The sequence below is a fragment of the Grampus griseus genome (genome assembly GCF_964374135.1).
Source record: "Grampus griseus genome assembly, chromosome: 14".
Classification (NCBI taxonomy): domain Eukaryota; kingdom Metazoa; phylum Chordata; class Mammalia; order Artiodactyla; family Delphinidae; genus Grampus; species Grampus griseus.
The window spans coordinates 5185125-5329303 of NC_139008.1; the positions used below are offsets into that span (position 1 = coordinate 5185125).

A 144179-nucleotide genomic window follows, 5' to 3' on the forward strand; every position below is an offset into this window, starting at 1 on the left:
TGGGACAGAACCTGCCACACAGCGGTGCCCGATATTTAGGGTTTGTTCCCAACAGGGGAGTTAATTTGTAATCAGTGGCCACAACCCCTATAAATTACCGAATTTAGTTTGTCAAAAAGAAAACCGAGGAATTGAACACCAACTGAGCACGAGCAGGCACGATTCACAGGGTCGCTCAGAATGCGGAGGCCCCGGCCCCTCTGTCCGGGGCGGTGACAACCAGGGGGCGGCCTGGGGACTCGTCCAGCCAAGTACCTCCTCCGGGCCGCCCCTGCCCCCCAGGCCTCAGCCCTCTTCAGTGGTGGGTGGGCTCGGGCCCCCGAGGCCCAGCGGGCCAGGAGCGCCGGGAGGGACAGGTCTACAGGCCATAAGGTCACGCCCCTAGTGTGGCGTCTCTGGGTCGGCGTGGGGGCGGGGGCTCTCCTCGCTGTGTGAGGTCTTTGGTCGCGGATGCCAGGTGGGGACGCCCGGACTGGAGGCCCGCGGGGCGGCTGAGAGCGGGCGCGGCTCCTTTAAGACGCCGCCGGCCCCGCCCCACCCCGCCCCACCCCCCCGCGGGAGCCGCGCCACGTGACCCGGGTCTTGTGACCGGCGGGGGGAGGCGCGGGGGGAAGCCCGCGGCACCCGCCTCCAGGGGGCCCAGCCCCACCGCTGCCGCCGCCGCCGCCGCCGCCGCCGCCCGCGAGGAGCGGGGCCCGTCGCCGGGCGTCCGGGCGTCCCCGCGAGTCCGAGTCGGAGCGGAGTCAGAGCGCGAGCCGGGCCGGGCGCGGTGGGCGCCGCCCGCCATGGACCACAAGCCCCTGCTGCAGGAGCGGCCGCCCGCCTACAACCTGGAGGCCGGCCAGGGCGACTTCGCGTGCGGCCCGCACGGCTACGGCGCCATCCCCGCCGCCGCCCCGCCGCCGCCCTACCCCTACCTCGTCACAGGTGGGCCCGGGGCCCGGGGAGCGGGGTGGGGGTCGTCCCGGGACTGGAGCTGGCCGAGCGGGCGGGGCCCGGGGCCCCGGGAGCAAACTTTGGGCGGAGTTCTGTGGCGACCTTTAACCCCGAAACCAACTTTTCTCCGGACGCGGTAGGGGCGCGGCCGAGGGGAGACCCGGTGGTGGGCAGTCTCCGCTCGGCGAACCTGATGTCGGGACCCCGAGTCTGGGTGTCGCCCGAGGGCCCTCAGCCCACCTGCGCGGTCGCGCGCGCCGGGCTCGCCCTTCCCGGGAAGCATCATTATCTCCCTGCAAATTAACTTTATTAACGAGATGCTGTCTGCAAGTTAACACCTGATAAAGCCCATAGTAGGCACTTAGTGGACGCTGTTGTCTTGATTTTGAAAAGGATGCGAGTTTTTGGTGGGGAGTGGGGAAGGGCAGGAGAAGTAGATCTCTGACTCCCCGCGTTTTCCTGCCTGTCCCCTTCTGATGTGCTTTCCTGCCCACAGGGTTACCCACGCACCACCCCAGGGTCTACAGCATCCACAGCCGAAATGTCACCCGGTACCCTGCCAATTCCATCGTTGTCGTTGGAGGCTGCCCTGTCTGCAGGTATGTCACGGGCCTGGGGGCCCCAGAAACCTCTAAGAACACACTTACTGAAACTCATAAAACCAGGATCGTTTGGAGACACGGTCAGTCTTGGGACAGGCTGCTCACTGGGGTATGGGAGAGAATGGGTTCAGTGGTCCTTGGGTCCATGCACCTTTCATGGGGCAGAGGGAGCTGGGTTCTCTTTCCTGGGGGAGTTACGTGCTTTGGTGGCCATTGAGTCCCGAGTGGGTGGGATGAAGAAATGGTAGCAGTTGGACTGGCAGCCTCTTATCTCCGATTCTGGGAGCTGCAAGTTTGCTCTGCAGTTGGTTCTTGAAGGTGGCAGAAGGTTCTCTTTTCCTGGGAGGGTCAGTTTGAAGTGCGTGGGCAGGAGAGCCCTGACTCAGGTGGCCCGTGTTGGAGGAGCTGGAAGGCCAGGGGGCCAGGGGAGCGGCCGCTGTCAGGGCTGCTTCATGCCATCAGGGCCCTTACCTGCATAAGAGCAGCAACGCCGAGGTTCTTCGGGGTGGGAGCGATATTTCAGATTCTCAACCTTGAGCCTCCAGAATTTTCTGTTTTTGTAGGGCCTGAGAAGCAGCTATTATATGCTTGTTCTGTGTGGGTCTTGAGGATTCAAATTCAGATAAGATTTGGTTCTTGCCCTTGTTGAATTCGACTGCATGGACAATTTAGAAAGTCAGGGCAGACTTGGCAAGGACTGGGCTTTCAGCCTGGGTGGGGAGGTGGGTGGCGGAGGAAGTTGGAGTTCGTGAGATGGAACTGAGAAGCCGTGGCTTACACTTAGGCTTAATTTCAAAAGCGTATCAGGGATGCCCAGAGTGGAGTCGAAGGGAAGTTAACAGTTTGAGTCACAAGGGTCAATTGTGTGGGGAGACAAGGGCCTGGGAAGAGGGGGAACGTCCGGAAGTGGGGGCAGGAGGCTGGACCCGCGAAACCAACTGTGAGTTTGCTAAAGGGGTTGTGGGCAGGGGAGAGCCCTCTGGGTTGCGTGCCGGCCAGGTGGACCTTGATATGCAAACCCTAAGCAGGTGTCTTTTCGGACACATCTGGTGATACTCTAGCCTTTGGAGAATGTGAAGGGGGAGGGGAGACAACTGGCTGCCTCCGGAGAGGAGCTCTCTGCACCCTGCACTGGGCACCTGTGGGCGGCAGAGTTCTTGGGGTTGGGGGCATGTGGGTGGGCTTGGAGATGGGGGGCACGGTCTGGGAGGCTGGTCCCTTGCAGAGAAAGCCATTGGGAATCCTTTTGGAAAGTTGCACAGAGAGGTGGGCGACGGGAAACCCGCTGTGCTTGGCTTTGAGGCTGGTTCAGGGTGCCCAGAGCCTTGCTGTGTGCACGGCCCTTCTGTCCCCAAGGAGCCTAGCTGGGCGATTCCAAGGGCCTGTTTCTGGGCGGGAGGGGTTCCGAGCAATATCCTAAGTGTAAGGAGGCGTTTCAGGCTGGCAGCTGAGGAGGCGCCGCACCTGGAGCAGAGCCCTCTGGCTGGGGTTTCAGCGTCTCCCCGCAGGGCCCAGCCTGCCAGACGAGCTGGGCTCAGATCCTGGCCTTGCCAGCTGCCAGCTGGGCCCGTTTCCCCATCTGGGAGATGGGGTGTCTGATGGGATGGTCCAAGGCTCTTGCTGGCCCAAGGCCCTGAGCGTGGGGGAGGGGAGACCAGCAGTGGAGTTTACGGGCATGGATCCCCCAGGGTTGTGAGCTTCCAGGCTGCTGCAGGACGGGGAGCATTTCCCCTGATCCCTCCCTTTCCCTGGGGTGGGAGCGGTCACAGTGGAGGCCCCGGCTTCTGCCCTCAGCCCCCAAAGTGCAGAATGTGGGTCACCATCTCTCTGCTCTTCTGAGGAGGGGCTTGGGCTCAGGGCTGCTCTAAGGCTGAGGGAGGGCGCCTGCACCGGAACAAGTTTCTTCCCTTCTGTCGGGATCGCTGGCCTCCCGGCCTCTGGGTGGTGGGCGCAGCAGTGGGGAGCAGGTGCTCTGAGAACAAGTTTGGGGGCCCGGGTTGGGAGCACACACTCTGACGCCCTCCAAGGCGTGTCCTCCATGGGCGCTTCTGTCAGCTTGAGGACAGATGCCGGCGGTTAGGGCCCTCCCGGCGCTTGGGCTCTTACACAGGGGTGTCCCGGTCCCCTGCCTGCAGTGCCCTCTGCTGCCGGAGTGGGCCGGGGGCCCGGGGAGGTGGGCAGCAGGAAGCAGGGGAAGGCCGGGTGCTTCCAAGGAAGCTCCGCAGTGGTTTGGGGAGAGGGTGCCTAGTCCCTGGGGACAGCCGGTGTGGCCCCTGTCCAGCGTCATAGGGTTGGGAGACAGGCGGCTTCTCATGTGACCACACTTCCTTCCTTCCCAGCCAGCCTGCCAGGCTCCGTCCCTCCCTGGGAGCTTGGCAGGAGTTTGCCGAAGTCACACGTCTGTGATTCCCTCTGAGTGAGGCCTGGCGTCAGAGGCCTGTGCCACTTGTCACTTTGCCACCGTCTGAGCTTTCCCTTAAGCAGCCTGACCCCATCTTCTCTGTTTAGGCGCTATGAGAGCATTTCTTTCTACTCTTGCAGACAGCATGAGCCTCACCCCACCCCTGCCCACCCGCGGCCCCTGTGGACTGAACACCGCCTTGGCTGGTGGGGCTTCGGCCAGGCCTCGGGCCTCTCTGAAGCTGTCCTCCTCTGGGGCGTGGGCTGTCCCTGGATGAGGCCACCTCGAGTCTGGGGGCCCGGGGCTGCAGTGGGAGGGCCTGTGCAGAGGGCGCTGGGCAGCGCGGGTCGGAGGCTGGAAGGCACGTCGAGGCGTGGGGCCTGGCTGCACCCGGCTCCCAGCTGGGCGTCCAGTCTTGGGGGTGACCAAAGAGGTAGGAGGGAATCCAGGAACGGCTGGGGTCTTGGAAGCCAAGACGGGCTCAAGGAACAGCTGTGGAGGTCAGGTGCTGCCCAGAGGTCAGGACAGTGATGAGGCTGGGGCTCCGGCCTCGCCCCTGGGAGCGGGCTCTCCCCGGCCCAAGCACTGATGAGCCGGCCCCGGCTCCCGGGCTGCCGCGGGCAGGGCGTGCCGACCGTGGGGGCCTGGGAGTGCTCGGGGCCTCTCTGTCCAGCTGTGCCTGGACTGAGCCTGGGGTCCGGGGAGCCCCGGGAGCCCCAGGCAGGCCTTGCCACCTTGCAGGCCCTCCCTCAGCATTTGTTCTGCTTGGGGAGGCTCTGGGCTACCCGGCCGCAGGCTTGCTCAGAAGCGCCCCTGGAGTGGCCGGCGGCTCCCTGCCCCCGTGGGACCCTGGGACAGCTGGGGGCGAGGTATGACCTGGTCTCTGGAGGGGGCTGGCCAGGTGCTGTGGGGCATCATGCCCCACCCCTGCCTGTCCGCAGGCTCGTGGCCAGCTGCACGAAGCCCTCTGCTCCCCTCTCCCGGCTTGTCTGGGGTGGTTCTGCGGCAGATCCTGACCTGAGGCGGCCTTGTGCTGGGAGCAGTGGTGGCACTAACTGGGGGGGGGGGGGGGGGCTCAGAGGGTAGGGAGGCCCTGGGCTGGGGTCTGGATTGTTCCCAGCCAGGCCACTCGCTGCCTGAACAAGGCTCCGGGCTCCAGCTTCGTGTAAGGGGGACGCGATGGGACGGGGAGGACGCTGTGAGGAAACGGGGGGTGGTGAGGATGGGATGGGACGTGTGTGTTGCAGGGTCTCCGCCGCGCTCGTCCTGGGGCCCCACCCAGCCCAGCTCCCTGAGCAGATGGGTGTCAGTGGAATCGAGTGACCACTCTCCCCGTAAGGTCACAGTCCCTTCAGGAAGTGTTTTCAGAATCAGTTCCCAGGTTTCTCCAGTTTCCGCATCCTCCCCACCCCCGTTTCTCAGGAATGGGGGAGGGGCCTTTTAACCCGCCGCTGAGGCCGCTTGCTCAGTTTGGATTCTGAGCCAGTGCATGAAGAGATGAAGCTCACTCTGAAACGGTGAGGGCTTTTGAGGGGCTTGGAGAGAAAGAGAGGCCACGCCACTTAGGAGAGGCTGGCAGGACGGGCAGGGGGTCCCCTCCCTCCTACGTGGCCCCAGAGGGACAGGTTTGCTCTGCAGTCAGGACTGGCCTAGAGACCAGGTTGTGTTCTCAGTTCAGAAGATTTTGGATTTTTAAAAACAGTAAATCATGCTAGCACTGCTTTTGAGGTTTGGGCAGTACCCATGGTCAAATATTAACATTTCTGCAGCAAGACACAAATATTCCCATTAAGGGGACACATTAAGACTATAAATGGCCACACATCAGTTCAGGTCACATGTGGCTGCCAGCTGGGTTTGTTACAAACTTATAAAAAAGTTCTGCATTCAGAGCTTTTGGCATTTGGAATTGTGGGTAAGAGGTATGGACTGCGATGCGGGTAGCAGGTCCCTTGGGCTGGGAAGCCACGTTGGCGGGTCGGGCCGTGGTTCTTCATGGAAGGTCTGAGTGTGGAGCAGACCTGCTAGCAGGGCCCGGATTCTGCCCACCTCCCTGGCTGCTGAAGGGAAACGGCCTGGCTCTGCCGCCTTCTTGGGGTGGGCTGGAGGTGAACGGGGGAGAGGGCGTGGGGTCTCATCCCATCAAACCCGGACTCCTGACTGAGGGTGTTGGAAGGGTGTTGGAAAGGGGAGGCCCAAGCTGCCTGCTCTGCTCTGGCTTGAGTGAGTGATGGATCTGGACAGAAAGCACTGCAGGTTTGTGGAATGAGGGAGCGTGTTCCTCCTGCCTGGGGTGCCGGGCCTCCCCCGGCTGGTCTGACTGCTGCTGGGAAGCTGTGCTTACGCGGGGCCAGTCCACTGGCCTCATGGTGGGGAGGGCCTGGATGAGGGTGACCAGCCCTCCTGGGCTTCCTCTAGCTTTAGACAGTGTTGACCAGGGTCTGGGTGGAGAATTAGGGAAGAGGCAGATGGGGGGCTGTTGCTGTTTGACCCCTGACCCCAGAGGACAGGAACAAGTCGCAGACGGGCCAGTTCACGTGCGCGCGGGCACCAGGCAGCCCAGGGCAAGCCCCGCTCCTCCACTGTGGGGAGATGGCCACCACTCGGAGGGCTTCTCCAGCCAGGGGGCGCTGGGTGCCCTCGCAGCAGGGCAGGACCCCGCCTGGCCCTAGCCTCCTCCTGGAGCCTTTGAGTGGACACCCTGGGTTCTAAGCTCTGCCTCTGAACAGCCTTGATCCTTAAGTGAGAGAGTACGGAGCATCTGGTAGTCACTCTTCTCGGGCCTCAGTGGCCCCTGGAGGGGACACGAGGCACCCTGGTGGCTCAGAAGGTTCTCAGCTGGTGCAGGTGACACAGCTGTGAGGCCTAGTTCAACTCTGTCCTGTGCTTCTCCTCCCTTGGACGTTCTAACCGAACGTACAAACCGGTGTGAGTCTGGGGATTTCAGCTGTAGGTGGAACCTGGTTCGGTGCCTGGAGGAAGCAGGGAGTTGGGGCCATGGCTCCCCGAGTGGTCCCAGGCCGTCTGACCGCCTCCAGTTATTCTCGGGTGGCCTGATTAGTACCAGTAGGTGTAGGAGCTGTCAGCAGCGACTGCACAGAGCAGGCGTGTTCTGGGCCCGGGGCAGCCTGTCACGGCCTCCTTTGTGTGGAGCCACGGGTGGTGGTTCAGGGCCTTCTGGAAGCCCCCGCTCCCTACTTCGGCCACGTGGCCTCGGGTGCTCTCTCAGCACGTTCTTCTGCCACCCAGTCTGAGAGGGCCTCGAAGCTGGGGCAGGTGGGGTCTGGGCGGGCATGGGGCACAGCGTGGTGACCCGACAGCCTGTGTTGTACTGTCTGCGCCGGAAATGGCGGGCCTGCTGACAGATGCTGGCCAGCTGATGCGCTTTCCCTTGGGGTGGGCCTGGCCTGTGGGCGGCGTCCGTGAGCCTGGGCTCAGCAGGTGTCTCCGCTGCAGGGCTGCTCAGAGCCTTTCCTCAACTAACTCGGGGCGTGAGGCAGGTCCCCAAGACCCCCCCGCCCTTGGTCTCTCTGCAGTGTTCCCAGGGCTTCCAGTGGCCAGGCCCGCTGGGAGGTGCTGCGGGAGTGGTGTGTCCACCGCGTGCTCTTCTCTGGGGCAGGGCTTGGAGTCGGTGTCCCGGCTGAGCTGCCCCTCGCTGGGCCCCCACAGCCCTGTTCGCCCGCCCCCCGCCGCTGCCCACGCTTGTTGGTTGGGCTGAACCTTCCTCTCCACACAGGCAGCCAGAGGAGGGTCGTGGGCATAAAGGATCCTTACTGTGTTTGAGGACAATAAGGTGGCTTCAGGAAGCCCAAGGACTTTGGTGTGTGCGTTGGGGGACAGGCTGGGGTCCCGAGGGCGGGGCACTGGTTCTGCACTGCAGCTGGCGCGGGGCTGGGCCTGCGGGGCCCGAGAGACACGCTTCTGGGGGGCGGGCATCATGGGCGTCACCCGAGGAGCTGAGCACATGGCTCCTTCTTCCCCCCTTCGGGGCCTTTGAAAAGGACCCGACCTGGGGTGGAGCCCTTGTGGGCACACAGTGCGGGGATGACCCCTAGCGGTCCCAGGGATTATGTACTGTGCGTTGAAGGTTATCATGACTTCTTCCGAAGAGGAAGCTTTGAGATTAAATTTCTCAAGATAAGTGACATGGTGTGAACATAGTGTGAACATGGCTGCTTTTAGTCTTTCACTAGAATCTGCTCCCCCCACCGAAACCAATAAAAATCACACAAAATCCAAACTCTGTCACTATTTTCGGAATTTCCTTGTAGGGAATGGGAAAATAAGTCTAAAACTTTTCAACGTTGGGAAAAAAATATCCTAAAGTGATTGATTTGGGTTTCTTGGTTTTGTTCTCAGAGACATAAGAATTTTTATAGAAACCAGCATTTGTCTCTTGTTCCTCATTTTGTAAGAGAAAACATGTGGCAGGTTATATGGCAGCCGGATGTTCTTGCCTTTATCAGTAGGTGCTGGTGCCTCCCAAGCGGCTCTTCTCTCCTCTTCACGTTTTCTGTGCAGCCACCGGTGGCAGCTGGCCGTCCCCTCCACGACCAGCGCCCCAGCTCTGGAGGTGCCTAGGCTTGTGGACGTGGGTGGAGGGCGCCTTGGGGACAGGGGTCCGCTGGGCTAGCAGGCCTTGGGTCTGCGAGGGCCCTAACCCGCGTGCCCCCTCTCTCTCCGCAGGGTCGGGGTTCTGGAGGACTCCTTCACCTTCCTGGGCATCTTCTTGGCCATCGTCTTGTTCCCCTTTGGGTTCATCTGCTGTTTTGCCTTGAGGAAGCGAAGATGCCCCAACTGTGGAGCAAACTTTACTTAAAGGGAACAGCACACCTGGCTTCCCCACACCCAGCTCTCTTTTTCTAATGTAAATGTCGTGTACAATAGCTTCATGGGATTCAGCTTCAGGACTGTTTTGTAAAGGGAGGTGGGTGGACTGGGCGCAGGAGCCACAGGGAGTGTGGCCGCGCACGGCTCCCAGGTCAACGACAGCTCAGTAAGGCACTGCTTTTATTTTTTGCAGTCTTCAGTTTGGGAAAGGTGAGACATACTGCTTTAAATAAATGAGATCCATACCGTTGTTCACCTGGTTTCGCTTATTCAGTGCACACTGCCACTTACAGAAATCTGCCACTTACAGAAATCAAGTTTTGTTATGAAAATTTCAAACAAACATATACAAAATAGAGAAGAGCGTTACCTCTCCTAACTCAGCTTCAACATTATCCAGTTCACACCGACCTTCTGTTATTCCTCATTAGGCATTTACAGCTCAAAAACTGTGCTTGTTTTCAAGTTTGTATTATTATAATGAAACCTAATACCTTGACATTTACAGAGCACGCACCCCAGTGCCCAGGACCTAAGGCAAGGCCTCCCGTGCTGTGTGACGCAGGTAAGTGACGGCTGTCGTCCCTTCTGTGGAGGTGTAGAGGGTCTGGGTGAGCCAGGTGGGCCTGCAAGTGGCGTCTGATAATCCCAGGACCTGTGCCATCCCTGTAACCAGAAGACCCCCAGCAGCAGAGCTCTGGGGGCCGGGGCCACGGTGTGACACCCCCTGCCCTTTTTCCCTTAATTAACAAGTCTCTACACCTCACTCCCTCCACACTGTTGAAAGTAAAGGGCTTCTGAACCCTACTCTTATTAAACGGTGAGAGGAGCAACGGGCCATGTGACTAATTTGATTGTGTTTTCTTCGCTGGTGGAAGGGTCTGCTCTCAAAAGACAAGTGTGCTGCTTGACAGAGGCCCTTAGCCTGCGGGTCCTGGGAGCCCTCACACAGTCCCAGACCCCCACCACCAAGCGGTCATAGCCGACCAGCCAGGAGGAAGACAGGACCAAGAACCCAAAGCGTCACACGCTTACACTGGTTTACCTGCATTTGACCCTGACCAATTTCAAGCTTATAGAAAAATAATATTCATGGCAAAGCCAAAAGCTGTGGTTAGCAACAAGCCCCCCTCCCCTGCCCCCATACAGTGGATGGCCTGTGTGTGTTTTCATCACCACTCCCCACTCCTCCAAATTGGGCGTAGTCCCTGACAGCCAGAGAGAAACCCTGCCACTGGCTCTGCCTTGCCGCGCCGCTGCAGAAGCCCAGGTTCCGGGTATGCCGGCGTGGGGCGCAGCCGAGGTGCAGCCTCCCGCTACCCTCCCCCGGCTCCCAGAGGTCCTCCTGGCTTCAGCAGTGCTGTTTGCAGTTTCAGCACCTGACTGAAAAGCGGAGAAACTTGCACCCCAACAGGTTTCAGAGTAAATCAGTGATGGAGGCAGCTTTGGTCAACTAGCTTAGTGAGAGGAGCCTGGGTTTCTACGTGTGGAGTCCCCAGATGCATGTGTTATTACCCTGTGAGCCAGGCCCGCATGTGGCATGGCCTGGCACGTTTTCATTGGTATCCCAGTTGGTAACTCAGAACGCCAAATTCAGTACCTCTTAGAAAGTATTCAAGTGCTAATATCATGGCTGTGATAGGAGAATTCTCAGTGCTCTTAGCGCTGTGTCTAAATCACGAGAACTTGCGGGATGCTTCATCTTGGGTAGGGCTGCATTTGACTTAAGCAAACATTTAGAAGTTTTTAAGTTAAATTTTATACAATATTCTCATAATTTATATTGCTTAAGGCTATTTGCATGCTGGGATGCAAATCTACACAGCGATTTCTTTAAACATCGTAATGCTATTTAAGAGCACATGCTTTATAAAATAAAACTGTGATCTTATCTGCGTTCAGGTGCAGAAAGCCAGTCACAGAAGCATCAACTATCCCTTATTCTGGCTATTAAAAAAAATCATAGAATATTAAAAGAAAATGATACAATAGGATTGGAACCAAATTTACAGTTCTTGAAAATTTACAGTTCTTGAACAGAATAGGAAGAAAATACTTTAAATGATTGAGTTGTATCTAAACTATGATGTAGTTACCTTAAAGACAGAAATATGTAAACCCAGCTATGTTAAATTAGAAAATGCACTGATTTGCTCGAGTGGAATACATGTAAAATCAGGCACCCTCCGGTGAAGCTTTACAACAGGACAGCACTTATCACAAACGTATACCTATCATTTCCCAAGCGAGAACCGAACGGGGAACCAGAAGAATCTGGGGCCACCTTTTCATCGAATGACTGGTGCTGAGCGATCATTTGTCACTGTTGGTCGGAGTTTCACAGTAGCAAAGGGATTTTCTCTGCTGGGGAGGCGGGGGGAGAAAAAAATTGTAAGACAGGGATTTGGTTCAGAAAAAGAGCTAACTCTTGCTCTTGTTCTGTAAAATTATATAGCTTATATAAATCCCAGACATTTTCTGAACATGAAAGTTTTGTTTTGTGACAGTTCTCTCCATGCGCCCATTATAAGCTGCTAATTGTTTCGTTTTGGCTGCAGTGAGAAAGGCCTCAGGCCTGGGGGTCCTCTGGAAGCGGGGCCTGGAGGGCCTGCCCAGCATCTGCCCTGATCCAGAAGGGAGTTCCCCTGGCCTCATGTTGCGTTTGGCACTTAATAATGCAGCCGCTGTCCTAGAAGGCTCTCCCACCACCACCTTCCCACCCCACACAGGACTGCAGAGAGGTATGCTGCCCTCTGTCTGAAATGTTTAAAGCTCTGGACAGTTCTGTAATGGGCGGTGGGCTTCCCTGGCGGTCCAGTGGTTAGCACTCCACGCTTTCATTGCCGAGGGCCTCGGTTCTGTCCCTGGTCGGGGAACTGAGATCCTGCAAACCCAGTTCTCCTAGGCTGAGCAAGGGGGAGGGCCCTGGTGGAGGAAAGTAACATACCTGAGAAAAGGAGGCTTTGCAAACCCATTTGCATCATTCTGTGGGAAAGAAAAAGAAGTTTATGGAAGGCTCATGAAATTGGGACATTTTTAATAAGACCTGAAGGTAAAGACATCTAAAGCATAAGGGACTGCTTAAAGTTATGCATGTGTCAAAGTGCCTTGGAGTCGCAATTCATTTGTCTCATTTATCTAAATTCACTCGGAAGCGTAAGGGCAAGAACAGAAGACATTCTGAAACACAGTGAGGGACCCTTACAAATGCTGGAACATCTTAGAGGGAAACACAAGGTCTGCTGCTCCCTGCCTGTGGCCTGAATTCACGTGCAAAACTGTAGTGATTAAGGTTGGCTTTTTGCGAGCCCGATCCTGAACGATGCCATGAGAAACAGTAAAAAGAAAACCTTGTTGGGTTTCGGTGCCGTAGACTGGTGCCAACTGCCAAGCAGAGATCTGATCTTGCAGAAGTTCCGTAATTGCGGGAGAGAGAGGACAGAACAGTGCAGGCACTGTCTTTGCCTTCAGGAATTGCCAGAGCGCTCTTGGAGCCCCGGCCTCCGGCTCCCAGGGGCTCGGGGTCTCCCAGTGTGGCCGGGGACCAGGTGATTGTGTGTCCTCTCCTTCATTCCACAAAGAATCTGCTTTAAATCTGCTCTGGCTGTTGTAAGAAATCACTGGCCCAAGCTGGCGGGCTTATTCAGATGGCTGCCCAGGAGAGGGCAGTGTCATGCCATCTGACCAGGGCCACCAGGCCAGCTCCGAGGATGCCCCATGGTCTCAGGGCTTGCAGGCCTCTGAGCTGCTCTCACTTCCCGTTGCCAGTTGCCAGCCTGGGGCTGAAGGCCACGCCTGGAGTAAAAGCCAGGCCAGGGCTCCCTTGGGATGGCCTCTCCTGGGTGCTGGATGTACAGACTCAAGGCAGAAGGGGGCTGGGGGCACCAGGGCTACTTCGCAGACCTGCGCCTGCTGTCTCCGGGCCTCTGGGGACCTCACACCTTGACCTTGAACCTGGAGCCAGTAAGGTCATCCCGAGGGGGAGCCCCAGCACCAGGGGCAGCGAGCCCGATGTCCGGATTCAATGTCTCCCTCTCAGGATTGAAGCACAAAGCAGCTGCCCTGCTCGTTAGCACATCCTCAAAGGGCCTGTCCCTACAGGGCTGCCGGGCTTGCTCAGCAGGCCTCGGAGTGAGCAGTTTCTGGTGTAACATTCATGTTACAGGATGAGTAAGGGCTAACTTATGATTTATTTTAAAAATACCCCAGAATACCTGTCGTGCAGTCCCACACATGCTCAGGGTGCTGGCATTAACCTGCTGCCCAGAGCAGGTGCCCCCAGGCTGGGGAGGCTGAGTCCAGGCTGTGACTGTGGCTCAGGGGGAGGCCGGCTGCATCCTCGCGGCCTGGAAGGCCCACGTCCTGCCAAGCTGGACTCCCCGGATGCGGCCTCTGCAGGGCATGTAACAGAAACCACCTTCCTGCCTGTCCTTGGGGCAGGATACTGTCCCCCTCTCCTGTGTGTCCTCAACTTGAGGAGTGCCCCCACTGCCTTCAAGGCAGAAACCTTGGAGCCTGACTAAACTCTGAAACGAGCTTAGCCATGGTTTCACAGGCTGTGTTATCTGGGTGACACGACATGGTGAGAGAAACAAACACTGGAGGAGATGCGCTGAAGTCCAGCCCTGGCGGTAAAGTGGCAAGAAGTAACAACTTGTGGTATGAGGAAAGAGAGCAAAATGACTCCTAAGATGGCAGCCCGAAGCTACCGGGCCCTGGCACATGCCCCAGCGAGCCCACTCCTGGTTGGTACAAGCAGCATGCGTGCACATTAGCACTGAGACACCCGCTAGGATGCATGGGGCAGCCCTATCCCAACAACAGGAGAGATGTCAGGCAAAACGTTCTCTGACATAAATCGTAGCAATGTTTTCTTAGGTCAGTTTCCCAAGGGAATAGAAATAAAAGCAAACATAAACAAATGGGACCTAATCAAACTTACAAGCTTTTGCACGGCAAAGGAAACCATAAACAAAACGAAAAGACAACCTACAGACTGGGAGAAAATCTTGGCAAACTATGTGACCGACAAAGGCTTAGTTTCCAAAATATACGAATAGCTCATACAGCTCAATAACAAAAAAACATTCCAATCCAAAAATGGACAGAAGGCTTAGACATTTCTCCAAAGAAGACATACAGATGGGCAACAGGCACATAAAAAGATGCTCAGCATTGCTAATTATTAGAAAAATACAAATCAAAACAACAGTGAGGTTCCACCCTCACACTGGTTAGAATGGCCATTATTAAAAAGTCCACAAATGCTGGAGAGGGTGGGGAGAAAAGAGAGCCCTCCTACACTGTTGGTGGGAATGTAAATTGGTGCAGCCACTATGGAGAACAGCATGGAGGTTCCTTAAAAAACTAAAAATAGAATTGCCATATGAATCAGCAATTCCACTCCTGGGCAGATATCTGGACAAAGCTCTAATTCAAAAAGATAAATGCACCCCAACGTTCATAGCAGCACTATTTACAATAACCAATATACAGAAACAACCTAAAGTGTCCATCAACAGATGAATGGATAAAGAAGATAGGGTACATATATACAATGGAAAGAGTGAAATAATGTCATTTGCAGCAACATGGATGGACCTATGGATTATTGTACTAAAAGAAGGAAGTCAAAAAGAGAAAGACAAAACCAATATGGTATCACTTATATGTGGAATCTAAAATATGACATAGGGACTTTCCTGGTGGTCCAGTGGGTAAGATGCCACGCTCCCAATGCAGGGGGCCCGGGTTCGATCCCTCGTTGGGGAACTAGATCCCACACGCATGCAGCAACTAAGATCCCACGTGCCACAACTAAACATGCCACAAAGATCCCACGTACTGCAACTAAGATCCGGTGCAGCCAAAATAAATAAATATTTTAAAGAAATAGAATATGACACAAATAACTTATTTATGAAACAAATAGATTCACAGACAGAAAACAAACATGGTTACCAAAGGGGAACACGGGGAGGGATAAATTAGAAGTTTGGGATTAACAGATACACACTACTATACATAAAATAGGTAAACAAGGTTCTACTGTATAGCACAGGGAACTGTATTCAGTATCACGTAATGTACTGTAATGAAAAAGAATAGGTTTAAAAATGCATACATATGTATAACTGAATCACTGTGCTGTACACCTGAAACTAATGCAACGTTGTAAATCAGTTATTCTAACAGGAGGGATGACAGCCTCTGTTGAGACACCATTGGAACCACAGGAGGACACAGTTCTGTCTACGCAGGGCCAGACCAGACAGGCACCCAGCGTCCAGAGGAGGGCAGTCTGGACTGTGAGATGGGACAGTTGGGGGGACTCCTGGAGGGCCGGTAATGCTCCAGTTCCTGATTGGGTGTTGGTTATATGGAGTCACTTTGTGAAAAGTGACTTTTCTTGCACTTTTCTGTATATGGTATTCAATATTTACCAAAAAAAAAAAAATAGGACCTTTTCAGAAAGGTGTCCTCTTTAACACACCTTGCCAGCGAGCTTACTGCCACGGCCGCCCTCCTCCCAGCTCCCTTCTCCGCGAAGGCACATCGTTTGCCCAGCGAGGAGCTCAGGATCCGCTGGCCTCAGACCCGCCCGCACGGCCCACCCCCCCGCCGGCTGAGCCAGGAGCCGCCTGTCCCTCTACTGCCTCCCCGAGCCTGCGGTGAGGGGTTCGGGGTCTCCCCCCACACCCCATCTTGCCCTCCTCCGTCGCCTGGCACACGTTGCCCTGTCCAGGAGCACCGAGGGCTCTGGAGGCCCTTCTTGGTCGTTCTGTGACCCATCTCGGCACAGCTCCTGGTGTGCCCGGGGCACCTCCTCTGTCGCAGTGTGGGCCACACAGCATGCGCTCGGAAGAGCCCTGCCCCGCCCGCCGTCGGGGAGACACCGGTCCTCACTCACCTCTCGGGTTCTGCTCGAGTTCGCAGCACGCGTCCCGCCCCCACTTCGCTCAGGCTTCACAGAGCACGACTCCCAGGTGCTGGTCCCTCAGCTGGGCTGCACCCTTGGCCACGGCCTGTCGCGTGTTCTGTGTCCCCTCTTGGCAGCCGGCATGCTTCCCTCCCCACGAGTGGCCAGGCTGCCAGGGGACAGCGGGGCCGGGGAGGCCTGGGGACTGGATGGCGAGACAGCCCACAGGTGGGAACAGGCATGGGACATGCCTGGTGACTTCTCCCGAAAAACCCCAAACCCCAGTCCACCTGGAGGTGGCCCTTGCTGGCTGTCACGGTGTCCGCATCGCGCCCCCTCCCCGCCACCCCGGAGTTCTGCCTGGGTGTCTACTGCGTGCCCGTGTGCCTTGACGATGACGCGGTCCCAGCCTACAGGTCAGCTCAGACCCGCAGCCACAGGCAGACGCACAGAGGTGATGGGACCCGCGGCCCGGCCAAGGCTCTGTTGAGAAGCCTCGCGGGGAGTCCTCCACGCCCCTGGGGACCGAGCCATCCTGCAGACAGCAGGGCCTGAGGGACGGGCCCTAGGGCTTCCTTGGTGCCTGCCCTCCTGCACGGCTGCTTCCTCGGACAGAACGTCCCTTCCTCTCCACCGCCAGCTGGAGAGCAGCTTCGCGTGGCCCGCGGTGTGAGCAGCCCTCAGTGACACTGCTTTACGTGTTAACAACTAACTCAGTCCTCAGCTGCAGGCTGGACTCTCCCAGTTCACAACCTCTGACCCAGTTCAATCCCTTTATTATTTTTTTAAATTTATTTTTGGCTGCATTGGGTCTTAATTGCTGCACACAGGCTTTCTCTAGTTGTGGAGAGCGGAGGCTACTCTTCGTTGCGGTGTGCGGGCTTCTCATTGCAGTGGCTTCTCTTGTTGCGGAGCACGGGCTCTAGGTGCGCGGGCTTCAGCAGTGGCGGCACGCGGGCTCTAGAGTGCAGGCTCAGTAGTTGTGGCACACGGGCTTAGTTGCTCCGCGGCATGTGGGATCTTCCCAGACCAGGGCTCGAACCCGTGTCCCCTGCATTGGCAAGTGGATTCTTAACCATTGCACCATCAGGGAAGCCCAACCCGTTTATTCTTAAATGGGGAACTGAAGCCCAGACGGGGAAAGCCAACTGCTCTGGTCATGGAGCTCTTTTCTGAAACCAACGTGCCCACTTGGTGAGGCGGGGGGTAGGGGTGGGGGGTGGAGGCAGCACCCACTCAGCGCAGCTCCTACAGGTCGCCAGACGCGCTTTGAAATCAAAGTGTGTGGGTTTGAGGGCTTGGTTTTTCAATAGCTATTTAAAGCCCAGTTATCGGATTACTTAAAAGCTACTGCCACTAAGGCAGAGAGCACGTGACCGACCCCCAGCCCCTCGGTACTGAAAAGACGGCATCTCATCTCTTGAGATGGGACGTCCCAGGGCAGCTGGGTCCACCTCACTGGGTTCAGGAACATTCTCTGGTGGGTGGCTCCCAGGTATACCCTAGGTATCCTGGTGTTTAAACAAAACTCGACGTGTAACTGACAGTATTCTGATGGTTGTGTGTGTGTGTAAAATCTACATATAAAAGTGTTAGGGGGGGCCTCCCTGGTGGCGCAGTGATTGAGAGTCCGCCTGCCAATGCAGGGGACATGGGTTCGTGCCCTGGTCCGGGAAGATCCCATATGCCGCGGAGCGGCTAGGCCCGTGAGCCATGGCCGCTGAGCCTGCGCGTCTGGAGCCTGTGCTCCGCAAGGGAGAGGCCACAACAGTGAGAGGCCCGCGTACCACAACAACAATAAAAAAAAAAGTGTTAGGCTGCTTTACCAGCTCCCACGGACCCCAGAGTCTGGCTGAGACAGAACATACTTTTCTCCAGTGTTATCAGCTGGTGTAAACAGTTTAGGAAAGATAAATGACCAGCCCAGTTGGGCGTAAGAACCTCTGAGATACGAAATTCCAGGGCTGTGTCTCCAGCCCTCAGGGAGGTCCTGGAAGGGCCTCATCGTGGTACCTGCTTCTCGACCATCACCCTCTGGATCAGGTTTCTAAATGAAATCTCGTTCTCTCTTGTGTGATCTGTACCTGGCCGATTGATACAGCAGCCGCTCACTGTATGACTAGATGAAAATACAAATTTAAAATTAAAAACTCAGCTCCTTTCAGTTGCACTCTCCACTTTTCAAGTGCTCAGCAGCCCGTGTCCAGTGGCCACTGTGCTGGGCCGCCCAGTTCCGGAACATTTCTGCCTGATCCATAATCTCTCCGGGTTTGTTTACCGACGCACAGATGATTGGATCCTGTGTCTGCTGCCTTTGCAAGAGGCCACGACGACTAGGTGGCCTATTAAAAACAGGCCTTTTCACCTGCTCCCCAGGGGCTCTCTTTGGGGCAGAGCTGGTCCTTCTGTCCGCTCTGCTGTGCTCTTGGACTCCCACTCTGACTTGGTAGCGATGAAACGCGGTAGCTTGTCTAACGGACAGGTTGTAGGCAGCGGAGGCATCTGAGGGTGTACACCGCTGACAGTTGCAGCTTTTTCTTTGGCACTTTGCAGAGGATACTGAAATATTACTTCAAAAGATGAAGCGATAGAAATGGAATACGAATCAGTCATTATACCTCATGATGCGTCTGTGAACGCCCTGTACTTACTTTTGGGTTATTACCGTCTTCAGCCCAAGGTTAGATGCACGTTTACAGACATGGAAAACTGAACATCCAGAAGAGTCAGGGTGACTGGTTGAGAGGCTCTGAAATGACGGATGGCAGCGCCTCGTTCAGGAAGTGCACGAACCTTGTGGCCTTTGATGATTTTTAAAAGCCAATTAATATTTTCTTGTGGCCTTTATTAATTAGCATTTTCCATTATTCTCCAGATCAGAACATAGTAACCTATTGGTACGTCTTAAACAGCACACAGGTGACGGTGGTACTTGTCTCATCAACGGAGTTCTGATGGAGGGACACCTACATGCTGCTGATCCGTGAGGATGAGAGGGGCACAGAGGTGCTATTCATGGGCTCACAGGGTTCCTGCCACAGGCCTGCAGCTCATCACAGCCCAGGCAGCAGTGCTGGGGCTCGTTAGAAGCATAAATGCTTCTAAGGTGATATGAGAAAATGCTATGATCCCACCATGTGGTTGGGTGCTGGGGAGGGAGGGGAAAATATCTATATATCTAAATATATCAATATTTATCTGTATCTCAAAGGAAATATAATGAAATGTTAACAGGAGTTATCCTAGAAGTGAGATTATAAATAGAATTTTCTTTTTAATACTGTTGTATGTTTTCCAAATTTTCTACCCAAACAAAAATTCTCTGGATTATTTTTATGAAGTGTTATTTTTAGAAGTAGTATTTAAAATGAGATGTAATGATTAGATGTTTTAATTTTTACAAGGAGACCCTGACCAAACTTGGACTTTGCTGTTTAGCCAAAACCTGTAGCTTCGACTGCCCGCCGGATTTAAAAGGAAACCTAATTTCAGCATATGTTTAATGTACCCAGCAAATGGCAACATTTGAGGTGAAAAAATATTAAAACATACTTTTGTTTACTTAAAGCATGGGATGGATAAATATTAATTTAAGAGTTCATCCTTATTTCTGTCTCAAGAGTGGGATAATTTATCAGTTTGATTATTTGCAAAGTAGAATTTTAGATAAAAATTTTACCATAAAGCCATTCCTTAATAGTCAAATCATAAAATATATAAATACCTCCATGAAAGGCAACTTTTATCTGTTTTTTAATCAAAAGTGGGAAGGGGGTGGTTTCTCAAATTGTAGGTACTTTAACAAACCATAAGTAACTTCGTCTTTAATTAATACAATCATACTTATGGGACGCTGATTATTTTTAATTATTCAGAACCTCCAAAATAAATATTTATATTTTTCTAGTAGTTAAATGTGTAAGAATGTTTTTTCTTTCTAACGCTGGCATGTTAAAGATCTAATGTTATGTGCTCGTTATATAAATTATCCAAAAAAAAAAGGCTCCAAAATATGTAAACATGAGTAAACCAGACCTGCTCCCAGAGCTGAGACAGAACAGCACTCTCTCCCGTGTAGGTACCAGCAGTTAGTCACTAGCTCTATCAGTTCTTCCCCTTAAGTACTGACAGATCCTGTCGCCCCATCCCCAGCAGTGGACGGGACTCCTACCGTCCCCTCCCTGGATGAACGAATGCCACCCGGAAGGATGGGAAAGGACGCAGTACAGCCCAGGCGGCCCGGCTCGGGGAGCGTCACCCCTGGCCTGCCCATCCTGCCGCTTCTCCGCCGTTGCCCCAACCGCGCCCAGCCACGCAGACCCCACGACACCGTCTGAAGGCTTTGGGTTTCATCAAAGCTCTTCCTTCAGGACTCGGCTCAAATGCTTGCCTCCAAGAAGCCACTTCTGATGCTTCCCAGGAGCCTGAGCCAGGGCCTTCCCCGCCTCCTGTCACCCTGCACCTTTTCCACAGCCCCAATAAACAGCGCTCACTGGACTCAGTTCCGGGGTTGATTCCTATTTGTTACCCTAGAGCCTAGCCCAGGGCCTGGACCGTAATAAGCTCGTCAATAAATGTTCCATGGACGAGTTCCAGTGCGACCTGCAGATCCCCTCTACAAAGTGTACCTTCACGTGCCATGTGATTGGGTTTAAAAAAGTTTCGTTGGTCACAGCAGTCTGATACCATAGAAATGTTTGTTGCCAACGTTATAAATGTGACCTCACTGTAACTATCGACTCTATACCTGTTCCCTTTTACTGCAAGGTTTCACTTATTATTAAGAAAAGTGTTCGTCAACATTCATTATTCTGACATTTGCAAAATCAACGCCAACTAATCGCCATTGGAATCACAGAAGGAGGGCGTTTTCATTACATATTTAGAGCTTTTTTTTTTTTTTTTTTGGTGGTACGCGGGCCTCTCACTGTTGTGGCCTCTCCCGTTGCGGAGCACAGGCTCCGGACGCGCAGGCTCAGCGGCCATGGCTCACGGACCCAGCCGCTCCGCAGCATATGGGATCTTCCCGGACCGGGGCACGAACCCATGTCCCCTGCATCGGCAGGCGGACTCTCAACCACTGCGCCACCAGGGAAGCCCTGTTTGTAGATTTTTTGACGATAGGCCCCCTATTTCTGTCTTGCAGGCTGGAAGGCCTTTTTCAGTCTTTCATTTCAGTGGCCTTTATTTTTTTATTTCATATAAGAATATTTAAAAGCTCTAGGGCTCCCCTGGTGGTGCAGTGGTTGAGAGTCCGCCTGCTGATGCAGGGGACACGGGTTCGTGCCCCGGTCCGGGAAGATTCCACATGCCACAGAGCGGCTGGGCCCATGGGCCATGGCCGCTGAGCCTGCGTGTACGCTGCGCTCCGCAACGGGAGAGGCCACAACAGTGACAGGCCTGCGTACCAAAAAAAAAAAAAAAAAATCTACAAACAATAAATGCTGGAGAGGGTGTGGAGAAAAGGGAACCCTCTTGCACTGTTGGTGGGAATGTAAATTGATACAACCACTATGGAGAACAGTATGGAGGTTCCTTAAAAAACTACAAACAGAACTACCACACAACCCAGCAATCCCACTACTGGGCCTATACCCTGAGAAAACCATAATTCAAAAAGAGTCATGTACCACAATGTTCACTGCAGCACTGTTTACAATAGCCAGGACATGGAAGCAACCTAACTGTCCATCAACAGATGAATGCTTAAAGAAGGTGTGGCAGATATATACAATGGAATATTACTCAGCCATAAAAAGAAACGAAATTGAGTTATTTGTAGTGAGGTGGATGGACCTAGAGTCTGTCATACAGAGTGAAGTAAGTCAGAAAGAGAAAGACAAATACCGTATGCTAACACATATATATGGAATCTAAAAAAAAAAAAAGGTTCTGAAGAACCTAGTGGCAGGACAGGAATAAAGACTCAGACACAGAGAATGCACTTGAGGACACGGGGAGGGGGAAGGGTAAGCTGGGATGAAGTGAGAGAGTGGCATGGACATATATACACTACCAAATGTAAAACAGATAGCTAGTGGGAAGCAGCCACATAGCCCAGAGAGATCAGCTCGGTGCTTTGTGACCACCTAGAAGGGTGGGATAGGGAGGGCGGGAGGGAGGTGCAAGAGGGAGGGGATATGGGGATATATGTGTACGTATAGCTGATTCATTTTGTATACAGCAGCAACTAACACAACATTGTAAAGCATTATACTCCAATAAAGATGTTAAAAAAAAAGAAATAGGGGGCCTGACCGGAGTGTCAGGGCAATGCTGGCCTCACAGAATGAGTTAGGAATTCTCTCCTCTCCACTTTTAAGGAAAGTCTGAGTAGGATTGGTATTAGTTCTTTAGACGTTTGATAGAATTCACCAGTGAAGCCATCGGGTTTTGGGCTTTGTCGGGAGACCTTAAGTTACCGGTTCGGTGGGGAGGGGCTTCAGGTGTGGAGCTCTGCCTGGAGGCAGCCCTGGGACCTCGCAGACCAGGATCCCCAGGGTGTGAGCTGAGGACCCCTGCACCTGATCCGGGGGGCAGGGCAGCAGCTTCCACGAGGGCCTGCCACAGAGGAGGCGGCCCCAGGGCAGCCAGGCCACCCTGGGCCTGGGGAGAAAGCAGTGTGCTTGAAGCTCTGCTGCCCAGCAAGTGGGAAGGGATAAAAAGGTGGGCACTGCGTGCGGTGCTGCTGCCTAGCTGGTCTCCATGCTTTTCAAGACAGCCTCCCGATACTGACAGTCTATTTTGATCCAGCCAACAGAGAGGTTTAAAAATAAAGTTAGAGCTCATTTAAACTGCCAAATGCTTAATAATGAATATCATTACTGACTATATTGATATCTAAAGCCAGGATTTTTCAATCTATCCATCCAGTGTGGTGAGAAGTACACCAATGCTTTCTTCATTGAGCTTTATCCACGTGGTAAAAATACTGACAATTAAAACACGTTATTTTCTAAAATCGGTGCTGTTAGCCAGTGTGTTCTCGTCTGTAATCCCAGTGCTATGATGTGGGGGCAAGATTCTTCCACCCTAGAAGGCACTGTACAGGCAGGCCTCATTTCATTGCATTTCACTTGACTGTGCTTCACGGATGCTGCTCTTTTTGTTCCTTACACATTGAAGGTCGTGGCAAGGCTATAGGCATCATTTTTCCAACGGCGTTTGCTCACTTCATGTCTGCATCACATTTTGGTAATTCTTGCAATATTTCAAGCTTTTCATTATTATTATAGTCACAGTTATCTGTGATCAGTGGTCTTTGGTGTCACTACTACGACTCACTGAAGGCTCTGATGATGGTTAGCATTTTTTATCAATAAAGTATTTTTAAATTGAGGCTTTTTGAGACATAATGCTATTACACACTCAACAGACTACAGTATAGTGTAAACATAACTTTTATGTGCACCGGGAGACGGAAAAGTTCCTGTGACTTGCGTTATCAAGATGGTCTGGAACCAAACCTGCAACATCTCTGAGGCCTGCCTGTACAACCTACATCCATGGAGCCGGGCGGTCATTATCAATGGCTGCTGACATCACGGAAGGAAACAAGCAGACGCCTATACCCACCACCACCACTGATGAAATGCTCTACGAAACAAAACAGGCAAACTAACAAAACAACAACAGACTCTGATCAAGGCGGGAAATACAGAACAAAGGGGAACTCAGTAAAGGACACCATGTGCATGCAACCAGCAAAAATCCAGACTGGGGACACCCTCCAGGACCAGTAACCTGGGTTTTCTACAGAGAGATTACAAGGAAAAAGAGACAGGGGAGACCTCTAGATATGGAAAGACTCATCACGAGACTGAACCACCAATTACAATGTAGGGAGCTAGCCTGGGTCCAGATTCGAACAACTGTACTGTCAAGAAATTTTTAATGAGACAATCAGAAATTTGAAGTGACCAGGTGATGATATTCAGGAATTATTGTCAATTTTAAAAGATATGATAATTGGCATTGTGGTCATGTGAGAGAAAAAAAGAGGATCTTTAATATATTTACAGGTGAAATAATATGTTGTCGGTTGTTAGCTTCAAATTGATCTCAGAGTGGGTGGGGGAGAGATGAAACAAGATTTATAAATGAACTGTTGAAGCTAACCTGGGGGACCAGGTCATTAGATTATTCTGTCCATTTTTATGTTCGAATTTTTCCATAAGAAAAAGTTGCAAATCAAAGCCAGGAGAAGGCACTAGAGGGACAGGTCCCACCTGAACAACGGCCCTCACGTGCCTGGATTCTGAGCTTTGTGACGTGCAAATTGCAAAGTTTCTTTTTCCCCAGCAAAAGGAATTGTTAATGCTTTCAGAAATGCCTTAAGATCATTTCCAAAGAGTTTGAATACTGTTTTAAAATATACTGGGGCCTTTAATAAAATAGCATTTCACATGTGCCCTTCCCAAGCAGTTTGTCCAGTTTTGACATCTACTGCTAACAAAATGGAAAAGCTCCATTTTCTTCTGAAAATAATTTTTGGAGTTAGTTGGGGTGATTTGCAAACAATCACACAGTATGCTTATTTAAGAGGAGAAGCCAAAGGCATTTTTGAATGAGATTTCAGAACAGTGCATTTCCTGGACCAAAACACGTGCTTCGGCCTGTGAGGGGGCCGGCACGGTCCCCGACACCTGCGCTCGCACTGTAGCAACGATGGGCCCATCGTTGGGAGCACTCCCATCTCCTGTAAGCGACCCCGCCCCCGCCCTGCTCAGAGCTGAACAGAGGCCCCCACTAGGGGTGACAACACACCCCATGGGAGGCATGGCTTCTGCATGCACCACAGGAAGGAGCACATGATAACGAAGGGTAACGGAAAACGAGCAGAAACATTGGCCCAGGCTTACTGCACCGACAGCTCGTATCCCACTTCTCTCCGGAGCACGCTCACTTTCTCACTCTGCAAAACACCTCTGGCACCAATTCTCTTCTTTTGAACTTGTTCAGCACCTCCCTGCCCGCCCCGTCCGCTGGTGATCCGTCCTTCGGCACTGACAGACATCCCCCAACACAGCCCTCGAGTCTGTCCTCCCAGCTGCACCCTGGCCCCGGCCCTCGGCCTTCCCGTCGGCACAGTGGACCCGCATCCCTGCCCCGGCCAGCCGGCTCCTCCCCGTGTGCTCTTCTTCCTTCTCAGTCAGCCCCTTTCCTCCATCCTTTCCCCCTTTCTCTACTGTATAACCTACACTGAAAATAAAATTTAAAAAAAGATGAGAACCCCTCTGGAGGCTCCGCCACCCTGGAATCCTCACCTCCCTCCTCTGCTCCGAGGGTGCCGAGTCCACCACCCTCAGGACTTTTAAACTTTCTGCTCCTTCTATCTGGGAAGCTCCTCCCCTTGACCCCTGGGTCTCAGATGTCACCCCCCAGAGAAGTGCTCCGTTGCAGGCTCTGTCATGTGCTGCCCAGATCCCCTTCAGGACTGGGACTGATTCTGGCTGTGGGGAGATGGCCCTTGGCCGGCAGCGCTCCTCAGGAATCGCTCTGGCTAAGACCCCGGCCCCCAGATGCTGCCCCCAATCCAGGCAGCTCCAAGGACCGTCCCAGCCCAGAGGTCTCGGCGGGGGCAGTGGAGGCTCCGGGCCAGCCTCTCCCTTCCATACGGGGCCCGGGCGGCTCTCATCAGCACCCGCACTCGCTCTCAGAGTCAGCTTCCCAGAACACCCAAACCCTGACCTCCATCCAAGAGGTCACCCGATCCCTCATCACCTCACCTTGCTACATTCCTCCATGTAGCTTCTAGCATTGATATTTGTGTTAACTTCTCATCGTCTGCTTCCTATCACTAGAACCTAAGTTCCAGCAGAGCCAGGGGCTGGTCTTGTTTATCTTTGCGTCTCCAGAGCCCACACCGGGGCCTGGCCCAGAAGACAGAGTTGTCAGAGGAACAGACGAAGTGACTCACAGCCTCTGTGCCTCTTACCCGCTTGTTTAGGATTACAGATAACGTACACACAGGGTTTACACAGCACCCTTTCTGAAGGTGTAATGATCAGATCACTATGTTCAACCTTAAGTCTTCCTTCAGAAAACAATATGAAAACTGAAGAAAATGCAGAAAAAGGTCACTACAGGTCTAAAGGACTGCAGCCATGAACAAAAGCAAGGAGAGCTTAAAACCTGATACAGTCTGGCAAATGATGGGCCTACTGTGTGTAAACTGTCATTTACAGATAAACTAAAAACAAAAGGGGGACTGAAGGTAAGGAAGCTGAAAGGCTGTGTGGCAGGGGAATCTGCAGGCCCTGGGAGGGAGTCTCCACCCCGCCTGGGGGTCAGCACCTTCCTGTGTGGAGGGAAAAGCACCCCGCGTCACCAGAGCCTGCTGTTCAGGATCGCGGTACACTGGGCCTTACTCACAGGAGACGTGGTTTCTGGTTTGGACACTGGTGCTTTAAAGGTAGAAGCGTTTTGGAAAACCGCTCCTTTCTTTTCTGCAGCCGCCCCCATGGACGAACATTCTAAGTAATCCGGTGGGGGGATGACGACGCTGCTTTTCTCAGATAAGTTCATCGTGCTCACGCTCCGTACTGATACTGAGCTAGCGAACAAGAACCAGAGGATACAAGTTAGATGAGACCTGGCCCCTGCACCCCAAACATCCCCAATCTCCTATGGCCAGAACTGCGGTGGATTAATAATCTAATACGGTGAGGGAGGAGGAGATTACCCCCCCAACACACACACACACTGTATATGACACTGCAGTGTTTCTGCTGACTTATAAATGTACACTCAAATCCTTTAAAAGACATGACAAAAGAAAAGGAGAGGAACACTGGCTCAATTAGGGGCTGGCTCTTAATTCAAGGAGTTCAATAAGAAAATACAGCAAATGCCTTAAGCAAAAGCATCGAGCACTGCGGACTAAAGAGTCTCAGCATTTCAACATCCTAAAGATATTTAGGGCTTCCCTGGTGGCGCAGTGGTTGGGAGTCCGCCTGCCGATGCGGGGGACATGGGTTCATGCCCCGGTCCGGGAAGATCCCACATGCCACAGAGCGGCTGGGCCCGTGAGCCATGGCCGCTGAGCCTGCGCGTCCGGAGCCTGTGCTCCGCAACGGGAGAGGCCACAGCAGTGAGAGACCCGTGTACCGCCAAAAAAAAAAAAAAACAACATATATATATATATATATATATATATATATTTAGTTTCAGTCCTTGGCCACTGGCAGCTGAGCTATTCTGCAAGGGACAGAAACACACAGATGGCTCGGAGCAAGTATAATGGAAGGACTTGGGGGGGGCATCAGGTGCGGCATCCGCGGTCCGCTGGGGACAGCGGGATGGGTCAGGACGGTTGCTCTGACATGGGAAACACTGTGGCCAAGACGATGCCACGTTCAGTTTGGACATGTTTCTGAGGACCCACACCACATACAAACATTCACGTCTTTCTTGGCTGGGAGAGACCTGCCTGGGTTAGTCTAGTCTTGGGTCCACCACTTCCAGCTGCCTGAGCAAGTTATTACACCTTTCCGTGCCCCCATCTTCTCAATTTTCAAGCAGGGACCTATCTCACAAGGTTGTATGACGATTCAATGACCTGGTCAGTGTAAGGCACTTTGGACAGTTCCTAAGTGATGGTGATAATGATCATTATCTGGATGGGATACAGACGTGAGGGGGCGGTGTTGGCACAGAGGTGCTGAGTGAAGCCCGTTGATGTAATTCAAGCTTAGGGGGCAGACACGGTGGCCCAGGAAGCACCGAAAAGGAAAAAGGGACTGAGGGCAGATCCCGAGGACACCTATGTCTAAGCACAAGGCAGAGGAGAGATCTGAAAGGGTACTGAAGATGGATGGGTGGTGAGGTGGAGGGAAAATAAAGAGTGCAAGGTCAAGAGAACATTCCAGATAAAGTGTTCATCAGTGTTAAAGGCTGCCGAGTAAGACCAAGACAGAGCACAAGGGCCTTGGATTCAGCTGCGGTAGGAGGTGGGGAGAGTGCTTCTGAGGCTAAAGGGGGGTTCTGGGGCGCGTCTCTTTCCAGCAGATGGTCAGTGAAGCGTGTGGGCAACAGAAGTCAGGAAGGAAGCAATCACGGAGCAGCAATCCCCCGCAACCCCCCCCTACTCCACACCATCTGCGGCTTCCCCGTGGGCTCTGCTACACATCCAGATTAATTCTGACACGCCTGAGAACACGAGGTCGAGGTGCGTTTTCTGCCCCTGGGCCATCTGAGCCACAGGCAGGTCCTACCTTGGTCCGGGCAGGCTCACGGTCTCCTTCTCGTTTTCCTCCAGCAACTTTGTGTATGACGACGGGAACCAACCCCTCCTGCAGGTGAAGAGTGGGGAGAAAAAGACCTTGCTGGGATGCTCCCAGCAGACAAGCAAAGCATAAACACATCCAGGAACGCTCGGTCACAGCGCAGGGGCCGGAACAGCTCGGTCACGGCGCAGGGGCCGGAACGGCTCGGTCACGGCGCAGGGGCCGGCCGGGCCACTCTCATCGCAGTCTCTCATATACAGAATTACTCTTATTTGGATTCCCTTTTTGTCTTTGGTTTCCATATTGGTTTTACTTAATACCTGAATAATCTACACAGAAACTTGATTTAACCTACTTCCTGTAAAGCTTATGCACGTCCAGTTGAAATGATGACACTGGCATTTAAACCATTCACATGCTAAATCTTAACAAAGTATATCTTGAGAAATCTGAAGTCACGTGAAAAAAACATTTAAAACTACTTTCAGAAGCGACTCCTACATATTTACGCATCAAATTCATCCATATACGCACACACACACAGAGAACAGTTGGGGAATGACTGGGAATAGAACAACTGCAGTTAACTGTAACTGTCACTAAACTATGAACCTAACTGTGGTGAAAATGCTCATCTGCCCACAAGGAAGACCTGCTACGAGGAGAGACAGCAGCCCTCTCGGCGTGGGACCACTGGACCCCCTCCCGAGACCTACACTTTGGTGTCCTCATGCTCTCCATACAGCCAGCCGTCCTTCTCCTCGGAGATGAGCAGCGTGATGACATCTCCCTGCGCGAAGCTAAGTAAGGTCTGGTTCGCGCCGGCCGTGTGCGGAAAGATGGTTTTCACTTTCTGCTTTTTTACCCTGTTCAGTCCAGTGGCAACAGAAACCGATCGCTGTAAACTGGGGTCATCTGAAGAACCTGTCAGAAATGAACCGAGCAGTGATGGCTTTTCAAGGAAGGATGATCAGGCAAGTTCAAAGGAGCCAAGCCCAGGAAACCACCCGCCCCCATCTCTCCAGCACACTCATTCCACTGAGACACCAATCGGATTATACTTCCACACCTCCACCCATGTCTGGATGGACAGGGACAGCAAGGGACAGCAGCAGAGCCATGGCCCGAGGCCTCTCAGAGGAGGATCCCTGTGGCTAAAGGCTCTTTTCCAGACCGAGAGGATAAAGTAGTGTAGCCAAGCTTCATCTGCACTGATTCAATCAGGACGGCTCTTAAAGAGGCAAAGTTCTCCACCACCAAGTGGCCCACTGCTTTCCTTGCCGCACTCCCCCAGAACAAATCACAAGGCCTGTGCCACAAAAAAGAGAAACTGGAAATGTAGACGTTCTTGCTGCCACGGCTGCTCACCTGCGCGCGTGGCAGGGATGTAGTGAGGGTGAGTCACGTGTATTGACCCCTCCCCCTAGATGCCCGTGGCAGAAGCTGGAACCAGATGGAACCAGATGCGGGCGGCCTGGCTCCACAGCCTAACGCTGCACTCCGTCATGTCTCAGCTCAACGCAGGCTGATATCTACCGGCACTACCCGCCGCCACCCCAAAATTGGAATGGAAAGTTTTTTTTCCATATTTTTTTTCCACTCAAATTTTGCTAGCCCACTATTTACTATAAAATAATGCAAAATCTCTTTCTGCGTCATTCTCGCAAATTCTTAATAAGTACAATGTAAACTTTGCTATCTCTTCAACATGCCGCATAGTCTAATTACCTCGGCTGTATTGAATTCAATGACTTTCATTTAGCTTTTACCAATAAGAACCAAAGAATCATTTGAATGATTGGGCGGCACACAGCACTGTATATTTTATCTTTATATTAAATATAACTTATAGTTCTTCAAAGGCAAATGGCTACAGAGTATCATCTTTCCAGCTGACATTCTGAAAATTCCATCTCTTCCCCAAGAGCTGCACGCGCTAGACAGCCCGTGGGCTCTCGCGAGCAACACACTGTGTGACTGCCACGACTTCACACCCAAGGGGCCCGTGAGTCCCCCCCAAAAGAGACGGGTCTGGCGCCACGACAGTCTCGAGGTCCTGGGTGCCAAAGACTCTGTGTAGGCAGAATGGAGCCTAACCAAAGCCACCTGAAATGCCTGCAAACAATAACTGGTCCCAGTCTACTGAAATAGAGTCAACCGGGTTAAGAAATGTAAGCAGTTAGAACCTAAGCCCCCAGAAACCATGAAGTGCTCTGTTAGAGACGATGAAAACACTGATTATAATTTAAACGAGGCTTACTGGTAAGACTGATAACCATTAATTTTGTCATGTGAACTTCTACAGTTTCATTGAAAAAAAGAGAAATTTTAGTCCAATTGCCACCAATACGTAACACAGCATGAGGCTCTGTAAGTTATATCCCATTTCTTTTAAAATATAACACCTTTCAATAGGAATGTTCACTGTATGTAAACATCAATCTGTATATAGAATTGGCATGTATCAAAGCAACGTGTCTTATGGTTTCAGAATAAACCTAGACCCCATCACAAGGTGTGAGTTCCTCCAAGCCAGTGTGGAGGGGGTGCTACCATACATGTGTATTTACCTCTATCTCAAGGCACACTTATCCTAAATATTTAAAAACTTTTAAAGGTACTTTAAAAGAAATCCAACTAAGTATCTTACCTGTTGAATTATTTTTTCTTTCTGAATTCTGTGCGACTGTGGCTGGGTTATTAAACATATCAATCAAAGGGCTGGTTAACGCTCTGACTGAAGGAGCCGAGGGGATCTTTGGTGAATATTTAGAAAGGGTGTCATAATCTCGCCCAACCTGTGAAAAATTCGTTATTAGTTTAACATTAGTGTGACACAGCAATGGCATTAGACAGATCCCCGGACTGTTTTGCATCACATGCTTTAAATTCCATTTTCCCCCCAAATTTTTTGTAGGGCAATGCCCCTTTTTGAATTATTTCAAGAACACCATGTCCTTTTTTCCATTTTTGTCTTTTTTTTTTTTAAAGCAGTTACTCCCCATTTTCCCCACCCCTTGAGAAGCACTCATCTCCTTCCTGTCTACATGGATTTTTAGGCTCCCTTTTAAGTGCTGCTTGGCTAAAGTCATCTACATTTAAAATTATTTTTCCACAGAATTTTGAGTGCATTACTCCATTACTTTCTAACATCTTGTTTTCCAGTATCAGTGGGATTCTCTTTCCTTTGTGAGTAATCTATTTTTGCCCTCCCTGAAAGTTTTCAGAATCCTCTCTTTATCGCTAGCATTCTGCCGTCTGTTGAGGTTCTGGTCTTTTCCATTCAGCCAGGATCACCCTGCCTGCTGTGTTAAAGGCCAGGCTACCGTGGTCATCTCTGCTGGACCTCGGTTAGAGCAGGGTGGGGGTAGAAGTGGTGGGAAACAACAGTGTGTACCCACGGGCTAGCCGTGGCCTAAGAGAGGGAGAGGGTCGATGTCCGGTGTCCGCGCTGCTGGAAGGATGGAGTCGCCATTTACTGGATGGGAAAGACTGAGGAGAAGCAGGGTTAGAGTGAGAGAGCCTCAGGTATGTGGTTTTGGACACGCTGAGCGGGAAGATCCCCACTAGACATGCGGGCGGTGAGGCCCCAGGTGGCAGCTGGACGTACCTCCCACGTTTCAACCCAGCTAACATTGATAACCTCTTTAATTTTTTTTTTTTTTTAAATCCTGTTTTTGCACTGTATTTTGGAAGAGTTCTTTGGCTTAATTTCCCAAGCTGATTCATTCTGCTAAGGAGCCCAGCTCTTGTTTTGGGGTGTTTTTGGAGGGGACGAGGGGGAAATGAAAAACTTTAATTTTAGAAAAATTTGGAACAGGTACAAAAGTAGAGAAAACAGCACAATAAATCTCCATGTACCCAACACCTAGCTTCGACAATTACCAATCCACGGACATTCTCGTTTCCTGTATGCCCCATCCATCTTCCTCCACAACTGGATTATTTTGAAGCGAATCTCAGACATACCATTTTAACTAGAAATAATAATCCTTTTAAATTTCCAAGACAGCTGACTCTTCTCTGTGGTTGTAATAGTCTTTCATCTCTTTTCTCCTCTGCCCTGTTGGCTCTGTTGCCCCCTTTACTCGCCATTCCAGTTTTTACTTTGGTGCGTCTTTTTATGACACTGGTTTCCCCCACCTGTTCAGTGACCGCTGGTTGTCTGTCCATCTTTGTACTGGGTGGCAGTCCCCATTCTTTTTACTGTACACGACAGTCTGTGTTTTCCCTGTGCTCCTGATCGCATGCGACGTGGGGAAGAGGCAAGACACACCCCCAGGAGTGGGCCCCACCCTTCGGTCCACACATGCTGTTTCAGTTCACAGACGAAAGCCCGGGCTGCCTGTGATTTAGCACAGGTGGGACAAGCGGAGGGACCAAGCAGCCTGGACAGTCTGAACCAGCTCCCCAGCCGATAACACTCAGGACACCCCAGCTTCTTCCCCGCTTCTTGGATCCACTGGCTCTGAACTGATGGCTCCATACTCTGCAGGAACCTTGCCCTACACATCTTCCCTGGGGCTGACATGTCCTTCTATTTTCATTCTCCACACGCTGACCTTGCCTTTCTCGCTCTGGAGACTCCTTCAGTGTTTCTGGTCCATTGACAGCACCTGCTCTTTATTTTCCCATGCGGTTATGGATCTATTAGGCAGGTTGATGGCTGGTCATTAATATCTTTGCTGTCATTTCAGAGGGCTTTATATGGACAGGGAGGGTGGACTGACACATGTGTTCAAACTACCTGCTGGATTTGAATCTCCTCACGTGTTTGTGAAAAAATAATAGAGCCCATATTCAAAGAACAGTGAACTACGATGCTTGAATTCATTACCTGGAATACTGGGGTGATTATTTTTTTCCTCAGGTGCCTTATGTAGTGATGAATGGCACCAGAGTTTTGCTAATCTGTGTTCTAAGACACTTTACGCTTCCTTCAATGGGAATAAACTTATAAAGTTGGAATCATTACAATTAAAAACAGAATCAGTAAAAAAATCTCCAAAACAAAGATTACAGTGCTAACACAGTGTGAAACATTTTCACATCTAGTTTCAAATCTGAAGGTAAGGGGATAAAAGGAAAGGCAGGCCCTAGAAGTAGTACAGGAGAACCTGTGATTTCCACTAACAAAGAAGGCCTTGGTCTGTCGTGCAAATATGGCTGAAATCTTATTTAGCAAACACACAACCAAAATCTTGAGGAGACAACCATCTCTTACCATGCTTCTTCTCTCGATCATGGGTGAAGGCAGAGGCGTTCCAGACATTGGGGTGGAGATTGGGGTCTTAATTTCTTCGATCATATTCATGATTTTCTCTGGTACTTTGGTGGCATCACCACATGTTTCTTGCCACTTAGGCAGTTTGGAATTGATCAATTCTGCAGACTATAAATTCAAAAGAAACAAAACCAAAGAGAAACGTGTACTGTTGGAAGGACTGACACAAATTACAACTACTACTAATGTATTCCTGGCTTACCACTGGAAGTGTGGGAGCTATGAGTTCAATTCAGTGAGGAGCTTAAGCACCTATGGGGATCTGCTGTGTCTTATTTGCTGAGGATGTAGGCTCCTGTTCTAAAGGAATTTACATCTCCCTCAGGGTGAATAGAGAGTTCAAGACTAATACAAGGATTGTACATGATTCAGAAGAAGTTCAAAAACTAAAAGGGAAGGCGGATCAATCCGTCTTAATCCCCATGTTTCCCCGCGGTCCCAGAACTGCCAATCCCCGCTGTCTTCCTCCCACAAGAAGCACCTTTGACCGAGCGACAGGACCAAGAGTGGACTCTGTTTGTGTGTGTACGTTCGTGTGCACTAAACACTGTCCTACGTACTTCATCCTTGTTAATTCACTGCATCTGCCCCACAATCCTAAAGTAGGTACCATTCTCATCCCCATTTCACAGATGAGGAAACTGAGAACTTTGAGAGGCTAAGTAACTAGTTAACACAGCCTTCCGTGGTAGATCCAGGACCCTGAGGGTTTCAACTACTGGGACCTCAGGGAAACCGGACTGGCGTGTTAGAGGAGTGAATCAGACCTGCCCTGAGAAGTTCCTCTACGGGGACAGAGTGACTAGAAGCAGAGCGTGGTGGGTCTCCAGAGTTGGGGGCAGTGTTGAGGGGAAGCCCCGCCCACAGGCCGGCTGGGGCTCTGGGGCAGGCAGACCATGGGCTTTGCAGAAAAGCTGGATTGCAGAACAGAGACATGCAGAAGGACAGCGACGAGACCCCTTAGCCCCAGAGGCAGAGGCATCTGTCCTGGTTCCCACAGCCTGGCTCTTCCTTCAACTGGACTCCCAGACTCCCCGGAGCCTTTCCGAGAACCCCTTTTTCCAGGGCGGCAATCTAGTTGGAAAAGGGAAGCAGGGGATCTTTTTTGAAACTATTTTCATAACAACCACACTGTTTTTCATCTAGGCTCTGTGTCCATCAGAAGTGGGCTGGGGGAGTTGGTGTAAATCCTAAGCCCCGCCCCTCACACCACCCTGTCCCCTGCCTGTGACGCAGACACACCGCGGACCAACTACTAAGCCTGCTTCATCCAGGACTGGGATCAGGGAAGGCACAAAAACGGTTTCAGAGACTTGAAGAGACTTCTGCTAGGGAAAGGAGGAGATCTGGCTTGCGTCACACTAAAAAACGTAATAGGGACTCAAGGTTAAGTGTAAGAAAGACTGTCAACAACTAGAGCTCTCTGGAAATAGGCCATGTTGCCTCACGACACAGCAAGGACCCCATTGCTGGGGGGGTGGTGTCACCACAGAGAGCTTCAAGGTTGCTTCTGTGCCCCTCCGGCCCACGACCCTGCCCCAATAGGACAGTGTCACCATGGAAACATTAGTACGTATGCACTGGTGACAAAAGCGATCATCTAATGCAGCATATTTTTCTTTCCTGTAACAACCTGAGACCTTAGGTATTTAGATTTGGTAGCTGAATATTCCTTAAAGTTGCAAAAACTTTATGGAATATGTAACCTGTGATATATGCATACATACAAGTCCAAGTTTTCTTTCCCCCTGAAAAGAGGAAGTTGCACTATATTCAAGCTCTTACAAAGCTTCTCATATCACGGAGTGCTCTCTAAATTACTTTATTATGAATAACAATGAATATTTGACTTCAGTCAATGCTAGTTCTGGATGCTTACATAAGCCCAATAGAATTCATAATTTAAAAAAACAAAAAAAAGAGAGGAAAGGAAATTTAACACACAGTTTGTAATGATTCCTGGAAATATAACCTCACAACTGCATGCGCTGAAGGAGAGGGATAAATCCAGTCACGCAGCTGATGCGACCTTGAACAGACACACAACCTGAGGAGGAGTGATAAAGGAGCCCCGACCAGCTGTCCTGAGGCTGTGAATGGGGTCTGTGGCCTGGGATAGAATTTCCAGCAACACCATCTACATGGACCTCCAAGGTGAGCATCTCAGGCCACCCAGGTGGGCTGGACCTGGGGCCTGCTGGGACTCACCCCGTGGTTCTGGGGAAGACACTGATGTTGAAGATGCATCAGAAAGAGTCTGAGAAAAGCTGACTCATGGGTGAGAAAAGGAAAAAAGTGCTATTTCTCAGTTATTCAATAAGTATGAATGTGTTACTAAATTAAACATTATAAACAAGCATTTGACCATTTCACCTACATTTCTAAAAGTTTACACATTCAAGTTGGTCAAAAATTATTTCCTTGGGGAACTTCCCTGGTGGTCCAGTGATTAGGAATCCACCTTCCAATGCAGGGGACGTGGGTTCAATCTCTGGTCAGGGAACTAAAATCCCACATACCATGGGACAACTAAACCCACGCGTTCTAGAGCCCGCGCACTGCGATGAAAGATCCCGCATGCCACAGCTAAGATATCCCGTGTGCCGCAACTAAGACTCAATGCAGCCAGATAAATAAATAAATAACTATTATAAAAAATTTATTTCCTTGGAATCTTCTCCCTGGCAAAATAAGCCTTTCGCTTTATATTTGGGCACGTATGGAAGGTGAAGCATTTCAAGGGCATTTAAATATGAATAAAATTAGTCCTCACAACGCAATTTGCCACCACACCCACCTGTAAGTGATACTGATGAATGTGATTTGCGAAGCTGCAGTGTTTGTCAACTAGGAAGCAGAAGCGCCTTTTCTCTTCAAGTAGAGCTTCTTTGCAACCATCTGCAATAAATTTCTGGATTTCATTCTGGCGAGAAGTGATGGTTTCTACATACTAGGAAAATAAATAGTAATTATACAAGTATGACATGAGGAATCAAATAGCTACACAGCCTGACACTTATCTTCTCCCATCTTTATGCTTGGTTTATTTTGATAATGGAGTAAGTGCTAAATGCAGATAAACATTAGACAAAACGACGTACTTGTAACCTGATCTGAGCAGATGGCAAATTCTCATTAAGATCCCTGACTCATGCTTGGAGAGAAGTTGCCAAAGGCCTTACATTCCCCTGGGTAATTTGCACAAAATATTACTTTGTAATCCAGGGATATGATTATGTTTTACTGGAAAATCGTGGGACCAAAAAGTTCAGAACCAGAAAGTTCAAGTTCAAATCCCAGTTCCAAGTGCCAACCATGTGACTTAACCTAACCCTCACTTTCCCCATCTGTAAAATGGAGATAGTAATGCTTATACTGGGGAGTCCCTGACCCTCCCTGAGTTGGGAGAAAATGCCAATGCTCTTGACTAATTATTAACTTAACTCCGGGCAACTCTGCGGCCTTCAGCTCCTACCAAGTCGAAATGCTTATTTTTAACTTTCAACAGCAGAACAGTGACGGATGAAGTATAGACTGACTGAGGTGAGCACGCTTCCCCGTTAACTGTACAAATCATCAACCCCAAAATAAAGTAAAATAGTGCTGAAAAGTTCACCTCCATCTCCTTGTGTTCATATTTGAGTGCATTTCGTCCTCCTTGACTTTTCCTTCTGATCTTCTTCAATTCAGCTTGAGATTTCTCCAAAGAATCTAATTTATTCCTGTGTTCTGCTTGGTATCTTTTGAGAGTCGCCTGTAAGTTAAACGTTGCACTTATTTTTACTGCAGCACCAGGCAGTGTCAGGCGGTTACTCTTGCTGCGTTTCCACTGGGCGTGGTGGCAAAAGGCCCACGCTTCGCGCTGCCCTGCCTGGCTGCAGGTATCCCCACTTCACACCACCCCACTCCGCTCCTTCGACTTCAATGTCCTGTCCTAAAGTTCCCCGTTTATATGATGAGCCCCTGACCAGAAGGGCAGCTTCTCGGAGGAAAACAATGTCGTTTCTTTCTTTTATTCCTTTTTTCTCCAAGGTCTTTGGACACTGGGTGGCCTGTAAGTGCTTTGGTGAATAAATGAACAATATCAACTCACACACTCCTGACTGTTTTATGACTTAACGATTTCAAGAAACAGAATGAACAAGAGCCATCACTTCCGGTGATTCTGAGGGCTGTGAAACAGTGTTCTGGAGCCTCACAGACCTGGGTTAGAATTCTGGCTTCATCCCTCATTTCCTGTGTGATCTCAGCAATTACTTAATTTTTCTGAAATCCATGCTTACCCTCTAATCTGTACAGTGGGGATATAGTAAGAGTACCTATGTTACAGAGTTTCTGTGGGGATAAAAATCAGACAATGCACGTAAAGGGCTTGGTACTACATCCTCCGGGCCACAGAGCACGTGCACGCAGGGCAGCAGGACGACTTCAGGGTGACCCCCACCGCTTACTGCCATGCGGGGCTTGTGAAGAAGGGGAGCTTCGGGCGGCCAAGGAAGCAGCTACTGTGCAGCAGAAAGGCGAGGCGGAAGGAGCAAACTGCTGGAATCGACACTGCCGTAGGGCAACAGGGGAGAGACACCACGATGGGACCGGGGCCCCAGGGAGCTCCAGACGGCGTCCTGCCACACGGCTCACGTCCACAAGTGTCGGTTTGTGAAAGCAACAGCTGCACTAACACAGATGCAGGTGTCATCCACATATGCATGTTCTTTGAAAACAATGTTTTCCAGAAGTGTATGATTCCCTGCAGGATTTCCTGCTATGCTTTTTAGTAAAGATCCCAAGTGTTAGCACTTGGCCCACTCAGCCCAAAGGGACCTTGTCGGTGTTATGCGGCTGTGTACACACTCGACGGCCAGCTCCATCATACCTGCTGCTGCCGAGTCAGCAGTGGGGGAAGTTGTCCTCGAGCTCAGCCATCAGGCAAGTGCAGCCTTCGCGAGAGCTGGGCCCCCGGCCCCGGGCCACCTCCACCTACGGAGGTGGAGCAGAACTAGGTACTCACGTTCATATATTTTACATCAAGCTCTGTCTTCTTCTCCAGCTCATGGATAATCTCCTTATGGAATTTTCTGAACTGTTAACACAAGGAAATGAAAAATTCAGACGAGGTTTGAGACTTGAAGTGAAATAAAATTTAAAAATAAGTATATTTGGTAAATATAAAAACAGTTCACATACATTTTCATCAAGCCTCTCGTTGAGTTTCTTGTGGATACTCGAAATCTCTATGAGAACGTGGCCTGTGGACAAAACCAGGTACGTAAGGGCAAAAAGCCACTGCGTGGTTTTTGTAAAGATATGAAGGGAAGTAAAGTGGTGGATGAAGCCCAGTCCCTGGCTGCTCCCAGAGCAGGTGCGCACCAGCCCCGTGGCACTGGGAACACCGGCTGCGTCCTGACAGCGGGGGTGGGTCAGATGGACACAGCTGACAGCAAACTTACTCCACAACATCGTTCATCAAAAGCTCGCCAACTTTGTCTTTAAACTCACGTTGTTCTCTGGCCATTTACTCATTCCCTAAGCTGAATCCTATTTATCTGGTTTAATTGTTAAACTCTCTTACAAGAGATTATTTTGGTCATTATAGTACTAACTATAGGAACAAATGACTTATTTTCATCTAATCCTGGGTAATCTGATTATCTGTCAGGCATAAAAGACAGAGGTTATTTTCTCTTCCTCACATTAGTTCTCGTATCATTCTGGAAAATCTCAACACCACGGGAAACTGCAGCAGGGACAGTGTTCTGCCTCGCGTCTCCTGGGGCTACACCATTCTCTGAAATGACTGCACAGAAGAGAATGTTCTGGGACAAAGGAGTGTTGCTCCAAAAAAGCAGCGAGATGACCACTTGATTTGCAAAGCACATGTCCTGCGGCTCGCGTCAGGGCGCTGCCTCCCGCTTCTAAGGTGAACAAGAGCCCCCCGCCAACTTCTCTACAGGAACCAAATGGGTCTGATACCCAAAAACTGGGAGCGAAAGAGTTATTTGGAACCACCACCAAATCATCCCAAACCACAAAACATGCCGAGCCGACCATCCTATGGTTCGGTGGGCAGATAAAAAGGAGTTCTTTGGGCAAACTGAAAGGCTGTGGATGAGGGAGAATGAAAAGGACGAGTATGGTAGACACGGGGGAAGAGGAAAAGATTACTGATTAGACTCTGGCTTCAGCGAGCACCTCTATGCAAATGACTTTAGTAGGCCCAGTTCTGGAAACACCTGAAGACATCTGACTCTAAGGGGGCAGCCCAGGCTCTCCCCCATCTTCTAACTCAGAAATTCTGCCCGTCCTGAACATGTCCACCTGGATGTCCCACTAGTCGCCCCGTATTCAGCAGGCCTACGAGTGAATCCCACCCCGCCCTCATTGTCTCTAATACCAGCTCTTGGCTGCCAGCCAGCCAGTCATGAGGGGTCAACACCCCGCCTACGCCCAATGACAGACTCATTCCCTCGTGCCATCACTTGGGCACCTCCGGCATGGAACCATGCCTCTTACTCATCCTGCTTCTTTGGGCAACAAATGTGCCAGCCCTCCCCTACCCAGGAGAGAAGGCACGTGGGGATGACGTGAAGTCAATGTTCACTCGATGACCTGTTCTAGGAGAGGTGGGCAGGGGTCTCCCCAGGCCCTCTGCCCCACGTTTACACCTGCCAGTTGGACCTCTTAGGAGGCGCCCTCCTCCTTCAAGCTCTTATTTCTCATGACTCCCAGCTTGTTCTCTTCCGGATCTCCTCCCTCACAGGTGCCAGGGATCTTTCCAAATCTACATGTAAAATGTCACTCCCTCCCATGGGGTCCCAGATAAAACAACTCCTCGGCCTGAAGCCCACCATGAGCAGTGTTGCTTAAAATAACCATCGTGGGTGGTGGGGACAGAGAATCTCCTGGAAGGATATAACCATGTTAATAGGTTATAGGTACATGTAAGTCCCTAAGCACCATGTGATTCTAGGAACATCTGCTGGATAAGCATGAGAGCGAGGGCAGACACGTCCCCAGCACTGATGGTCCACGTGCCAGGGTATCAAGGTACCCACTCTACACCCTCAGTGACACTGACTCCATTTATCCCATAATTCAGTTCTCCTAAAGCTCAACATGAAACAAACCAGAGTTCTTCACAAAGGAAGCCTTTATATGACCAAGAATATAATTACATTAATATGTCATTTCATATATTGAAATAATCTGAGTTACCTTCACATCTATTTTAAACCCATAACTCCGAGTTGGAGATGAAAAATAAACAACAACAACAAAAACCACTTCAATTAATTGAAAATCAAGCACTCTATCCTGGGCAAATCAGATCTACTTAAAAAAGAAAAAGGTCTAAAAATAATTTTGCTTAAATCATTCAGAGTGATTCAGGCTAGTAGCAAAGTGTTCACATTTTTTTTTTCATGTTGTCATGAACTTAATTTTTACAACCTTATATAACATGGACCTCTGAGAAGCGTGTCAAAAGTATGTGCTTGTGCAGTGCCCTCGGGAACGCCAGCGCTGCTAAAGCCGCCAGCGCTGCTAAAGCCGGCGCTCTGGCCTGAGGGCCCCGGCCACCCGAGCCCCCTCCTCACTCTCCCCCTCCCGTCCACAGTCTCTCCCCGCCCCGCAGGCGCCCAGTGAAAAGGCCCAGTGAAACAGCCCATTCACTCTGCGGGCAGAGACGGAACACCTGACCTTCCCCCCTGTTATTCCTGTCCCTCACAGTTCGTGGAATTTAAATGCCAACCTCATAGCAGCAGCCACTGAGTCCTCAGTCATAGAAAGGATTAAAAAACATCTTTACTGTGATTTTGCAAGCTGCCAAAAGAGTATCTTGAAACAGAAAATGAAAACAGCCTTTATGTTCAATCTACAGAAGTTTATTCTTAACATAGCAAGTGTTACTTTATGTCTGAAATGTGGTATCGCACGTTTTACTCTTAGCCCTGTAACCTACTTTTTCATAAATTACATTTGGGAAGAAAAAAAATTTTTGAAACGAGAGGGTGCAGTCGAGAAAGCACGGCCCAGATTCTAATGGAGCAGAACTAAGTAAACGTCTAAACAGGAATCAGAGTGTTGATCCCAGAAATTACAGCACCGTATGTACTGGATCAACCATTTCCTTTTTTCCCTTTTAGGTTCTGAGTCAATATTTTGGGAAGAAACTCATAGTAAGTACAGTAATGTAATTCGGTCTGAATAAATTATATTCTTAAATAACAATATTAAGGGAATTTAAAAATATACAAATTTTTCAAAATCATGAACTTGATACAACTAAAAGTCAATGTCTACCATCAATTTTTCTCTAAAATTCATACAAATAATAGCTCCTCATGGTATCACTCTAATTTTAGGAACTATGAACAAATATGTCCAACATTTTGGACAATACTGTATGAAGATACACATCTAGCCAATAGGCAGTATGGACTTTAAAAGTTAAACAAAAATTAAAAAATATTACTAGTATGAACACAAAGAAAGTTTTCATCTGAAATATAGGTTAGTCATTGGACTATAATATATTTTCAACTAGATAATTCTTCATCAATTCACAGTATAAATTTAGAGGAACCAGATGGACACTACTAACAGACGTGAGTAGCACAGAACGTGTAGGCATAAATATTCTTTTTCATTTATGTTTGATTGTGGATAATCAGAACATTTATTATTTCCAGATAGCACAGAGCAGTGACAGGCGCACACTACTTCCTCCATGTGACTTTGAGTGGAACCAGACAATAAAATGACAAGATGGAAGCCAATCCACTACTGGCCTAAAGTTACCCTCTATGGATGAAAAGAAAACTGATAGAAAAATGTCCCTGGAAAAAGGATATACTTTTTCTGAGAGTTTTTCAAATACCCAGTGTGATGCAGAGAAAATATAATGAAAGTAAAAGCAAATTACACATAGATGGGATACGTTAAAAAAACACAAGTATGTACTCAGGGTCACCAGCACTGTTAGCAGAGTCGGAGTAGTACCCACCAACATGTGACCCAGCTTGGAAGGCTTTGCCGGCATCTAAGAATAGCTCCCAATGGCTGTTCCCAGGTCCCTGGATGCAGGTGGAGGTGCTCTTCTCTCATCAGTATTGAAATTGTGCAAATAAACAATGTGCACATAGGCACAATGCCAAGTCAGTGATAGGGTGAGCATTTCATCCAACGTTCCTCCAAAGTCTAGCTTTTGACTTACCCAATCATAGTTCTACAGTTCTAATTAACACCTTGCATGGAGACTATAATTATTCTACCATTGATCATGATTTATGCCATCTGATGAAAACAAGTGAGACAAACTGAAGTTATACAACAGAATTATATAGTGTTCCAAAGTTCTTTCATTGTCAGAAATGAAAGTAAAGTGCCAAGTAACAACTGACTTTGATAAGAAAAGATGCATGGTGAAATCTCCAGGGTAGCCACTAAAAGAATAAAGTTCATATAACTATCAAGCTAACAGAGAGGAGAAAAAATAGTCAAAAAGAGGACTAGAGAAGAAATTAACATAGGACAGAGAGTAGAAAGCAAAAGTAATTACACTGGAGGTAAATGGAGTATATAGTTTAATTAAAAGACAAAGATTGTTAGGATTAAAAAAACAACACCCGGGGCTTCCCTGGTGGCGCAGTGGTTTAGAGTCCACCTGCCGATGCAGGGGACATGGGTTCGTGCCCCAGTCCGGGAAGATCCCACATGCCGTGGAGCGGCTGGGCCTGTGAGCCATGGCCGCTGAGCCTGCGCGTCCGGAGCCTGTGCTCCGCAACAGGAGAGGCCACGACAGTGAGAGGCCCGCGTACCGCAAAAAAAAAAAAAACCAGCACCCCACTATATTCTGCTTACAAGAAACACACTTAAATACAGAAAGGTTGAGAGTAAAAGGATGGAATCAGACACATGGCAAACACTAACCAAAAGAAAGCTGATGCCGGTACATTAAGACCAAACAAAGAAGACAAAATAGTCAAAGAAGGCAAGAAGCATTATTAGAGATAAAGCAGTCATTTCATAATGGCAAAAGGTTCAATTCATCTGGAAGATAGAAAAATTTTGTATTTGTGTGCATCTCAATGTAGTCTCAATGTTTCTAAACCAAAATTGAATTATAAAAAAGAAACAGATAAATCAATAGCCATCATAGGAGATTGTAATATATCTCTCTTAGTAAACTGATAGAACAAGCAGACAAAAAAATCAGTACAGATATAGATGACTGAATAATGCAATAAAGAAACTTGATCTAGTGAACATATTAATACTATATAATACATATAAAGAATACATTATCTAAAGCAGAAACTAACACACCATTGTAAAGCAATTATACTCCAATAAAGATTAAAAAAAAAAAAAGAATACATTACCTATATATACCCTACATGTAAAGCTTATCCAATAACTTCATTTTAAAGCAAACACAAAATACTAAAAAGGGGGCTTTCCTGGTGGCGCAGTGGTTGAAAGTCTGCCTGCCGATGCAGGGGACACGGGTTCGTGCCCCGGTCCGGGAAGATCCCACGTGCCGCAGAGCGGCTGGGCCCGTGAGCCATGGCCGCTGAGCCTGCGCGTCTGGAGCCTGTGCTCCGCAACGGGAGAGGCCACAACAGTGAAAGGCCCGTGTACCAAAAAAAAAAAAAAAAAATACTAAAAAGGAACCACAAGAAAGCCTCCTGGTATTTCAGAAAAACTGAAATTATACTTAGAATGTTCTTTAAATGCACCACAATTAAGCTAGAAATCATTAACAAAAAGGTAACTAAAAAATGTCCATATATTGGAAATGAAACAGACTTCTAAATAACCTGTAAGTCAAAGAAGAGAGCACAATGGAAGTTAAAGTGATTTTGAAATGAAATGATAAAAGAAAATACAGCATATAATACACGTAAGATGCAACTAAAGCTGTGGTTACAGGTAATTTTATAGCCTCAAAATGCATATATTAGAAAAAAATAAGTGAAAAATCAATGCTCTAAGCACCCATTTCAAGAATTTAATGAAATAATACCCAATAATAAAAAGAAATGAACTAGACATAAAAATATGGATGAATTTCAAACACATTATGCTCAATGAAAGCTACATACTGTATGATTCCATTTATAAAACATTCCAGAAAAGGCAAAACTGACAGTTATCTGATAAACAAATCTGCTTACCGTATTACCCAGCAATTCTACTCCTAGATATTTTTCCCAAATGAGTGCATTTGTTCACCAAGACATGTACAAGAACGTTCACAGCAGTTTTATTCATCATATCTCCAAGTTAAAAACAACCCAAATATCCATCAACATAAGAATGGATAAATCGTGGAATACTCACTCACACAATGGAGGAGCAGGGAGACCTCAAACTGTATGTAAATTCCCCTCAAATCCTTGACTAACACTTAAATTGCACATGCTCAGGGTGAGACTAGGAAATGCAGCAAAAGCAACAGTTGGAAGGTTGGAAAGCTTAGCGGATGTTCTCAGGATACACAGTGTTGGGAATATAGAGTTTGAAATTCAAGGTCTGGTAAACACCACAGGCTTCCCACTGAAACTGAGAAGGGCTATACCTTAGGAATGAGGACTGAGTCACAGGACTACGGGCAAAACCAAAATAGATTCACCAGAAAAAAGTCCAAAATTAAGCCTCCACAAAGTCAGGTGATTCATCAGTAATTTAACTGTCTGCTAGAATAAAACTCCACACTCTTAAGAGGAGGGTAACACAATCCAAAGTCTCTATAATATTTTACCACAATATACAGAATAGGGAAAAAAAAAAAAAAAAATCAGTAGACAAGGTGAATGGTAAAACTACAAACAAACTCTGAACTCTTTTTCCCAAGAGTTAGTATGGTCATTTTTTGGTATTTAAAATATATTTCATAACTCTAATAATAGTTAAGTTTATTTATAACTTATAACAAATATATTAACATATAAATTTATAATATAAAATTATAAATTTATAAAATTTCTAATAATTCCAAAGCTATTTTAGATGTATTATAGGATTGAGAAAGTGTGTAAATATGTTGATGTTACTGGGAGCCAGGGTTCTCAAACATTTCCAAAATACGTAAGTGTAAGTGCATTTGCTCATTTATTTGTGTATGAATATATGTGTGTATACATATATACACATGTCTATTTTTGTGTATGTACACAATATAAGCTATACACATGTATATATTTCCTAGCTCTGTTGGCTGAAAGGACCCCAATGACATCTCAATAGCAATGAGCACACCTAGTACCCAAATCTTGGTTTCTAAAATCATTCCCCACTAAGGGGAAGCAACACTCCTCAGAAAAATGGCTGTGGATTCTGCAGCTGAGGCGTAAAAGGACAAGATGAGCCCAGAACACACTGTTATGCAAAAGAGTAAGGAAGTGCACAGGAATGAATGAATGAATGAATGAGTAAAAGAGTCAGCTCAAAAGAGCTCCTACAGGCCAAACATGGGACAGTTTGAGCACCAAAATAAGGACAGTAATATATTATAAATCATTGAAAAATTCATAGAATCCATGAGACCATAGCAATAATAAATAGATAAATTTAAAAAGAAAGAAATGAGGGAGAAGGGAGGGCTCCTGCTAAAAGTGGAATGCCAAGTGCCAACTGGTCAGTATGAAGGGAATGTTAGAGCTGGAAAATCATCACAGTAGAGTTTGCAACCATCACAGTAAAGACTGGTTCGGGCAAAAATCATTAATAGGTGTTAAATTTAGGATACAAATGTTGATGAGGAATAAGATATTTACATAGTCTGAAAGTAGCAACAGAAAAAAAAAGCAACTGTACATTGGAGAAATCAGACAACACCTTCACTGGACAGTCAAAAATAATGCCACAAATGAGAGGCAGGTAACACTGTGTGTCCAAATTGATACTCTGAGCACAAATTGCCTTAGATAGCATTAATATAACCTGAATCTAATCATGAAGACCTGGCATTTGAGAGTTATTATCTTGCGTTCCTGACTATTCATCCCCTTTTAGGGTTTCTGATACAGGGCTATCTCATGCTAGTTGTTTATTGCCAACATTAAATTTATTTGCTTATTGTTGGAGAAGAATAAAATGATTTCATCCTTCTCTGATGGTACATCCAGTACTAGCTGATAAAGGTAAGGAAGAGATGAAGAGGTCTGTTGACAGGAGAAATAACATCAATGTTCTACTTATTTAATAGTAAGACCTCTGAAAACCTCGATTTTAGAAAATAGTAGAAATGGCCAAAGATCTGGAAGTGACAAGTCCTCTGAGCCAAACAAAAGCTGTAACCACAAACCTAAACACCACCCCTGCCCCCGACCCCACCAGAGTGGAGTCCCTTTTAGATACAGAACGAACAGAACTCACTTTTATATAAAAGTCTACAAGAGATTGCCTAAAGGATGTTGGTTTTTCATAGTAAGAGGCCAGCAGCTACTGCTGATCTCTTAGTGATAGAGCACAAGATCTATAGGAAGAAGAGCTCATGAAGAAGATGAAAGGCTGGTAAAGGAGGCTGGAAAGGGCCGGGGTACTGTGAAAGCTAAAAGATTGAAGCATCTTCAAAAAGTGGGGTCCTCTGGGCTGTCATCACCCACAGAGAACTCAAGGGACACGAAGACTGGGCAAAGGTCAGAGTCTGCCAGAAGTTACAATGGTGCCAGACAAGCCTCTTAGCTGTGCACACCTGGGAAGTTACTTAACCTCTCTCCAGGTAATCTCACCTGTATGGTGGTAACTAGAATACTTACTTCACAGGCTTGGGGGAGTGTGATACTTTCTTGTGAGTTGAAGAGAAATACTGGCTGATAAGGTGTGTGCGTCCAGACAGAAGTAGCAAATTAGTTCAATAATGCATGATATATGCCAACAGCATGGGGCCCACACTCCTCAACACGCCATTTTCTGGGTGAGTACTTGTTTTCTAGAAATAAAATCCACATACTAGGTTGCCAACTTGTCACCGTGTTTCATTATTTTTTGCTCCTTATACATATACATCTACATATTCTTTAGTATGCTTTATTGTACTATGTTTAAAATGCTTCGGAATAACTCTTAAAACTTACAGAATGAGAGAAACAGACACCGACCTCTCCTAAACTCATCTCCTCCCTCCCCACCCCCGATTCCCAGGGTCCCCAAAGGAAAAACTGTTACTCTCCTATTATCAAACAGAACACAGTTAGAGAATACACTCTGCTTTCCTCCACCTCACAGCCTTTACAGTACTGTAGTTAAACCGTATCTATCAGGATTGATCCATGATGAGAAGAGATCCATCTGACCACTGCGGGTTAGAACAAATTGCAAGGGCACTTCTGGTTTTGCTCCAACGTGTAAAAAGCCTGGAAGTCGTCACTCCCTTACTTACAACAAGAAACAAGCTAAACAAACTGAAAAATAACTCTTAGATTCATCAGAGAATTAAGTTCACAGACGGATGTGGAAAATCAGAGTTTACCAGGAACAGAGACTGATGCTGGAGCCATGGCTGCCAGGAACCCAAACGGTAACTGAGGATTTGCCGGAGGCTCAGTGTGGACCAGCTTGAGAGTTAAAAACAACAGGCAGCTCACATTTTCATGAGTTTTATCTGCAGGAGGCATCCTTGCCACCAGGTTTTTATTGTTAGGAATGGAGAAAATTCCTCTGGGGCTTCTGGCAGGGGGAGGGAGAAAATGACCGTTTTGAAAAATCTGCCCAGAGTTGTTCTGTTCTTGTTCTGTTCTGTGTAAGGAAGGCTAGCCCTCCAGGGAAACACTTTTCCTCAGCTTTATCTGATCTGGGGAAGGACAACTAGGTACCTGCAGCCCCTCTAGCCTTCCTATCTCAATTAAGGGGAGGGGAAAAAAGGCTAAGAAACTCTTCCGAAGGTCACATCCCAGATACTGTGGCCCACTGTAAAAACCAAAAATACCCAACAAAACAAAACAAAACAATGGAGATTTAAACGTGAGATTATAGAATGGTCCCCCTCTCCAATATTTTACCACCACATCACCCATCAACAGGACTCTGGGATAATAACAGTGGATTACAACTGACACTCCATTTAGAAGGATTTTCAAAAGAAACCCAAAGACAACAGGGGAGACAAAGACAATGGAGAAAGGATAGTCCTTTCAACAAAGGATGCTAAACAACTAGACACCCACTTGCAATGAATCTAGACACTGACCTTATACTTTTCACAAAAAGCAACTCAAAATGGAGCATACACCTAAATGTAAAATGCAAAACTATAAAACTTTTAGAAGATAACACCAGAGAAAATACACGACTTTGGTTTAGCAATGAGTTTTTAGATATAATGCCAAAAGCATGATCCATGAAATAAAAAAACTGGTTAAGTTGGACTTCGTTAAAATTACAAACTTATGCTCTACAAAAAACACTGTTAATAGAATGAAAAGACAAGCCACAGATTGGGAGAAAATATTTGCAACACACATATCTGATAAAGGAAGGACTTGTATCCAAAATACATGTAAAAAATATATAAAGACTGCTTAAAGCTCAACCATAAGAAAACAAACTCAGTTAAAATGTAAGATATACAGATGGCCAATAAGCATATGAAAAGATGATCCATATCATATGATTAGGAAACTGCAAATTAAAACAACAAGATACCACCATACACCTATCAGAATGGCTATAATCCAGAAATCTGACAACACCAAATGCTGAAGTGGAGCAAGAGGAACGGGTGGGAATGCAAAATGGTACAGTCACTTCTCAAGATAGTCTGGCAATTTCTTACAAAGGTAAACAGTCTTATTTGATCTAGCAATTGTGCTCCTAGGTGTTTACCCAAATGACTAGAAATATTATACCTATGGAAAAACCTGTACAGTATATGAATGCCTATAGCAGCTTTATTTATATTGCCAAACCCTGGAAACAACCCAGATGAGTGGATAAATAAACTGGTACATCTGTACAACTGAATATTATTCAGGGATTAAAAAGAAACCAGCTATTAAACCATAAAAAGACATGAAGGGAGTTTAAATGTATGTCGTTTAGTGAAAGAAGTCAGTCTGAAAAGGCTGCATAGTACACAATTCCAACTAAATGACATTCTGGAGAAGGCAAAACTACAAAAACAGTAAAAAGATCGGTGACTGCCAAGGACTGGTGGGGGGGTGGCTGTTTATACATTTGTCAACCTCATAGAACCCCAATATAACCTATGATCTTTAGTTAATAGTAATGTACCAATACTGGTTCATCATTTGTAACAAATGCACCACACCAATGCAAGATGTTAAAAACAGGGGAAATAGTGAGTGGAGGAGAGAGTGTGTGTGAGAACTGTGTGAGATCTATTCAATTTTGTATAAACCTAAAACTGCCCTAAAAACCAAAGTCTATTAATTAAAAATAAATTCACAGCAGTCATCTGGAACCTGCAGTGATTAGGAACCAGCACCCTGCTTGGAGGAACACACACGTAGCGTCTGAATGTTTCTGGCAGTTACACACGGAAGAGAACTTGATCTTCTGATTCCGTTACCTTTGTGCCCCCCAAGTGCCTGCCTGGAACACACCGGCCTTCAAAGTCTGGTTGTTAATGAATATACTGAACAAACAAATGAAAGGGTGACTGCAGTGAAGCATGGAAGTTCAGTGATAGCAGGAGAAGAAAACCAGCAAAAGCTGGACCTATCAGAAAGTGGCATCTGTAGTGTTTGATTTTATTGGTATAAATATATTGATTACAGAAATGCCTACAGGAAAAGTGACTTTTGCGGAACCCAAATGCCTGGTCCCTAACGTGTGAGCGCTGGGCATCCATCTGCAGCCACAGCAGAGCCAGCTGGCTCCAGGTGGGGCTGTTTCCATCCTCAGGGCTCCAGGAGCAAGTTCCTGTCATCTTTTGTTTCCTATCACCAAGATTTAGTAACACTGAGGTCCAGTCTCAGAGGCTTCTGAGTCACAAACAAGATAATTTAAAAAAAAAAAAAAAACAAGAGACATATTTGTTTATAAAATTTTCATTTTGCCAAGCAAGAAGCTACAATCCCAGACTCTGTGGGTTCAGTGCTGGACACCTGGCAACCCGAGTTGTGAGGATTAAGTGCCTAACAAGTGGAATGTGCTAAGAGCAAGACACACACTAGACACTCAGTGTTTGATTCCTTCCAGCTTCCTGATAAAAAGTGGGAGAGGAAGGGAGAGACGAGGGAGAAGGGAGGAAGCTGGTATAAACTACTTATTTTGGAAGTTTGGCAATAGACGAAAAGTGAATTTAGAAGGTAGCTAGAAAAAGAAACATTAAAACATTTTTTTCTTTTTAAGAAACATTTTCTTTTTCTAAATAAGGTCTGCAGAAAGAAAAAATGGAAACTAATAAACCCCATATGACTGACACACTGAATTAAATTTAAGCTTATGTAAGAATGCTTTTTAAAATAAAATATTACTATTATCCTAACAACAGGACTTAAATCTCAATGGGAATTATCACTAGAAAACCTTCTGGATATTTTAAAATCAAGTCTTTTCAGTTAGGTATAAAGCAAATGCAATCCCACAATATCAGAGATCTAGTCTTCTCAATACCTAAGGTAATACCTAGTAGAGATGTCCCCTCAGAAAATTATAACCAAGTATTATGTCAAGGAGGGTGGAGATTCAGGGCTTAGGTGATAATTCTGTCATTAGATTGATTCAGGAAGCAAACTGAATGTTTATTATCCACTTCATTTTTGATTAGCAATTAAACTAATTTAGCCTACCTGCTACACATAAGTGCTGTCAAGTTAAACAAAGTACAGGATTTGCAATGAAAATATTTCCCAAGTTGGATTTTAATGTACTACTCTTCTTTTACCTAAAAGAACAATGTGAATTTGTTCAAGTGTATCAATTATATCACACAAATAATTTATCAATTTTGCATCCATATACAGATTATAAGCAGTTGTCTTCTTTACATTGAATGTAAAATACAGCATTAGAAGTTTTCCATAAGTTATTACACCAAGTGAGGTAAATTAACATTAATTATTTATTCTCCTTTTTCATCGATTAGTAGATTAAGGTTAAAATACAACCATTTTGATGCCAACAAAAATGAGAGCAGGTGTGCATTATCAATAATGAATGAAGCTGACAACCAGTTAGTCTTAGGGACCACTAACTGACTGCAGGCATTTTCACTGAAGCTTGAAAAATGCTACATCTGAAAAAATTTTAGGTTCTTTAAAATTATTAAAACAGGACCCCCAAAAACAAAGATGAGGACAATACACAGGTAGAGGAGGCACCAAGAGACAGTTTCCATCCAGTATTACTGAGTAAAACCATCTTAAATTTTTAAGTGAAGAAATTTTTCAAAAGACTATGGTTTTTTATTGTTTTCTTTTAAGGCAACCAGTTCTAATTAGGCAAGTTTAAAAACACAAAATAAAACTGGGCTACTGCTCCCAACTTTTGGATGGAAAGACATTAATCTAAAACCATACTCCCCAAGTGGATGTTGGTCAGTCCTACTATGACGTGAATTTAAGGGAGATTCCACAAAATCCAGAATCTATTTTATTATATCTCTTACTCCAAAGGGACAACTGAGCAAACAGGATAACTTGGTGCTTTCACAGTTCAAAAGTATTCCTCACCTTCTTCTACTTCAGACGGCAAGATGACAACTGTATGATCCTCATGGACAGCTTACAGGTGTCAAGTCCTTCCCTTGTGCCAAGCACGGTGCTAGCTGCCTTACAGAAATGGCCTCATTTAGTCCTCACAGCCCAAGAAGGAGTAGCTCTATTACCTCACGGTACAGAAGGGGAAGCTGAGACTTTGAGAGGTTAGATGATTTTCCCCCAAATTACAAAAGTACTAAAGGTGGTGGGGCTGGAATTTGAACTCATGTCCGACCCTGAGCCTGTGCTCTCAACTACTTTGCATCCTCACTCAAATATGCAAAAGGAATTAGATTTTTCCTACCGGGTACCCTAGGACAGAATGATGCCCAGTAATGTGTGAATTACAGGGACAGGCATGTGTACCCAACATCCACCAGAACACTTTAATTATTAGGGCTGTTTTAAAATGGAACAGGCTACCTCTGGGGGGGCAGTATCACAGAGGCACGGACGCACTGGGTGAGGGCCGGCCTGGTTGCTTGAAGCCATTTCAGCTCAATGTTTGGTTTGTGCAGGAAGTAAAACCAAAGTAGAGGACTGAATCCCCAAGGCAGCCCATGACAATCAGCCTCCCCACACCTGTCACAGCCCAAACACACCACACACACAGGCCCTAACTCCAAGTCAAACAGAGCGGTCGATGGCCACCTTGCCTGATGCACCTAAACTTTTGAAACAAACTAAAAAAATGCTTTAGGAAAGGAACTAGGGAGGCATAAAAAGATGATGATCCACTGCAAACGGCAGGGAACCCCACAGCCTGCAGTACAGCTACACTGGGGAAGAACGCTCAGAAAAGGGCTGGGCTGCCAGCCCGACTGGCACGTTACTGTGGCTGTGAGGCTTTATGTGGGGTGGGGAGGGCTGGTCCCTGCATCCCTGGTTCATCTGTATGATGGACATGTAAACAAACAGCCCCCGATACGACCTGGCAAGAATCAAATGAGAACACAGAGGTGAAGCATCTGACTCGCTGTGATGCTTATAACTGTTGGTTTCCTTGCGACTGAGGGAAGCCACAGGGCACATTGCGAGAGCGAAAGAGGGCCCGTCTTGCCCACAGGGATAAAAAGCTACTCGTTCAATGAACTCCGGACCTACGTTTCCAGCTGCTGCCTCAACATTTCCACTTGGTCTAACAGGCATCCCAAACCTAAGACATCTATGAACAAACCCTGACCCCTCATCCACCACACCCTCTCACAGCTGGCGGCCAGTGCACAGCAAGCCCACTGCCTCTCCCTTCAATCCTAGGCCGACCCAGCGTTCTAGCTCACCTGCACTGGGACAACAGCCTCCCAGCCCGTGTCCCTGCTCCCACCCTTCTACAGCCTATTCTTTGAGCAGAGCCAGGAAGAACCTTGCCACTCCGGAGTCCAAAGCCTTCAGAGGCCCCTCACCCTCACCTCAGGTCAAAAGGCAACGTTCTTACCATGACCCACAAGGCCCCACAGGGCCTGGTCCCACCCGCGCAGCCCACCTCCAGCCCTCATCCCCTCCCTCCCCCCATCCTGAACTGCACCTCAACTGACCGGCTTCCCAACTGGGACCCAAGCTCACCAGGCCTCAGGAACGCTGCACTTGCCGGCCTCCACGGAACGGTCTCCTGGGACCGCTCTCCCTCCTGACTGCATGTCCCTGACGCCCCTCCCAAACCAGCTGCGCTCACCCCTTTCCTCCATCAGTGGCCCTTCGCCTCATTACTGCCCGGCAAATTAGACCTGTTTACCACCCACTAGAACGCAAGTTCCCAAGAGCAGGGACTTGTACGTATTGATTTATCCCTAAGTGATCAGAACAATGCCTAGCAGAGATGCTCACTGAATTGAGCATACTGTTATTTAAATGAGGAAAGAAAAACTACTGTAATCCCTTGATTACTGAATATTTGCTTTTATGTGCTTTTCAGAAAACCATAGAAGGACTTTTTTGTTTAGTTAAAGGACAATTTTTCACAAGAGCAAAGAACAAACCCTGTAGTCATCCCACTACCACAATGCTCACCCTCCTCCCCAGCACTGGGACTCCACCTCCGTGCCAACAGAGGAAAATTTAAAGAAGTGAAATGTAGGCAGCCATCAAAATGATGAGTAAATGGATTACTTATGAATTCAAAGAAATATGTGTGGAATGTTAAGTTAAAAAAGCAGTGCCCCCTCAATGTTCATAGCAGCACTCTTTACAATAGCCAAGACATGGAAACAACCTAAGTGTCCACTGACAGATGAATGGATAAAGAAGATGTGGTATATATCAATATATACAACGGAATATTACTCCACCATAAAAAAAAGGAATGAAACAATGCCATTTGCAGCAACACTGATGAACCTAGAGATTATCATACTAAGTGAAGTAAGTCAGACAAAGACAAATATCATACGATATCACCTATATGTAGAATCTAAAACAATGATACAAATGAATTTATTTAAAAAACAGAAATAAGACTACAGACATAGAAAACAAATTTATGGTTACCAAAGGGGAAAGCAGGGAGAGGGATAAACTAGTAGTCTAGGATTAGCAGATACAAACTACTATATATAAAATATAGGTACTACTGTATATAGCACACCGAACTACATTCAGTATCTTGTAATAAACTATAATGGAAAAGAATCTGAAAAAGAATATATATATATATATATGACTGAATCACTTTGCTGTACACCACAAAGTCATGCAACATTATAAATCAATTATACTTTGATTAAAAAAAAAAAGCAGTGCCCAAGATAGTTTATATAGCCACGGGTTTTAATTATTTTAAAACAGACATTTTAAAATAATAAGGCAAGAAACTGTTAGGTTCATTTTTCAGTAAAAGCATTAATTTTTTAAAAGCTTGAAGTGTATTTTAATACTCATTATAAAACAAGTTCTAAACTTCCTAGAGGATTCATAAGTTGTTTTAAAATATTAATATGACGTGCAAAGTTGGGCAGGATTGAGTAGAGAATAAAAGTGAGATATTAAAACCTTTAATCATATATATATGAAGAGAAAAAAGAAACCTTAGTATGTCACAAGTTTCTACTGTTATAAAATGGAAGCTGCTATCAGCTATGGCTTTGAGTTATAAATACCCGAGACATATACACATATTAGCTTCACTGCACTCAAGAGTTACAGGAATAGACTTATTCTGGACACTAAGAGTCCAGTTTTTAGTTGTAAAGAGCATGTCATTTAATTTGCCTTTTTAGTCATCTCATAATTTTTATCTTTGAACTCATGCCCCTAAAATATTAGTCAGCTTTTAATAATGCAAAACCTTTTAGTCCTAATAATATTCTTACTTCAGTTTGAAATGAGACACACAAACACAGAATCTGTAGCCTATCACTCAAAGTAATAAGGCTCCAATTCTAACCTACACTCACAATCCTCTCCATGAACCCTGAACCCCAGGCAAACTGAAATATCCCCCGTCCCCTCCACCTGCTCCCTCCACCAGAAACCAACCCCTTCCTACTCAGGATTACAGCATCCCCTGACTCAGTCTGTCTCTACCTCCTCCACCTGCATGTGGGTGTGATTGCCTCCTCCCATGAAGTCCGGTAGCCTTTGTACCTTTTACTCTTGCACTGGGTCCTGTATTAAAGCTATGTATGTATATATTTTCATAATCTCTCTTACTAAGCTGTAGATACCCTGAAGGTGGGGACCAAGCTTATTAATGCTGTAAATGACAGTCATGGTTTCAAGAAAGCCCAGAAAAACCTGATTCATAGAGTTAGAATGCAAAGAGCCCAACACCCTTATCTGATACACTCATTTAGTCCATCAACAAACATTTCTAAGCTCATCCTAGAGCTTACTTCTCACTGAAGGTTTCACTGAGCAGGGCAGTGGTGGCACATTTGTTGTAACTGCTGCCATCTCCCCCTCTGGAACCTCCCTAGAGCAGACACTGCTAAAGGACCATCAGGATACCTCCCCCAGCCTCAGAATCCTTCTCGAGACATTGCTGCAAGCACAGCAGTTCATAGCTCCTTTGCAGGTTTTACAGGAGGACTTGTCCCAAGGTCATTTTCTATACTGAACCAAATGCCGGCTTCCTGTCACTTCCTCTCACTGGATTTCAGGAACAATACACGAGTGACTCCACCCTTCTGTTGCACACCCTGTCTTCCAGATTTTAAAGACTACTTTTGTAATTTGTTCCCTGTGTAGAAATCCAACTTTTGTGGAGTCCTCTTTAAGGAGTACAAAATCACAAATTCAAAATTAAGTACAAGGTTTTAAAAGATGTCGTGAAACTGAGAGGCCTTAAAGCTTAAACTCGGAGTCTGTGGGAAACCCTGCACTCACCATGGAATCAATCAACTGGAATTTAACCCCCAGCTTCACTCCTAACTACTTGTGTGAAGTTAGGCAAGTTATTCAACCTAAGTTTTCGTTTCCTTGTTTATAAAATGGGAATGACATCTCCTTCCTCAGAGGACTGCTGTGAGAATTACATGAGGCTCTTGAATTTCCATTAACGCCAACAAAATTCATTAAAGTTTTTTTATATTGAAGTATAATTAACATATCATATTGTATTAGTTTCAGGTGCACAAAATGATACAATGTTTGTATACACTGCAAAACAATCACCACAAGAAGTCATTACCACCTGTTACTATACGTTACCAAAACATTTTGTGTGTGTGTGATGAGAATTTTTAAGTTATACTCTCTTGGCAACTTTCAAATATGCACTAGCATATTATCGACTCTAGTCATCATGCTGTACGTTACATCCCAATGACTTATTTTACAACTGGAAGTGTGCACCTCAAAATTCATTTACTGTGTAACTCATTCACTGTGTAATTCATTCTGAGTCGGGCGGGGCCAACTAAAACCCTTCACAGCGGCTGGGAAATGTGTGCCACTAGCCTCTTGAATCATTACAGTGTCTACTATATTGTTTTTAGTATGAATTAATTAGGATATCCCATATATTGGGGACTTCTCAGAGTGGCATACTTATTTTTGGGGGGTTTTTTGGTGGTAGAATACACATAACCTAAATTGACCAATAGTGACATTCAGGACATTCACAATGTTGTACAACCATCCACACTATCCAGTTCATTTCACTACCTGAAAAGGAAACCCTGTACCCATCAAGTAGTTATTCCCCATTCTCCCCTCTCCCCAGCCCCCGGCAATCACCAATCTGCTTTTTGTCTCTTACGAATTTGCTCTAGAACTTTTGTATGAATGGAATCTTACAATACGTGGCCTTTTAATCTAGCTTCTGTCACTTGGCATGTTTTCAAGGTTCATCCATGTTGTAGCATGTGTCAGTACTTCATTCTTTATGACTGAATAACACCCTACGGTATGGATATACTATATTTTGTTTATCAATTCATCAGCTGCTGGACATTTGGGTTGTCTCCACCCTGTGCCTGCTGGGAATAATGCTAAGATTTTGTATGAGTGTATGTTTCATTTCTCTTGAGGAGACATCGAAGGAATGGAATCGCCGGGTCATAAGGTAAACTCTGTATTTTGAGGAACTGACAGACTCTTCCAATGCAGCTGCTCCATTTTACATTCCCACCAGCAATGCACAAGGGTTCCCATTTCTCTACATCTCTGCCAACACATACTATTGTCTCTTTGATTACAGCTGCTGTGGGGTGTGAAGTGGTATCTCATGTGGTTATGATGTGCAAATCCCTAATGGCTAATGGTGTTGACCATCTTTTCATGTGCTCCTTTGTCATCCTTACTTTTTTTTTTCCTTCAATTGAGGGATAGCTGATTTACACTGGCATCCTTACTTTTAATAATTTTAAGGCATCCAGACCAGGAAAGAGTACCTAAGGAAGTGCATTTACTTCCAAGTGGCTGAAGACCAAAAACATTCAGAACCCCACGTGCGCTAACAAGGAATCTACCACGTCCCCCCCCGCCAAGGCTGTCACTCTCCTCCGCAGCATGCCCATGTGCTTAGGAACATGTGGCCGGCAGGGTCAAGGCAGGCCTCACCCGCACCACGATTCTAACTACACCTGTCTCCACCGTGTCCCTCTCCCTTTAACTTCGTTGTCCTCCCCCCTCAACCTACTGCAGGGGCCATACCCTTTGCTGTGTCTGGTGCTTCTGACCAGAGCCACTCTTTCTTGCTGTGAAGTCCCTTCCCCTATTTGTGTGTTAGAACTTTGTGTTTTTGTTTGACTCCTGATTTCAAGCCCAGCATAGTGCCATGAATAGAGTAAGACACCCGCGGGCATTTGTGAGAGGATGCGGTGGCTCTCGTGACTGATGTGAATGACGAAAGAAGCGGTCACGAGGCAGAGCCCTCAGGCCCCTGCCTCGTGGAGACCTGGACAGTTGCTGCGGCCCCCTGACCGCTGTTCTTTGGCCACAGCTGAGAGCCTGAGAATAAGGAGTCCTAACCTCTCCCCATCCGGAGTTGACAGGACACATGATATCCTTTGAGGAGAAAAAGACCAATTTAAATAATTGTGAAAACTGGGTTTAAACAAGATAATTTTCCCTTCACACACTTTAAAATTCAAAGATTTAAGAGAACGGGCAAGTATCATAAAGTGCATTGAAAAATAGGTAATGACATTCAGACCGACATTCAGGATGTGCCCATCATGCCGTCAGGAAGCATTAAATGTTAAAATGACTCATCTTGATTTGACATCTTAGCTTTTATACCTGTAGTTTTTACTAATTATAATACATCATCTGCACATATGGTTACTTCAAAGCTGGAAGAAGGAATGCTTTTCTTGTAATAACTTCTGTAGGGAGGTACAATTTACAACACAGAACATCCTCTCAGTTTTAGAAATTTATATATACTTATACCAATATGCCTAGATGATATATGGACTTATATGGTATGTGCTTATATAGATGTTATAAATTATACATTTATAAATTATAAGCCTATCTTTCTCTACAGTTAGATCTTTTTTTGCTCCCAACGAGGTGCCACCTGAAAACTGAAATGGCAAGTCATTTGCAAAGTTGGAATAAATGGTCATGTAATAAATGCTCCTAATACAAAATACAAACTCTTGATTATATCTGATAAAAACACAAAATACAGAATCATACTCACATGATGAATCAGTTTCAGACTATATGATGGTTCACTATTTAACACAACCTTTTATCTGCTGAACTATAATGGACAGGACAATCTGACTGCCATAAAATAAATCACATCAGAAAAAGCCCATCTTTTCGACATGTAGAAAATTAAATCAGCGTAACAGGCCACACAGCTGGCAGACTACCTGAGCTCAAATTAACCAGCCGTTAACCAGCTGGGTGACTTTGGCAAGTTATTTAACTCTCTTTGAACCCCAGTTTCCTCATCTGTAAAATGAAAATAATAATAGTAATAGTACCCACACTTCAGAGAGCTATCACGATGAGTACAGGAGTTAATATGCATACGTCAGGTACAATGCTAACCAAATAAAATAAATTCCCTACTAACTGTTTCCTATATTTGCGGAAAGGATTTTAATCTCTTTAAAGGGAGCCTCGGGCTTCCCTGGTGGCGCAGTGGTTGAGAGTCCGCCTGCCGATGCAGGGGACACGGGTTTGTGCCCCGGTCAGGGAAGATCCCACATGCCGCGGAGCGGCTGGGCCCGTGAGCCATGGCCGCTGAGCCTGCGCGTCCGGAGCCTGTGCTCCGCAACAGCAGAGGCCACAACAGTGAGAGGCCTGCGTACCGCAAAAAAAAAAAAAAAAAGTGAGCCTCACCTGCAACTAAAAGATAAATGGTTTTGGTCAACAACAATTGCTTTGACTCAACTTAGCTCTCTCATTGACTCTGGCATGAATTCTTTTATTTTATCTAGACCTTAGGAATCTATTTATGATATTTCTCTGAATGAATAACATTTAAAAAAATTTTCACGTATTGTTTTCTGCTCTTTTTTTTTTTTTTTTTGCGGTACGCAGGCGTCTCTCTGTTGCGGCCTCTCCCGTTGCGGAGCACAGGCTCCGGACGCGCAGGCTCAGCAGCCACGGCTCACGGGCCCAGCCGCTCCGCGGCATGCGGGATCCTCCCGGACCGGGGCACGAACCCGTGTCCCCTGCATCGGCAGGTGGACTCTCAACCACTGCGCCACCAGGGAAGTCCCTTCTGCTCTTATTTTTAAGACCCAAGACTGTCAGGTTGGATTTTGAGTGTCAACAAGACAAAACTGTAATAAATATATATTGTTTAATTGCATGACCAATGAACACTATCAATAACAAAAGAAAACCTATGATTTTCTAGGTTCCCTGATGGTGAGGAGATAAAATCTTCTGTTTTGTGATCAATTTAAGAAACTGGCCCAAACAATTTAACAGATGATTCAAAATAATGTGGGCTTCCCTGGTGGTGCAGTGGTTAGGAATCCACCTGCCAATGCAGGGGGCACGGGTTCAAGCCCTGGTCCGAGAAGATCCTACATGCCACGGAGCAGTTAAGCCCGTGTGCCACAATTACTGAGCCTGTGCTCTAGAGCCTGCATGCAATAACTACTGAGCCCACGTGCGGCAACTACTGAAGCCCGCGCACCTAGAGCCCGTGCTCTGCAACAGGAGAAGCCACCACAATGAGAAGCCGACGCACCACAAGGAAGAGTAGCCCCCGCTCAATGCAACTAAAGAAAGCCTGGGCACCACAACGAAGACCCAATGCAGCCATACATACATGCATACATACATACATACATAAATAATGTAATAGCTGGCTGAATTGGAACATAATAACACAGTCTAAATTTATGTAATGCTGAGGTCCTTATACCTCACAGGAAATTTGTCAACTCCCTGAAGAAAGTCCCCTGTTATTCCTTGAGAAATAAGTGAGAACAAGCTTTATTTTTCTATGGTTTAAAGATGAAAAAACTGGTTCAAAGTTTCTTTTGAATATTTTGCCAAAATATTTTCCCCTGACCATTTCTGTTTTCCCTTTCCACCATTTCCATATTTCCTAAGTCTTAAAAAATAAACGTCATTTGATTTAGGGACAAAACTGGAAGCTTTAGACAAATTTCAGTTTCCTCTTTTAAATGAGCACTGTTCCTTGAGTTGAACTGTGTATCTGTGATAAGGATTTATGTGCACAGCTACAGGTACACACCCTGACGACCTGAGTCACATGAATTATTATTCATATGACTTACTATTTAACAAACACAGTGGATTAAAATATTTTACCTGCCAAATCCTGACTACAGAGCTCTGGTCTTTGGCTTTGCATTTGTCTGTTCGTTTGTTTCTCCCAACAGGGCAAGGCGGTGTCGCCTCAGAGCTGCTTACATGCTGTGGTTATTGGGATCATGCTGTTAATGTGTGTTAAACCCAAGCACTTAGTAACAGACTACAGGAATGATCCTGGAAAGTATAGTCTTAATTAAACCCAAGCACTTAGATCGCAGATGGTAAGGAGCTGCTTTTTCTTTGGAGAAAAGGATATCAAATCCCTCACACGATGGCTCCGTCCTGAGTGGCTTAAGCAACTGGATGACCCTAAAGGCCTTCTGCTGTCAAGTAAGGGCCTGCAAGGGGCCGGGTTGTAAACAGTTCAGGTCTCCTCTGTTGCAACCGCTTAGCTCTGCCAGTGTAGCTGCAGACAACACATGAACAAGTGGGCACGGCCGTGGCCCAATAAAATTTTAGTTTCAAATCGGTGCTGGCCAGCCCCTTGGCTCTTGTTTGCTCAGTTAAGGTACAACTGATAAAAGGTGATGCTTTAACAGAGCGAATTTGAAGGCTACTTCAAAATATACGCTAATTCTTACTGTAATCTTCTAGTGGTTCAGCGCATTTAGCATAAAAATGACTAAAATTTGGCAATTCTCTTGAATCATTAGAATTTTCCTATTACTTTCAATTATAGTTGAGAAAAAGCAATGACACATTTCCTCAATAGTCTCTATAATAGGAGAACAGACTCTATTCATGAAGGACCTTTTGTTTTCAAGAGCAAACCATTAGGAATGACTCCTGGGAGAAGGATGTGTATCTAGCCTATTTATAGAAAATTAAAACCTGCCATTATTTAAGTTTTAGATAATTAGAAGAGCTTACAAATTTTAGACATTTAAAGATATTTTCCATAAAGTCTGAGTCACTTTCCCTGCAAAACTGGCAGAATACCTTTGTTAGTATGGATATGACAGAAAATAAAGGAGCATTTCATTTGCACATTCTAAATATTTTACAAGAATTTTATCAAATGGTAAGTCATATTCCATCAACTATTTTTATTTTCTAAGAATTAAACATATTTAAATGAGAGAAGCTCCACCATTGCTTGGCATTTCTACTTTTCATTTCTTGGTGACTTTCAATGGCAAAACTTTTACACCTCCATAGGTGACCCCAACATGGAAGAGAACAATGAGATGACAATAAAACCCATACAGAAATATTTCCATATGAATGAGAATCAAGAGGCACAATAAAGCATCAGCAGAATTAGACTGTCAAGAACTTCAAACTGGGACTTCCCTGGTGGCGCGTTGGTTAAGAATGCCTGCCAATGCAGGGGATACGGGTTCGAGCCCTGGACCTGGAAGATCCCACATGCCATGGAGCAACTAAGCCCACGTGCCACAACTACTGAGCCTGTGCTCTAGAGCCCGTGAGCCACAACTACTGAGCCCGCATGCCACTACTACTGCAGCCTGCGTGCCTAGAGCCCATCCTCTGCAACAAAGAGAAGCCACTGCAATGAGAAGCCCGCATACCACAACAAAGAGTAGCCCCCACTTGCCGCAACTAGAGAAAGCCCAGGCACAGCAATGAAGACCCAACGCAGCCAATAAAGAAAGAAAGAAAGAACTTCAAACTGCATTGATAATAAGAATCAAAAGAGAAAAACAAAACTTTATTAAAAGTTGATTGGCAAACTCAATAATAAAAAGACAAATAACCCAAGTAAAAATGGGCAAAGGATCTGAATAGACATTTCTCCAAAGATGATATGCAATGACCAGTAAGAACATGAAAAGATACTCGACATTAACCACTAGGGAAATGTAAATCAAAACTCAAATGAGGTAGTACCTCACACTCACTAGGATGGCTATAATCAAAAAGACAGACAATAACAAGTGTTAGCAAGGACTTAAAGAAGTTGGAACCCTCATACACTGCTGGTGGGAATGTAAAATGGTGCATTCACTTTGAAAAATACTCTGGCAGTTCCTCAAAGGGTTAAATTTAGAGTTAACATATGAGCCAGCAATTCTACTCCTAAATATATACCCAAGAGACAGAAAAACGTATGTACACACAAAATTTGTACATGAATGTTCAGAGCAGCAGTATGTTTTAATAGCTAAAAGGTAGAAGCAACCTAAATATCTATCAACTGATAAAACAGATAAACAAAATGTGGTATATCTATACAACAGGATATTATCCATCCATAAAAAGAAAGGAAGTACTGCTACATGTTACAATGTGAATGACCCTTGAAATCACTGTGCTAAGTGAAAGAAACCAGTGACAAAAGATCACATATTGTATGATTCCATTTATGTGAAAAGTCCAGCAAAACCAACTCTATAGGAGACAAAATATATTAATGGTTAAATATGACTGGAGTTGGGGGTGAATGGGAGGTGACTGCTAATGGGTATGTGATTTCTTTCTGGAGTGAGGAAAATGTTCTAAAGTTGACTGTGGTGATAATTTAAAACTTTGTGAATATACTAAAAACCACTGAACTATACGCTTTAAACGGGGCAATTGTACTATATGTTAATCAGATCTCAATAAAGCTATTAAAATGATAAAAATTAATTCACAGATTTCAAAAGAACTAAATAGAACTTATAGTAATGAAAAAGAATGACAAATTGAAATCTCAACAGACAAAAAAAGTAGAAAATAAAAAAATTTAAAATGCCATTTACAATAGGACAAAAATGTCATAAGTATCTAAAAACGCATGTATAAAAATGTGCAAGACTTCTACAATGAAAATTACAAAATGGTGCTAACAGAAATTAAATAAGTCTCAAGTAACTAAAAGGATATACCATCTTCATGGATTAGAAGATTGAGTCAGTTCTCTCTAAATTCATCTATAGATTCAATCTATAGTCAAAAATCCGAGATTTTTTTTTTTAGTGAGAATTGACAAGCTGATTCTAAAGAACGTGTTACATGCAGAAGTCCTATAATAGCTAAGACAATCTTGAATAAGATCTACTTACTTTACTTGATATCTCCTACTAGATATCAAGATTTGTCATAAAGTTACAGTAATTAAGACAGTGTGGTGTTGTTGCAAGGACTGCAGATAGAGCACACAGACAGCAAAGTGTGTAGGTGTGTTGCCTCCCTGTTTCCCAGTGACAAACCCATGTGATGTGTTACAAATATGAATAACTGAAAGAGGAAGTACAGCAAAGACATTAAAAGTGGTAACAATGACTGTAAATGGAGTTACAGAAGAAATACCTGCCTGTGGGAACGTCAACACTGCTACTGTCTGAGAAACCCTGGATGTACAGCCACAAGAATGGAGTGAAGCCCAGAATCATCAACATAATTGAGGAAAGCGGTTGTGGTGAAAAGGATGAAGGTGTTTCCCAGAAAGTGATACCAGCCCAAAAAACTTCACATTAAAGGAACTCTCAAGGCTATCTCACAACATTGAAATCACCGAGGATAAAATGCTGGAAGCTGATCCAAGCTTAAAAGGAGCATGACAATTTGCGAAAGCATATTGTATCTTAAGTTATACAAGAAGGCGACAAGAGTTGTTGAAACGACTCGAGTTTTTTACAAATAAATAAAAATGCTTTAACTATCAGTGTTTCTAATGCTTTAAAGTACTGTGTACTAAATAAACATCAGTTTTATTTTTTCCATTTCCTTACACATTTATAACTGAAAGCGAGAGAGTTTTTAATGTTTCTGGCAAACATTTTTAAAGGTCACACAGGACAATCATAATTTTCCCCATTGATTATTAAGATGGCTTTGCATGGTTTTAACTTGTATGGTCATCTTTGTGGTCCTACCTGTATTTAAAATTAATGAGTTAAATGTATCATTTCAGAAATTAGAAAAAGAACAGCAGAATAATCCCAAAGATAGTACAAGGAAGAAAACAAGGGTAAGAGTAGACATTAATGAAATAGAAAATGAAGATACAATGGAGAGAACTGAAATAATTTGTTCTTGAATAATCAAGCAAAAATGTATATTCTTACAAACGTATCACCTACTTTATGGAAGAGAATAATGTCAATGAAAAAAAATTGGTACTGATTTTTGAATTCTCAAATACTTGTGAACATATGAAGCGGCAACAGAGAGGCATCTTTCTGGTCTGTGAAACTTTAGAAAACACAAGGCACATTATCTCATTTCATCTTCAAACAACCCAGAACGTGTTGCTGTCCTCTCCCTTAGTCCTGCCAACCACTCATAAGGTGACGTGTTGCCCAGGGTGGTGTAAGTTGACAGCGGCACTGTAACAACACAAGCTTTCCTGAGCATCTCTCAGGTGTTGGGCAGTCTCAGGGGAAAATAAGACCTGGCCTGGCCTCCCTGGCCTGGCCTCCCTGTCCTGGGTCACAGGATCGTTCCCAAGCAGCACCAATGCCGCCTACCATCCTCTCGCAGAGGTCACGACCTCCACAGCCCTTGCTCTGCCTTGCTTGGCTGCAGAGCACATGGCTAAGGACACAGGACCCAATGTGGTTGCCCATGGAGGTTATCTCACCACCATGCAGAAGGCTGTGACTGCCAAGTTTACCCTATGGTCTACCAGCCTTCCCAGGGAAACGCGGGGTGAGCATCCGCTCTGCAGACCTCAGAGGAAACATCTATCCACGAGGCTCCTGAGGATGAGATGAGGCAACACACGAAGGACCCGGCACACAGCACGCACTTAGTGAGACCTGAGTTTCTATGTGAAGCACAGCTGCACAAAAGTCAAGCAATACGTGTAAGAAGGCATACATATGTAAGTAAAACTTCTGTTAGTTCCATCTTCCTCAACCCTGTAACACCTGGTGTTTATGGTCAGGACCCTAGTGAAGCCACCATTTCTGAGGGGGCCAGTGAGCTCCAATCACCACACCTGCCAGCCCCTCCCCAGTCTTTGGCTGCTCTGACACCAACGATTCCCTCTCATCTCCTTCTTGAAAAGGTCCCCGTCGTGGGCTTCCTGTTTTCTTCCTCTTCAGCAACCCGTGATTGGCTGCCTCTTTCCTTTCCCTTCGCCTCAGTGAAGTGCAGTAAGTGCAGAGGTGAAGAGCTCAGATCCTCAAGTCGGACCACCTGCTAACCGTGTGACCCAGGCACACACTTCACCTCTGGGTCTTACGTGGAAAACGGAGACGGTGGAAGCACCTGCACCCAGATCTGTGCAGGACGGCTCTGAGGACTAAATGAGACGCTGAACTAAAGGCCCTGTCAGGCACTGGGTCCTGCGCCCGAGGAGAGCAAGCACTCAGTGTTGGCTCTTAGGCACAAACTCACCGGAGGAAAAGCCTGGAAAGAAATATGGCAGTGATGAAAGAGGCTGTGAGACCGTGCAGGTACGTCAGCAGAGAGGAAGATGAGAGGAGGAAAGAAAGGAGAGAGAAGCGGAGGCAGGGAAGATGCCCCAAGAGTTTGTGATGAAAAGATACCCAAAAGCTTGAGAAGAAAAGCAAAAGGACAGAAAAACAAAAACTACCCCACATCCCTAATTCATCTTCTGTGCTTGGGAGTCCCACTTCCCAAATAGGAATAGACTGGGAAGGATGGCTGTGGTCTACTGGAGAAACAACAATCATAAATAGAGTGTGAAGTACACACACGATAGTAAAACCACACAACCCATGTGGGAGAAAAACACTATCCCAATCAAGAGACACAAGCAAAACGCAGCAGCACTTTGCAGCTCACAGCACAGCTAAAGCAGTAACGCGTGTTAAGTCCTTTCCTTTCACTGAAAGCCATTGAAACAAGACCTCTGATAACCAGAGCTGGCTGACTGGTGGCACCATCGGGTGTCCTCCTAACAGCTGTGCCCTCTCCCCCTCGATGTATCCCTTGGCCGACCATGCCTGGGAACAGTGCTGCTGGGTCATGGGCGTGTGATCCAAATCAGGCCAGAGAGAACAAGAGGGTGTGTGCTGGGGCTCCTGGGAAAAGGTTTCCTCCTCTGTAAAGCGTGCTCCTTCCTGCTTCTGGACATAGTGGGAAGAGGGAGGGTGTGATGCCTGAGACTAGCAATGGCAGGGCAGCCACCCTGGTACCATGAGGAGCTGGGCTTTAGGACGAGAAGAAAGAGAGAAAGAACCAGAGTCCTTAGTAATGATTAACCAAGAACCCCCTGTTCCTGGCCTTCTTATGTGGGATAATAAACATCCTTATTGCTTACACCACTGTTAGGTGGGTATTTTGTTACTCGTGGGCAAGAGCATCTTAAATGATTCACACAGCACTGGGTGAGCTGATGCCGAAAGAGGGATATCAAAATGAAAACACCCATAGCTAGAAGTCAGAAATGGTACTGCTGCAGCCCTGTGCTACTAACAGAGGCCGACCCAGAAGACAAAAAGTAAAAGGCTAATCAACACACACACACACACACACACACCTTTTCTTTCCTCTAAAGTGAGAAGAGACTGAAATGCTTAGCTTTGCCACCCTGACTTACATTAACAATGTATTTGGCCAAGTTTTCCAAGTTGAATCCTCACTAAAAATTTCTATGAATTAAGTAAATATTTTTAGCCAGAGGGTATTTTCCTCCCAAAGCAAAAATTTTAAACGGAAAATTGTATAACTATAGGATTTTTTTTTGCGGGGGTGGGGCGTGGGAAAAGAAAGGCTTTTCAGAGATAATACTCTTCAGGAATGAAAATTTTGAAATGATTCATAAACTTCACGTATGTAATACCCCTTCAGTTTTTAACAAATGGAATTTGTAACATAAGTTTCATAATAAAGTATGAAGGCCAATACCAAAATGTCAGTAACTAGATCAGAAAATCTTCCTGAAAAACAAGAAAGGTACAATCAACTTTAGGTCTCTCTTTTTTCTATGAATTGTCCAGTGCTCTTCCATACAGGTATTTAAACAGATATAGGGTAGTATTTTAGTCTAAACTTTAACAACAAAATAAAAAACTAAGCAAATCAAAAGAAGTAAATGTTAGGCCTCCAAAAGCAACTCCTACTAGGATTGCACTTTATCATGGAATGGCTGCAAATGAGTAGGAAATTAACTACATGATAGAGTGAATATAAGCAAAAGGACAACTTGGAACAAAAATGGCAGCAAGTAATTTCCATTCCCTCTGAATGAAATACAAACACATGAAAGAAACTGCACCATAGCAACATATTTTCCTTATTGAAACCGAAATTTTAAGCTCCTGTTTATAACAACACGGTTGCTGTGGAAACAGCTGATTCAACATTATGAACTCACAGCTGAATGAAATAAGGTGTGGAACAGAAGTCTTATTTAAACAGTGGCAAGAATCATAAAACATTAAAAAGGCAAACTGAACGACGGTGAGTCAAAGCGCCGTATGTTTTAACATAAGGGTCATACTTTTTTTTCCCCTGATGCCTGACACAAATAGCCTGTTTCTTTTTAATTTAGTTCTATTTTTGGAACCCTATAATCACCCCAATCATCCCTCAAATGTCCTAAATTTTACTATCTGCTTCTGTCTACATAACACAGTGTGTATTTTATTAAACTGATCCACTTTGGACAGAGTTACTATAGTTCAGACCTTGCCAGAACAACAGAATACAAGTCAGCGCTTTGAAAATTTTCTACTCGTAACTGATTCTATTCAGTATCGCAGTACTGACTTATTCATCACCCAGCATCACTTCAGGCTTAGCTTTTGCCTACAGGTTTCAAGACTATGAACTCTTCCGGTACAAAAGCTGTCAGAGAATGTTAACGAGCGCCCAGATCCACTGCAGACGCAGCAGCCCAGCCCCCAACCCCAGAACCATCATCACACCTTGAATTTGTTCCTTGGCTTTTATGGGTCAGTTAGGAGTTTTCCAAGCAATCCTGAAAACCCTCAAGACACTTAACATACGAATGGTGTGAATTATTTGAACCTTAAACATACGCGCCTTTGCCCCTCTGCTTCCCTTTCCACGTTTTAACTGGAGAGGAACACACATTTCTTTAAAACACACACTTTACCAATCCTTTCCTCTGGTTTTCTGAACCTTTCAAATTCTGACAAACATTTTAAACTCTGAAATGTTACCCTCTGTCAAGTAAAACATATTTAACAAGTTATTAAAATGATGGTTATGTGTGGGACTATTAAAAAAAAAAAAATCCACCTTTCCCCGCTTCGGAGATGGTACAGTGAACCGGCTCTGTAAATAGAAGCCTTGGTGCTGCCGAGGGTGCGGCTGCCCTCGCCCTCCGCGTGTGCACAGGGGATCGATTCATACCAGCAAAACCGGAAAAATCACAACCGAGAGCAACTGTGGAAGCAGGGACAGCCAAGAGCAGAACGTAAAGGGGCTGGACTCTCTGCAAGGTGAGTCACAGGAAACGCTCTGCCAGAGGCCGGAGGCTGCGTGCACATCCCCTTCAGTTAAAAATGTGGCTCAAGGCTCCCCCGGCTTCACGCTTCAGGGATCAGCAGGGAACTAGGGCCCAAACCTCAGAGGCAGAAGCCCAGTTCCTAGTGGCCTGCGCTTAACTAAGCCTCCACTTTGGACAGACCACGGAGGAGTCAATCACCGCAGAGGTGAACAAACCCGAGTGCTGGGCTAGCCCTCTTTTCCATTCTGGATCCGGGCCACTTTGTATGTTCTCATCAGGGCTCGCACGACAAAGGCTCCGGAACCGCGCTCAAGTTGGGTGTATATGTAACGGACGGTCAGCTCACCCAGCTCTGTCGACACAGGGGACCCGCTGGCAATCTCACCGATCTTGGCCACTCCATCGTAGTAGGCTTTTCCCGCCAGAACCATAGCTAGACAGGGAAGGTGACACACACAATCATCACTTACACATGGAAAGGAGGAAACGACACAGAGGTTTTCTTCCGAACACCCCGGAGTCCCTCGCGGCTGAGGCAAGCGTGGCTCTCAGGGGGCAGGGCTTGAGCTTGCGAGCTGTGCCGGGGCAGAGGTCCCTCCACTGCACTCCTGCAGGCCCCCCACCCACCGGAAAGCCCTCACGGGATCCTCGCCTCCGACCAGCCCTGGGGAACCTTCAGCAGCGGCAGAGGCTGGGGGTCCGGAGAAGGTTCTGCCTGCTCCTCAGGCCAGCTCCAGAGGGGATATGTTCCTAACACAGAATTGGGGCTGGAACACATCCACTGCAGCAAGCTGGTCATTCTACAGCAATACAGGTCTGCAATACTGTTAGCTAGAGGGGCTGGTGTGGGCTTGTCTAGGCGCCTGGGCCTTCTATGGCATTTTTACTTTTTCTATTGAAAAAGATATTCTGAGACACAAGCAACTACCATACTTGTTGCCAGGAGAGAAATCTATGAAATCTGAAATACATTATCATTTCAAAAAAAAAAATGAAATTACCTGAAAAATAACTGAACGCTCTGCTTTTCTTTCTGCTCTTTTTTGGCAGAGACAGGAAAACTCTTACTGCTATACAAGCTGGATTCTAATTATCTTAAAAATCACATTTCTCCTTTCAAACTGATTCTGAAAACTACATTATAAGGTACAGAAATATGCTTCTGATTTGTTTTTCTTTTCCTTTTTTTTCCCCTTTCCTTTTTCTTTTTTTGGAGGGTGCAGGGAGGTTGTAGGTGGGAGTCAGGAGCAAGACAAATCTGGGTTTGAATTCTACTGTTACTTCCAACAACATGACCTTCTTGGACAAGTTAGTTATCCTTTTTGAAACAAACGGTTTGAATCTATAAAATGCCCTAACAGTGTGAGTATTGGACAAACTAATGGAAGCTGATAATACCCACTCCTTCTGTCACTTTACACAGGCTGGGTTTCAGGAGACTGAAGGTGTACAACAAGCAAGCTTTTCAATAAGATCTAGCCTATTTAGTGTGACTCTGGAGAAAATATTTTATCTTGCTCAAAGGCCAGCTTCATACACAGACATCACTTTGCCCGGTAGCTTTGGAGACCACAGGATTTGGGAGATAAAAGAGCCCTAAGCAACCCCTCTCAGGCTCCTTTCCTCTCACTGAGAGGAAAACCTGAGGCCACACCAGTTTATAACGGGTATTGTTTTTATTTTTATTTTTTTGCAGTACGTGGACCTCTCACTGTCATGGCCTCTCCCGCTGCGGAGCACAAGCTCCGGACGCGCAGGCTCAGCGGCCACGGCTCACGGGCCCAGCCGCTCCGCGGCATGTGGGATCTTCCCGGACCGGAGCACGAACCTGCGTCCCCTGCATCGGCAGGCGGACTCCCAACCACTGCACCACCAGGGAAGCCCATGGGTATTGTTTTTAAAAGATGAATTTTAAAAGGTATTTCAAGTTTTAAAAAGGTGGGGGAGGAGGTCACAGAATGAATTAATGCCCAAGTCCCGCTGAAGATACTGCAGGCCAAAAAAAGTAGTATTTTCAAGGCAAATTAATCTATTTTTGCATGTCTTGTAGAATTAAAAAAATTATGAAACTTACAGCTTTTACTACATATATATACAAGTTCATGAAATCTAATGCTCTACTATACTATTGTTTCATAAGACTAAGGATAACTGTAAAGCGTAATTATAAAAAAGAGCAGTAACAAATAGCATTTATGTAAACTTTCCAAATCATTACTTAAATTAATTAATCTACCACACTACATTAAGACATAGGGTGATGATGTTATCACCCCGTTTCACGAAGTGGAGCACAGAAGAGATATCCTGGGACACGCCCAAGGTCAATGGCGAAGCAGAGGCAGTGCACACAACCCCGGCAGTTCTAAATCATGGTGCTTTTTGACTCTTTGGTCTCAGCTAGCACTGAAAAAGAGATGACTCCACCGAAAAACAAGGTTTATAGCCAGTAAACTGTCAAGTTAATATATGTAATATTTTAGTGGGAAGATTTAAAATTGCAAGGTGCTGATAAGCTAAAAAGCAAATTAACGGGGGAGAATGGTAATACAGGATTACACAACACTTAAATAAAATTTTTGGTTTGCATCCACACATTGAAATTTTTCCATTAACTGCCGACTTATGTTTAAAACTATTTAACCTTCTTAGTCTAGTAAAATATCCTTTTATGATAAAGCTGCATTAACTTAAAAATTATAGTTTATCCAGAAAAATAAACTAATATTTTCATAATTCTGTCCCCTTTTGTGGATATATTAGAGATTTTCTACCACTTACTGTTTTAAGGAATGAAGCTTTATTAATTTTTAGTGGTTGATCAACTACTTCATCAACCTAAACTACACACTTCTACCAGAAAAACTTTCCTTAAAATATCAGTATGATTTCAATAGGTTACAGTTCTGCTCAAAAGCCTTCAATGGCCTCCCACTGGCCACAGGGTAAGCCTGTCACACTCCAGAGTTCATCGTAGATTTTTACAGTCATGGCCTTCAATGAATCACACCTCCCGGAATTCCCAGGTGGTATAATTGTCTAGGATGCTGACAGGCTGTTTGGTCATGTGACTTGCTTTGGCCAATGGGGTACGAGCAGGCATAACTCCCACGGGGCTTGTACTCTTGGGACAGCCAGCTATGCCTGAGAGAGGAAGTGAGCTCAGCCCCAGTCCACTGCAACCGCAGAGTCCCAGGGGTACAGACAACTGTACAGCCTTTACAGGACGACTGAAAATAATGAACTATTGTTGTCTTAAGCCACCAAGCTTAGAGGCAGTTTGTTATGCGGCAATAGGTAACAGATGCTGCATCCAAATGCATTCATAGTAGGACCTTATTCCACCTTATGTTCTACTGTTCCCTCACAGCTTCTCACCCATGCTAGCGTGGACCCCTGGTCTCGGCTTGGATGCTGTCTTTTCTGCCTGAAGCACTAGTAAGCAGCGTCTGCCTACTGAAACCTAACGTCTGTCAGCTGGCTCAGCTCCTACACGGCCTCTGCCTGCTCCATACTCCACCGGCCTCCTCTCAAACTCCTGTGCCGCTGCTCGGCCTATGCTCTTCATCAGCTGTGCTGCTGCGCTGGGCTATAATCTAACTGTTGAATGCACATCTGGCATCCTCGACTATACTACAGATTCTCACCAACGACTTTACACATTTTATTGAAGTTTCTCAATGGCTTCAGCCAAAAACAGATGGCCTGCAGAAATCCTGGAACACATTATGAAACGCAGAATAGGCCCCAGGACGTGTTAAAGTGGTAGAGGCTGCTGGGGAGAAGCCCTGTTAGCAGGAGGCTAAGCTGTGGGCTCTTCACTGCGTCACCTTGTAAAACTCTGCCTCAGAGAGGCAGCTCGTGCTAGAAAGAAAAAAATCACTGCAGGTCAGAGTGATTTCCTTCCCGGGGATGGATAAAGCGATGACTTTGTGGTCTTGTGACTAGGTAATCATCAGGAGAGAGTCAGCTTCCAAAACAAGGCTCCAGTTCTTTGAAGGAGGGAGGGGGCACCCATAGAAGTCACTGGTACGGCTAGAGGGAGAGGGAGGGAAATCTCAGGCCTGCTGCATTTCCTGACACTGAACACGTCTGGCCAAGAGCACAGAGATCCAGAAGGAAGTCAATAAGCAGTTTACTTTTGCACTGACTGAAACGATAGTTCGTCCGTAATCCAAAGTCCTGAGTCTTGCCAGCACCTCCCCTTTCCTGGAGCAGGCTTACTGAGGGTGTGAGGGCGCAGGTTTATTTTCAAAACATCATCAGGGAGCAGCCAAAGGTGGGGTATCGTGAAAGAGAGAAAGAAGAGGGGAAAAAAAGACACAAAGCTTGGTCTGAAGCTTTCTTCAAATCTCAAACCGCTGGAAACTAAATTTTCTACTTATGTTACGTGCTGGTCTTAGTGAACCAGGGTAGGTGGTGAAACTGGGGTCTGAATATTTTGGGGGTGACACTTGCTACATATGGAGAATTGTTCTGACCATGTTAGAATTTGGTGATTGTTAGCATCTTGAGTTTTCAAGGTGATCACTGATAAGGGACTTCCCTGACGGTCCAGTGGTTAAGACTTCACCTTCCAATGCAGGGGGTATGGGTTCGATCCCTGGTTGGGGAGCTAAGATCCCACATGCCTCGGGGCCAGAAAACCAAAACATAAAACAGATGCAATACAGTAACAAATTCAATAAAGACTTTAAAAAAATGGTCCACATCAAGGTGATCACTGATAACGTTCCCCTTTTGCGAGGGGAATGCATGTGTAGATGCACACTGGCTTCCTCAGATGAAATCTGTTCAAACCAGCAAACAACTCTGGTTCACAGAGAGACAAAAGCCAATGCCTGAGTTCATTTTAAATTAAGCACTCATTTTGAAATGAGAATCTAAGTTCAACCTTTAATGTAGATGTCTTTCCATTCAGGCTAAACATTTTATTTCTCATATTACTATCATAAGTGATACACCCAAAGACAAGAAAGTCTTCTGCATAAATAGAAAGGAGAATAATTCCTATGCTTCAGGATCTTAAAATGTTAAGTACACTTTTTATATATGTTATTAGTTTACAAAGAATTTGGTGTAAAAAGTAGAAAACATGTTTATGTCAATGATATAAAAGATTAAGCAGTGTCAAAAAGCAAAATCTGATATTTAAGATATGTCACTTTTGGTAGCCTATTATTCAACTTACTCATTTCAAGTATACTAATATCCTATCATTGCAAAGTTCTACAGATTAATTATAAATGGTTTCTACCAATTTAAAGATATTTTAAAAATTCAGTAGCATTTAAAAATAATTAAGTAAAATATTTAATGAATGGCTTTCATATGCATTCTATATTTATAAATTTAGAAAACAGACTTACCATTAACAGCTTTTTCGTAATTTTTTCCTAGGTTTATTAAATTTCGTAGCCCAGGATTGAACTGTTCCATAACATTCTGACAAACAAACAAAAAAAAATAAATTAATAAAATAAGCGAACAGCAGACCAAGCAATCTTTAGATGGTGTCACTGCATAGCCTAGGATCCACACGTGTGCCTGATGGTACCGTCCACAAAGTCATGATTTGAAAGTGGTGAAGAGCACTTCCATCCTAACTGATGGAGTAGTGAGGTGCATGTGACCCTGGCAGTTCCCTGCCTGCCCAGGAGCTGCCTAGAATTTACTGTAAATGAAGCAGGTAGCAGACATTCCATCTCTACAAAGTACACCCTGTGGGGGCCATGAGTCCAGAAGCTGATGCTCCCTTTTGGGTTTAGGTAAGTTAATGGCTGTCATGATAGTGCTAAGAAACAGGGGCGCATGATAGGAACTTAATTATATGGGCAGTGTTTTGGCTATCAGCAGAACGGGAATTTCCAAGAGATGTTGTTTTTGCTCTGCCTAATTACTGGGGAAGGGATGGGGGTGGGTGTTGCTGACGGCCCTAAGACATAGGCCAGCCTAGGACTTTCTTTCTAGGTGGTCACTGGCATTTTTTTTCCCAGCCATCAGTTCATTCATTATTCATGGAGTGTGCGATAGGTCCTGTGCTCACAGCAGTGGAGGGGGAGACGTGGTTTCCCATTATGGACTTCATGATGCTCTATCTCTGCAGATGTCATGGTTTTCATTTTTAAAAGTGTCATTTCTATATCACTAGAAGGTCATAAACATAGAAGTGCTGTGACAAGTATAAAACAGGCAACTATTTAGCACATTGGCCTAAATTTAAAATGCTACCCTAAATCTGAAGTACAGACAAGAAATCATTCCTATGGGTCTCTGGCTTCGTGACCCAGAACACACGGTGACAGTGCATCTGTCACACCTACAAACCATAAGGTTCACAATATGAATCATTCCAGATAGACCAGCCAGATCCCTTTACCCCTCTCCCAAAACGTGTACCTTGTTTGTAGAGGACCAAGCAACAAAAAGAATAAAAAACCATACAACATCCAAAGCGGCAGATACTTGACACATTACTCTTCGGGATAAAAAGGTCCTCCATTACGAGTTAGTAGAAAAAGACTATAATAACTTTATTAGACAGTAAAAGGCTTATCGTGAAAAAGAACCCCTGCCCCAACCCTTCCCCACCCCTGGCCTTACACCCACATAACAGCTTGCTTGCAAGTGCTCTTTTGTATTTGCTGCCATAGTTTTGATGAATATTCTTGGCTTCTCAATTTTGGACAATAAGTACTGGATTTCTGCTACGGTAGACAACCCTACTTTCCCTTTCTCAGTCTCTCCTATATAATTAAATAACAGTTTCCTGGTAAATCAACAGTCAAGGTTTATTATGACTTTGTAAATACTGGTCACTACAATGCAAGGAATGTAAAAGAATTATGCTTCCTTTCTTGATATACTCTTTTTGTTTCTCCTGGGATTAATAATTGTCTCATTCCCACCCCCGCCTTAGATTTTTCTATGTATCTACCTTAAATGTTTCCACACGCTCCGTCGGATCTCATAGGAGCCTATCACTGTTTTTCAAATGTACAAAGCTGTCAGCTAATCTTCCATTCCATTTTTTCCCCCAGAACTTCCTCCAAGGACTCTCCGTCCTCTTACTCAGTCTGGCCTGACCGTTCCTGCCACACTGTTGCCCTTGCATGTCCCTTTCTGGTCCCCTGTGTGACAGTCTCATTAGCTGGATTCCACATCTTCCTCCTTCTTCATTTATTTTTTTTATTTTTATTTTTTTTGCGGTACGCGGGCCTCTCACTGTTGTGGCCTCTCCCGTTGCGGAGCACAGGCTCTAGACGCTCAGGCTCAGCAGCCATGGCTCACGGGCCCAGCCGCTCCGCAGCACGTGGGATCCTCCCGGACCGGGGCACGAACCCGTGTCCCCTGCATCGGCAGGCGGACTCTCAACCACTGCGCCACCTGGGAAGCCCCCTCCTTCTTCATTTATTGCTATCTGCTGGAGATCATTCTCCAAGAGTGACCTAAGAAATGACGCAGGAGGTAAATTTGAGTCCCCACATGTCTGAAATTATCTTTACTTTGACATTTAACTGGTATTTCGCTGGGCTGTGTATTACAGGTTGAAAGTGATTTTCCCTTAGGATTTTAAAGATATTGCTCCAGTCTTCAATATCCAGTTTTGCTATTGAGAAGTTAGCTGTCATTTGTATATGACTTTTTTTTTTTGGTGGGGGGCAGGTGGTGGGAGGGGGCTTGTTTATCTCTGGAACCCTCCTCTTTATCCGTGTGCTCTGAAACTACCCAGTGGTCTGTCTCAGTGTGGGTACTTTTTTCATTTATTTTACTGGGCACTCAACAGACCCTACCCATAGAGAAAATTATGTCCTTCAGGTCTGAAAAGTGTTCCTGTTTTGATTCTTGCCTCTTCATTCTCTGGAACTCTGAGGAGGATTTTATATGACCTGGATTTATTCTCTAATCATCTTACCCTTTTTCTCTGATTTTCCACTTTTTGTTCTGTCTCTGATATCCTCAACTGTACATTCTAACTCCTCTGATGCTTTTCAAACTTTTGATATCATATTTTTAATTTGGGCTCTTTCAGGTTTTTTTGGTTATTCCTTTTTAAAAGCATCCTGTTGTTTTACCGATGCAGTATCATCTCTTATCTGAATAAACTGTAATTTGGGGGATATTTTCTGCCAGTTCCCCATACTGTCTGGTTATTTCTTCTCATTGTTTGGTATCCAACTGTCTTTTGTGTTGGAGGCTTTCCCCAAATGTCTGGTGATCCTTGACTGTCAGTTTGTATTTAGGAGTAAAGCCCTAAAATGTTGGCTGGAAGTGTGTGTGCACGTGCATACAGGGTGGCTACTGACCGCTTCATTCAGAGTGACTGGACAGCAAGTCAGCTGTAAAGAAACTGGCCAAGTGACGGTAACCAGGGGCCACTGGGTCTCTCCAGAGAAGTTTCTAATTTCCTATCACTGGGCGGGGGAAGGGGCAATCACCAGGTGGTCGGCTTTCCCAGGTCTGGAAGGGGGTTGGGAATCCCACAGGTTTCCTGTGCTGATTTTTCCTGAATTCCAGTACCTCAGCTGGTGTTTCCAAGTCAAGAGTGCCTCTGATTCAACACATCCTGAGACTGAATCTCCAGGCTGCCACGCCCAGGGAGCAGCTGTAATAGTGGTGGCTGGGGCAGGAAAGGGGACCTGGCAGTTTAACCACCTGTGTAACTCCTATTCTAGCCCTGCGTGTCCCCTCCATCTCTACCTTCTGTGGGGCCTGTTCCCCAGCCTTGGGGGTTCTCTGGGGTGAAGGGCTCAGCTCTCACTGGTGCTCATCTCTGCAGTTTCTTTCAGTTCTCTTAAGGCAGTTTACCACACCTCCGTCCATTTCTAACAACCCAAATTTCTTTAGGCCTTTTGTCAACTGATATTTCCTTTTTCAGGTCTCTACACTATGGATTTACAGGCGTTTTCTTTAAGTTCCTTTGCCATCATTTTAATGTATTCTCAAAAGGAAGAGAAGAAAAAGACTTGAGGTCAATAGGCCATGCTTAACTGGAAGGCCACTCAGCTTGTTTTCCTGGAGCCAGTCAGCTGTTTGAGCCTCATTCACAACCAGCAGCCATGAAGCTCCAGAGCCGATGCTGACCCCTCACCAGTCCCTCGGCAAGATGGTCAGCCTCAGTACCTGATCACGGGGACCTGTCGCCACAGCTGCTATTTCTATTATCTTTCCTCAAGTTGTTTTGTTTTTAAGCTTTTAATTTTGAAATAGTTTAAGAGTCACAAGAAGTTATAAAAACTGTACAAAGAGTTCCCATGTATGCTTCCTCCAATGGTAACTTATATGGCCATAGTACATCGTCAAAACCAGGAAACCAACATTGGTACAACACTATTAAACTATAGACCTTATTTGGATTTACCAGTTTTCATGTCTCTAATCTGCACGGTGTGTGCTTTGTTTCTATGACACCTTATCACACGTATAGATTTGTGTAACAGTCACCATCACCACAGTTATTATACAGAACTGTTCCATTAGCACAAAGATCTCCCTGATGCCACCCCTTTACAGCCACACCCTCCCCACCAATCCTAAGCCCTGGCAACCGCTGATCTCAGTCACAATAGTTTTGTCATTGTGAGGATGTAATATAAGTGGGTCACCGTATGTGACCTTTTAAGATTTACTTTTTCACTCAGCACAATGCCCTTAAGAACCATCCCAGTTGCTGGGCGTATCAAGTTTGTTCCCTTTCTTTGCTATCAGTGGTCCAGAGAATGAATGTATCACAGTTTATCCATTTAACTGTTGACCATTTGGGTTGTTTCCAGTTTTTGGCAATTACAAATAAACCTGATATGGACAATCATGTACAGGTTTTTGTGTGAACATGAGTGTTCATATCTCTAGAATAAACACCTGGGAGTTCAACTGCTGCGTCACATGGTAGGTGTACATTTAACTTCATAAGAAACTGTCACACTCTTTTCCAGAGTTGGCTGTACTATTTTACATTCTTATCGGCAATGTACGAGATTTCAGTAATTTTTAAAATCTAATAACTTCATTAGAAAATGGTTGCTTTCTAATAAAGAAAACTATTTTTCAAATACCTCATCTACAATCCTTAAAATAATCTTACAACAACGAGTCTGGATGGTAAGAATATAAGTTCTAATAAAAAGATAAAACTATTTTTAAAACATCATTTAAAATTCTTAAAATAATCTCATGTGGCTGAGTCTAGATGGTAATACGTATAAGGAAATCAACAGAGCAAGCTCCGTCCTCTAGCAGATAAGCAGTTACAAAGAGAAGCTAAGATCTGTGTTTTTTCTTAAGATTATTCTTTGTTCAGCGTATTCAAATAATGGGAAAGTATAATTTGATTTCTTGATATAATTCTTGAAATGTTTACATATAACTCCCATCTTAAAATTTCAAAAACAATGAAATAATGAGAACTTCCAAAGTTAATACCAAGCATAAACCACTATCCAAATGATTCAACAGGAAAAAAGTTCAACTAAGACGTGAGACTACAATCAGCTTCAGAGAAAATATAAGAATTTTTAAGCTTGTAAGTTCAACATACACTTCAATTCTTTATTTTAGGTTTAGCTACAGAAATGTTTCCCCTGGAAATTCTGGCCTCTCTGAACAGTGGAAAATCCATTTCGACACTGGCTGTTGGCCATTAATCTAGTTATTTTAGCTGAAGTACATGTTATTTTTAAACCCAGGAACAAAAAAGCAGTGCGCTGTCATATTCCACAATCCATAAAATTTTTACAGTGCATGTCCTTGTGAATTGGATGGGTCCTACATTTTGGAGGGAGGGCAGCAGCTGGGTCAAAGGTCATGCTGTGTCAAGGCCTGGCAAGACCTGAATTGTTTATAGAGCCTCAAATGTAGAGAGAATCACCAGCAGTAATGAACAAATCCATTTTAAGTTTGGCGCTAGGAATAAAAGGTTTAAGATTCCAAGTACAGAAACAAAATAAATTATAAAAGGCATTATCGGGCCAAGAAGCACTATTTTGTTACCATCTATAACAAAAGCTTAGTATGTATCCCAACAGTTACTGCTTGGCAAGGAGGATAACGTGGCAAACCACTTTGAACCAGAATGAGTTTCATCTTCATTCAGGGAAGAATATGGACCATCTAGGCTAAAATAAGATGACTGGCAACATCACTGTTGTACCTGTGCTGTGTCTCATAATGAAGAGGGTTGGTCCTATCACAAGAGCTCCGCAGCACTGGAGAATCAGTGCTCAGCTATTTCCAAAACTGCTGAGGAACAGGCCACTCGGACCCTACAGGCACTTTCCACCAGATTTCTAGTTGGTCCATTTATCTCATACATTTCCTCTGCCTCCTGTACCGTTACAGATCATAATTTTAAAACGAATTATACAATTTTACGATGGTTTTTAACTTTCTCACCATTTAGATTTTTCTTTCATTATTGAAAAATTATTACCTTTACCAGTATGAAACTATAGACTATGAAGCATAAATACAATTATGACTAGCTAGCTAGTTAAACTGAGCTGATTTTAAATTCCTAAGAATTAGTTTCTATTTCCATTTCTTTTTCCAGTTCTCTACAAGACCAAGGACAACTTATTTGATATTTCAGAGCTTAATTTTCTCAGTTGAAAAGTGTGGGTTATATTTACACTGGAATAAACTTTAAAAGTGATTTAAGAATCTCTAATACAGAGTTTTTTTATAACTTGATTCAGGTACTGTATGTCTCTGAAAATTTCGATATTTTATTCTAAATAATCTCATACAAATTAATCTAGCAATGTCACAAATGCTTAAACTAATCAAGGCACATTTTAATTTCATGTGACAAGAATACCTGTTCATAAGGGCTAACTGAGAATACTTCTAGATAGAAGTCATTTGTAAAAAATCTCACTTCCTCTTACATGTGTTGTCGGAAGCTGCTGTTCCTAGACTAACATCATCAGTATGTAATTATGTCCCCTGCCTTTAGGGAAAGTACTGACGAGTAAATTTGGTAAAAAGGCAGATGCCTGTGGGCTAACTGATGGTCAGAAGAGCCATGTTTTTCATACCCATCTTGAATGGGGAGCAGAAGCCAAGTAAAGGAAAGTTAGACAACTAAGATGTTTTTTGTTTGAAATATTGAGCTAGAGCAAAAATACTCATATTCGAAGATATAAATACACAAAAATGCTTCCTGTCAGTCAAACGTGAACAATGTTTTGGCCCCCTAGTCTGTATGATCTATCTAGGCTACCAGCTAGCAACCTGTATTATGTATCAATTTGTATCATTTATAATTTGTAACATGCCACCCTAGTAGCAATGAACCTGAGGGGTGGGGGACTATTGCATAAAAAATACTTTGGCCTTGAGTCCTCAGGCAAATCGCATCCCTCCATGCTGAGCCTCAGTCTCCTCCTCTATATGGGAAAACCTCTAATTTCCACCTCATGAGGGGTATGAGAATTCACTGAAATAATAACTAATATTTATGGAGCACCTATTGTGTGTTCTTCAAGGCACCTGACAGTGCACTGAATCAACTGTAGTAATTAACGTTGCAAGACAGAAGATAGAAAATATTAGTCAACTCTCCAGATGGATGAGCATTCCTATTTACACAGAAGTCTCCAGGCACTACCGCTTCCTTTCTGTAACATGAAAACAAACGATCCGGGCTCTCCTGCCTCAAAGCGTCACGTCAGGATGAGAGAGACCGTGAACGCAAAAACCTCCAGAAGTCTGCAGTACAAAGGAAACTGGAGGTGTAATTATTATCTGCTTTATTCAGTTCAAAACTCTTTACTCTTTTTTTCCTTTTGAGATACATTTTGACACTCTGCAGCCTACATTTCAGGCTCTGTGCCTAGCACTTCACACGGGTTTGCTCATTAGATCCTAACAAGGCGATGGTTATCCTCCCCATTTTACAGATGAGACGTGAAGCTCTGAGATGTTAAATGTAAAAACCTCGTCGAAGGGCTTCCCTGGTGGCGCAGTGGTTGGGAGTCCGCCTGCCGATGCAGGGGACACGGGTTCGTGCCCCGGTCCGGGAGGATCCCACATGCCGCGGAGCGGCTGGGCCCATAAGCCATGGCCGCTGAGCCTGCGCGTCTGGAGCCTGTGCTCCGCAACGGGAGAGGCCACAACAGTGAGAGGCCCGCGAACCGCAAAAAAACAAAACAAAACAAAAACCTCAGCGAAGATCCCACAGGCAGTGAGAGGCAGAGTCAGGCCTGGGCACTAACCTTTGCGCGCACCACTCAGGCCTCCAGACAAGTTCCTTGAGAATTGTGCAATAAAGTGGGATGAAAACGCTTTTATGACAGAGAGCACTATTTTAGGGTGAGAAATTATGGGAGTCTCTACAATATTTTTTCTTTTTGGATGCCTGCTTGTAATCTTACTCCTGATTTTAGATGAATATAATTAATCTTCCAATAGCATCACAATATGGACCAATTCTACATGGGCAAGTATTTCTGATCTTCTCCTTTTCTTTCCCTTAAAAAAAGGAGGGAGTGGGGGAGAAAAAGAAGATTCTCCAACTACCTGCAGTTCTCCCAAGAATTCATAATGGTTAACACTGTCATATTAATTTCCTTTGCTGAAAAGAAATCAAAACGTTACAGAACGACACTGCGAAACCACAAGGTGTTTCGGCCACCCTATCCAAGTCTCATATCCCTTTTTCTTCTCCCCAGAGAACCACTAGTTAAGACTGTAAACTTTCTAACTCATATTTATACACACATATAGTCAGGATTGATAAATAATTTTGCTTTGTACATTTAATAAAATAAACAGTATCATGTAATACATTTTACATCCTTTTTTAAATTCAGTGTTATGCTTCTGAGACCTGTCTACCTTGATATGTATTAACTGGGTTTATTCCGATTTAACTTCTGTATGGTATCCCTTTGTGGGCTAATTTTATGTGTCTGCTACAGTACCTAGTCAATTGAATACTAATTTCGGTGCGGCCGGGTAGGAATTGTCGATGTGGCTAACTACCAGTAGACTTTAAGAGATTACCCTCAGAAATCTGAGTGGGCTTCCTTCAGTCGGCTGAAAGGCTCTAAGAATGAAACTAGGGTTCCCTGAGGAAAAAGACCTTCCACTCGTAGACTCCAGGCTGCCGGGCTGCCCCACAATTTCACACCTTCCAGGCCGCACAGCAGCGTGAGCTGGTTTCTGGACTTCCTCTACCGAGAGACATTTAGGCGGCTTCCAGGTTTTTGCTAACACCAACTGTGTGGCAAGAAGCTGTCGATGTCTCCTTGTGCACGTGGGTGAGAATTCTCTTTGAAATACAACTGCTGGGGCATGGGGTACGTGAAGATTTTTCGGGTTTGTTACTTTCTCCGAAGCGGCTGCTGCAATCTGTGCTCCTACAACCGCTGTGCTATTTTACCACAATCACCAACACTTGGTGTCATACTTTTTTTTGCCCAATGGGTGAAAAACAGTACTTTTTTTTTTTAAGTACAGTAAACCGTTTCCCTTGTCAGCATTAAAAAAAGGACACAGGACTGGAACTATCTAAGCAGGGGAAGAGAAACAATGAAAGGTGGTTTTTATCCTCAGCTCTCAAGTCTATCATGGAATAAAGTCATTAGTGACTTTTGTCCTTTTCACCACAGGGTAAGAAGAGGCACCAAAAGCATGGATCATGCCTGCAATCAAGCCAGTCTGGGCTGTGGCCTCCCCTCCCTACCCCCATCTCTGCGCTCCAGGCCAATGGCCTCTGGGCTGTGCTCGGAACAGGCCAAACCAATTCCACCGCAGGGATCCTGCACCTGCTCTCCTTCTGCCTGGAGGCCCTTCTCCTGGATACCCGCCCACCTGGGTCTCAGAGACAGCTTCCTCCACCCTCCTCCTCCCACCCTCTCTCCAGCTGTTTCTTGCTTCTCTTTCATCAAAAGGTTTGTCACTACCTTACAGGATATTACCTGTTTACTCTGTCTCCTTAGTAGAAACTAAGGAAATTAAGTAAATTAAGGCCAAGGACCACTGCACCTCCAGCACCAAGAACAGTACCTGGACTATCTAATGCCCAAGGTATACTCGCAGCAGCAGTTTTTGAATTCTTTTAAAATGATATGAGATGTATGTGCTCGTGGACGAATCAGCTGCATCACGTGCCTTCAGCTCATCTGAACACACAGACACAATAACCCGGGGGGCTGATTAGCCACAGCAAGGATTGGTGGAGTGAGGTAATGCACTGCTCGCAGATTCATTAGCTCAACGTAACAGCTCCAACAGAGGCTCATAGAAGCTGCAAGATTCTGCCCTCTACCTACTAAGGCATAACAGGCTTACAAAATCTCCAAGTGCCACATCTTTCCTTGTGAACTTTGCTCCCCAACCCTATGTTTTTCCAAGTTGACATTTAAATTACTTTTTAAGTATTAGGCAATAACACAGCCCTTAAAAAAATACGTTGCTGGAAACAACCCAAATGTCCATTAACTGGTGAATAGATGAAAAAACTATAATTTTATAGTTTATAAGTTACACCTCAATAAAGCTATTAAAAAAAAAAACAGCAACAACAACAATCCAGCAACAACAAAAACCCTGCTCTTCTCGACATCCCAGGCTGCTAAGGGTTCAGGTCTAAATCCGCAATGCTGAGAAATGCCACAAAGCTGTGGTTTCTAACTAGCCTGCTCACAGAAGACCCAGATGTGCTGAGATGCAGGTCATCCACTGTCCTCTGTGAACACTGGTCCAGGACCAGAGAGAACAATGCTCCTGGTCAGTAGAGCATGTATGCCCATGTAGCTGTTAGCAGCAACTTCCGCTGCTCAATCAGTTAGATCCATTAGTAGAAAAAGATAACCCAGCTATTTTGAGACCAATCTCCTGCTTGGCAGTTATCTTTCCAGCTATGATTGGGGAAGGAGTTTGGCAAAAATGTTTCTCCATTTTCTTTTTCTCTGGCAAAAAATCATTACCGTGTCCCTCTAGAAGGACAGTTTCATAGGAAATCTTCAGCCCACAGAGGGAACCCCACTCCATGAAACTTTCACTATGACTTAAACACTGTTTTGCCTTCCTTCTTCCTTTCCTTTCTTTATTCATAACCAGGCTTTGGTTTGTAGATAATTATTTCTGCAAAAGTGGTCCTTCATTCAGAGGGCAAAGGGCATGCCAGAAATGAAGCCACGAGGCGCCAAGGGTTCCATGGCTCCCCCCCCCCCAGCAACATGACCTCTGCACCAGAAGCCACTGGGCTAGTGGTCAGTAAAGAACAGGGCCACCTCTTTGGGCTTTGCCTCTCCTAGAATATTCTGAGAGAGTTCTGAGAGCATCTGGTAGATCCCAAGCTCCTTTAAGAACCAACCAAGTGATGAGAACCAGTGTGATCAGAACCAGAAAGGTACGTCTTCCTGCTTCTTAAGATCCGTTACTAGAAGCAATTACATCTCCGGGACCTTTTATTTCATTGGTTAAAGAAACAGATTTCTGTGACAAAACTCCACCTTCCCTACTCATTTAGGCAGCAAGAACTGCTCTGAAGCCAAAGCACAATTAAGCAAAACAAAAAGGTCCCAACATACTGGTGTGAGAAAGAAGTGTGTTCTATAACTGTTCAAACGTTTTGGAAGAAATTATCAAACATGTCAAGAAAATGAGGTCCCAGAGCTATCCCACCCAGTAAACTAGTGTACTAGTTTTCAATTGTTATTTTTAAAGAAAATTGTGGAGGGAGAACCATGTTATAGGTAATCAGTGTTCATGACCATCTGATAACATAACTTGGGGGGAAAAAATGGCCTGAACCCTATTCAACACTTTCAGTGAAAGAAAGTTTCATTTTACTTTAAACACTAGACAAAAGTTTCACATGTGTCTATGAGGGGAATCATTTGAAACCACGTTTCCTTGTAGTTTTTTTTTTTTTAATTTATTTTTGGCTGCATTTGGTCTTCGTTGCTGCGCGCGGGCTTTCTCTAGTTGTGGCGAGTGGGGGTTACTCTTCGCTGTGGTACGCGGGCTTCTCATTGCGGTGGCTTCTCTTGTTGAGGAGCACGAGCTCTAGGTGCATGGGCTTCAGTAGTTGTGCCACACGGGCTCAGTAGTTGTGGCACACGGGCTCAGTAGTTGTGGCACACGGGCTCAGTAGTTGTGGCATGAGGGCTCTAGAGTGCAGGCTCAGTAGTTGTGGCACACAGGCTTAGCTGCTCTGCAGCATGTGGGATCTTCCCAGACCGGGGCTCAAACCCATGTTCCCTGCATTGGCTGGTGGATTCTTAACCACTGCGCCAGCAGGGAAGCCTTTCCTTGTAATTTTATGTATAGATGATTACACTGGGTCCAAGGTCCAGCAGGTGCTATAACTCCATATAGCTGCACGTATTTCCTGGCAGCACTAAAAACCCTTTCCAGGCTGAGAGTAGGCAATCCTAGCTTACTAACTGCCAATGCTATCAGACATGGTAGCAATGTCTGGCCCACACTGGCCTCCATCAGCAAGAGGATTTGGGGACCCTACCCCAGATTTCAAGCAACTTTTGGACCTTGAACTTCAGAGGAAGTAGTACCTGTGAGATTAAAGTAAAAAATCACTTCTTGGGCTTCCCTGGTGGCGCAGCGGTTGAGAGTCCGCCTGCCGATGCAGGGGACACGGGATCGTGCCCCGGTCCGGGAAGATGCCACATGCCGCGGAGCGGCTGGGCCCATGAGCTATGGCTGCTGAGCCTGCACGTCCAGAGCCTGTGCTCCGCAACAGGAGAGGCCACAACAGTGAGAGGCCCGCATATGGTACAAAAAAAAAAAAATCACTTCTTGAAACTCCAGCTATGATAATATTAGCATTCATTTTTGCTCGGTTCCTACAGGTCCATGTTCTTATTTGAAAGAATGGAAATAATCCTTCCTATAAGCCACAGTGCTAGGACAACTCCTACATAACTTTCGATCAGAATCTGGAAATTTGCTTCTTTCCTGGTATTTTCCTGCGTGTGTGTGTGTGTGTGTGTGAGTGAGAGAGTGAGAGTGAGAGAGGGAGAGAGAGGGAGAGAGAGGAGAGAGGGAGAGAGGGAGAGAGGGAGAGAGGGAGAGAGGGAGAGAGGGAGAGAGGGAGAGAGGGAGAGAGGGAGAGAGGGAGAGAGGGAGAGAGGGAGAGAGGGAGAGAGGGAGGGAGGGAGGGAGGGAGGGAGGGAGGGAGGGAGGGAGGGAGGGAGGGAGGGAGGGAGGGAGGGAGGGAGGGAGGGAGATCATGGCAAGTACTAGAGAACACGTACTTATCTATCACTCCACTAACTTGTAAAGTCCTCACGTTTGGGCCTTTGAAACAACTACACACTTGTTCACTCTTTATTACACACATACAGTGAGCCTAACCTTATGTTGGATGTACAGAACCCAAAGATGAATGAGGTAAGAGTTCCAGCCCTTGAAAATGCATGGTCGGGACTTCCCTGGCAGTCCAGTGGTTACGACTTTGCCTTCCAGTGCAGGGGATGCAGGTTTGATCCCTGGTCGGGGAGCTAAGATCACACATGCCTCACAGCCAAAAAGCCAAAACATAAAACAGAAGCAATATTGTAACAAATTCAATAAAGACTTTAAAAATGGTACACATAAAAAAAAAATCTTTAAAAAAAAAAAAAGAAAAGAAAATGCATGGTCTAAGGGACACAGGCATGAAAAATAGCCAGGCAATCTAGATTGACATGGTGAAAATAAGAAATGCAAAACACCTTTAATATAACTTGAAAATCATTTAGAAATATATAACTTTACCACAGATAGATGGCATGTATTAAGGAAACAGTAACTGATTAGTTACTGGGTTTAAAATAGCTGTTGACAGACATACACTTTGAAGGCTACAGGGCGCGCTAGACCATTTGGTTAAGTGTTCTTGCCTGCCTGGTTATTATTAATTTTAAAAGGTGTGTCATGGAATAAAAAGCAAGCAATGAATTTACAGGAAAGAATGTCTCATGTGCTCAGTTGCATTTGTTTAGAAAGTCCCCAAGTACTTAACGAGCAACAGGAACTTTACCAGATCAAAGTATAGGTGACTCTTGAACAATATGAGGCGTAGGGGTGCCCACGCTCCCCACAGTTGAAAATCTGAGTATAGATGGCCCTCCGTATCCACAGATTCAATCAATGCGATGGTGCAATACTGCAGTATTTACTATTGAGAAAAATCCAAGTATAAGCAAACCTGTACAAATTCAAACCCGTGTTGTTCAAGCGTCAGCAGTAAACTGCTGATTTCATATCGCAAGCGACATTCCTTTTTTTAGTTCACTAGTTCTTTCCAAACACCACTCTTACATAATATCTGGAATAATTCTAATGAACTGCCCTCAATAAGATCCTGTGAGACAGGTCGTTCTGCTTTGCATTAAAATCCCAGCCCTTGGGACTTCCCTGGTGGTGCAGCGGACAAGACTCCATGCTCCCAACGCAGGGGGCCCAGGTTTGATCCCTGGTCAGGGAACCAGATCCCACATGCATGCTGCAACTAAGAGTTAGCATGCCACAACTAAGGAGCTGACAAGCCTCAACTAAGGAGCCCGCCTACCGCAGCTAAGACTCGGCGCAAACAATTAAAAAAAAAAAAATCCCAGCCCTTGCAATCTGAGAAATATTGTTCAAAAACCCAAAATAATGTAAAAATAGTTCAAGTTTGTTAAATACAGTTCTGATACCAGTAAGGGGAATCAAAACTTCTAAAACTTTTGTTTTGTTTTCATCTACTTCTCTCATATAGCCAACTTTCCAAGGACTTCTTACAAACTGCCTAAGAAACTCTTCTTGACCTTAACCTGCTCATACATCACTCTTTTCCTCCTTTCTTCCAATACTGGGACAAAGCAAACAAAGTCTGAAGAACGGAACTGGTAAAGGCAGGACGCCTCTGGTACTGCTGGAGGTGGGGGGAAGGAGCAAGGACGCAGAAGTGATGATCCCGGGCAGGCCAAGGCGGAGGGGAAAGGCTGGCATTGTTGTCCTGTCATAAACTATAAACTTTAGAAAAGCACAGGCTGTTTCTTCTCTAGGGTGGTTTCCAGTGGTGACCACAGTGCTTGGTACAGCCTGGGGCACAAGAAGAGAGCTGCAGAAGGAATAAATGTAGCTGGGAAGCTTAGTTAGTGCATCCCTAACAGATGCTCAGAACACGGTAGCTGTGATTGTTAGTGCCATCTCAGTTTCACTGGCCATGGAGCAGGTGAGGATTTAGTTACAAACTGTGAGATAAGCATACATCCGTACTTATTCAACAAATATTTGAGTTCTTACTGTGCCATCAGCACAATGAGAGATTTCAAAAAATCCTCAAGGAGTGTACAGCTCGTCGATTGAGAGACAAATTTGTGCCAATAATATTAATACTATTCTTTTACCTGCCTATGTGTCAGTCACTCTACTAGATGCTGAGGATAAGCAGTAAACAAAACACATGAAAATCAATGCACGTAGGGTGGTATGGTCCAGCAAACACAAGCTACTACTGCTCGCAGCCAACACACTGTTCTAAGAGCTTTCGTTCATTATTATGTTTAATCTTCACAACAACCATATGAGGTGGGTACTATCCTCACCCTTGTTCACAGATGTGAAAATTGAAGGCAAGGTCAAATGGAGGAATATGGCATTATCAAGTACATACCAGAATGTGGGGTAACACAAAGGATGGACTGTTTTGCTGAAGAAGTCATCTGTCTCAGGGGCACAACAGTTGGACTGTCATGTAAGAACAGCGTTTTGCATGTTTAAAGTGTTTACACACTTAGAAATATATTGTACCATCAGACATAGTTACGGCCGGCACCTCAAGCTGCTCCCAGTGTAAGATGAAGCCCGCAAAAAATACACCATTTGGTCAATTGAAACCATTAAAAAAGTTTTTTTTTAAATTGCAGCACTTAAATATAAGGAATTATCATTGCGATTTTCCTGATTCTCTTCTGTCACTTGAGTTTTTGCATCCAGAAATGGATTGGTCTGTTAGCTTAGGTCTCAGGCATCCGAATCCAAGAGGTGACCAGGGTTGTCTCTGGTCCTCCTCTCCCCTCCCTTCCCCCAGCCCCACCCCCCACCCCGGACTGGAGCTTCTCTTCTCCTAACTCAGGAGGGGGCTGCTCCATCCGGAAGGTCAAAGGGAAGCACTTAGGGTGGCTAGTAGCTGGACTTGTCATCTGAGATCTGTCCTGACCCACACCCAGGTCTTTTTCATGTTTATTATAGGCAATATGTTCTTATCATCTGAACTTTTATCCCTTCTTACTTTGGCAGGTTGTTAATACCAATTTTGTACCTTTTCTGGTCCATCTTACTGCTTTCGTACAGTTCAAGGATACAGCTGCACCTCGAAGTGGATCAGCTGCTTGCAACATCAGGAGTAAGACTTTGAAAAGATAGTTGTAAGAACTAGAATTTGGTTCTCAGTTTTGTTGAATTTTTCTTCTGTTGCACTCACAGTCTCAGGTTAGTAAAAGTTAAAAATGTACCCGCATAAGTAAAAATTAAGAGAAAATGGTAAGATTTTAAATTAGGTTTACCCTCAGAAGGTTAATTTGCGAAACAGAGGTAGAAAGTGGCACACTTTACCTTAGTTTTTAAAACTTTTTATCCGTTAAAATGGAACAGATATATCAATTTCTAGGGGTTTTTTTTTAGCTTAAGTATTATAAAAGTAACCCGCTCACATAAAATGTAAACACCCCAGAAGGTAGACTGTAAGTAAGAAGTAAAAGCCCCTTGCCCCCTGCCCTAGAGCTAACCACAGCTAGCCGTTAATATTTTTATTGGAGGAATTGCTACTGTTTAGGGACTTTTAACCCCCAAATTACCATATAAATAAAACCAGTTTAAGCAACAAACCCAGAAGTATCTTCACCCACTGGCTGTTCTCTCTCAGAACACAGCTCTAGAAGGCCCTGAGCAATCCCTTACATCTCTGAGGGGTGCTTATTTATTTTGCTTCCTAGATTGGGAACACATTCTGGTAATATTTTTCATTTATTTTGGAACGAGAGAGAAACCAGTAACATTTCATCTCATTTCCACAACTCTTACCTTTAACCATAAAGATCTGAGTTACAACCAGAACACAGTCCTTAAAATAATGATAAACCAGAAAGACCGACTCAAGGTCTGGAACACATAAAGAGAAGTATAAAATCAAGGCTGAAGAAAGTAAGAACAGAAACATACAGGCCTCAGGGGCCACAGAGCTGTAATTACTCTGGACACATCTACAAGTACAAAGTTTATAGGGGAAATTATACCCGGTAGTGCTAGACATGAAATCTAGGGTGTTCTCCCAGCCAATGTCCACAAGCTACTCTATGTTATAGGTATACATGTTCTACTACTTTTTTTTTAAACCCTCTAAAGGTTATAAAAAAAAAAAAGAAAAAAAGGAAGCAGTTTTAAAAGACCTACTTAATTGGTTGAGGTTCAGGAAAGGTACATTCTCACAGGATCAGATTACAGCATAAATTGGGGCAAGTCTTCTGAAGGGCATTTTGCAATGTATCACAAATATGCTCTACAATGTTGACTACCCTTTGACCCACAACTCCTGCTGGGGATTTAGCTTAAGGAAAAGATCCCAGATTTGTGCAAAGCTTTACCTGCAATGATGTTCAGTGCAGTACTTTAATAGCAAAGCATTGGCAACCATCTTACATCCAAGAAAAGGGGAGTGGATCAATAAATTCTGATGAAGAATGGAGAGTCATCAAAGTGATGAAGCACACGATACTGACTGACATGGAAAGATGTACTGACAGATACTGGAAAGAGCGGCAGTAAGAGTTAACTGTGGGATTCTGGGTGGCTTTTACTTTTGGTGTAAATATTCATAGAAATTTTGGAAATTCTCTGGTATCAGAAAAAAATATAGTTTTAAAGAGCCTCTGAGGTTAAAACCAACACACACATGTAAATTAATAAAACATGAATGACTGTGGGAAATGCTGAGAAGTATAATCTGGGGGACTTGTTCACAAACATGTACAATCTAAGTGGGGAGAAGACCCAAATTAAAAATAACAGGGACTTCCCTGGTGGTCCAGTGGCTGGGACTCCGCGCTCCCAGTGCAGGGGGTCCAGGTTCGATCCCTGGTCGGGGAACTAGATCCCGCATGCATGGGGGATCTACTAACTACAGTGGAGTTAGATCTACTAACTACAACTACTACAGTGATATGGATGAATCCAACAGACACACTGGGTGAAAGAAGGCAGACAAAGTAAGCCAAACTAATTAGCGCTGCTAGAAGTCAGGAGAGCAGTTATCTTGGAGGGGACACAGTGACTGGCAGGGGCCATGAGAGGGACTCTGGGGGCCGGTCGTGGTCTACTTCTTGATCTGGGTGCTGGTTACACACGTGGGTTCAGTTTGTGACAATTTAGTGAGCTCTATACACCTAAGCAAACCTTTCAGTGTGCATATTAAAGTTCAATAAAAAGTTTTAGAAATAAGAATGGATGGGCTTCCCTGGTGGCGCAGTGATTGAGAATCTGCCTGCCGATGCAGGGGATGCGGGTTCGAGCCCTGGTCTGGGAAGATCCCACATGCCACGGAGCAACTAGGCCCGTGAGCCACAACTACTGAGCCTGTGCGTCTGGAGCCTGTGCTCCACAACAAGAGAGGCCGTGATAGTGAAAGGCCCGTGCACTGCGATGAAGAGTGGACCCCGCTTGCTGCAACTAGAGAAAGCCCTCGCACAGAAATGAAGATCCAACACAGCTAAAAATAAATAAATAAATATTTAAAAAAAAAAAAAAAGAATGGATAAGCAACAAGGTCCTGCTGTATAGCACAGGGAACTATTAAACCAGAATGGAAAAGGATTTTTAAAAGAATGTACATATATGTATAACTGAATCACTGTGCTGCTGTACAGCAGAAGTTAACACAGCATTGTAAATCAACTATACTTCAATAAAAATAAAAGTTTTAGAAATAAAAATATATACATTTGCAAATGTTAACAGATAAGTTAAATGAATATTTGTGCTGCTTTTATAATGATTTTTACTTTTGAAGTGCAGAATAAATACCTGTGTGGAATGTTGAGGGGAAAAATATCCAACTGGTTGCAATTGCACAGACATTAGGTTTCCCCTGCAGGTCTGCCTGCAGCTCATTACGATAAAAGTGCAAGGCAAGAATTAATGCCTAATCCTGGAATAATGTCACAAGTGTAAACTCAAAAGCAACCTGAAACTCGGTGTCACAAGTCCAAGTGGCCCCAGCCTTCATTAAAAAGGACGTTGCTCTGTCTGCTTAGCAATGTTACTGTAGTTCTAAAACCTCTTTCCAATCAAGAAAAATGTTATGACAAGAAAGGACATTCAGTGTTTGGCTTTGTGTTTTCATTTTACCATACAAAAAGCTACAATACTGGGCTGTGCAGTTTAATATTCGATACCTGGCAACGCTTTCTGCCGCTACCTGGCACCTGATTCTTACAATCCCCTTTTTTAGTCATCATGGAGCCAAGAGCAAGTTGTCCGGTCTTCTGCAAGTCCCATTTTATCTTCAGCATACCTGAAGAAAGTAGTGTTATGGCGGGAACACATGAAGATATCAAGTAGCCTACACAACAACAACAATAAACATAAACAGCAACTGAAAGCTTCAAAAGCTAGACCTATATGCCACAGTCCACACTGGAAGCCAACCAGGAAGGGACTTTCACTTACATGTCCCCACTTAAACCCAAGTCGAGAAAATAAACCACCCTTACACAAACAAAACCTAGCACATAGGCCTAGACTGCTCGCTTTACCCTGTGAAAGAACAAAAGTACCTCATTTTCTTATTTAAAGAAAGGTTTGTTCAAAACATGTCAATGATGATGAGTTAACGATGACAAACTTCTGCGTGACATCTTAGATGACTGAAGTATGAAAATGTATTTGGTTTGTGCATTTGTTGGCCACTACAAGCTAAATTTCTATACAAAAAAGGAGAGGGATGGAGGCTGGCAGGGGAACTGGCATGTGGGCACTGGTCTCTCACAGACTTTGGGCCTCACCTTCTCAATGGTATACAAGATCCATGTCCACCTAGACGGCTGATGTACACTTCGAATGAAACACAGTGTCAAGGGAGGGAGAGGGGAGACTGGCACAGGACAGGTGCTAACGAAATTAATTAAATGTCCATTTATTCAACAAATATGTACACCTACTAGGTACCAGGAATTGTTCTAATTGCTCAGAACACAACCAAACAAAGCTTCTTTCCTTTGGGAGCTCACATTCTAGTTGGAGTAGGAATAAACATATATGATAAGTAAATATATATTACATGCTAAGGTCATAAGCACTGTGGGGAGTGGGGGAAGGTAAAGTAGGCTTAGGTGGGACTGGGAGATGGATGGCATCATCTGGGATTTTAAAGCTGTTTGAGTGGGACTCTGAGAAGGTGGCATTTAAACAAAGACCTCTGTGTCCCCTTCCCCATCACTGCTGCTTCAGCAAGATTAATGTAGGGGTGACATCCCTGGATGACATCACATCCAGCCCTCCTCAACTTCCTAAGACCAACAGTTCTAACTTCTAGGAAGGTTGTGGTTACTTTTTGCGTGTGTGTGGTTACTTTTAATTAAGGGTTTTTTTTGAACTTTACTTCTTCCTTGTACCACTAAAGCACGTACTCATTAGAAAACCATACAAAATCACAAGCAAGCTGCTGTGGGAAAATTATGGGCATAGTATAGGCTGAAGAGTGGGGAGGGAGAGGGATCTTTGGCTTAATTCTAATTAGCAACAGTGACACTACCTGACATTTTGGGACTTACTACCATGCCATTTGTTTGTGACGCCATAAAGTACACATCTTCCCGGGATTTAGCATGGCTCTCCAGTAATCATTTGTCTAAGTATACATTTCAGAAAACTCAGCAAATGTTTAAATAAATATTTAAAGGTATTTGATACTGCATACAGAGGATCACACCACTTTATAATTCCTCCTTTTCTCTAAAGTATTCCTTTTTTTCAAAGTTAGAAAAATTTGAGTATTAAAAAAAAAATCTAAAACCCATGTAAGTCATAAAATCTCATTTGCAGGTGGCTTTTGTAAACACACCTGGTTAGGTTGTGTTTCTATTAGTAAAACATTCTGGTTTGCCAGGTAACATAAAGGAGACCTCTTTTCTAGGTTCATCAACACTGCAGGGAGATTTTTACCATATTAAACTTAAATTGTTTTCAGCTTTCGTCTTTGTGGGGTGGGGGAGGGGAAGAACCCAAAGAGGAGGTGGTGAAAGGATGGTGGGCTTTCAATCAGACCTGTGAACATAAAATTTCACTGTGCATTTCCATCATAGTCAAAGCGTGAGCTAGCAGCATCCACTTCATAGATTACATATAAACTTGTTATCTGGAGCTGTAAATTATTATCCCACCATCCCAACCTAAAGATGACCCCAAACATTAACGAGGAAATGGTGATTAAAGTCAGTCAATAAACATCTGTGAGCTTTTTGTATCTTTTAAGACACCTGGGAGTAGAAAGCAATAAGGTACTGGTCTCTAATCTTCAGTGTATTATAGCCTTTCAAAATATGAAAATGATTTACAATGCTTTATGTCTATAAATACACATAACCAAAACTATAAAATCCACACTTTTTCCCTCCTGCCTCAGTTCTTTGAGTAATGCGACATTGGCATTTGTGGCACTGTAATTCACTTGAGTACAGTCCCTCCACTGAGTCACCACTAAAAGTGAAAGTCAGGAAGAATTGGGAGAAAAAGCAGAGAAGAGTGACTTCAGGATTGCATGCCAGAGTTGGTATCTCAGGTTGGAAAGATATATGTGTCTGTGTTTTGGAGGCAGGAGGAGCACAACTCCACTCAAATTTGCAATGATCTGCATTCCTCACAAAAGTATAGTTTTACCGTCCTTAACTGGACAGTCATCAGAGTAGCCACTACTCCCAAGTCCAAGAGTAAAAATGTTATATTTACACACTTTATCAACATGCCCCACTTCCTACCCCACCATCTTCAGGATCATTTAAATATTAAACAATCTCAACCCAAAGGTAAAACTTTAACATTCAAATTTCTGGGATTTCTAAAAACTGCCCTCTATTAAGGAAACATGAACAAGGAACGGATTTTGGTCACATTTACTTACTGAGCCCCCAAATACCATGACAACTGTACCTACTGTATCTACCTATGCAGTATAATCTACATATGACAGTATTTGTGTATCCAGATGAAGGGAACCAATCTTTTAAACTTCGAAGGATTATGAAACTATTTTCATGCTTTTATTCTTAGCCAACAAAAGTCAATAAACTCTGATTTCAGGAATTCACTCAGACCTTGCAAAACTAGAAACTAAATTTTAGGGTTAAAAAAAAAAACTATAAAAAATGACCCAACTGTGGGTCTTAAAAATGGCTACAAATGAATTTAGAGAACTTGAGTTCCATGAGCCTAAGCCGAATTAAAACAAAAGTTGTTTTGTATTCTATTAATATCAGATGATTAAACACATATCTTATTTCAACTGGAATTCATTTATAAGTACTTAAACTTACTAAACTGGCCACTAATCCTAAAACTGTTCGTTTCTGGAAACATTCGCTCGTAATAAGTGAAAGTTAAGAGAATGACCATCGACGCATTCCTTGAGGTTAGGTCTATTTTATTCAAACCTCGGGCGTTCTTTGACTCCCATAACCTCACAAAATAATCGACGTCTAAAAAGCCAAGCTGAAGTTAAAGCTGTGTGAGGCAGGGTCTCAGAGGGAGCGCCCCCCGGAGGCCCCCGCGCCGAGCTCAGCTCACCTGGCGCTTGTTAATTACCTGGGAGTTTCCCCCCTACATTCTCAGAGGAAACTCGAGCTTGGCTCTTTGCTCTCCGAGAGCTTAATCGCCGCAGCCACGCCGGCGCGGTCACCGACCCCAAGGAGAAGCTGGGGAGGAGGACGCGCCCCAGGGGCGACACAAGACGCCCCCGCCCCCAACTCTCCCCACAGACGTTTGCTTGTGAAATGTGTAATCTGTTGGGCGTCTCCAGCGCTGGGAGGGGAGAGGAGGGGGAGGGGAGAAGGGGAGAGGATGGGGGAGGGAAGGACATTCCCGCGTAAAGTCCCCTCCTCACCCCGAAGGTGAAAAATCCCGACCGTCTCCCCCGGCGAGGACTGCCGGCCGCCGGCGGGGCCTCCCCGCTTCCCCGGCCTCGAACCCCCGTGCCTCCACTGTCCCCGGGACTCCCGCCCTCGAACCCCGAACCCCGGCACTCCCAGGGTCCTGGGCCGCCCCGGGCCAGCTTACCCGGTAGGTGCTCTCCGTGAGCCGGTTCACCTCCTCCGGCCCCCGCGACATGGCTGCAGCCGCCGGGCTGGCGAGCGCGGGAGAACGCGGCCGGGCCTCGTGGCCGCCCGACCCTGGGCGGCGGGAGCGCCGGGGCGCGGCTGAGGGGCCCTCGAGGGTCAGCCGCCTCCACAGCCGTCGGCCGGGGAGTGCAGGCGCGCGCCTCCGCGTCCGAAACGTCAAAACTTGCAGCGCTACCGCCACCGCCGCAGCCGCCCTGGAGGAACTGAGGAGAAGCGGCCCAACCCTTCTGGAGCAAGCAGGGCTGGCCAAGCGGCCCCACCTGAGGCGGGCGGGGTGGGCGGGGCGGCCGCGAGGCGGGGCGGCCCGAGTGGGCGGGACTACCCCACCTGAGGCGGCAGGGGCAGTGGGAAGGAGGCGGGCCGAGCGGGCGGCCCGTGGTGGGCGGGTCAGTGAGGCCCGTGTGGGCGGGGCAGAGGCGCGCTGAGCCAAGTGAGCCGAGCAACTCTTCTTGAGGCGGTGGGTGGGCGGAGTGTAGCGGCCCCCATGTGGGCGGGGCGAAGGTGAGCTGGGTCAACCGTCCCCACCTGAGGCGCACTGGGCCGCTGGGGCGCTGGGGCCCGGACCCCGCGAGGCTGTTCTGCTTGGAGCCCATACCGAAGTCCGTCAGGTCTTTGTGGTCCTAGAGCCCCGTAGTGCCCCTCTCAGTACGGGCGACGAATGCCCTGACACCCACGCTCTCCGCGGGCGCTACCCCCAGCTGCCTTTTGGGGACTCGGAAAGAGGGTCCCACGTCCCCCAGTTGTATTGATTTCCCTGCTTGACCCCTTCCTGCGCACCCGTGTCCCTGACCTCAAAGATCTGCGGGACCCCAGGACATAGGCTCTCATAGGTGGAGGAAAGGGGCTGCCACTTGCAGCCCTTTTTGGAAGCTCCTGATATATGAAAAAATTAATAAATGCCACGATCTGGTTACAGAAATAGCAGTACGTTTTTAAACTTTGCTCTAAGAAGGACCTTTAATTCAATGCGATGTAACCGTGCTATTCACAAGATCGTGCTATTCACAAGATCGAGATTTAGAAGACCGTGGTGAGTGCAGGTGTTGTGGAGTAACTCCCCGTTCTATCTCCATCCCAGCCCCAGCCCAGACCCTGAGGATCCAGAAAAGTTTCCCGTTTTCCGAGCGGGAAGCACGGCTTCGTATCTGAGACACTCACCCAACAGGGCAGGAGATCTTATGCTGGATTTTAAAAACTTCTATCTGGGTGCAATTTCATCTTTCATGGGCTTGTTAGGTCATGAGGCTTCTAAACTGCTCCTGTTATAAAATTCACTGGGAAATGTACACAAAGAAAGCACTGTGTGACCTAGGTGGGAACACCAGAGCATGAGATGCAGCTGGACTTAGAACCAACAACTTGGACTCTGGGACAATGTTATCAGGTTTTGCAAGCTATAAAGCATATCATGCTTGGGAACCAAAAGGTTATGTGTCCTTGGGTGTTGGGGGAAATAACACAACAGCCCTAGGCTTCAGGCAGTGGAAGCAGCTGCCTCTTTCCTAACAGGTTTCTAGCATTTGACTCATAAGATTTGCCAGGTGGGTTTTATTTGCCATATTGAGTGAACTGATGACCGTATCATTATCACCGTTACCTATTGGGCTCTTCAAGGATGTCTGTCGGTTTTTATTTAAACTTGAAAATCGCTGCCTTAACTTTGCAGGTCAGGTTGGTTACCTTTTGTTTTAGAACCTCCCTCTGTGCCTTCTGATGAATGGGGTCATTTCACCCTTTGCTGCAAGGCAGTCAGCCGAGGAGCCGGAAAGAGAGCAGAGGCTTAACCTTTAACACCCCACAGCTCAGCATTGTGGTTTGGGGCAATTAATAAACCACCATAAAACCAGCACATACCTCAGATGGCCCAGTTTGATTTCCAAGGTTGGAATTTGATTGAAGGACCAGGTTCACAGTTGTATGCAAATCTTCAAACAGATATTTAACTGTCATATTGAACTCTTTAGAAGTCTTAGAGGATGGTCAGCTCTTGGTCTCTACCGACATCAGGACTAGGGCCACTCAGTCCCAAATAACAGGAGAGTATTGATTATCTGCTCTGTGCCAGGGGCTCTTCTGGGGGCAGGAGGAGTGCAGAGCATACTGGCTTTGACCCAAGCCTTTCATACATGTGCAGGAGGTAGAATTTAAGGAGGACTGCAATGAAAGCTGTAGTAGAGGTACAGTCAAATGTGCTATAGGTTTAAAAAGATGGGCGCACTCTCCAAAGGCCATTTGTATTAGGCTCTTCAGGTGTGTGGTTTCATGCAAACTTGAAAACCCTCAGTCTTAGTTGTTCTGAGATTTCATGATGCTCAGCGTGAAGTAAAGTGAATCAATAGAAAGGAATGACTCAGGAGAAGGTGAGAGGCAGATTCTGCCTGCTGAGAAAGCACTGCAGCTGCTCTCCAACTGCCCGGAACCCCGGCCCGAAGGGCTGACCTGGCCTCAGAGGAGATCAGCTCCACACCTTCAGGGGCAGGCAACCAAGCTTTCCTCTCTTAGCTCCTGCTTGCGTTTAAATAACCAAAAATCCTGTTTATGTTAACAAAAGTTGTAAGATGCAATTGCCGGTGACAACATCAATAAGATTTTGAAAGCCCCACTCCAAACTGTCTCTTGTTTTGAGGTTTATGCCTTTTTGTTTTTGGCCGTGTCGTGCAGCTTGTAGGATCTTAGTTCCCCGACTGGTGCCCCCTGCATTGGGAGCACAGTCTTAAATTAACCACTGGACCACCAAGGAAGTCCAAGGTTTATGCCTTCTTCTGAACTTACTGTGGGGCCTGCCAATGGGCTCTCTGCCTTGATGGGTGCCCTGGGATGTCCACAAGAATTCCACTATGTTTTGTGACCGAAGGGGTCCAAGCCGATAATAGTAATTTGGGGCAAATTACCATTTAAGACCCAGAGATTAGATGTGGCTTTAAGTGTTCCTATTCTGAAAAAGCAAATGTAAATTGAAAACTCACTTGCCTTTCTGTAACTTCCTTCCAATCCAAGCAACACTAACTTCTCCAGCATGCCAAATTTATTTCTGCTGTAGAGTTGGTTTTTTTTTTCCCCTAAGTTCCCCAACTAGGGATTGAGCCATGCCCTCAGCAATGAAAGCACAGAGTCCTAACCACTGGACTGCCAGGGAATTTCCCTGCTGTAGAGCTTTTCACTAGCTGTTCCCTCTGCCTAGAATGTTCTCCCCACTACAGTATTTCCCTGTAATGTGGATTTCAGCCTACAGGGACCTTCCTTCACAACCACTACATCTGCTTTCTGTCTCAGTAAATTTGCCTATTATGAACATTTCATATAAATGGAATCATACCATATATGGTTGTTACAATTGGTTTCTTTCACTTAGTACAGAGTTTTCAAGGTTCATCCTTGTTGTAGCATCTAACGCTACATCATTCCTTTTGATTGCCGAATAATATTCCATTGTATGGATAAACCACATTTGTTTATGCATTCATCCATTGATGGACATTCAGGTTGTTTCCACTTTTGGCTATTGTGAATAATACTGCTGTGACCATTTGTGTATAAGTTTTTGTGTGGATGTATATTTTCACTTCTTTTATGTACATGCATGGGAGTAGATTTGCTGGGTCATAAGGTCATTGTGTGCTTAACATTTTTAAGAATCACCAAACTGTTTTTGAAAGTGGCTGCATCATTTTACATTTCCACCAGCAATGTATGAGCGTTCCACATCTTTGCCAACACTTGTTATTGTCTTTCTTTTTGATTATAGCCATCCTACAGGGTTTGAATTGTGGTTTTCATTTGCATTTCCCTAGTGGCTAATGATGTTGAGCGTTTTTCATGTACTTCTTGTATATCATCTTTGGAGAAATGTCTATTCAGATCCTTGGCCCTTTTTTAAAGTGTTATTTTATCTTCTTATTGAGTCATCAGAGTTCTTTATTTATTCTGGATACAAGTCCCTTATCAGATACATAGATTCACAAATATTTTCTCCTTTTCTATGGGTTGTCCTTTGAAGCACAAAAACATTTTAAGTCCTATTTATCTATTTTTTTCCTTTTGTTGCTTTTGATTTTGGTGTCATATCTAAAAAACCATTGCCTAACCCAAGGTCACAAAGATTTACCCCTATATTTTCTTCTAATAGTTTTAGGTCTATGATTCATTTTGAGTTAATTTTGGGGTGTAGTATAAGAAGAGGTCCAATTTCATCCTTTAGCCTGTGGATATCCAGTTGTTCTAGCACCATTTGTTGAAAAGATGATTCTTTTCCCCATTGAATTGTCTTGGCACTCTTATAAAAAGCCACTTGAGGGCTTCCCTGGTGGTGCAGTGGTTGAGAGTCCGTCTGCCAATGCAGGGGACACGGGTTCGTGCCCTGGTCCGGGAAGATCCCACATGCCACAGAGCGGCTGGGCCCATGAGCTATGGCCGCTGAGCCTGCGCATCCGGAGCCTGTGCTCCACAACGGGAGAGGCCACAACGGTGAGAGGCCCACGTACCGCAAAAAAAAAAAAAAAAAAAAAAGCCACTTGACCGTAAATATAAGGGTTTATTTCTTGACTTTCAATTCTGCTCAATTGATCTATACATCTATCCTACCACGACACTGCCATACTGTCTTCATTACTGTAGCTTTGTAGTAAGTTTTGAAATTGGGAAGTGTGAGTCCTCCAACTTTGTCTTTTTGTTTGTTTGTTTTTTGTCTTTTTCAAGATTGTTTTGGCTACCCTGGGTGCCTTGTACTTCCAAATCAGTTTTAGGATTTGCTTGTTAGTTTATGCAGGAAAAGCATCAGGAATTTTGATAAGGATTTTATTAAATCTGTAGATCAGTTTGGGAAGTATTATTATCTTAACCATATTATACCTTCTGATCTATGAACACAGAATGTCCTTCCTTTTATTTAGGTCTTCCTTCATTTCTTTAAACAATGTTTTATAGTTTTCAGAGTACAACTTTTATACTTTTGCTCAATTTATTCCTAAGTATTTTATCTTTTGGATGCTATTATAAGTGAGATTGTTTTCTTATTTTCATTTTCAGACTGTTCATTGCAAGTGTACAGAAATATAATTGATTCTTGTAACCTGCAATATTGCTGAACTTGTTCATTAGTTCTAGTAGTTAGACTGAGGAAATTCCCTTCTATTCCTAGTTTATGGAGAGTTATCATCATGAAAGAGTGTTGGATTTTGTCAAATGCTTTTTCTTTGTCTATTGAGATGATCATGTGTTTTTTGACCTTTATTCTGTGGATTTGGTGTATTACAATGACTGATTTTTATGTGTTGAATCCACCCTGCATTCCTGGGATAAATTCCACTTAGTCATGGTATATAATACTTTTATCGTTGCTGGATTCAGTTTGCTAGTATTTTGTTGATGACTCGTGTCTATATTCATAGGGGATATTGGTGTATTGTTTTCTTGTGATGGCTTTGAATGGTTTTTATATTAGGGTAATACCAGCTCTATAGAAGGAGTTGGGAAGTGTTCCCTCATCTTCTATTTTTTGGAAGAGTTTACGAAGAACTGGTATTTATTTTTCTTTAAACGCTTAGTAGAATTTATCAGTGAAACCATCTAGGTCTGAACTTTGCTTTGTGAGAAATTTCAAAATTACTAATCCAATCTCTTGCTATAGATCTTTCAGTTTATTTTTTAGAGTGTTATTTCCTTAGGTTTCTATTCCTTCATGTCTTTCATCATTTACGATATTACTTTATAGTCTCTACCAGATAATTCTGTGTGGTTTTTGTTTGTTTGTTTAATCTTGCCGGGTTTGGTTGTTTATTGTTTCTTTCATCCATGGTTGTATCTGCTGATTCTCTGGCATGGTGGATCCATCATTTCCTTACCTATTTTGGTAATTTTTAATTATGAGGTCATCTTTTGTAGTGATCCATTTGTCATTAGGAACCCCATGTGACCTGAATTGTAAAGTATTCCTCCAGAAGTGTTTTGTATTTGTTCCTGCCAGGTACTCCAAGGAGCTCCCCCAGCAGACTGTAAAATTCAGACTCTGCGCCTGCCCCATGTCACAGGCTTGGGCTGTTAATTTCTCTTGGGATATATATATTTTTTCTGTTCAAGACCCCAGTTAAGTCAAATTCCCATGTCCTCCCCCTGGGCCAATAAGTATTTAAGTATTTTTGAGTGCCCCTCTTATTGACACGTGGTCTTTTGAGGGTCCCACTGTGTGAATGGGTCTTAGTGTCTGCTCTCCTTTTTACACAGTCCTTATGTAGGTAAAACACCTAACATTCAAAACACCTGAACATTTGGGTCCATTTCCAGCTCCCATACTCCCATCCACACCCCTAAGAGCTGCCATATCCTCTGTTCCAGTGCTTGGTTTTCTTCCCTTTGTGTTTTTGGTATCTGTTTTCCTTTTTTCTTGCAAACTCAGCTATGTATTAACATATTTTTCCTACGTTTAACCTATAATTTAAAGTATTTGTAGCTGGAGAAATTCTGGGTCAGTCAGCCAGAAACCTAAAAGGGCCTTTGTAGTTTCCTTGTGAGACTGCTTATGGAGTGATAAAGGCTGGGCGAGCAGGAAGGATCGTGTACCAGTCTGCCTCTATCTGTATGTGGGCCTGGGCAAGGCATTTTTCACTTCTTGGTCTCAGTTTTTTTCACCTCTGTAATAGGGTAGTTGGTCTTCAAGTTACTTTTAGTTCTAAAATTGTTTTTTTTTTTTAACTTCTGTCCACAGTGCTGATTCTGAAGTCTTTCTTTTTCTCTAGGTGCAGGTTGGCCTCTGTAAAGAGAGGCTCTTTGCCAGAGGCCAAGATAACCTGAGCATTCTTTATTTTTCCAAGGGCAGAAAGGGAGACACTGGTCTGTTGTCCTGAAAACACCACAGTGAGTTGGCTTCACGGGGAAATGGCCAATCTGTGGAAGTGGATCTGCCTGGCCTATCTTCTTCTGCCTTGTCTTGATTTTTCCATGGGAAAGCATCAGCAGAGAGAGCTCCAGACTTTCTTTTCCTAAGCAGATTTGTTTTCTGTGTTTAGCAAATTCCAAACATCGACCACATCTGCAAGTTTCCTTTTTGTAGGACTTAAATCGTTGCTGGGTATGCCCAATATTTTCCCTTGATAAACAAGCGCAGTAAGTTCTGGAACAATTTTACCTTCACTTGGGAATTTTTCTGAGAGAGAAGACTTGGGGAAAGATGCTCTGAAGTGCTTTTACAGAAATCTATTGAGCCAGATAAGCAATTCTCATTTCCTTCCCTGTCCCTGCTGTGAAGCCACAAGGAAAACACCTGGATTGTCAAGCAGTTCCACAACGTGAACAGCAGGGGGCGCTGAGGGGTGGAATAGAAGGGAATATTCTTTTCCACTAGGATGATCTGTCTTTCAATGTTTCAATTCTCTTTCAGGGAGAGCAGAAGCCTGTCTCTGATGAACTTTTTTTTTTTGTCTGCAAGCCCACTTATCACACACCCGTCTTTGTATCCATGTGCCTGCTGGGTACCACCTCATCACATGGGGCCCCTTCACCTTTGGGCCCTGGCATTTCCAGTGAATTTGTTTCCAGACCAGCTCAGACCTCTGTAACCTTTCTCTCTGTCTACACGATGCCTCTGCTCTGACTGTGAATTTCCATGGATCTATGAGAGCAATAAACGATGAGAGAATGCAACCTTTTACTAAAAGGGGAAGTATTATCCCCATGGATCTTGAAATTCAGCACAAAGTGAAAATTTCCATTAGGCAAATGCATACAATTATAAATAATTAAGCAAAGGCCTTGAGTAGTAATTTATGTGTTTCTTTAAAAATGTCCCCAACCTACTGACATTGACCAGGAAGTACAAGAAATCTTGAGAATCAATGGAAACTCTGCTGAGTGCTAAAGGAAGACTTTGCCACGTAAGCCGGTTTGTAATGTCCCATTAGTATCCAATGACTATAAAACTTTTAGGATGCGTTTGGCTATGGTGTCAGGCGGTACCTGGAGCCCAGAAGTAGGAGTCACAGATTCATGGTAGAAAGAGCTTTGCTATTTTAATACTCTCAATAGGATGCACTTAACAATGAAAAGCATGCATTCTAGGCTTCATCTGTTGTGTTTACAGATATTGAAAGTCTATAGTTGCTATAACCTTGGTAAGGCAACAAGCAGGCACATAACGGCAAGTCTTCTACTATGTGGGCTGGAGTTGGGAATGGCAGAATAGACACAGTTCTGGCCAAAGAGATGAAGTAAACAAAGATCTGCTGAGGGGGAAAAAGCAAAAGAGTTGGGGGTTCAGGCAGCCATTTGCTTGGCTCCCTAATAGCAAAGCAGATGTGACTTCGGTGCTGCCATCTTCCAAGCTCGAATTAGCAGACGAGACTGACATCAACAAACTGAGATTGGCAAGTGGAGAGAGAGAGAAAAGGAGGACCTGACAGTATCAGTGAGCACAGAGTTTTCTGTTCTTTGTTGCTGAAAGCATTCCTAAAGTGACGTACATTGTCATTAAAATTTGGGAGAATTTGAGATTGTGTTGAAGTCAACAAACACAAATGAACCTTCAAATGAAAAATCCAAATGGTGAAAAAGAGCTTCTTGAAACTTTAAATATATTTACATTTCTTCATCTGGGGGGATGACCATCTTTTGGAGAGAAAACAAAAAAGACCCATGGACTGTCAAATAAGAACGTGATTATAGAGACCAAAGGGGGAGAATGTTATTAAAATTGGGACTCTCTTGGAAAATCCCCTATTGTGAGTTTATATCCTTAGGCCACTTTCCAAGAGCACTTTTATTTTACTTAAATTGAAGAACACAATTTTACACCCACTTTTCCAAGAGACACATTTCTGAATCATTTTTCAAAGTTGGCAAATAAAAACCGTGTAGAGATAAATCCCCTGCTTTGCTTTTGAGTCAGCCATTGTTCCCACCAAACAACAACGATGACAATATCCCCAGGGGCCCTGAGTAGAAAAGTCTTCATGCATTATTGTTAACTAAAATAATAGAACCATCTCTAGGGCTGTAATTGAGTTCATAATTCTTGGAAGATTTTTCCCATAGTAGCAGCTTTCTTCTAAACGCGAAAGGAGATGAGATTTTGGCACAGAATATCAGAGCTTCTGAGGTCACGAAACATTTGGATCTTTGATATTAAGCAGACAAAATATTTGGGTGTATTTCCTTTCCTTCTGACTGAGCTAGATGTTGGGTTATCGGGTTGACCCTTGGGTGTAGACTCAACGGATTCTTCCTCCATGTAGAAACAGCAGTTGGGAAAAAGGAACAGCGTTTGTGCCTTGTAATGTTGCCAGGCTGTTGTCAGCCTGACTCGACATCGGGGTAGCCCTAGGCTCCTGAGGCCTGTCCCCACTGTGACTTGGTGACAGGGGTCTCCTGCTGCCATTGAAATGGGACAGGGCACCAGGATGGTGTGCCTGACATGGCGGGAAGGGAGTTGGATGGTAGGCCTGGTGAATTTCATTTCTGTTTAGTGATAACAGTCCCTATGTGACTTGGAGCAAGTCACATCCTGTCCCTGGGCCTCCATGTCCTGGTAGATCGGAATGAGGGTGGACAGTCCTGCAGATGACCCCGAGGGCAGCGAGAGGCCTCTTTTGTGGCATTTCTCTAGAGACGCAGCTACCCGGCCAGGCTCCCTCTCAGAATACACAGGAGCGAGAAGCAGCTGTGTAGGCCAGCCGGTCACCCTGTCCTGTGACTGCTGGCTGAAGGGAGGTCACGGGTTCACATTCTGAGGCTGCAGCCTGCCCCTTCCCTCCCCTGCCAGGCTGCCTTTGATCTCCAGATCACTTCACTCCACCATCAACAGAGATTGCAGCTCACGCTGAGATCTGCAGGGGGCCAGTTCTTTCCCCCTCACCTTCAGGCCCTGAGCCTGTTGGTCGAGGCACATGGAATTTCCACACCCCTCACAGGTTGTGCAACTACTGTACAGATGCATTTTAAGTTTAATTATTGTTATCATTACTTTGTGCAGAGTGAACACTTGTTGATTTATTATGTTTTTCGATGGCCCACCCATCTGAATCACCGATGTTTAGCAATCGTCATGGGAGAGAAAGGGCCAGGTGACCAGGCTGAAAGCAACCATTCCTGGGTAACCGTCTGGAGAAGACTGCTTTGGAAGAAGCCAGGAACCTGCTGGAATTTGAACCCACATGTAAGAGATCTCCATTCCCTGATAGATTTGTTCTAACCTGGTTTGCCTGCCTCTCTGTGGAATACCTCTCTCCCCTTTCTGCCTTTTGAAATCATTTCTCCTGGCCTGATTTTGCTGCCTCTGCACCAGTGAGTAAGCAAACCCTCCGGTCACCTGCTTGCTGTGTGTCTTTGGGCAGGATACTTCCCCACTCTGAGGCTTTTTTTTCTCATTTGAAACATGGGAATGAGATGCTGTGAGCCTTACACACAGGGCACTGATGGAGGCTGCCACAAGGTGCTGAGTGAGGGGTGGGCATTCTGAGACACCCCTTCGTCGACCTTCCTTACGTCAGCGGCCATGTCTCATCTGTAGGGTTTCACTCCAGCTGGGTCACTCCAAGGAACCACATACTTCCTTGTTTGGGTGGGTCACAGTATGACTCACCTTGACCAGCAGCTCACCCTTGAGTCACCAGGAAGCCTGGGATGGATGTGACATCATCAGTAAACACAGCCAGTCATGGATATGGGGGCAGCTCTGTTTGTCTTGGAGATAAACGCCACCACTCTGGCTGGTGCTCAGTGGAGGAGATGAAGGACGGCAGGCCCTGGGCATTAACTTGGTGTGATGACGTGTCTGTGGAGGGACCCCAGCATCTCAGGGTGGGAGACATCCTCAGGGGTCACCCTGTCACTTTGCTACAGGAATCGAGAAGGGGGAAGCTGTGTCCTCAGCTGTGCAGGGAAAGGGTGCCCAGAGGCAGCCGTTCCTGTTGCCTGGTTTGCTGCTCTGAAGCTGAGCTCTAGTCTCCCCTGGGGTTGCTGTTATTTAAAGTCCAGGCAGAGAATCCCCTAATGCCCTGCTCCTGTCCTTATGTGTCTCAGCTCGACTATGGTGGCTCCCTTGAGGGCAGGGTGGGCTCCGAGCTCAGTGCCTGTGTCCACCACGCAGAGAACGTATGGAGACCAATCTTCTTCCCTGGGTAAACGGAATACCCATTGGGACTGGAGTTGGCCATTTTCTTCAGGGCCATATCATTCTTGGTGATGACATGCTTCTGGACCCCAGGCTCTGGCCCAGCCCGGCCCCCGGCTGATGTGGCAGGTGTCCCTGGCTCCCTCCAGGGCTCTCCCGGGGCCAGGCTGGTGAGGCATAGGGCCTGTAACATGCCCCATGAACCCTACTGGAGTCTGAGGCGGATGGAAAGTTCAGGAAAATGAGCCCATCTTTCTTTGAGGATTTGCTATTTTGTTCATCATAGTTTTTTTTTTTTTTTTTTTGCAGTAATTTTGATTTTCTAAAATGCCGCATTAAGATATCTTGCTCACCGAGTCAATTCTGTGCTGAGTCAACTGTCACCCTCACCTCACCTGTCTAGTCCTGTTCTTCCTGAATGCCCTCTTGTTGCTGTCCGTGAATCAGAGAGGTGTGGATGGACAGAAGGAGATGATCGCCCTGGGCCGCCCAGCCCTGGAGTTCCAGCTTGCCCTGCAGGGAAGGTGAAAAGGACTGTCTTGCTCTGGGGCTTGCATAGACTTGGAGCCTCTTAAACCTTCCTGAGCACCAGCTGCCTCCCAGGGTCCAGGAGTGCCTGGTGTGTGCCCGCTGCCCTGACTGCCCGCTCTGTCCACTAGATGGCGCGCTGGTTGCACGGGTGAGCACGGGGCCCCCTCCACCCCTGCCCCGCCACCCCAGCTTTTGTGAATTGCTGGCCAGTTTGGAGAACACCTGTCCAGTTGATCCCCACCGCGGGCCCAAAGCGTAGACGAGACTGAGGCACGGAGAGGCGAGCTGAGGTGACACACCTGATGCCTTTAACATATTAACATTGGCTGTGGGGTCTGGCATTGTACCTGCCATAGCCAAACTCCCCTTCCTCCTGGATCACTTTTTCTTGGTCTGTTTTAGAGGCACCTGTGCCAACCTGGTGAGAGCCATTGGACCCCTCCTTGGAAAAAGTTTGAAAATAATTTCCTGGGCTTCCAGAACAGCCCAGGAATAGATGAAGCACCTCTTTCCTGCACGTTTGCAGTATATGCGTTTGATTTGGGGTTTAGAGTTAACTCCTAACATTCTGTTTCAGATACGAATTTAACCATGCAATCCATCCATTCCTTGAAGAAATATTTATTGAGCACCTACTATGTGCAAACCACTAGAGATACTTGCCTTTGTGGAGCTCATGTTCTGGGGAGTTGGGGGTGGCAAATGATAAAAACAGGCAAAATTATAGTAGTTAGTAATGCTCTAAATAGTCTCAGTTCTCCCTTTTCTGGGCGCATGGTAGGATTTTACTCCCTGGTCTTGTGACTGCGTGAAACCATGTGGCCAGTTCTGCCCAATGAATTGAGAAATGATGTTACCTCCAGGCCAAAGCATTTAATTGCTGATGAGAGACCCTCTAGAGCCTTCCCTCTGCCCCTGGACGTGGAAACTAGAAACATTTCAGATGGAGGCTGTGCAGTCAGCCTAGGTCCCTGAGCCTTGTAGCACAAGTGAGAAATCAACATTTGTTTCTTTAAGTCACTGAGATTTTGAGGGTGTTTGTTATTGCAACAACAAAAGAAATCTTAAATAATTATTCAAAAGTAATTTGGGGGCTTCCCTGGTGGCGCAGTGGTTGAGAGTCCGCCTGCCGATGCAGGGGACACAGGTTCGTGCCCCGGTCCGGGAAGATCCCACATGCCGCGGAGCAGCTGGGCCCGTGAGCCATGGCCGCTGAGCCTGCGTGTCTGGAGCCTGTGCTCCGCAACGGGAGAGGCCACAACAGTGAGAGGCCCGTGTACCACAAAAAAAAAAAAAAAAAGTAATTTGGCTAACTTCTCTTCATTTATTTTATATTTATTAATATGTTACTTCTATGATGACAATAAAAATGATATTCTTAGGAAAAATAAATAAAATGTCTACTAGACCCCAAGTGGAGATGTGTGGGAGACACTGGATGATTGAGTCTGGAGTTAGGAGAATATAAATTTGGGAGTCATTGACGGAAAGATGGTATCAATAGTTTAACGTCTCAAAACACTTTGGCTGGTTATAAAGAGAAACTTTGAAGTGCAGCATTATAGCCAGGGCCGATTCTAAGGGCTTAGATGAGGATTAGGGAAGACGATGTGGTGAGTTTACTGTCACCTTTGATGGTGTCAGGGAGGTTATTCTGTTCTCTTTGCTTTAGGAATGTCAAGGTCATGGTCCATTGCATCATGCAATGCTCCTCCATCCTAATAAATTTCATCTTTTGCTAAATCCTGGGAGAAGTTCTGCTTTCCCTGAGTAACTGACATGCTTCCTCTTTCCCCAAAATGAAAATCATGAAAAGATTGTGTGTCTCTTTTCTCTTCAGTTGCCAGGGAGCTCAAAGCCAAATTTGAAACTCAACTTTACTACATTAACCACTTGCACCTGTAAAGCCTGCATATTTGTGTTTTTACTTTCCCTCCCCCTGACTTCTTACTTTAAATTCCCAGTCTTAATTTTTAAAATTTTTATTTTATCATGTGTTCTTGCTAGAGTCATCTCAAGTCTATATGGAATGAGGTGGAGTGTAAAATAAAGAAAGGAATGTAACTGAATAGAGTTGCAACTCATTTATAAGTGAAAAAGATATTGAAAATTTGTCTCTAAGATAATTTCCTACAGGCAGTCTTATATTCCAGCTGAATTTCATTATAAAATTGAAAATGTGTTCCTCAAGGAAAAAGAATCCTAGTTCTGAAATGTTATAAAAATCACACTTTTAAATTGCAGCAAATATGTAAATTCACATATCTTAAAGAAAGCAAGTTATTGTAAGATACTGAGAATAATATGCAAAATAAGTCATAGAATACAAATGCCAAAGAACTAGAGTTGTTTTGATGTTTTAGGACAAGGATTTAAAGCTTGTGGGAAAAAGAATGTGAGTGTTGCTAACAGGACATGCTGCTCTGTGAGACTCCACAGCCCACCTTTTTCCCGGAATTACTGAAGCAGGTTTCTCAGGGCTTAGTCAGCCTTGACTTTGCCACACACCTATAAGCACCTGATTTATTAGTCTGTCAATATCGGCTCTTCAAATCATTCATTTTTTAAACTTATTTAAAGAGGAACTGGTCTAAGTAATATACAGTAGGTGTGAATTCATGGATTTGCTGTTTTCTTAATGCACATTAAAATCAATGCATAGCTCTTAAACGAAAAAATGATATAGTGCGTTCCCCTAAAAGCACCTCTTTCATCACATGCCCCCCCTGCAGCACGTGAGGGGTTTTGCTCCCAGCCTTTGGAAGTTGCCAGTGGGTCTTGAAAACAACTAGATAAACTAGGCTGAAGGGAGGAGGGGCCCTGGCATCAGCTGAGATACATGTGTAACTGATTCAGCAGAGGCGGGAGGCTCCCCCCCGTTAAAGGGAAAATGAGGTGAAGTGCGGATATTCTTGCAGAACACACATGACAGAGTCCTGCAGAGTGAATGCTGAATAGAACCCTTGAGAAAGATCTTAAGAAAGCCAGCTGGGATGAGGACACCGCACTGCAATATGGTCACCACCCGCATCTAGTCCCCCTCCGGCTCTTGCCTGTTGCGATGCTCACCCATTTGGGCCAGCTGTACAAATACATCATTAGTTTCCAATAGTAAATCTTACTCTTGGCTTTTAGAACTGTGGTTCTCCAATGCCGTCCCTGGACCAGCAACAGCATCAGCTGGGCACTTGTGAGAGATGCAGACTCTTGGGCCCCACCCTAGCCCTGCAGGGATTCCGATGGATGCTGACGTTTGAGGACCACTGTTGTACAGTCAACAGAAGGCCATTGGCAAGGAGACCTGGGTTCAATGTCCAGGTCTGTAGCCAACAAGCTGTGACCTAACGTCAAATCACTCACAGACTCAGTTTTCTCAACCCATAATGTGAGAAAACGCCTGGTTCTGAGCAGAGGTTCCCAGCCCAGAGGTCTATTAGAATTACCTGGCATCTTCTCAGATACGATGCTGCTACACCAGCTGCTGCGATACAGTCAGCCCTCCATATCCACGGCTTCCACATCTGTATTCAACCAACCTTGGAGATACATAGTATTTCCAACTATTTACATAGCATTTACATCGTATTTACAACTATTTACATAACATTTACATTGTATTACGTATTATAAGTAATCTAGAGATGACTTAAAGTATACTGGAGGAAGGGCAGTAGGTTTTATGCAAATACTACACCATTTCATATAAGGAACTTGAACATGCTTGGATTTTGGAATCCTCTGGGGTCCTAGAATCCCTCTTGGATACTGAGGGATGACTGTACTTTATGATTCTGTTTATATTAAGGTCTGAAACAGGCAAAAACAAATCTGTAATGGGAACAATCAGAGCAGTGGTTGTCTAGGGAGACGGGAGGGGTGATTGGGAAGGGGCAGGAGGGAACTTTCTGGGCTGATGCTGCTATTCTGTCTCGATGGGAATATGGGTTACACAGGTGTATGCAGTTGTCAAGAATGTATTGAATGGTACGCTGAAGATTTGTGCATTTTATTGCATGCATATTTTACCTCAAAAGAAAAACAAAAGGGCTGTAAACAAATATTGGACTCTAGTTAATAGCTTATGTGCCAAAGTGTTTAGGGATGAAATGCACTGACATCCCAATTCATTTTGAAATACATCAAATTATTAGACGGCTTGTTGACTGGACAGAGAAATGGCTAGTTGGATAGATATGTGATAAAGTAAGTATAATATTCAATAAGATGTTAGTTGCAGAATCCAGGTGGTGGGTATACGAGTAATCACTGCAAAGTTCTTTCAATTTTTCTTTAAGTTTGAAAACTTTTTCATAAAATGTTGGAGGGGAAAATTCTGATGCTGGTATTCCACACTCACGTCTATTAGCTCAGGATCCTTCCTACCATTGGAAGGAAGGAAACTTCTACCGTTGGAGGGAGGTACATTTCTTTCTACAAGGTAGCAGTTTTTAAGCCATTCGTGCAGACATTCTGGGGAGAGGTGACACATGGGGAGACTGTTGGTTTTTACCCCTGACAATGAATTTGTTGGGCTGGAATCTTCCAACAGGTAACGATAACGGGAAAGGCATAGGTGGTGCACCTGAGCTTCATTGCTGTTAGAGCCACCCCGCCCCTCAGCTGCAGGCATTTGGGGCCCCGGCTGCCACCTGTTCTCTGGGTGCAAGATTAGGGCTCCCCCCTGCAGAGCTTCTACTTGCCTCCGCCACCAAGGGGAGCTGTCACTCCAGCAGTTGCCTGAAGTGCCCACAATATTCAAACCCAGAGCTTGGAACGATTCTGATTCTGTGCCCCCTGAGGGGATTACAGGGCTCTTCCCATCATGCCTCGCTTCCCCTGTTAATCCATAACCCCGAAAAGGACCAAGCCTCCGAGCCATGGACCGTCTTTCCAGACCTGCATGTTCTCTGACTCAACGCACCTCCCCACCCCCATCCTTCCTCAAACTTGACTGATGGCACCGTGAGATCCATGGCCAGCAAACTCCCTTCTGGGTGTGTTCTCCTGGCTCTTACCTGGCTCGCCGCCTCGCCTGGTGCCCACTCATGGGTGCTCTTCTCTTACACCCCACGCACTGCAGAATCCTGCAGGGGTCAGTATCCTCCGTGCTCCCGTGACATCTCCTTCTCGTTCAACACCCAGCCATATCACCTGCTGTCCGTCTGCTGGTCATCTCATTCGCTGGGGACATGGTTCCTGGCTTACTGTTTCCTCCATCCTCCTGTCTTATTCTCGGACCCATGTGGATGGACCATCCTACCCCCTGGTCTCTCGCTACCTTGATTCCCTCACCTCAGTGATCTTTCCAACACTCCGATCCAGCCACCCCTTCCTGTGGTCACACCCGGGCCCCTGACTTTATCTGGAAAAGAGATCCAAGCATCTCTCCTGCCCCCCACTCGCTCTAACACTCCCGCCAGCCTCATCCGGAGCTCCCACCATCTCACAGAATGACTCCCTCCCTTACTCATCACCCCTCGTTTAATCACCTCCCTTGTCTCTCTCCTGCCGTCATCCCCCACTGAGCACACCCCAGCGTGGTTGACACACACACTGGCTGGCTCTTCTCCATCTTCTCCCAGCATCCCTGTGCTGCCCGGCAATCCCACTACTTTCCCCGTAGGTTGTTCTCCTACTCTCTGCAATGAGGACTTCGTACCTCCTCTTCTCTCCTCGGCTGCCCAAGCTCCTACCCAACCCCCTTCTGCTTAGCGGACGCCCCCATCTCTAACTTCATCCAGGAACGACAAGCCAGCAGAGTGAGCTCTCTCCTTCCTGCCACCGTCTGCCCGCCGCTTTCAATTCCCACTTCACAGCGGAAGAATCGTGCCTTCTCCTCCGTGAAGCCAGCTGCCCCCCTAGATCCGGTGCCCATCCCTTCTTGCTGCTCAGGCTTGTCACTCTTACCAGATCCCTGTTTCCTAGTCAACTGGAAACTTTCACTAGGGGGCGGAGAACTGGCTCTATAGTTGGGGACCCAAATGTCACTGAATTTTTCTAATTGCCACCTGGCTAAGGACAGGCCTGGGGGGGCGTCTGGTCTTGGTACAAGTCTTTCAGGTGACCCTGGTCTTTGGTCCACACATGTCCCTCTCGGGGTGGCTTCTGGGAATTAATGAGCTCTGACACAGAACAGCATCTCAAAGCTCTTCCAGACCTGCATGTCCTCATCCAATCCCCCCACCCTCACCCCGCCCGGTCCAGGCATTCTCACCCCCGGCAGGTGAGGAAAAGGACACCTCTGTGTCCACGGAGGACATACCTGAGATAGCACAGCCAGAGCTCCCAGCACTCAGAAGATGCTTGCTACCCCGGGATGGTCGTGCAGGGGTGTGTAGAGGGCATGTCAGAGGATGCTCCTCCACTATCACTGAGCCCGGGGAGGTGAAGGCGCTCTGGGTGTCCTCGCTCAGGGAGGGGTCAGGCAAGGCGGTCAGAAACCCAGCAAAATATTGCGCAGCAGCCAGGGTAACGGGTTAGATGAACGCAAAGCAGCATTTTTAAAGCCGAGAGCTGCCTGGAAACGGAAGGACGATGAGGCCCACAGTGCTTGCATTTGTGGCCATTAAAATACCTGCACAAAAAACAACACAGGTGTTTCAGAGCACACATGAAAACAAGTGTACACGTGGAGCCCATCGGAATGGTTATCTGTGGAAGGGGGAGGTGGGGTTACAGACAAGGACAGGAGTGGGGTCTTGCATGGGGTCCTGCTGCCGTGGGCCATGGGCTGGACTGAGAGTGGGGTGCACTCGGTGTTCTCAGCTGAATTCCCCCCATCTAACGCAGCAAGGTGACCTCACCTGTGACTCTTACTCCAGTCTCCCCTGTGAAGTGTGGGTACAGCTCACAGACCCACACTTTCCTGGGCCTCACAGCCCCTCGGAAACAAGCTTCTGTTGGTAAAAGCCAAGAGGCCACTCCTTGCTGGGAACGTAACTGAGGTCCCAACCATTAAAAAGCAAAAAGGTTCCAGTACCCACCACCTGCTGGTGCGTTTCCCTATTTCCAGTGACACTCAGCGCCCAGGTCTGGGCCTCGAACTCCTGGGGTCTGGTCGGCCCAGTCTTGGGGAGCCACGAGGGTTTGTGTGTTCAGTGGGGGTGGGTACTCCGCCGGGGGAAAGGTATCGGCACGCCTACCTGAGACGACGGGGCCCAAGGGGCTGGTCTCAGAGCCGGGGGTCCTGAAGTTAGTGAGCTGGGCCTGGAGGGGGCATCCGGATCCCTGTTGTCTGCAGACCTGTGGTCTCACACCAACGAGCTTCCCGGGAACAGCGTCTGATTCCAAGCTACCAAGGTGAGTGAGGAGTTGGGAAGAGTCGCACGTGGTCAGGGGGCTCTTGGGGGCCCGGAAGGGCCGCGCCACTGCCCATGCCCTGCCGATGGTGGCAGGAGGGGATGGAGCTCCAGAGGAGGAGCGAGGGGCAGCCGAGGGGCCATTGCCGCGCTGTGGTAGAGAGACCCTCACTTAAGCTAGACCTGTCTCCTCAGACCCTCACGAGGAAAGTGGAGGTTTGCTCTACTTTTATGTAGAAATCCATCCAGATTGGACATTCTCATGAGAATGTCACTTAAACAGAACAGACGTCAGTTTGCAGGTGAGAACTTCCGTGTTCATAGCCCTGGGACACACCCCCGACCTTTTCATGGAGGAAATCAGGAATTTGGAAAATCGCTGTCATTTTTTGTGCAAAGGAAACTCAAATGTTTCCCTCTATAGAAACTTGTAGTTAGAAAAGAAGGCAAGTTGCCAAGGGGGGGGGGTTGCGGGGGGGAGGGAAGGACTGGGAGGTTGGGATGAGCAGATGCAAACTATTATGTAGAGAACGGATAAACAACAAGGGCCTACTGTAGAGCACAGGGAACTATCCTGTGACAAACCATAATGGAAAAGAATATAAGAAAAAGAATGTATATATATGTATAACTGAATCTCTGCTGTACAGAAGAAATTAATATAACATTGTAAATCAACTATACTTCAATAAAATGAAAAAAAAAACAAGGCAGAAGTCTGATCTCCTATTTCTTGCAGGTGAATTAATCGCTTCTCATCTTGTAATATTTACAGGATAGGGATGATGAGCTGAGGGGAAGGAGAGAAAAGAACCTCTTAAAAAAGAGGAATTTTTAGGCGCAAAAAGGAAACTGTATTAATCAAGGTTCTCCAGAGAACGGAACCTATATATATATATATATCTATCTATCTCCTGTGATCCAGCGAAGTTGATACATATAATTAACCACCACGGAAATCATACCTGTTAAGGAAGACAAGATGCTCCTTAAAAAGGAGGAGAGGGCTTCCCTGGTGGCTCAGTGGTTGAGAATCCGCCTGCCAAGGCAGGCGACACGGGTTCGAGCCCTGGTCCGGGAAGATCCCACATGCCACGGAGCAACTAAGCCCGTGCGCCGCAGCTACTGAGCCTGCGCTCTACAGCCCGTGAGCCACAACTACTGAGCCCATGTGCCACAACTACTGAAGCCCGTGTGCCTAGAGCCCGTGCTCCACAACAAGAGAAGCCACCACAATGAGAAGCTTGTGCACTGCAATGAAGAGTAGCCCGCGCTCGCCATAACTAGAGAAAGCCCGTGTGCAGCAATGAAGACCCAATGCAGCCAAAAACAAACAAACAAATAAATAAATTTATTAAAAAAGAAAAGGAGGAGACACAGATGATGAGGTTGGGTAGGAGCCTTGAGTGGCTGTATAGGAGGACTTCTGGGTGTAGACCAAGTGGGTCCTTCTAGAACCTTCTAGGAACTGTTCCTCTCATGTTATGGTCTAGCATGCCTTAGCATTGGAAAGCACAATTCCTGCTTTGCTGGGATTCCAATAGAATGGGGAAGCAGAAATGGCTGGTTTTCTTTAAGCTGAAATTTAAGATGTTTCCCAGGGTTCATTTACAAAGCAGTTCATTTAATAATAATAACTTTTAGCCACCAACGATATTATTGTTTTTCCAAAAGAAAAGAAACGTTTCTAATGGGCTGACCATGAGTTGCCAGCCTTGTGTTGGCTCATGGTGGAATAATCAGGCCAGGCCAAGCTGGGGGGCACCCACATTTTTGGGTTCTTCCTCCCATACAAGGTCCAATGCTGCCTAGACTGACCCCATGGAAGAAACTGCTTCTGAGGTTGGGGCAAAGCTCTCTCCCACTTCCCCCTTCTTCCTGTGGTCCCACGTCTCACAGGTGCCACAGCAGGACCCGGCCATCCTCTCTGGGCCCAATGACCCAAGTGGTGGGCTGCTTTGCAGACAGCGCTGGTGTGGGAGAGATGGCCAAGTGTCCACTAAGTCTTGCTCTCCATCTTAGAGTTTAGAGTTGGGCTGGTGCCCCACCAAATCCGTATGTTGAAACCCTAATCCCAAGGTGATGGTATCAGGAGGTAGGGCCTTTGGGAGATGATTAGGCCATGAGGGTGGAGCCCTGATGAATGAGATTAGTGCCCTTATAAAAGAGACCCCAGGGAGCTCCCCTGCACCTTCTGCCACATGAGGATACCGAGGAAAGATGTCACCTGTGAACCAGGAAGTGGGTGCTCACCAGACACAGAATCTGCTGATGCCTTGGTCCTTGACTTGCAGCCTCCAGAACCATGAGAAATAAACGTCTGTTGTTTACATGCCACCTGGTCTACGGTATTTCTGTTACGGCAGCCTGAACTGACTGAGAGGTGGGAAGGGGAGGCCCAGCCTGTCTCTGTTTTCCAGCAGCACCCATCGCTTCTCATGTTTTGGTGGGCTCATACATGGCAGGCTGTGTTTTCCCAAAAATGACATTGACACTGTTTCTGGTCTCATCTGTACTTGCTGCTCTCCCCTTGAGAGGTGGACCAGGGGTGGGTCTTTGTGACAGCCTCAACCAATAGAGTAAGCAGATGTGATCTGTGGGACTTCCAAGCCAGGACTCAGAAGGTGATGCAGCTTCCGCCTGGCTCTCTTTTGTGACATGTGTCGTTTGGAGCCTGAGCCACTTTGCATGAGTTTGGCTGCCCTGGAGCTGCCATGCTGGAGAGACCACGGGGAGGTAAATGTGCACGAGGCCCCCGGTTGAGTCTTCCCGGCCCCCCTCCCCCCATGTGAGAGACCCTGAGCAAGAGCCACCCAGCTGAGCCCAGATCATCCCACATTTGTGAACCAAAAAATGTTTGGTCATTGTTTCAAGCCACTGCTTCAGTGTGGTTCATTACACAAAAACAGATCAGTGGAATACCATGTGGCCATATTCACCAATAGCATGTGAAGCAAAGTGAAGCGGGTTGTTTCCAGATCAAGGTGGTTATGAAGTAGGGAGATCATATATCTGAGTTTGCCCTTACTGAGTTTATTGTCTTGGTATAATTCTTAATAACACCCCCTTTCACTCTCAAAAGTGTCCTGGTTTGGGAGATATGTTATATAGTCACCCTTTAAGAACCAGATGTGTCTTATAACTCTCTTTCCTTCCCTTGGGTTGGTGCAAACAAGCATAGTAACCTTGGAGGAGCCACAAGATGGAAGGGACCTGGGTAACTGAGTCACTGCATAGAGGATGATTCCAGATCCCAACTCAGGACTCTAAATGAACAAGAAATAAACTTCCAAAGTGAGTGACTGTTTTTGAGCCCTGACACAGTTTATTTGTTATAGCAGCTAGCAAGACCCTTAAATTGGTTATGAGCAAAATTAGAAATCTCCGTCTTGGCTTACAAAGCGAGAGTACAAGGTGTCAGTGTCAGGAATCTGAGCCTGTTCGTTTCACACCTTCAAACCCCTAAATTGTGTGGCTCCATAGCCAAGGCTGTGCGATTTTTGTGCACAAATAAATATATGTATATCTTCTAACGATTCATCACAAGCAAGAACAGTGTTTCCGTCAGTTTACTTCCCAGTTCTGTCTTTACCAGATCAGATGTGCTTGTGACCATGGATTCTTCAGGTTGTAAAAGGAAGAAAAAATCATCTGTGTTCAAGATGACTGTGGGCTTTGGGAGTCAGGTGGGCTTCGTGTAAATTAGTGTGAAGATGTTCGCTAGCTGTGCTGCCAGGAAAACATCACTTAATCTGTGTCCCAGGTTCCCTGAAATGACGATACTAATATTGACTTTCCTCTCCTTTTTTCTCCTCTTCCCCTTCCTTCTTTCTCCCCTTCGTAACATCTTGACAAGTTCATCCATGCACACATATGAAATAAGAGGTCCCAAAGTGCATACGGTGAATGGTACGTCTGCCTGGGTGACTTTCAGTCTTCACCTTGAACTTGGAGTAAAGTGGTGCTACAGAGAGATGATGGGTCAGGACCCACGTCCTGGTGCAGCAGATGCTCTTGGCGCCTGTCCCACCCCCTGTCCCCACATCCACCTCTGACGTCATCTGCAGCTCAATGGAAAGCTGGTGAGCTCAGGCCATGTGCAGGGGTGTCCCTGCCACCAGCGGGCCCCAGGGACAGCCTTCACCAGTGGAAGCAGGAGCTGGTGCACAGATGCCCCGGTCCGTGGTCTTGGAGGGACGAGTCTGAGTCACAGTCTCCTGGGTGCTCAGGTGTCCTGGGTGGATTGAGAGCCAGTGGCCTTCAGGGGAGGCAGCTCAATCACCGCTGATGAGCTTTTCCTTCTTCTCGCCTTACTAGATTCCTAGGGCTGCCACAACAAAGTGCCACAAACTGGGTGGCTTAAAGCAGCTGAAGTGTATTGGCTCACAGTTCTGGGACTAGGACTGCAGAGTCAAGGTGTTAGGGTCATGCTCCCCCTGAAAGCTGTAGGGGGTTCCTCCCTTTGGCGTCCCTGGGCTTGTGGCTGCATCACTCCAGGCTCTGCCTTTGTCATCACATGCTTTCCCTGTGTGTCTCTGTCTTCTTATAAGGACACCAGTCATCTTGGATTAGCAGTCCACCCTTCTCCAGTATCACCTCATCTCAACAAACTGCAACAACCCTATATCCAAATAAGGTTACGACCTGAGCCTCTGGGGGTCAGGACCTCCCATCTCTTTTGGAGGGATCTGTTTCATTCTCTTTGCTCCCTCCTTCCTCTTTCCCAGGATCACCTCCAGTACAACTACCTGACCCAGTCCTTGTCACAGGCTCCGCTTTTGGGGGAACCCAAACCCAAATACCTGGGGCCCGTCTCCCAGCTTCACGGTTCCCCAGCTCCGCGTCCTGACTTACTGTGTTGTGAGGTGTGTTAGTCTCTCCGTGCCCTGTCACGCTGGAGGTTTGTCACTCAGATCTCCGTGTGCTGCAGATCCGGGGACTCTGCGGGGCGGCAAGCTGAGCGCTGATTCTGGGACTCCCGCTCCTTCCAATTCTAGATGATGCCGTCTTGAAACACGGCCTTCACAGCGAACGATGGAGGGGAAGAGAGAGGGTGGGAGGTTGACAGAGGCTTATATTCGGGTGTGGAAGCAGCATGCATGAGTTCTATGCATATTCTGTGTCCTAGAACCAGTCCACCGGGAAATGTCATCTGTGTGCCCAGGAGGAGAAGGTGGGCTGAGGGAGTATCTGGTCTGTTTTTGCCAAACTCGCCCTCTGAAATTGCAGTTTCCTTGTCTATAAAATGGGATTCACTTTTGCCCTGTATCCTTGAGTCTCAGCTCTGAGTTAGGAGAGCTGCTCATGACAGCCTGGCGGCACACAGTAGGGACAGACAAGTGAGACTCTGGTTTGTATTGCGGCCAGGTGGGGCAGCCGTTTGATTGTCACATCAGCTGCTCGTCCCTACGGGGCCATCCCTAAGGAAGGATTACAAGTCCCAACCCACTGACATCAGGCTTGGCCATGGGATGAAATGTGGGTGGAGCTCCTGGGGGTCAGGAAGGATCTGTTTCATTCTCTTTGCTCCCTCATCCGTCTTTCCCAGGATCCCCTCCCATTTTCTTGTCCTACATTACCCCTTCCCTCTGCTGAAAACCCAGAATGTGCCAGTAGAAGTGGCCCCTTTAGCCTTGGTCCTAGAATAAAGAGGACAGAGAGAAAAACCACAGTGGACCTGCAGCTAACAATGAAGATGATGAGAAACCAGCCTCTCTCCCTGTCTCTCTCCCTCTCTCTCTAGTTTTTCTTTCTTCCTTCTTCCCTCCCTCCCTTCCTTCTTTTCTCCCTCTCTTTTTCTTTGCCACTGAAATTTTGGGGGCTGTTTGTTACAGCAGCATAACCTAACTTTTCCTGACTGATACATCATCAATGCCCTCATCTGGCCTTGTCAATGTCCTCCTCCCTGACATGGTCCCTGAGTAAGGAAGTGTCTCTTGACTTGGGTCCCAAATCCTTTGTGATCCAAGCTGGATCCTATGGAGCCCCCTCTTTCCTAAGGTCCAGGAATTTGGGACAAAAGACCAATTATTCGTATCTGTCAGCCCCAGAAGATGCAATCAGAGAGAGGCAGAGAACAAGACAGACCATATCGGCCCCCAGACCCTAAGACCCATCTGGTCTGGACTGAGCACCTCGCTGCCTCATGAGAGAAGAGGGTGGGGGTGGCCAGCCCAGCCCTCTGTTACATCCGCATGGGAGGAGGAGGAGGGGGCCAGGGAGGAGGGTTGGCTGGGCCTGAGTCTCATCACTCCCTAGGTTCACCAGGATCACAAGTCAAAGGAGAGAGGTAAGTCCTAGGGACGTGTGAGTCCTTAGATAACAGTGACCTTCCCACTAGCGAACGGGCTCCAAAGTGGCCCTGGATCCAGACCCGCCCATCGAGGCTACCCCCACTCCCTCGCTCACAGAGGGGGGCTGGGGTCATGTCAGGAAAGCTTCCCGAGTGAGTTTTCACCCTAGAAGACACGTGAAAGCCAGGTGAAAACATGTTTGCAAAACTGCTTTGTGAATAGTGAAGCGTAACGCATATGACGGATGTAATTTTAAGAGAGGTGGAGGAGAACTCTCATTTTAATCCAGGGAAGCTTCCTGAATCAGACCTCTCTTTCCCGGATCCTGATTGCTTGTGGAGGATGCTGATTAGAAGACGTGGGAAATACTTCTTTCAATCTAGAACAGGCAGGTGGATGTTTTGGTAGTAGGTTTTCCTACGGACCAGGCGGGTGGAAAACTATCTAGAAGTGCCTCCCGTTAGTGTGGCATCAGCGGCATCAGATGCCTCTGGAGACAGGCTGCTCGTGGCTGAGAGCTTGCTTTCAATTCCACCTCTCAGCCAGCAGGAAACAGAAGCTCCGAAGACCTTAAAGGAAACCCAGGGGCAGCCATAAACTCTGTTTACAGCCTTCTAGGGCCCGAGAGAACCGCTGAGGAAAAGGAGTTGTCTAAGGAACCAGATAGTTATTCTATTATGTTTTTTTTTTAACCTGAAAATAAAAACTCACCGCTGATCTATGAATCACGAACCGGGCTGACCACGAGGCCTCCAGCTGGAAGGGTCGCTGAGGCCCTGGAGGTGGCCAGCCGGGCCCTCGGGAGCAGTTTCTTCTCCTCTGGGGCTTGGGGTGAAAGCGTAATTTTCCTTTCTCTTCCTCACGTCCAGCCGTGCCCACCTCCAGTTTCTTCCCCGGGCGGCGCTCACATCCTCGTTTCCGATGATGCTTCCCCTCCATTTCTCCCTCTCCTTTTTTTGAAAATTTATTTAATTTATTTATTGTTGGCTGCATTGGGTCTTCGTTGCTGTGCGCAGGCTTTCTCTAGTTGCGGCGAGCGGGGGCTACTCTTTGTTGCGGTGTGCGGGCTTCTCATTGCGGTGGCTTCTCTTGTTGTGGAGCACGGCCTCTAGGCACGTGTAGGCTTCAGTAGTTGTGGCATGTGGGCTCAGTAGTTGTGGCTCACAGGCTCTAGAGCACATGCTAAGTAGTTGTGGCACCCAGGCTTAGTTGTTCTGCAGCATGTGGGATCTTCCCAGACCAGGGCTTGAACCCGTGTACCCTGTATTGGCAGGCAGATTTTTAACCGCTGCGCCACCAGGGAAGCCCTCCCTCTCCTTTTTACAAAATGTATTTCTCACTTCCTTTCTGCTTCCTGGGAGTGATGACCAATACACCAAAGTGCTAATATCATATAAAACATACCAGAAAGTGCCAGAGCACAGAGAAGAAGACACCCCCTTCTTCAGACACCCCCAGGCGCTGTGGCTGGAGGAAGGTGGACTACGGCCCAGGGCCCAGGCCCTGGATGACCCTTGGGGGCCTGGTTGCTGAAGCAGCTCCAGGACGTGGTGGGCTTGATCAGCTGGAGGCAGGGTCACAGAGCAGGGGTCACAGGGCACTGAGGGGCCGGTGCAGGAACTGCTGGTGAACGCTGGACTCCCGCAGGAGCTCAGGGCCCAGGTGGACAGGTAGCTGGGCAGAGGGCGCTTTGGAGAGATGTAGGTGAGAGGGGCGTGGGAACAGAGAGGAGCCTGACACCCTGGGAGGCATCCCATACCTGGGGGGCTAGAAGCTGTTCTAGAACCCTCCACAGTGCTGCTCTTTTCTCCCTCACTCACCCCTGAGCCTTAGTGGGAGCAGTGGGTGAGGTGCAGACACAGGTCCCTCTCCCTCCCTCCTGGTAGGTTACCGGTGAGGGGCTGGTGCTCACTCTTCAGGGGACATCCACCCATCCGGCAGACACTGACTGAAGTCTTCTGTGTCAAGCAGAGGCTTTAAGCTCATCGACTCTGGGTGCCTCCACCACTGACAAGCTGTGTGACCTTCGGCAAGTGACTTAAACTCTCTGTGCCTCGGTTTCCTCATCTGTAAAATATCTTATTCACGAAAGTTAAATGAGGTAACATTTGTAAAGCATTTGGCCGAGTGCCTGGCATACAGTACACATGATATGTGTGTTTGTTCAATAAAAATAAGCTGGGAGACGAGGGATGTTCCTAACTCCATGGAGCCCGCACGTCAGGGGTGGAGACTAACAACAGACGTGAACCAATAAATGACAGAATTGCAGTGTCAAGAGGAAATTAAATCAGCAACAGGATAGAGGGTAGGTAGCAGGCAGGGGAGTGTTATTTTAATCAAGGAAGTTAATGAAGGCCTCCCAGAGGATGTGGTCTCTGCATGGAGACCGAAATGATGACCAGGACCAGCTGTGCAAAGATCAGAGGGGTGCAAGGACTTCCCTGGTGGTCCAGTGGCTAAGACTCCGTGCTCCCAATGCAGGGGGCCCAGGTTCAATCCCTGGTCAGGGAACTAGATCCCACGTGCCGCAACTAAGAGTTCGCATGCTTCAACTAAAGATCCTGCACACCGCAACGAAGATCCTGCATGTCGCAACTAAGACCTGATGCAGCCAAATAAATAAATATTAAAAAAAAAAAAGAAAGATCAGAGGGGTGGATGCCAGGCAGCGGGCACAGCATGCGCAAAGGGCCAGTGCGATGGAGGAAAAGTTAGGCAGGTGTGGCTGGAGTGTGGGGGCCAATGGGAGAAGTTGTGTGTGAAAGAGTTTGGCGAGAAGAAGGTCCCACGGGGGTTGGCGGTCGGGGGAAGGGATTGAGGTTCTTTTCTAATTTCAGTAAGGGACTGTGTTCATTTTCTAGGGCTGTGGCAACAAAGTACCACAAACTTGGTGATTTAAGACAGAAATGTATTTTCTCATAGCTCTGGAGGCCGGAAGTCCAAAATCAGGGTATTGGCCATGGTCCCTGCAAAGAATCTGGGTTGGGGGGAGGCTTCCCTGCCTCTCCCAGCTTCTGGTGGGCCCAGGTGCTCCTTGGCTGTTGCTATATCCCTCCAAAGTCTGTCTCCGTCTACACCTGCTATTCTCTGTGTGTGTGTCCTCTGTGCCCTCTTTTTTTTTTTTAAAAGAAAGAAATAGAAATTTAAAACGTTTTATTGAAGTATAGTTGATTTACAATGTTGTGTTAATTTCTGCTGTACAGCAAAGTGATTCAGTTATACTCTGTACCTTTTTTATATTAGGATACCAGTCATTGGATTTAGAACCTAAATCCAATATGATAGCATCTTGAGATCTTTAACTTAATTACAACTGCAAGGCCCTATTTCCAACTAAGTTAACATTCACAGGTACTGGGGCTTAGGACTTGGACACAGTTCAACTCACTCAGAGACCACTGGAAGTTTAAGCAGAGGAGAGCTGTGATCTGCCTTATGATTTAACAGGATCACTCTGGCTGCTGTGTGGAGAAGAGAGAGCGTGAAGATGGGGAGGCAAGTGCGGGCTCTTGCAGGCAGCTGAGCCGGAGATGACGGGTGAGAAAGAGAAAAAGGCATTTTCCTGTTGGACACAAACAATTGCACGGATCACCAACCTCAGACAAAGCCACTCTGTGACCACGATGGGTTAAGACAGCAACAAGACTCTTCTGAAATCACGTCTGAACACAGACAAAACATGGACATCATCCAAACCGCAAAATCAACCAAACATCTCCCATCCTGGCTAACGTGACTCTTTTTTTCTTTTTAAACTTATCACAGTTCTCGCTTTGTCCCGTCCTTCTTACCTTCTATATAAGAATTATTAAGATGCCCAATCATAGCACCATCCCTGATTCCTGATAGCATCTAACCCAGAGTGAAGGCTTGATTCCCTGAACCCTCCCCCAGATCATATGACAGAAGCCCAAGTCCTGTAAGAGGTCCTGACTGAGATGCCCCAGGGTTCCCCATAGTGTGTGTTCACTCTTCCTGCATCAAATTAACAAGCCCAACTTTTTGTCGACAGCCGTGCTCCTGGTGGTCTCTGGTTGAGGGGCAGGGGGGGCTTTGTGGGTGTGGAACCAGTGCCCCGAGCTTGGTGTAATGCTGTGCTGCTGCCATAATGAAATTCTTAATAGTTTTTTTTTTAATTAATTAATTTATTTAGTTTTGGCTGCTTTGGGTCTTCGTTGCTGCGTGCAGGCTTTTTCTAGTTGCATCGAGCGGGGGCTACTCTTTGTTTTGGTGCGCGGGCTTCTCACTGTGGTGGCTTCTCTTGTTGCGGAGCACGGGCTCTAGGCGCGCAGGCATTAGTAGTTGTGGCGCGTGGGCTCAGTAGTTGTGGTGCACGGGCTTAGTCGCTCCATGGCATGTGGGATCTTCCCTGACCAGGGCTTGAGCCCGTGTCTCCTGCATTGGCAGGTGGATTCTTAACCACTGAACTACGAGGGAAGTCCCTCTTAATAGTTTTTGAACACGGGGCTCTGTACGTTCATTTTTCACTGGGCCCTACAAATTCTTTAGCTGGTTCTGCTGAAGAGCGTTGACAGGGGCTAATGCCAGGGTCATTGTGGTCCAGAGAGTGACAAGTGGGTGGATTCAGGACTGTTTTGGCCCCCCACCAAAAAAAGTGAGAAAATGCAAGGAAGAGGGAGAGAAATCCTGAATGTGGGGCTGTGTACACTGTGCTCTTCATCAAAGTGGGAAATAATTGGGTGGTGAGGTCAAGTAGGTTTGGGAGTGGGAACGGGGAGACAAGAGCCTCCAATGGGTGAAAATATACTTCTTATCACACATTAGGAAATAGACATGGGATGTGACATTTTAAAAAATTGGTGACTCACTATTGTACTACTATTTTGCAAGATATTACCACAGGGGACAGGGGCAGGGGAGGAAGAATTGAGGAAGAATTGGGACTTGGGGATCTTTCTTAACTGCATGAGAATCTACAACTATTTCAAAATTAAAAGTTTAATTAAAAAAATTGGTGACCCAGAAAATCAGGACCTGAGTGGAACGCCAGGCAGCTCCGGGCTGGTGTTGCTCATCTGTATTCATCGGTTCTTGAATCTGCAAGGAGTTGGGGGGCAGCTGACACAGGCGGACTCAGCCCAGTGAAGGGCTGTGGTTGGGGTCTGCAGGGACAGTGGCAGCAGCTGTGGCACCTGAGCCTCCTTCCTGGTGTTCTCGAATCAGGGCTGATGGGGTGGAGAGCATCTCATCTCTCCGAGGTCCTGCCAAGCGCTGGGCATGGACTTGACAGAGGAAAGTTCCTTGAAGAAAGTGCCTTGGGCATTCAGCTCCTTTAGCCGTTTCAGGTCACTGCAGTAGGGGGGTCAGGCACGGGGAGCTTTGGGCTTAGGGACCGTGACTGGGAGCAGAGGCCAGAATGACTTCCGCTGGTCTCCACTTTCATGCTTCCGTTAGCAAGAACTCGTGTGGCCGGGGGTCAGGTGGGAGCATCTCATCTTGATATTTGCAGATTTATTCGTGGAACTCCCCACACATCTGGATGAGGATGTATGACTTGCCCCCTGGAGGAAATCGTTAAATGAATCGCTAAAGCACAAAACATTCCTGTAGAATTGCTTCCATATTTTATTAGACGCAGGTGAGCATGAATTATTGTGAAGTCAACAGGAGGGTTTGCAAATTCGGTTCTTGCCTTTCCACAAACAACTCTTCTATGTCTAGATTGTTATGGAAAGGCTTTAATGAATGTTGGCTTGTGATGGGACTGTTGAATAACTCACTCACTTATCTATCCATCCAGCCAGCCAGCCAGCCAGCATTTATTGGGCACTCACTGTATGCCAGGTAATGCCAGCTAAGTTGCAGCTCAGGTATCATTCTCACTGACCTGCCTTCAAAAGACGCCATCAGATGTACAAGGTCCTTGTGAGATGAGCCAATTTGGGGCTTTATTGTCGTGGGGGGGACACCATGTTGGGGGAGCGGTCTTCCTTTCATGTATCTCAGGAGGCCACTGGTCACAGAGAAAAAGGCCCATTTCCACATACCCCTCCATGGTTGGAAATGCTACTTACATTAAATTTCTCTTTCTTAGAATCTCCTCATTTGTGTCAAGGTGTGAAATTTCTTGGGGGAAAAATGGACACAGTCATATAAAATTAGCCTTCAAGTTGAATGGATCTTATTAGTTTCTCACACTCCAGGTACTTCTGCCAAACTGATCCTGGCTGGGCACCCACGGGGTCTGGTTTCCACTCAGAATGCTCAGGATGGGGTCGGGAGATCTGGGGATGGGAGAATAAACGTCATTTGTTTCTCCTCTCCTATTTGGCAGTTAAGCATCACAGCATGGCTTGGAGGATCCCTGGAAACCCGAGGGATTGGGGACCCTTTCACCACGCTCCTTCTGCCTCCACAGAGAGGAGGTGGGGGACAGGAGTAGAGTTTACCTCTCAGAGCTGGGGATGGGAGCACGGCCACCAGTGACAGGGTCGGGCTCAGCAGTGGGTGGGGCTCACCCCACTGGGACCCTGGACTTGGAGGGTGCCAGTGGCACTGCAAGCTGACGTTCTGGGGGCGGGGCATGGAATCCGCCCCGAGGAGGGAGACTTCTTGAAGAAGAGCAAGGGGTGGGAAGGGCGCCCAGAGGCATGGTCTCTGTTGCACGGTTGATGTCTGGGGTTCTCACGGCAGCCTGTGGGACGCCTGAGCAAGGGAGTCCCTCCTGCCCCCGATTTGTGGGCAGAGAAATAGCTCAGCAAATCCAATAACATGTCCAAGATTACCCAGTGAGTTCTGGAGGCTGGATTGGAACTTACCATCCTTTCTCTACACCACGGCTTCCCGGACAGGAGCTCTGTGTTGACCCTGCCCCAAGGCAAAACAGTGCTGTAGAAAAACAATTGGGGGTGTCTGTGAGGAGGGCCCTGGGCAGGGAAGGGTGCCCTTCACTGCATCTGTCCTCAGGTGAGGTCAGTTGAGAATGACCCGGGAACGCCTAGAAGCATCACCTCCCCTCTGAAGACTACAGTTCATGATCAGGCCAGGCAGACACACATGCTCTCCTTTTCATTCCAAGTAGTGGGCACCTGGATTGCTTAGAAATTCAGGAAACAGAGTTGGTTAGAAACAGGAATTCAAATGAATTGCCCCTGAAATCCAAAGAGCCCAGGGAACCAGTGGGGGAGGAGGGGCATCTGGTTCTTAGGAATCAAGTGCTCATCAGCAGCCCTTTTGGTTCAAACTTTGAAATTCATACTGAAAAGGGGTGGATCCCTCCTTCCTCGGTCTTTTGTTCTATTCAGGCTTCAGTGGATTGGATGAGGCCCACTCACTTTGGGGAGGACCATCCCACTGATTCAAGTGCTAATCTCATCCAGAAACACCCAGAAAGAATGTTTAATCTGGGCATCCCATAGCCAGTCAAGTTGACACATTAAATTAACCATCACAGCTTGGAAAGTTTCTTCCTTTCTTTCATGAAACTGGAGGCATGGTCTTTGTAGCTCAACTTATTTCCTGGGGGAGGAGGGGAAACATTGAGAGTTACTGGGGCCCAGGTCAGGACTGAATTCTTTTATTTATTATTTACTTATTTGGCTGTGCCGGGTCTTAGTTGCAGCACACAGGATCTTGGTTACAGGATCTAGTTCCCTGACCAGGGATCAAACCCAGGCCCCCTGCAATGGGAACGTGGAGTCTTAACCACTGGACCACCCGGGAAGTCCCAGGGCTGAATTCTTGGAGTGGAGAGAGGAGCCTGGGCAGCTTTGGTGAGGAGGGTTTAAATGCCAAAGACAGGAAAAGGTATATGAAGAAGCATCCATGTGTGATATTCTTCGAGAGTCATAGATGGGATATAGATCAGAATATCTTTTGATAGTTTTTATCTAATGCCATTTCTTGGAAGGTGCTGCCACATGGGGCTGTGGGATTAACTCAGATACATTTAGAGAGTGGCCATCAGAACCTGAGAACTCAGGTGTTGTGTTCAGTGGCACCTCCTATTAAAAGAATCACTCAAGATCTGAGCTCTTGTGTAATAAAGAATGTGACTGGTTCCTGGGAGGGAGCTTCTAAGTCTTTAGAATTCCCTGAGTGATAGGAGTGCCTGTTATACATGGTGGACTCCTAGGCCCACAGCTAAGTTTAGGTTATTGAGACGACTCAGGATGGGGGTGGCCACGCCATAGAGACCAACCACGTGGCTAGCAGGCTGGGTCCTTGAGCCAGGTGATGTCAGCCTGCTACGATCTGAATGTTTTTGTCTCCCCCAGATTCACGTGCTGAAATTCTAACCCCCAATCTGATGGTATTTGGAGGTGGGCCCTTTGGGAGGTGATTAGGTCATGAGGGTGGAGCCCTCATGAATGGGACTGTGACCTTATAAAAGAGACCCCAGGGAGCTTCGTAGCCCCTTTGGCTATATGAGGACACAGTGAAAAGATGGCCATCTGTGAACCGGGAAGCAGGCTCTCACCAGACACTGAATCTGCTGGTGACATGATCCCACATTTCCCAGCCTCCAGAACTGTGAGAAATACATGTTTGTTGTTTGTAAGCCACCCAGTCTATGGTGTTATAGACTGCTGTTTACAGCCACCCAGTCTATAACAAAATATAGACTATACAGTTTATATAGAGAGTCTATATTTTGTTACAGTAGCATGAATGGACTAAGAAACAAGCCAAACTTTGGGGGTAGGATAGGGTAGGAGGGGTGGAGATTGAGTTCAGTCACCTGGCCAGTGATTCAACTAGTCCTACCTACAGTGAAACCCCAATAAAATCTCTGGGCCCTGACACTTGGTGGAGCTTCCCGACTGTTGAACACAAGGGTATGCTGGAGGGTGGCACACCCAGACTTCACGAGGAGAAGGAACAGAAGACCCTCCCAGGCCTCGCCATGGGGCCTCTTCACTTGGCTGGATCCTTTATAATGAAACTGTAACCAGAAGGACAGCACTTACCTGAGCCCTGTGAGTCATTCTAGCAAATAGTTGAACTTGATGGGGGTTGTGAAAACCTTCCAGATTTGTGGCCACTTGGTCAGAATTGTGGGTGGCCTGGGGGCCTCCAAAGTGTGGCTGGTGTCTGAAGTGGGTGCAGTCTTGTTGGGGACTGTACCCTTGAACCTGTGAAACTTGTGCTAACTCCACAGGAGTAGAGTCAGAATTGCACTGCGGTAACTGCAGAGACAAGAGAACACCAGGCCTTACTGCATTTCTTTCCAGCGAGAAATATCTTTTGTGAGCTTATTTTGCGTCAGGCATGGCAGTGGGTGCCACACATCCCACCTAACTGTTGAATGTCATGTTACTAAAGGAATTCATGAAGCTTAGAATATCGCTAGTGTCAAAGGGGCGACACTGTGAAAAACACACTGAGATCGGAATTACTATTTTTAGGAGGATGCACAGATTTGGAGAACCAGATTTTCACATAAATTCATTAAACCAAGGAAGTCTAAACGCTTCATGAAGTTAAGGGCTGCAAAGTAATCTTCAGGCTTGCTTTAAGAGGTATTCTGTTTGTGAATAACTTGGAGTCGTTTCTGGCTAGAGAAAGGATGCTGGCGGCAGACATCCCTGCTCTGTCCTTAGGTCTCCTGGGATGTGCCAGTTGCACTGAGTTTGCTGACTACTAGGTTGGGGTAAACTGTTGGCAGGGACTTGGGGTGTGCCCAGGGCATAGTTTACTAAGAGGAGGAAGGGCTTGGGGACATCCTGACCCTCATGGGGATGGGTGGGCACGGGCAGAGAAGAACTGGTGGATGAGGGTCTGCAAGTTCCTTTACCGAGGTGTTCCTGGCCTGGAAGCCAGGCCCCCTGTTTCTGAGGTGGTCAGTCTCTGTTGTAGGGACACTCTCACTGGATTAGGGCACCTCGTGATTCAGTATCATCTCAACTCTAACCTTAATAATTACATCTGCAAAGACCCTGTTTCCAAATAAGGCCACCTTCTGAGGTTCTGGGTGGATATGAATTTTGGGGGACACACCATCCAACCCATTACACCCTCTAAGTGTCAGTCAGTTGGTAGACAGACCAAGGGGACCAGAAGAGGCCCATTGTCAGCATTATCACAGTACAGCTGAGCTGGGAGGTTATCTCAATGGGAAGAGGGAATATTTATAAACTCCTGACACTGTCCCCAAACACAGGATGCCCAAGGTCACTTCCTTCTTTACTGTGAAGAATCTCCTGAACAGCCTCTGCCTTTCCTGCTGTCCTCAGCTCTTTGGGAAGGAGCTGAATCCTTTATTTAAGGTCTAAAGAGATTGTCTGAACAAAGACTAATGGGTTAAGCCCAGGGACAAGATGACAAATTGTTCTCTTCTGCTGTCTCAGCCCCAAGGAAGGTTCTAAAAAGAGACTAGGATGCTCTGGGCTGGAGCAGAGGGCTGGATGTGGCCCACCGCGGGCTTGCCCCTCTGTCTGTCCATCCCACCCTGACACCAGCTAGACCCCCAAGCAGAGAACAATGCTGCTGCAGCCAAAGAGCAAATGGTTTCTGACTCCAGGCCACTGGTTATTCTTTTGTTCAAAGAATAAAAGCACAGTTTGAGACCAGAGAGGGGAATTAGGCCCCTAAGAGTTCTGAAACCGGAAGGGGGTTCCCTGCTCCTTGCCTGACTTCCTCCACCTACCCCTGCCACCTAGACTCCAGCTGGGCCAGTGAGGGGAGTCTGGTCCGCACTACTACACGGGGGGGCCAGAGCGGAAGGCCAGGTCCTGCTGCCCAGGTGCGTGGGCTGGCAGAGGAGGGGGCTGCCACCCCACGTGAGAGGCAGGAAGGACTGTCCCTTCTTCCCCGTCCACCAGGCCCTTGCCCAGGGTGAGCGGGCAGAGGGTGGTCTTTGATTCATGGTAGCACCAGCCCTGCCCTTGACAATCGATCACAGCGATCACTTGTCCACCATGACAGGGATGGAGAAGGGAGAGCCGGGTGGGTGCTTCTCCCACAGTCTTCCTGGGAGGTGGAAGTGAAAGCAGTTTCTATTTTATGGGCCAAGGTGGGAGCAGAGGAGGGGAGCTCAGCCTCCTGCTCAGGGGGTGGCCAGGGCTGGGTTTCCCATGGGGCCTGACAAGGTTCGGACACCCGCTGAGTTTGGATCCGTGAATACCGGGCAAGGCCTGTGGTCTCTGGCACCCAGCGGACTCAGCCCCAAGAGGAGGTGGCACTCAGGGTGGCTGTTTCCTGGCTCTGCCCCCAGTAAACACGGCAGGGGCCTCCAGGGGGCCGGAGCCCACCCAGCGCAGAGCTGAGGGCTGGCTGAGGGCCAGGGCGGCGCTGTGGTGCTGGGGCCACAGGTGCTGGGCTCGGGGCTGGAGGAGGACATTGGCGATGCTCAACTTCTTCCCGAGAAGGGCCTGGTGCAGAGCGCCGACGGCGACCCTCCCAGATTTCCGAGCTGCTTGTGGCGTGGGGGGCTGGGCGGTGTTGCAGAACAAATGGGGAGTGGAACTGGGTGTGGCGAGGGCGGGAGGCAGCCTGGCAGGGTCTTACCTTTGCTGTCTGTCTCTCTGACCGGTCCAGAGTGAGGAGGCCTCTCCATGCTGTCTGCCTGTGCCCGGGAGGCAGGCTGGCGGCTCTCAACAAGAAGCATCAGGATCCGGCCGGGCCGCGGCCCACCTGAGTGGGGCAGGTTTTCCTCTCTCTCCTGGCTTTGCAGAAGGGCTGCCCTGGGGGACAGTGTGGGTGGCCCTGGGGACCGGAGGGAGATGAGCTCAGGATCGCAGACCTTGAACCAGGGGCCAATCTGAGAAGTAGGAGGATTTGAGGGGTCATGGACCAACCTCCCAGGGAGTCGCCACGGCCAGCCCAGGGCACAAGAGGGCCCGGGGGTGGGGTGGGGTTGGAGGAGGGCCCAGCCCAGGCTTGAGTCCGCTGCAAGCAGGAGTAAATAATGAAACACTGCAGCTACTTACAGAACCACCATCTGAAGGATGCTTGTGGATTTCTTTCTCTTTTTTTTTTTTTAATTTATGTTTGGCTGCGTTGGGTCTTTCTTGCTGCGCGCAGGCTTTCTCTAGTTGTGTCGAGCAGGGGCTACTCTTCGTCGTGGTGCGCGGGCTTCTCATTGTGGTGGCTTCTCTTGTTGCGGAGCACAGGCTCTAGGTGCACGGACTTCAGTAGTTGTGGCTCTCGGGCTCAGTAGCTGTGGCTTGTGGGCTCTAGAGCGCAGACTCAGTAGTTGTGGCACATGGGCTTAGTTGCTCCGCGGCATGTGGGATCTTCCCGGACCAGGGCTCGAACCCACGTCCCCTGCACTGGCAGGTGGATTCTTAACCACTGCACCACCTGGGAAGTCCCGTGGATTTCTTTTGACTTCTCCTTTGCACCCGTGGAGTGTCTGCCTCATGTGTTCCCACCTGCCAGAGAAGCTGAGACTCCAGGCTGGCTGTTTTAGGTTTGGTTCCTGGTTGAGCAGATTGTCCCAGAGGCACCAAACATCTGGACTTCCTCGGCCCCCAGTGTACCCCAGCCAGTGGGGATTGCCGGAGTTGCTGCCGGGGAGGCCTGTGCCCACGCCTGCCACGTGAGCCATTCATTAGGTTGTGTAACAGACAATCCCAGTTAGGGAAAGAGAAACCACCTGGGTATTTTTAAAAAGAGTGAATTTGTTGGTTACTCTAATGATTAGAGAGTGGAGAAGCCAAAGGGTAAAGTGAGGCAACTCATGTATTAGCAATGCAGGAAGCCACAACCATCCCTGGGACTGGAGAGGCCAAGGGAGGAAGTGGTTTTACTAGACCCCGGGATCTGGAGCCATTTGGTGGAAGGGGGAGTCACGGCAAGAACCACGGACCCTCGGGAGCTGGGGCTGCAGAGGGAGGGACTGTGCAGCAGGTGCCAGAGACGTGGAGGAAAAGGAACCATGTGGAGAAGTGGGGGGACAGACCCTGGCTTCTTTCATCCTGCTTTCCAATTTTTAAATATTTGGATAAAATACACATAACATAAAATTTACCACCTTAACCATTTTTTTTTTTTTGCGGTACGCGGGCGTCTCACCGCTGTGGCCTCTCCCGTTGCGGAGCACAGGCTCGGGACGCGCAGGCTCAGCGGCCATGGCTCACGGGCCCAGCCGCTCCGCGGCATGTGGGATCTTCCCGGATCGGGGCACGAACCCGCGTCCCCCGCATCGGCAGGCGGACTCCCAACCACTGCGCCACCAGGGAAGCCCTGTTTGTTTTTTAAATAGCAGCCATCCTCATGGGTGTGAGGGGATATCTCATTGCTGATTTGTATTTTTCTAATGATTAGTGACTTTGAGCATCTTTTCATGCACTAGTGCCTCCTATTAACCAAACTTACCCAGAAGCCAGAGGGCAAGTGAGCTTGGGAAGTGTAGTTTTTTGCATTACGGAGTAAAGCAGGGAAGGCAAGGCCCAGGTGACAGCTGTGGGTGTGTGTGAGGTGGGTGGGTAGAGCAGGTGGCACTGTAAAGCCAGCAAATATCCCAGGTAGTGGAAGCTCACAGAGAACAGTAGTGACGTAAGGGACTCAATCTCCAGCACACATCAGTGTCCTGTGGAGGAAACCAGAACCCAGGGAGGGGTAGGGACCTGCTGAGATCTCACAGAGCAGGTGGCAGAGCTGGGGTTTGCACCTGAGTCTGCCTGACTTCCAGATGAAAGCTCTTCCCACTCTGTGCTCCCTGCCATCCGCATGATGCCTGCAAGGATGAGGCTCACCGGTTATGAACGTGCCTTGCATTTTCACACCTCATGGCTTTGCTTGTGCTGTTCCCCCTGCTTGGAATGCTTTTCCCTCCTTGCCCACCTGGCAAACTTGTACTCTCGGCAGCTCAGCTCAAACGCCCACTCCTCTAACCTGACCACCAGGGAGAACAAACCCCAAACCATGAACTATTGGCTCAATCCGTCTAAACAGCACAGAACAGTGACGGGGTCCCTGTCTTCACTCCATGTTGGATGCCTAATGTTTTTCTTTTCCCAGCATGCTGTCCATAGACTTCTGATGACTCTGAATTTCCTCTAGGGGTCTCCCCCCACTGTTTCTTGTGGATTGGGTAGTGATGACACCCCTCATCCCCAAGTTTATTATGCAATCCATCTTCCTGGTCACAGTGACTGGCCCTGAGACTTTAGCTGAGCCCTTGGACAAGAGAGACCGTCTTCCACAGGGCTGGCAAGGCCATGAAGATACCATGGGGACCAGGCCTGCCTGAGAGTGAAGCCAACAGAGGGGAAAGCACAGTCCTGGGCTGCAACAGCAGTGAGTCTTGACAACATTGTTTCTGTGCCTGGATACAGCTATGCCTGAAGCCACCTTTCACCTGTAGACGCTAATAAGTTCCCTCTTTTTGCAAGACCAAGTTGTGTTGGGATTTCAGTCACTTACCACTGGAAGCCATGATTAATGCATGTGCCTTGTGCCCAAGTCCTGGCCTTACATGCCTTGTTGATTCAGAATTCCTTGGCTCGTAGCTCTGTAGGTCTGGTCCCCAGGACAAATGGTCCTTCTGAATATCCTGTAGTATGTGGTCTGCACAGAGAAAAGCAGATCAGAAATCGGTGGGATACCACCTGGGGAGTTTCAAGTCAGGAGGGCACACTTTTCCTGATTCCAGGCTCGGTGACTTGCCCAAGGCCCCCAGGTGGTGGGTGATGGAGCTGGGACCAGCCAGGAAGTCGGGCCCCTTGGCTGCTTTGCTCGAATCTGGGTCTCTGGCAAAGGCTCTAGAGGGGTCTCCTTGTTAGGCCAGGATAAGAGACCCGTTCCTCTTCCTGAAACAGCCACAGAGCCGAAAGAGCATTGCTTGGTGAGAGAGCAGAGTGCTGAGGCTTGGAGGCCTCGGTGGCCCCGCCCTTGCTGAGGCAGGCCTGTCCCCTTCCCAGTTGCCCAGGAGGGCCGCTGCAGGGCACATGGTGCCCTGTGCTTCAGGGACAAAGCTGGAAAGAAGCCCCAGCGCCTCGTCAGCTCGGCACCACCCCCCGCCCTCCCTGGGCACTTTACACATTCAAAACCTATTTTAGAAGTAGCAGCTCATCTGATTCTTTTTAATGCACTTCCAGGCAGCACAGATGTGCATCAGGGAAAGAATGTTCCTTGAACCAAAGTGCTTCTGTGGGCCTCATGATCCTCTCCCTTGGCGCCCACTGCCAGGCCAAGAGCCTCCTATGAACCATGCATTAGTTCTGGTGATGGCTGCACACAGAGGGTGCAGCTCTTGAAAAGGGAGGGGTGTCCATTGTGCACTCAGGAGGCAAGGGTCAGGGACTCCGGCTGCGGGGAGGAGCAGACTCTGAAAGGGAGGATGGATGGAGGCTGGAGGAGGTGAAGCTGGCAGTGTCCAGAGCCCTGCCGCCAGGTCACGTGGGGACGGGGCCCTGGCTACTGCCCCTCCAGCGCTGTCATCCATATGTGAGAGACTTTATCCTGAATGGGGGATCTGGCACCTGAACAGTCCCAGATGGACTGGCTTGCAGGGAGGTGGGGTGGGGAGGGGACCGACAGATACAAAACAAAGCGCAGGGCGGGGCGGACTCTCCACAGGTGAGGAAAGGACGAATGACCAGACTGAGAGATGCAGGGCCACACGGCAACTCCCAGATCAGAATGACAGCACGGAGCTCCTTAAAACACACAGAGACATAAATTAAGCCTTGCAAGCGCCTGTCCCGAAAAACGTGTCAGCCAGACAGATGACGGAGGGAAGACGTCTGATGTTTCTGTCGTTTGCAAAAATACATGTTTTTGATTTGGAGGGGGAGGCACCAAAAGCCATGATTTAACTTTTAAAGGAATTTTCAAAGGTGGTTTTTTTCTTTTCCAAAGCTGAAAAATGTCCCTAGAAGGGAACGTGAGCCATGTGTTATTGAGAGATGTCAGTCTCTCCCTTCAGTGATGTGAAGGAAGCCCAGGGCTACACCAGCCAAGCAGGTATTCCCAACCACGGTGGTCTTCTGGGGGAGGGCCCGGTGCAGGGGGCGCAGAGCTCAGCTCCAACGTCCATTACACACTGAAGGCTCGTATGCTGAAACACTCAGGATCTTTCTCTGACTCATGATGTCAACCCACTTCCTGGGCAGTGTCCCTGTGAGTCTGGAAGGCATGGAGCTGCCTGTCTCGGGGCAGCCCCTCATCCCCAGCACCCTACGGATGAGGACTCAGGGGAAACCAGCAGGAGTGGATCCAAGGTCTGTGAGGCCTGAAGCTCAGCCCATTTGAGGGATTCTCTTTGAGAGAAAGGATACATAAATACAATATGGATTTAGGTATGAAAGCAAATGTTGATTTACAGTGAAAAAGGAAATCACCACCAAGTACCGGGAGCCCTGGGAATCTAGGTCTTTTTCTTCTGCAATGCCTTTAGGCAATTTATGAGACATGTTTGCTGAATCCAAGCTGACTTCTCTCCCCACCTAGAACACTCTATGACTGCCAGCATCTTCCAGCTCTTCCAGGGGCCCAAGCAAAGGAGGGGTCCTGACACTGGGGCTTTGTTAGCTTTACCGAAAATCTGCCCCTGGAAAACAAGGCTGACTAGAAAAGTCATATCTCTGTCTTGGCTGGGTCTGCCTGCAGTGGGACCCAAGATCTGTGAGTAAATGAGAGGCAGGAGGATTTGGAAAGACCCAGGACTCCTGTGCTCCGGGATTTGGGGGCAGTTGCCCAGAGGCAGCCAGGCGTGGGTTTGCAATTTCAGTTGATGGAAACCTGGCCAATTGAATCATATCCTGTTGGGAGAAATATCACATAGCGAGAAGGGGCTGGTAAGCCGGGGCCTGGAGACAGCTGTGGGCAGAGCCGTCCAGCTGGGGCCAGGGAGGAGGCATCCTGGCTCTGGCATCCAGGTTGTCTGCCAAGGCTGATCCGTGGCGTGGGAGAGGGAGCCTCCGGCTGCCTAGACCCAGAACCCCCGCCCGAGTTTACCTCACTCTCCTTGTTCTGGTTCCAGGCTAATCAGGTGAATTTGTGGGCATCACAGTCATTCTCCTGGAGGCCTGCCTGCCGGACAGGAGAGTGCAGATGGTGTGGAAGGAGGTCTTTCCACCAAAGTGGCCAGCAGACGGTTGTCTGGCTCTCCTTAGAGCCTGCCAGAGGGAGAGAGGGTGCTGTCCTGTCAACCTGCACATCTGATAACTGTATTTCTCAGGGCAAATCATTAAATTGACATCATGGTTTTTATTTATCACTTTCTTTGAACTTGGTTCATGCCCGCTCACCCCCAAGAGAGATGGAACCATTCACTGTGCCCACAAAATCATGTCTGGTGCAGAGCCAGCGCCATAAATATCACTCGAAGGAATGGAAATTAGATTTTGAGCCTGCAGGAGAAGGCCAAGCCCAGACAGTAATGCATTCCCAAGGAAAATGGTCACCTTGGGAGGGCCAGGCTAGGGGAGCAGCTGGCCTGTCCTGGGCTCTCTCTGATGTCTCACAGTGAGCTGTGGGTTTTTTTTCTTTTTAATTTTTATTGGAGTATAGTTGATTTACAATGTTGTGTTACTTTCTGCTGTACAGCAAAGTGACTCAGTTATACATATACATATTCCACTCTTTTTTAGATTCTTTTCCCACATAGGTAATTACAGAGTATTGAGTAGAGCTCCCTGTGCTATACAGTAGTCCCTGTTGATTATCTATTTTATATATATTAGTGTGTATGAGCCATGGGTTTGAAGTGAAAACTGCCACAGAAACGTGGGTATCCCTTTGTTATGGGCTGCATTGTATACCGAATCCTCCCAATTCATATGTTGAAGTCCTAGCCTCCAGCAACTCAGAATGTGACTCTATTTGCAGATAGGGTCTTTAAAGAGGTAATTACATTAAAATGAGGTTGACAGCCAGCTGGGAACGGAGCCGAAGTTTCTGTACAAGCCCAGCTGAAGGCTCGTCCAGCACGCTCCAGGGCTGCCCTCCCTGCCGGCTTTCCGCTGGCACCACGTTCACTCAGGAAGGCCCTGGTCTTCTCTGCCCTGTTTGTCCCGGCTGTGACATTCCTCATGCCACCCCTGGAGGCGGCCCCTGATATGTGTTTGGAGAACACACACAGGCTTTCGAATTCTCTACGGATGTGGAGTCAACTACCCTCAGCTTTGGGGAAGAAGCCAAGGGGGCCAACAGCCAATTACAATTCCATTTACACTTTGTGAGTGGAGATCATGCAGATATCAGTGTTGTTTATTCCAAGAAGCCCATGACTGGAGCGCCAGCCCAGCCCGGGCCGGCCCCTCCACGGGAAGCCACGAGTCTGTTTCCAGGCAGGCTTCAAATGAAGCAAAGTCTCCACTAGCTGTGACCACCACTCTGCTGCCCATCACTTCTAAGAAGATTCTGAACTTCTGCCCAGAAGTCTCCATTCTGGAAGACTGCATGTTTGTGGAAGACTAGTGAAATAGGATGTACCCAGCCAAGGAGAAACAGCAGGGCATTGTACACAGATGAGGAGAGGGTCATTTCTTAACCAGGTCCCGTTTAATGTGGGCTCAATAAATGTACATTTGAATTGAAAAAAATATTAAGTCGAGGTCATATGGGTGGGCCCTCACCCAATAGGACTGGGGTCTTTATAAGAAGAGGAGATTAGGACACAGACACACTGAGAAGGAAGACCACGTGAAGACACAGGGAGACGACGGCCATCTACAAGCCATGGAGAGAGGCCTCCTCGGAAGACATCAACCCTGCTGACACCTTGATCTTAGACTTCCAGCCTCCAGAACTGGAAGAAAATAATGTCTGTTATTGAAGCTGCCCAGTCTGTGGACTTTGTTAAGTCATCTTGAGCAAAGTGATACATTCCTCACCCCACCCTGCTGGCCCCTGTGGCGTCCTGTGGATGAGAATGCCTGCACTCTCCTGGGGCTGCTCTCTTCTCTCTACTCCCTGCCCTGGAACTCCATCTCTTGTTCACATGGCTGTGGCAGTCTCCTCCACTCTGCAGCCAGGGTGAGTCTCCTAAAGCCCAAACTGACCACCTTCGTTCCCAGCTTGAAGGCCTCCATGCCTCTCCACTGACCAAAGATAAACCTCAAACTCCTAAACGTGGCCCTCTGAGCCCCCCGCCTCCAGAGCTTCACCTGCCCCCATTCCTACTTCCTACTTTGCTACAAACTGTCTGCACTCTCCCCTCACCACACATTTTTGGGTCTCTGTGACTTAGTTTGTGTATTAATTTGCTAGAGCTGCTGTAACAAAGTACCACAGATGGGATGGCTTAAACAACATACATTTATTGTCTCACAGTTCGGGAGACCAGAAGTCCAAGATCAAGGTGTGGGCTGGGTCAGTTCCTTCCAAGGGCTGTGAGGATCTGTTCTAGGCCTCTCTCCTGGGCTTGTAGATGGCCATCTTCTCCCCGTGTACCTTCCCATGGCATCTCCTGGTGTGACTGTCCCTGGGTCCACATTTTCCCCATATAAGGACACAGGTCATATTGGACTAGAGCCCACACTAATGACCTCATCTTAACTAATTACATCTACAAGGACCCTATTTCCACATATAGGCACATTCTGAGGTGCTGGGGGTTAGGACTGCAACATATAAAATTTGGGGGGACACAGTTCAACCCATTACACATGGATATGCTGTTGTCTCCATCTGGTATGTTCTTCCCCTTGTTTCTTTTTCTGGATAACTCAGTCATCCTGGAAGATGTAGTCCCAGCTGGACCCTGCCCCGCCCAGTCCCCTCCCCATCCTCCCCTTACTCCTGACCTGTGCATCCAGGCCCCATTCCTGTGGGCCCCGCCCACCCTGGCCCCGCCTTGACCACGCCCCAGCACCACTCCTCTTGCACCCTTCACCTGCCTGTCCCAGTCTGCACCGAGTGTGGGGTCGCTGCACCCACCTCACACCCCCTCCCTCACTCTCCCCAACCCCAGGTACCTTGGGTCCCCTTCTGCTTTGTCCTTTAATTCTGCTCATCATCTTCCTTCTCCCTCTGCCGTTGTTTGTTTCCAGAATTAATGAGACTGAAATTACTTTTCAGAACTTTTGGGGGATTCGGGGCGTCCCTCCAGGAAGGCAGGAGATGCCTGGGGGAAGCCTGGCACTCCTGAGTCGTTAAACGATTCTGGGGTCGAGGAGGCTCCCTGCAGGAGTGCTTCTGCAGGATGCAGTCTGCAAACAAGGATTGTTGATGTGCACGTCGCCGGGCCTGGGGCGGGAAGGGGCGAGCTAGCGGCTCCTGACAAGAAGGAGGAATGTTAGTAACAGCAGCGGCTCACCTCTGGGTAATTTACCAGCCGTGTTCATGCCACCGTCTGAGTTGATCCTTATTAACAAATGAAAGGGACTTCCCTGGTTGCGCAGTGGTTAAGAATCCGCCTGCCAATGCAGGGGACACGGGTTTGAGCCCTGGTCTGGGAAGATCCCACATGCCGTGGAGCAACTAAGCCCGTGCGCCACAACTACTGAGCCTGCGCTCTAGAGCCCGCGAGCCACAACTACTGAAGCCCGTGTGCCTAGAGCCCGTGCTCCACAACAAGAGAGGCCACTGCAATGAGAAGCCCGCGCACTGCAACGAAGAGTAGCCCCTGCTCACAGCAACTAGAGAAAGCCCGTGCACAGCAACGAAGACCCAACGCAGCCATAAATAAATAAATAAATAAATAAATAAATAAATAAATAAACGAAACAAAACAACAAAAAACAAATGAAAGGCAAAAAATTCATGCTGGCATTGTTTCTATCCCCATTTTAAAGACTGGGAGACTGAGATCTGCCTCTTTGGAACAAGGAGATGTGACAGGAAAATGGGGAGGAAACCTTGAGCTTGGACAGGGAGTTGGGGTCCTGTTCTGAAACCACAGGAAGGGGAAGCCACAGAGGGAAAGGTGGCTGAGAACCAGCACAGCTGTCTCTGTGCTTAGCATCTAGGCCAAGCTCAGCACCTTGGCTGCGTGAGCCCAGGACCAGCTGCAGGCCTGCATGGGGCCCACCAGACCCCCACGTGGTGAGAGAAACTTCCTTCTACCCCAAACCCTGGGCTGAACTGACCAAAAAAAGGATCTCCCACATTCTCCAGGTTTTCTTTATTTGAAAAGCCGTGTTCAATAACCCCATCAAAGCTGCCAACTGACCAGACCCAGAGACTGGCTGTCTCAAGGAAACAGTAAACTAGATGAAAGATGACTTTCTCCTACTTGGTTGACATGCTTTACGTGTGATCGCTCCTATGACAACAGAAGGTATATAAAAAGGCTCAGTTACAGCTTCTTGGAAATAATAAAATAACTTGGAGGGACTGGTATGCCAAGGAGCCTGCAGATGAACGTCTGGCTGTAAAAGAGGACTA

General features: G+C 46.8%; 2 protein-coding genes across 4 annotated transcripts; one reads left to right on the forward strand and one right to left on the reverse strand.

Moving 5' to 3' along the window:
- The first annotated feature begins 603 nt into the window (after window positions 1-603).
- Window positions 604-9389, forward strand: BRI3 (brain protein I3). Of its 3 annotated transcripts, XM_082671488.1 has the most exons (4): window positions 604-927; window positions 1433-1535; window positions 8626-8806; window positions 9278-9389. In XM_082671488.1, the coding sequence occupies exons 1-3, from the start codon at window positions 786-788 to the stop codon at window positions 8756-8758; spliced, it is 378 nt and encodes a 125-aa protein (XP_082527614.1). In that variant the 5' UTR covers window positions 604-785; the 3' UTR covers window positions 8759-8806; window positions 9278-9389. The 3 variants fall into 3 exon arrangements, with proteins under 3 accessions (XP_082527614.1, XP_082527613.1, XP_082527615.1); XM_082671487.1 differs by lacking the exon at window positions 9278-9389 and having other exon boundaries at window positions 8626-9019; XM_082671489.1 differs by lacking the exons at window positions 8626-8806; window positions 9278-9389 and adding an exon at window positions 8406-8582.
- Window positions 9390-11050: 1661 nt separating this feature from the next.
- BAIAP2L1 (BAR/IMD domain containing adaptor protein 2 like 1) lies at window positions 11051-97705 on the reverse strand (the record flags this gene model as incomplete). Its single annotated transcript, XM_082671486.1, has 14 exons — window positions 11051-11133; window positions 11717-11754; window positions 26063-26243; window positions 27904-27981; window positions 28632-28839; window positions 30566-30713; window positions 33140-33307; window positions 35997-36149; window positions 36816-36953; window positions 38208-38279; window positions 38384-38445; window positions 69741-69827; window positions 74764-74839; window positions 97655-97705. 14 exons carry the CDS (start codon window positions 97703-97705, stop codon window positions 11058-11060), a joined length of 1536 nt encoding a protein of 511 aa, XP_082527612.1. The 3' UTR covers window positions 11051-11057.
- Window positions 97706-144179: the final 46474 nt, after the last annotated feature.

Coding starts and splice junctions, on each gene's coding strand:
- BRI3 (XM_082671488.1), top strand. CDS start 786: ATGGACCACAAGCCCCTGCTGCAGGAGCGGCCGCCCGCCTACAACCTG. Junction 928..1,432: donor CTACCCCTACCTCGTCACAG/GTGGGCCCGGGG, acceptor TCCTGCCCACAG/GGTTACCCACGCACCACCCC. Junction 1,536..8,625: donor GGAGGCTGCCCTGTCTGCAG/GTATGTCACGGG, acceptor CTCTCTCCGCAG/GGTCGGGGTTCTGGAGGACT.